Raw genomic sequence first — 116,497 nt, 5'->3', positions numbered from 1 at the left:
GTGATGTCTCCAACGGCCTCCATCCGGCTCAGCAAACCTGAGTGCCCTTTCACAGCACAGACATGAGATGCTTCAGCAGCCAGAGGGACTTTCCCAAATTTTGGTGGTTTGCTGCAGACAGTGAAATCTGAGGTGTGTCCCCGGGAGATGGGCTTGGTAACCTTCTGTCCTGGGGAGGAGCAGGCTGGCTGATGGGTACTCACTGCCTCTCCAGCTTCAATTTATGTGCCTGAGCCCCCAGCACCATCAGCTGCATGGGGCCTTCTTCAGTAAGTCACCACAATTCCTGATTTCCTGTGTTAGCACAGTAATTCATTTTATTGGAAGCAGAAGCTCTCGCTTTTCCTTCCCTGCACCATTTATGATCATTCAAAGCAGGAAATCTACCCAGACTTCTAATCATGTTAAGCAAACCTGATAAAGTGTAGTTCTTAGTCCATATAATAGCAGACACATGGATGCTTTGTTCAAGTTGTGGTACAGAGCTCTCATCTACAATGGGAGTGGGGCTGGGACACACCCATGGGTCGGGCCATGGCACCGGTTTCTGTGACCTGCAAGGAAACAGAAAGCCCTTGCTAAGACAGAGGCTAAAGGAGCAGTAAGGAGCAGTAGGATCTGAATTGCCCAGCACATGGGCACAGTTGAGCAGCTCAGCACTGCTAAATGTCAGGCCATGTGCCTGGGAAGAAGCAACGCTGGCTGTGTGGGGACAGGAGGGGACTGGTCAGGATGCGTGACAGTGTCCTGAGGGTTGCTGGTCAGAACTGGAGGCGTGCAGAGCCCTGAGTGATGTCTGGGGGCTTTAGGAGCTGCTTTTGGCAGGTCAGAAGGCATTCCCTGCTGCCCCTGCTCTGAGCGTTGCTGGAATGACACGTCATTGCCTACAGCTGCTCACCCACGGCAGCATGTGACCTGTAAATGATGAACTGGAGGCTGTGCAGAAAACAACTACCAGCACGAGTCAAGAGGTGGGAAATCTGCCATCGAGCACAAGGGTGAAGGAGCTCACACTGCTTGGCATGGCTGAGGAGTGAACTGGTGGCAGCCTTCACCCCTGTGCTGGTGCTCGCTGCCATCTCTGCTCTCTGGCAAGTGCTGAAGGGCATCAACACTAGTCAGGGCCCATCTGTGCAGAGCACAAATGCTTAGATTTGCCTTATTTCCCTTGTCTTGGACACCCTGGAGATGCCCAGCATTGCGGGCAGTCCAGACAGTGACCTTTCCACTTCTAAACAGGAGCAGTCAGTCCCTGTCTTGCTCCCAGGGAGCTCAGGGTCAAGTTTGTTGGCCTATATTCCTTCAGCCCATGGGTCAGGGATGCTTAGAGCCCTGCAGCATATGGAAAGCTCTTCTCTGTGCCTCCCAGACCTTTTCCTGCTGGCCCCAGAGCCTCCTGTTGATGGGGAGGGCTGGCCAGGATGGGTCTGGTGTGCACATCCTCGCTAGCAGCACAAAGGAGCTGCCAACAAATGAGTCTGTCTGGATAGATTAGATGTAGCTTGGGACTGTGCAAAATTGTCTCAGCCCACAGGTCTTCCACCCACTGGAGGCTTCCTGCTGGAGATGGAGTTTGCCCTCCTCCTCTTGGCTGAGGTAAGGTGAGTAGAGCCCTGCCTCAGGTTTCAGGCTGCCTGGGGAGATAATCCATGCCCCTCCAGCTGTGCTGAACCTGCTGATGGGTGTGATGATGTCTTTCCCTGACATGTGAATCTGGCTTTCTCTGCCCAAGGAGGCCAAGGCCATATGTCACCTACTCAATGACCTTGGCCTTCTGGCCAGCACTTTGGTAAGGAAGAGTTGAGCTCCAGCCCTCACCAGCCACCCTTGTCCCTTCCTTTTGCTGTCCTTCACCTGGACTAGGTCTCCCTGCAGGCTCACCCCAGCCCTCCACCCACCTTTCCATGGTCTGCCATCACCCAGGCCTTCTTCCCAAAGCTCATCCTGGGGAGGTGGCACCCCTTGACATATGCCTGTCCGTGCTCTGCTCTCTGTAGAGACTGGAAAGTCTACAGCTGTAGGTAAATAATTCCCATTCTGGCCTTCTGCAGGAGTCACAAGGAGGGCTCTGTGCTGGGTAGATGGGTGGGATGGCTGGAAGGATCCCTTGGGAATTATAAGTGTGGGGGTTGTTCTCTTTATCCAACTTGTGTTCTTTTTATATTTTCCAGCTCAGAGGGTCCAGTGAGACATTGCTTAGAGCAGAGCTGCCTGATCAGTTGATCTTAATGCCACACTAACATCACCTTGGTTCAGTACATAGCACTTCAGACCTGAAGTTGTTTATTTTGTCTCTGAGCATTATTAAAGCTGTTATTATTGAGCTGTCCAGTAGACACAGGGCTTTCTCCAGTGGGGTTATAGATGATGGTGAGTTTGGTGGTACTCAGGAGCAGGTCAGATGATCCCCATGGTGAGGGTGAACTCCCATTTATCAACACTGCGTTCCCCTTGCCACACAGCCAGTCTCTGTGAGCAGTGAATTCCCTCCACAGCTCCCTCCAGCCTCTCACATGGACTAACCCAGATAATCCTTTGCTATCTGCCACATCTCAGTAGATCTATTAAACTCACACGAGTTCTCGTGTCCTTGTGTGTAATCAGGATATGCTGAAATATTTCAAATCCCTCAGTGTAGGATTCTATCAAAGTTTCTGTCAAAGTCTAAATAAATGCACCCCTTTTACTCATGTATTTCTCTGTGGTTCTGAGGGTTTTTTTGTTTTAAAGGCGAGGCATTGCTGTTCCCCCAATGAGCTGGTTCAGATCATTGGTGGTACAGCTGGCCAGGAGCTGATGCAGCTGATGGGAACCCATGGTAGGAGATTGGATTTGGGATTCCAGGAGCTTTGCACAAGTGAGGTTGGGTCTCCCTACAGCTCTAGTGGAGGATGAGGACAGGCTGGACTTGCTTTGGGGGCTCACAGTGACTCATGTCATGATGATGAAACCAAACCCTCAGCATTGCCATGTGTCCAGACTCTTTGCCTGTGTCCCTCTGGAATGTGCCCAGGTGTTTGCCAAATGTTGGCACTTAGGAGGGCCAGAAGAGCAGGTAGCACAGGGAGCACGTTCTTGCTGATACTCTCCTTGCTCGGTGCCAGTACCTGTCCCCACCTCCCTGGCTCTCTCTGCAAAGGGCTCTACCACTCCTGCATTCCTAATGCAAACATTGCAGGAAGATGATTCAGCACTTGGCAGAGAATTGCAGACACTCCAGAGATTATTTTGAGCATCTTGGAGCAGCTCTAGGAAGCAATGGGGTGCTCAGGGTCCCTGCACTCCTCCATGTGTCAGCCATGGCCCATGCAGGGATGTGGGACACAGCCCTGGGGCAGCCCCACACACTGCCGACTGCTGCGCTCCTGTCCCTGAGCCTGCCGGGCTGCTCTCCCCCTTCCAGAACCCTGCGACACCGGCAGGGGTCCCACGCTTCCCTCTCCCCTCAGGGAGCAGGCAGCTCACCTTGCCAGAGCGATCGAACACAATTTCCTTTTTCTGTGTCACAAGCTTGTTCCTGGGGCTGTGCTCAGGCCAGATGCTTGCAGGGAGAGGTCTCCTGTTGGGAAAAATCCCTTCCCCTGGGCTGGGGGGATTACTCAGACCTGTAATTTGAGGAGGGGCTAAGTGGTGTTGGTTTAAATATGGAAACTCCTGTCTGCCATGATGGGAAGCAGAAAGAGGAAAAAGCAGCTGGAATCAATGGCTGCAGGTCAGGGGGATGAACGGAGCCCCAAGCTTGTGGTGGACTTCAGCAGGGGTTGTAGGATCTTCTCATCCCTTGGGGACACTGACTAGGCCCTAAGGTTCAGACATGGGCATCTCCAGTGATCTCTGATCCTCGGAGCACCTCTGCTGGCTTGGCCCTGTGCCTCGCTAAGCCCCAGCACTGATGGCAGTGCCTTGAAGGAAACCACACTGCTGGAGCTCTGAGGACCCCGAACAAGCCTTTGGCAGTTTCACCTGCAGAAGCTGTTTAATTTGGGGCAGTCATGAGAGCTGGGGCAGTCTCCCTCCCTGCGCTGAGGGGAAGCTATCCCCACCCTCTGCTCTCATATGTTTGGGGCAGGTCTCTGCTCATTGAGGGGTTGCTCCACTTTCTTCTGGCCCTGCCCGCCATGCCATGTCCCTCCCTGACTTCAGTGAGCTCTGCTGCTGAGTCTACCCTCTGTACTGCATGTGCTGGATAGACTGGATGAGGTTTCCCCTCACACCCCTTTGGAATCATGGCCAGAATAACTGTCTGCTTCCTGCCTTGTCCTGGCATTGCTGATGGCCCTGTTGGCACTGAGCACTGGGGAATCAGCCTGGTCAGTCTGCCCTGGAGGCAGCAGGGAGGTGATGCGGGGCAGGAGTTTCCAGCTGCCTGCCCAAGGGATGGTCTAGGAGGGCATCTTGCATACACAGGTGGATCAGGACACTGGATGGCTCCAGTGGGAATGGGGAGAGCAGGAAAGTGCACACATGAGCCTATTCTCAGAGGAGGGGCAGGGGCAGAGCCAAGCAGCTGTTGCTGGGCAGGATGATGGAAGAAGAGGATTATGACAAACAGTATTACCACAGAGCGCTTCCCCCGCCTCACTTTTTTTTTTTTTTTTAATACAAACTCAGATAATGCAGAACACAGTCACAGAGATTTTTGGCTCAGGTTTCCCCAAAAAAACCTTTTGCGTGTGATGAAGCTTGAGACATCTCCAGCACAAAGAGTTCTTGTTTTGTTTTTAAGTTGTTAACGCCTTAAAAGAGGGGTTTAGGAGACAACAACCTTTGGTGTTGGTTATAATCTCACTGCATGAGTCTCTAATATCCCTTGCTCACATGAATACATACACCCAGCTACCTCCAGAGCATCCTTCAAGAAAATTGATGAAGAAATGGGATTTGCCATGCTGGTCCAGCTCACTCAGGGTCCCCTCTTCTGAGGTGACTGGACTCATGCACTAAAGGTGAAAATCCTCTGCCACCCACCTGAACACTTCTGCAGCAGCCTGAAGGGGAAAGAAATCCCTTTGGATCACTGTATCCCCTCAGATTTTAAGTAAGTATTTTGGCCATCAATGTTGGAGGGCCAAACCCTGTTACACTGCTGCAAAGCCTATGGTGTTGTCCAAGTTGGAATGAATTTAGGGATTGGTTGGCAGGACTTGCTCCAGGCCCCTCTTATCTAGGGGAGCCATTCCAGGAAGCACCAACTGTTAAATCATGACCTCAAAAAGAGTGAAGCAGAAGTGATATCTGTGGTGTACTAGTTTGAAAACAAACCAGTGGGAGGCACCAAGTCAGAATAACAATTTAATAGGGAAATTTTAAAAAAAAGGCAGAAAACACTGGGTTAAAGTGACAGAGTCAGGATACAACCTGACACCCTGTTAGTCAGGGGGGCGGTAGCAGTCCGATAAGATGGTGGCTGCAGTCCTCCTGAAGTGGTGGATGTGGTTCTGTCGAAGCAGTTATCCTGTAGAAGGGGCTGCTCTGCCTCGGAAGGTCCAGTGGTGGCTGTGTGCTCCTGTCCTCAGGGAATCCAGTGGAAAGGGTGTCTGTGGTGTTGGGAATCTCAGATTATATCCAGGATGGAATGCTTGGTTCCTCCTTCTGGGTGGAGCATCTCACAATGGGATGATGAGTCATGAGGCCAGGCGCTGATGGGCTCATTAACAGAAGATAGTCCAGAAGGAGGGGGCAAGGAAACACTGCCCCACCTGGTTTCAACAGCTCATGAGGATGGTAATAGAATACACTGCAACCCAGGACAGATGGGCACTGTTGATGTTGATGTCACCCATAGAAGGATGCCACCTGTGTGTCCTGCTGTGCCTCTTGTGCTGTTATACCCTGAGCCATGACCAGCTCCACCAGTGTGAAATCTCCGAGGGCTTAGTGAAGTTGGGAGAAAAAGGCACAGCAACGATTTGAGGAGGGGGTTGTGGTGAACTAGGTGATTTTCAGAGCTTCTGTCCAACCTCCACTTACTCTGCGATTCTGTGATTGGAAATTTTAACAGATCTTTTCAACTTTTCCCCTGAGGATTGAATCCATGGCATTGGCTGTGTTTCTCTAACTAGAACAGAGAACTATCATGGAACCGTACAATAGTTTGAATTGGAAGGGACCTAAAAGCCCACCCAGTTCCACCCCCTGCCATGGGCAGGGACACCTTCCACTCTACCAGATTGCTCCAAGCCCTGTCCAACCTGGCCTTGGACACTGCCAGGGATCCAGGGTCAGCCACAGCTTCTCTGAACAAGCTGTGCCAGGGGCTCCCCACCCTCACAGGGAAGATTTTCTTCCTAATATCCAATGTAAATCCACCCTCGTTCACGTTAAGGCCATTTCTTCTTGTTCTGTCACTACATGCCCTTGAAAATGTCCCTCTCCAGTCTAAGTAAACCCTGAACTCAAGAGTGCTGCTTCCATTTTTTAGCTAGAGAAAAAATGGACCAAACCCAAAAGACTTTTAAGTGTGGGCTCCAGTGCAATCCTACTGCCGAGACAGGATGGAGCAGGACAACTCAAGGTAGACAATTTGTCTCACCAGGTTCCTGAGGGAAGAATATCTGACACAATATCTGAAAATTTTGCCACTTATCCAGGGTGTGCGGTACTTTGGTCTGCTCTGTGCAAAGCCAGGGAAGTTTCCTGTGGTTCAGGTGACCATTTGACAGCTCTGTGCCCACTGCAGTAGCCCTGTGAGAGCACTGTTATGACTGCTTCTCCTTTTATGATGAAACAAAGAGGCAGTTTCTCACCTATTCCATTTCCCACAGGTCCCACCAGCTCTGTCTTAATGTGATTTGGACCCAGCTCTGGAGGAATCAAGTGATGGGTCCCTCTCTCCTGGGCCTCTGTCCCTCTGTCCCTCTGTCCCTCTCATCCCGGTGATGTTCATCTGACCATGCAGATTCCATGAGTACTCAGACACCCAGCTGGATGCAGTTTTGGGGCCTCAGGCTTGCTGTCACAGTGCAAGACACGACGAGGTATGTCCCAGAAGTGATGAGACCACACACCTGAGCAGTGCATCACTGTGAATATCCTAACCAGGGGCAGGCAGAGACATCAGCCCTTCTCTCTGTGTTCAGCCTCTGTGCTGGCTGTGGCTGTTTGCCATCCTGATGCTGTAATTCCAGGGGTTTCCTTACTTTGAGGAAGCTGGTGTTACTTGGTAGTGCCTGATGCCTGTTCCCCTTTTCCCTGGCAGGGCCAAGCCTCCTCCCACCCGCACAGTTGCTGCAGCTCCAAGCCACATCCTCCATCTGTGCTGGGGACACAGTGGCTCTTGCTGCCTGCAGGCATCTCCCAGCATTCACAGAGCTGTTCTAACTTTGCCCTTCTGCCTTCTGTTCACCAGCTTCCGGATCTGCCCTTTCTGGTTCTCTCCACACTGTTGTCTCCAGGGCTTTTCCAGCTCTAGGATGGTGTCTGGTCCTGGGTGCAGGACATTCCCACTCTGGGCTGTCCTCAATGGGAGTGGACAAAACTCTCCTGGTACCAACGTGAGCAGCCTGGTAGTGTTCACTTCAAAACCCCATTGCTCATCCAAGCTGTAAATGCTCCAGCTACTGTTATTCCTACCAGGAACCATGTCATGGGTTAGATCTAGTTTCTTTCTTTTAGCAATCACAGAATCCCAAAGAAGTTTGGGTTGGAAGGACCTTAAAGCTCATCCCATTCCACCCCCTATGTTCACCTTCCACTAGCCCACGTTATTCCAAGCCCTGTCCAGCCCGGCCTTGGACACTTCCAGGGATGGGGCAGCCACAGCTGCTCTGGCAGCCTGTGCCAGGCCCTCACCAGCCTCCCAGGGAAGAATTTCTTCCTAATATCTAATCTAAATTTTCCGTCTCTCGGTTTCAAGCTATTCTCCCTTGCTCTATCACTACATGCCCTTGTAAAAAGTCCATCATGCTGCTCAAAGCAGGCTGCTGACTCACTGCTGGTCACAAAACTGAGCTGCAAAACCCACCCACTCGTGTCCCACTGCTGCTGCAGTGCTCCTGCCTGCACTTCCTCTGGGCAAATCCAGTCCACTTGCAAAATTTCCTCTCCAGCAGGGTGCACGGAGGCATGTGAATCTTCTAACGACAGCTGAGATTTGTGAGTATTGACTTCATTATTCAGTGATTAAAATATTCTAGCTTCATTGCGACACAGGGGTGCATTAATGATTTATAGTATTGCATTTTGATTCGACACCTTAGCAACCTTTAAAAGCAGATTGTGCCATGGATTCTGCTGAAATCTGGAAATAAGATCTTAAAATTTAGCAGTTCATTGCCTTGAAAGGCAGGGCAGTAGACTGGATGCACCATGGAGAAAATAATCTGAAAGGGTCTTTGAACAGTGACCGTGCCCCAGTGCGGTGTGGCTGTGCCAACTGCCCGAGGGGGTGGCACTGGCTGGAGGACACACCATCCATTTCCACACATGACAGGGGGCTGGTGCCTGGCATGGCTGTGCTGACTCTCTGTCATTCTTGAGAGACTGTTTTCAGAATTTTAAGTCTTTTGTAAAGTGATGGGTCCTGGGAGCAGAGGGGCTTCCAGGAGCATTTCTGGGCCATGGCACTTCTCTCCATGCCACCGTCCCACCTTTCCATGGGACAGTGACCATCCCTGTGACCATCTGTTCCAGCAGAATACCCCAGCCCTTCTTGCTCCTCTAGTGGAGAAGGCTGGGAATGAGACACTTCCCCTGCAGGGAATCCATCACTGAGTGTCCATCTCCATCCTCTGCCTCACCTGTTATTATCAGCAAATGCTTTGAGACCTGCTTGTCCGAGTCTCTTGTACACAGTGGGGGTCCCCATTGATCACTTCATCTCCTACCTCTGCTCTTACCAGACCCCTGGGGCTGTGTCTTTTCTTCTTGCCTGTGTCCTGAGAAGAGCAGCAGGGACAATTTCAGAGCTACGAATGGGAGGAGGGATGTTTCACTCCATACATCCCCGTCGCATGAACTGATGCCTGCAACAGCCTCAGCCCTTGGGGATCCCCAGGTCCCTTTTGGGAGTGTCATCCTATCCCCTCTTATCTCCACTCCTTCCCAGCCCAATTAGCTGTTTGTTTAAGGTACCGCAAACCTCACTTGATAACCTTACCTAATTGCTTCACTTAAGTTAATTACTTCTTGGCTGAACAAGAAAGCAACATAATTGATGTCAAAGCATATTTGTCACTTCAGTTAATGTCCTGGGAGAGGGAGAACTTGGGCCTCCACCACAGCACCCTTCCTTCACCAGGCAGCCAGCAGCACCCTGCTCCCCATGGCTCCCCATGAGAGTGGAGAGTGGAGGTGGGTGCTGCACCTCAGGCAGCCCTGCCATACCTGTGTGCCTCCATGGACAGGTTACAGTGTGCTGGGGATGCTGCCTCCTGCCCCCAGCTCTTGCCAGATCTTGGGAACAGGCAGCAGTTTTGAGGCTGTAAATCCCATTATCTGGCACTGCCTGCCTGATGCATAGGCAGGGCAGGTGAGGGCAGGGAGGCTGCCCAGAGCACAGGTAATGAGCCCCATTACAGGCAGCAAACACCTCTGACATTAACCTGTTGTGGGGAAAGGGATGATCCTCATGGATCCAGCCTGCCCACCATCGGGAGCAGCATGATGGGGACACCCTTGGCCAGATCCAGACCAGACCACGCACAAGGCTAAATCCAGTCCCTACTCTGGTTGCATACAGGTTGGGTTTGGGCTAGGACACAGCCTCAAGTGACTTTCCTGAGTCCTGGCTGTTCACTGGCTGTTAGGATAGCTGGCAGGATGCTTGGCTGAGGTCTTTGCTGCTAAATGAGGCTGGCAATGATTGTCAGGGAGTTTGCGCCCGCTTCTTTCTTTTGGAGGGTTCTTATTTTTGTTTCCTTTGCATGTGAAAGGATTTGAGGCAGTAGGTTAGCTCATAAAAAGGTTTCCCTGGGAGCAGCTGCCTGCCAGACTTGAGGTGAATGCCCTGGAGAAAACGCCTCCCACTCCAGTGAAATCTTCCTCCCTTGACCTGCACCGGGAGGTGAACTTTTGTTCGAGAGAAAGATAATCCCCTTCGCTCACCGGGACTGAAGGCGCTGTGATAAAAGCTTTATTCAAGATCAAAGACATATGCTGCCTTTTTTTTTTTTTTTTTTTTCTTTTAAACTACTACCTTAAACAAAAAGTTTGGTTTATGCTGGATTGAAGCTCAGAGCGGTGACAGCTCCAGAGCTCATCTTCCCGGCTGGTTGGTGCCAGTGGGGAGTGGGACAGTGTGGGGATGGAAGGCACCAGGACCATTATCCCAGCACAAAGAGGGTTCGGGGGCTCAACTCCATTTCCCAGTGCATGAAACCACTCAGGGTTCAGGTTCCCTTTCAGTTGGAGGGATTATCGGGCAGCTGGAGAAGGTGGGGGGGAGCCTGGGGAATGGTTTGTGTTTGATCTTGCTCAGCAGTTTTGTCTGTGCGAGTGTCCAGTGGGGGCTTTGCTCGGGGGTCCAGGAAACCTTCTGTGCTGGAGGTGACATAAAGGGCTGGGGCTGTTCCCAGGGTGAGCTGGGCAATGGGGGGTGTTGTGCTGGTTTGCACTTCAAAAGCCACAGGATGGGCTTCCAAAACCCTGGGCTCAGCTACAAATTGCAGGGTTGTTTCTTCATTATTGGAGCCCCAGTGCTGGGACCGTTTTTTTTTTGCTTTCTGCCCAGCTGCAGACATTTGCCTGCAGCCAGCCAGGCTGGTACCCAGTAAAAATCCATCCAAAGTGTTTCTTCTCAGTTACTTGTCTTGTATCAACACCTGGGTCGTCAGGACTTCCCATTCTCTGGGATACCCTGCAATTGAGGATACCTTGTGTGGTTGGGTGTATCACAGGACACCCAAGTGCAGGACTCCCCATGTTATGGGACACCCCCAACACACATACTCCATGACCCCAGACACCCTTTGGTGTAAGATGCCCCATGCCCCATCCTGCACAATGGAAGAGCAGCTACAGCTTGAGAAGCTTGATTACCAGGACCATGTGTTTCAGTCAGTGAAATAAGTCCCACATAACCCCACTTTCACCCCAGCACTGATTTTCACATCACAGCCGTGCAAAATGGCAGAGGTTCTCTCACTTCCACTGCTACAGCCTCTCTGTGTTTAGCCCTTTGTAAAATGAGGGATCACAGGTCAAACTGTGTGCTCAGGATAACTCCTCTGTAGTTAATGGACTTATTATGGTCCCTCATTTCAGACCTAAGCTCAGCAAACCTGGTCTCAGGGGAAAAAAAATCTCTCCAGGGATGAAATTCACTCTGTCATATGCAACACGTTTTGCACGGAGATAAAGTTCCCTCTGTGTGGTTTCTGCAGGGCCTGGTCCCCTCGCTGTCCCCAGGCACTGCTGGGCATGCAGCCCATAGCCCAGATCCAGCTCTGCTGCACCTGGAGCAAAGTCTGGCTCCCAACTGTGCTGAGCCGGGGACATCAGATGATGTTTGCCAGCTTGTTCTGATGAAAATCTAGCAGTCCACAGGCCAGGGCATTGGAAAAGACCTACTTTCCTTACGCTGTTACAGAAATGAAACTATTTAGAGAATTCGCTCTCCAGCATCCTCCAGCTGGCTTAGGCACAACTGTCTCACCAGATCAGCATTAGGCTGGGAGAAGATCCTCCCCAGCAGGACCAAGGAGCCAGGAAGGGTGGACCAGCAGCTGTATTGCTGATAGGATGCCACCACCTGCAGCCTGAAGCCTCCTTTACCTTATGCTCCTGCTGCACAGCCTTCCCCTGTACCCACATGCAGATGCCAACTTCGATGTGTGAACATGGCCACGGAGGGTGAAATGAGAAAGCAGGAAGCCCAGGGGACTGGCTGAGTTTGGGATCTCATGGTCCAAGCAGAGAGAAGGGGTTAACCCACACAGATTTAGGAAAGGGGGACATTTTCCCTGTGGAGCCTATTGAGACCATGGCCATATCATAGGCTGCTGCCAACAAATATGTTTTGAGAGGCTGAGATTGCTCCTGATTCCTGCTGGGAATCCACAGAACAGAGTGAAAAACCAGCACAACATCCTACACCCCTCCAGAGATAGGAGTGACACAGACACCTGGTCCCACTGAAGGGTTGCAGGGCTCTACCTTGCAGTTTTGAGGTCTGCCTTTAATTAAAGGAGAGCAGCTGAGCTGGGATAGTTCCCAAATCTTGGGAAGGACTTTCCTTCCCTGGAAAGAAGATGCAGGAGGTTTGTGATGTGGGGAACGGCTTTCCCTGAGGGCTGGGCCAACACTGAGTTCTTCTGCTGTGCCTGTGGAATGGAGCAATGTCCCACTCTCTTCTTGTAGCTGCCAAGGATGTGGCCATGAGCCACACAGAGCTGTCTGAGAGCAGTCGGGGAACAGGTGGGCAGAGGATAGGGGCACAACCCAGACCTTCTCATAGGGAAATTATCCTTTTCTTTAGTCAAAGCTGCACAGTCAAAGGGGTCGTTCTGGACACGGGGGACCGGCAGCACAGTGGCTGATGGAAGTGCACTCTCACTGGGTAATCCAAGAGCTCTAATGATCTGCCTTTGATCTCCTATTCGATGGGGAGATTTATTACAGCTTTCATTTCAAGTCAGAACTGATGAATTTTAGTGGACCTGTCGAGTGGCTACAATCTGGAGGCATTTATCTTTCAGGAGGAAGAAACCGTCTCCTCTCTTTGTCTCTTGAAATGAAGGGGGGCGACACAGTACCCAGCCAGTAAGGGTCAAATGATACCTGCTGCATGGCAGCAAGGTCTGCCTTGCTCAGGGCAGGCTCTCTGCTCCAGCTGTGGTGCAGCAGCTGCTTCAGGGGCTTTTCTGCTCTGGCACAAAGCTAGTCTGCTTAATACATGTTGCTCTCCCTCTTCCCTGCTTCTGCAGACAGCCCAGAGGGGCTGAGATCCAGCATCACAGGCTCCCAGGGCCCTTTCCCTGCAGCTGAGGATCCTCTGGATCTGGAAGATGCCTCTGCTTCTTCAGAAGAAGGTGGCCTGGAAATCTGGTGTCCAAAACTGTCTTTTATGTCTTGGATTGTGCAAAGGACTTCTGTTGCATTTAAACTATTTTCTGCAATTTAATCAGAATCAACACATTTTGCTTCTGGCTACTCATAGGTTCTGGGGGGAGCCCATTCCAGACTTTTCATGTAGGTGCAGTTTACCTGTCCCATCTTACTATATTTTCCCTCAACACCTTCCTGCTGATGCAGGTCTACTGCTGCAGACCCCTCAGAGGAACTCAGGGATGGGCCTGTGCCGTCCTGCAGCAGGGGAAAAGCTGGGGGTCTTTGCTGAGCAATGCCAAATTTTTCAATGCTAAGAGCCACAGAAGGGCTCTCAGGCACTATTTGCAGCCACTTCTCAGGCTGCTCCTTGTCAGGCTGCTCCTGGGCACCTCTTGATGCTGTTGCTGCCAGTCTCTGCCCACATCATCTGGCTGCAATGGCAGGAGGGTGTTTCTGTTACATGTTGGCACTGCTTTGGGATTTGCACAGAGAGCTGCAGTCCAACTGCATCTGCAGCTATTTCTCCCAGTCTCCAGAACTGGTACCATTGCTTTGGTTCACCCTCTACCCCATCCTGTCCCCATCTCTCTCTTTGAGGAGGCGGCAGCTTTCGCCTGGTCAGAGCCTGCACCTTCTTGATACTCTGTCTCAGTGCAGCAACGGGTGTTCCAGGAGCACTGCACAGGTGAACACAGCATCCATGCAAGCTCCCACCACTGTCCTGATCATCCCAGTCACCCTGGCCCTGCACCACTGGCCAGGGTGGTCCCTCTGCAGCTCTGTAACATGTCCCAGCAAGCCCTGCACTGGCAGTGGCACCTCGGCAGGGCTGTAATGCTACTTCCCATGCACAGACAACAAAGAGCCTTCGACGTGCTTCTATTCCTGAGCAGGGATGGGCTCTCGTGGGACAGGCTTGGCTGCCTTCCCTGGCTCATCTCTGCATCATGAGTAGTTATCTGAGCAGTTGTCTGAGTATGTTGCCAGACCTGTGGACTCCATGTTGAATCCTTGATCCTTTGCTCCAGCAGGACCTGTGGTAGCTGTGGGAGATCTTTCCTCTCCTTTCTTCCCTGATCCTTTCAAGAATCTTGCCTGCAGGAGCCCCAGGGGCAGGGCAGCACAGGATGCTGGGTGTCTTGGGCTTTCCCTTGTCCATGCATGGTCCCTCAGGACCCTGCTTCTGGCCCTGGCCACACAGCCCAGGGAAGAGTCATGTCCCCAGACCAGCAGAGCTCAGCCAGCATGCCGGGGTTTAGGTGAAGATCTGGATACCAAGTCCTGGTGCAGCCAGGGACAGGAGAGATGCACATGGTCCATGAAGACAAGGGGCAAGTGCTGTGGAGAGAGCATCCCAAAGGGCTTTGGGAGGAACCAGAGTGCAGCCGGAGTTCTGAAATTACCCAGATACACTGCACAATCATAGAATCATAGGAGGGTTTGGGTTGAAAGGGACCTTAAAGCTCATCCCATTCCACCCCCTACCATGGGCAGGGACACCTTCCACTATCCCAGGTTGCTCCAAGCCCCATCCAACCTGGCCTTGGACACTGCCAGAGACGGGACAGTCACAGCTTCTCTGGGCAGCCTGTGCCAGGCCCTCACCAGCCTTCCAGGGAAGAATTTCTTCCCAATATACAAATTTAACCCTGCCCTCTGGCAGTGGGAAGCTGTCTGCCCTTGTCCTGTTACTCCATGCCAGTGTAAAAAGGGCAGTGGGATGAACTCTCTGGCAGCTTTCTGGGACTTTCTGGCAGCAATGCCTGGACCAGCTGGCTGTATCTCTGTTGCTTTTGTTTTAAGGGGTTTGGGCTCTTCAGCAGGACAGGTTAAGCCAATTTAAACCCAGAGTGCTGGGCTAAGCTGAGCATGTTCCCTGGTGTCCATCCACCTCCCGCTGATGGTGGGACTGCACATGACTCACATGGGCAGATGCTGGTGGCATCATGCCATGAGCCCCCTGCCATGCACCAGGACTGGCTCAGCACAGCCTAGGCTCTGTGTTGTCCTGCTGTGCCATGCCCAGGGAGCACGTGGTGCCCTGTGGAACCTCAGGGATGGAGAGGGCTCTGTGCAAGCTAATGCTGTCCTCCTGCACTGTCCTGAGCTACACATGTGTGGCAGGATGGGACCTGGCCCCAGGGCCTCCTCCCCACATCCACAGGCCACCTGCTGCTCCACACAGCGCAGTTGTGATGTGAGTGTGAGGGTGGCACAGGCAGGGCAAGAGCCACCCATTGTCACTCTGTCCCTAATCCTGCAGATGAGCAGCTGCCTCCCTGCTTGGCAGAGAGTGCTGGGAGAGCTGTCACTGCCTGCCAGGGATTGCTGAGGAGCAGCCACTGTATTGATTGGCCCTGACACCGTGTGAAGGATGTATCGTGTGAGCAGCCTCTGGCATTAGCAGGCTGTTCAGGTGTTGGCTGCACCAAGGGCCACCAAGGTCCTCATCCCCACAGGTGCAGCAGGGACAGGGCTGGGGCTCATGGCATCACTCAGCAATGCCTACCCCAGAAAGCCAGACCACAAGGGTCCGAGGTGGCCCTCAGCAGTTCAGGAGGGGGAAGGAGAAGTCCAAGCCAGTGTTGTGTCCTGGGCTTCAGGAGATGAGGAGATGCTTGGTGACACATCTGGTGAGCTCTTCATTGGCACATGGTACAGGTGTGGAAGCTTTGACCTCATGCTTTGTGTCTGCTGGATTTGATTGTGTCTTTAGTGGGATCAAGGATGCAGGAGGGTGACTGGGGATGGACAGTTTGGGGGTTTTTCCTTGGAAATTGCTGTTTTGCTAATCTTGAAGGCATTTAAATTTATCTTGGGCAAAAATACCACTTTGGGGGAAAAATGGGATTCAAGAGGTTCCAGATTTTTAAAGTGACTCCTATGGAAGCCATCAGATTGTCAGTATCTCTTTGTTCAGAGCTGGTCTGTGCTTCAACAAGTAAAACTGATTCCTCTGCTCCTGCCTGGAGATGCAAAACTCCTTCACAGTCATTCATGTGCCTGTGGGGAGTGTGGTGTTTGCTGGGCCCAGGCTGTTTGCAGGTGTTGTTTCTGTTTCCGGAAGGAGAACAGTGACCCAGTTCCAGTGAGAAGAATTGGGATGTTCTGCACCAGCCTGTCTGTGCAGCATCAGGCTCTGCACCGGTGTTTCCAAACTCTGCTCCAGCCTCTCCAAACTCTGCTCACTTGCATTTGTTTATCTCTTGAATGGGAAAATAAGATATATGTAGTTTTCTTTTTCATCTGCCCCCTCATTAAGTTAATGCTGAGCAGCAGAGCAGATCTGAGCAGTGCTGTCAGACTTCATTACAGGGATCCAGCCCAAAGAACATGCAGCTTTGGGAACTCGCTTCGAGGCCATCCATCACCTAGACCCAACCGTCCCCGTGCAGACGAAGTGCCAGACCCCAGCAGAAAGAGGAGAGAATGATGCCCTCAGCCCAGCACAGACCGAGCTACTCCTACCATTAATCCTGCCAGAGAATGTGGCTCCTTTTTTTCACAATAGCCTTAAACTGAAGGAAGGCAGATTTAGAATAGATACTGGGAAGGAATTCCTGGCTGTGAGGGTGGGGAGGCCCTGGCTCAGGTTGCCCAGAGAAGCTGTGGCTGCCCCATCCCTGCAAGAGTTTAAGGCCAAGTTGGACTGGGCTTGGAGCAACCTGACATAGCAGGTGTCCCTGCCTATGGCAGGGGGTGGGACTGGATGGGCTTTAAGGTCCCTTCTGACCCCTGTGATTCTTGGGTAGTATTAAAAAGATCTTGGTTTCTTACTTGTCTGCATTCTTGGTGCAGTCACCCCATTTCTGTCTCTCCAACTGCCTCAGTGGACCCTGGATTATTCACCACCAGGCATGAAGGCTGATGACAAATCCAAAAGGATGATAAAGCTGTTCATGAGCACTTGAAACTGTATTTGCCTCTCTGACAGATCCTTCCTTTGGGCAAGACATTGAGGGGATGCTCTGCAGTTTGTGTGTGTTGGTGTGAAGGTCCCCTTGCAGCACCAGATAAATCCTCACCAGCATGCAGAAATTCAGATTAGTTCTTCCTTTCCCACAGGGCACAGACCCTGCCCTGAAAACAGCTCATGACCTGGACTTCTCCCCCTGTACCTATCCTGCAAACTCAGCCTTTGTGCCCCGCCCTGGGAACAGCCAGCAGCAGAGGGTTAGTTGGGAAAGACCTCTGGATGGGAGGCTGTGGCTGTGGCTGTGGCTGTGGCTGTGCAGAACGAGGACACAACCACCAGTGCAATGGGAAGTGACTTGGCCCATGATCTGTGAGGTGAGAGATGACCCTGGAATCCCCAGTGCCTCCCAAAGGGTGTTAAAGCCAGTTTGTTGTCACTACTGCTGGGGATGGGACATTGACTGACATTCCATGTCCCTTCTGTCACACACAAGGGGTTCTGCTGATACCACTTGGACACTGCTGGGTGCCGAGGGCAAGTGGATGGGTTCATCTTGGAAATGGCATTAAATAAATCCCTTTCCCATTCATGCAGTCTCCCACTGGGGTTTTACATCAATTTCCTGTCTTTTGAGCTTACCGACAGGAAAAACAAGCAGGTTTAAAAGGAGAAGTCTCAAGATCACTTCAGATGAGAGCCTTGTTGGATGTTGTGCCATCATGCTGGTCCCTGGACTGATACGTGTCTGTTCCTGGACATGAATTCCCCACTCTGCTCCTCCAGCCCACTTCTCCTGTGATCCCATAGGAAACAATCCTATTTTTCTCAGGGGCTTTTCAAAACCCTCAGGAAATACCCTGAGAAGGGCCTCCCACAACACACAAGGCTCTCTGGGTTCAGCAAAGGAATATTTGGGGAGCTGATGCCCAGGCTGGTGGGATCCTGTTGGCTCTTGCAATGCCCACGTGCTAGAAACCTGACCAGGGCTTGCGACTCAAGGACTGCTCTGTGTATCACCGCCTCTTGGGTTGTTACAGCAGAAAATGGTGACGTTTAAAGCCTTTCTCCCTGAGAGGAAGTGGAGCACACAATGAGAAGTTAATGAGGATGGCTGCGCCCTGCGGGCTCTGGGCTCTGCCCTTCACTGCCATCCTCCCTGCTCCCCATTATTGCCACGTCTGGATGGCTGGGCCGGGCCCTGCTTGCCAGGACAGGAGGCAGCGGGACAGGGGTGGGTCAGCGGGGCACCAGCTGCTGCTCTTGTTGCATGGCGCAGATCAAAGGAGCGATCCTCCCGTGTTTGATGCGGGAACAGAGGCCCTGCACTGCCTCCTCCACTCCTGCTGCAGCCGCTGTCCTGGAGCCAAGCATTCCAGTGGCAGCAAAAAGGAGCTCAGCAGGTATTGATGGGGTTTGGTGCTGGGGTGAGTGATGGAGGTATGGGCAGGAGGCTGCTGCCCTTGCCCCAGGCACACTCTTGTTGGCACTTCTGGTGCCTGTGGAGGGATGGAGAGCTGCTGGGGAAAAGCAAAGCAGTTGGAGCCTACAGCATCCCAGCTTCTGGCATTATTTTAGAGAGAGGGCAATTAACAGCCCAGAGCTGAAGAAGTTTTGTTTCTGTCATGGCTTTCTGGCCATCCTACTACTTTCCCTGGCAGCCAAGTGACAGGATTTCTGGGGAAATGCAAGGGGGTGAGATGAGACCCTGAAAACCCAGATTGGAGTTTAGAATTTCCAGCCCAGGCAGCACCTTGCAGGAAGTGACCAGGATGTCATCCCACCAGTTGCAGACCAACTGGCCACCTGCTTATCAATGCTTGGGAGGCTTAGGCTGGATATCAAGAAAAGGCTCCTCCCCCAGAGGGTCCTGGGCACTGCCCAGGCTCCCCAGGGAATGGGCACAGCCCTGAGGCTGCCAGGAGCATTTGGACAATGCTCTCAGGGAGAGGGTGGGATTGTTGGGGTGTCTGTGCAGGGCCAGGCGTTTGACTTTGATGATCCTTGTGGGTCCCTTTGAGCTCAGGATATTCTATGGTTCCATGATGCTATGATACTATGAAAAGCAACTGTGGTGGATGTGCCCAGTGATCCCTGGGCACTGCTTTTCCTTCCAAGTTGGAGGCTGATGACCTTGGCCACACTGCAGTTGCTGCTTCAAGCCTCCTCCCATATAGGAGATTTGGGGTTGCATGGCAGAAACACACACTCAGAACCCTGGCACTGGCTTCCCTGCTTGCTGCTCCTGCCTGGGATATTGGGGTGCTGGGGTCTCCCACAGCATAGGCTGCATGACCTTCAGAGAGCCCCCACCCCCTCCAACAGTTTGGTGTTCAGCCAAGTCAAGGCTGGGAAATGCAGTTAAATGCCATGAACTAACCAAGGTGATGGAGAAAAACCTTCTCACTATGCACCCTGAGGGTGTATTTGCTAGATTGGATCTGTGCCTCCTTGTGCCGCTTTGTCAGAAATCCAGGGAAAATCACAGTAAGGAGCTAACAATTTGGAGGACAGGCTCAGCCCTGGACAGTGTGACCTTTCTGACAAAACCCTCAGCAAAAGCCTCTGCTCAGCCTATGCCACGTGTGCTGATGACGGCAGGAGCTCAGGTCTCCGCCTGGGTTGGTGCAATTTGCATTAGCTCAGGAAAATGTCACAGGTTACATGCTCTGGGGAAAGTTCTGCTCTGTCTTCTGCAGTTCAGGGGGGAATTGGCCACACTCTCCACCTCTGACCTGCTCCCAACCACTCTCAGAGCTCTGTGAAATCTGCAGCCAGTAGCTCTTGGCTCGAAGACATTCTGTGTCAAGATACCAGAGTGTGACTAGTGCCACTCTAAATCCCATCACATCAACCCAGGAATGAAAGAAACAGCTCTATCCAACAGCAGCTGTCTGCCTAAGGATTCAGGCTGAGAGGGTAACCTCTGCTCAGAGATTCATGTCAGGCAAAGGAAACTGAATGTCCTGGGCTAGTGGAGCTGGGAAAAGAAGGAGCAGTGGCTGGCTACCTCCCATAGAGCAGGAACGCTGTGCTCAGCCTCCCAGGAGAGGGGAGGGTGCTGTGGTACAGGGCCTGGGAGATGAGAAGGGGGCTGGTACTCATCCTAAAAGGTGGTATTTCTGGGCAAATCCATGTTGGACTGAGCTGGAGCAGGTTGACAGCCCAATTTTGTCTGTGTTGAAAATATCCGCTAATGGGAGATTCTGCAGCTGTTCTTGGGGCTATTGCCCACCATCCCACTGTATCCAGTTCACTGGCTTCCGGTGTCTCAGGGGAGTCCCACCACAATCTGTGGCTCACAAGGGCCATGAATGCCTGCACTCACTTCCGACAGGCACCTTTGGGATGCAAGGAACCTGGGGTTCAGGTGAGGAGAAGCCACTGCTGGGACCAATCTTCTCTTTCAGTGCCAGATTTTCAGAGGAGATCTGCCTGGGGCTCCTGCTTCTGCAGCTTTCCAGGGGTGGTCTGGGGTTCTCCAGGGCCCTTCCTTGGGGCTCAGCTACCTCTGGGATGGCAGGATGCTAACTCCAGTCTGTCTGGAAGGTGCTGGAATAAAGCACAATGTGGAATAAGCCTGGGGAGGGGACTGTCCCTGCTTTTGTGGGACTGATCCTGTCTCTGCATCCCCCCAGGGACTGTGATGAGCTGCATGGTGGTCCTGAACACCATGTCAGCTCTGGGAATGGCCGGTGCCTGGACTGGGATTGGAGAGGGCCCCTCTCTCCTGGGCATCAATTTGGCTCCACTAACGAAGCAGCTCCTCATTTGCATGGGCAGCGGTGCCATGGCCGGGAGCTTGGCTCCGAGGGCACGGACACGGGGACAGCACTGACCTGTCTTTGCCGCCTTCCCTGTGAGCTCCAGCCCGGCCCCCTTAATGGGAGCTTTGAAATGGCTCGCTCATTTAAACTAATGCAGTAAGAGCCCGGTTTGAGTGTGGGCTTTGTGCGGGAGCAGACTGCCTCTGCTCCCTGGAAAGGCAGCATTATGCTGTCTCTCTCACTCCAATATGCTAATACACCAACTCCCTGCAATTTCATTTTCAACAGGGACTAATTTAAAAGAAATGACCAGCCTGCCAGTGGACTTCAAAGATATCTTTTGATGAGTTTTAGCAGCTTCAGCAAAACTCTAATTTGAATTTCAGTGGCTGCCGTGTGATTTTCTCCGTGACAGTTAAGAGAGATGATAGCACCAGCTCCATCTGTCATTGGAGCCTCTACTCTTCCCTCTTTTCACTGATTTGTTACAGAGTGGGGGAAAGGACAGAGGGGAAAAGTTGAAAGAGAGGGTGGCTGAATTCTGGTGCCCTTGTGCAGAGGCATACAAAAGGGAACTGTGGAGCTGGTGGTGGGAGGAGGTGATGGGGGCAGCTGGGCAGCGTCCCTGACACCACAGACAGCATCCCAGCACAGGTAACATCCCAACACAGGCAGCATCCCAGCACAGGCATCATCCCAGCACAGGTAACATCCCAGCACAGGCAGCATCCCAGCACAGGCAATATCCCAGCACAGGTAACATCCTAGCACAGGCAATATCCCAGCACAGGTAACATCCCAGCACAGGCAATATCCCAGCACAGGTAACATCCCAGCACAGGCAATATCCCAGCATAGGCAGCACCCTGCCCGCACAGGCAGTGTGTTCTGCAGCTCCAGGGTTTGACAAGATGGTGCACTGGCTCAGGCATTCAGGGTTAAACTGATAATGGAACAGAAATTGGCAAGTGTTTTCTGTCCTAGCTGGGCACTCAGGCTGGCAGCCCAGTCAAGGTGAAGCACCCTGTGTGCTGCGATCCCCTTCATGTTAAATACATTTCATTCAGGGTTGCAGCATTGGACAGCAACATCCAGCAGCTGGAATCATGGCCAGGATTGGGACAACATGTCACCCAGTCCCTGTGCCGGTGAGACAGGACAGAGCATCACCAGGCAGGGGGCCAGTGCAGGGCCTGTCTCCATCTCCTCCTGTGTCAGTCCTGCACCCCATCACCGTGTGCACCACTCACTGCAAAGGCGGCTGCGCCTCCCGGGTGGATGCAGCTCAGCTCCTGCTCCCCCTCGCATGTCTGGAGCTGCCTGTTACGGTTGTCACCCGTGATTTCATGCTGCCTCTTACATCTTTAGCTTCCCTTGTCAGAGACAGCTTCATCGCTGGCTCCCCTGAGCCCTGGGGAGTCCTCTCACGCTGAGCTGGCAGCTTTGGGGGCAGAGGCGCCGCAGCCTTTTGTTCCTGGGGACCTGGATTTTCATCCTCCCTCTGATGCCCGTGGACAGAGCCATGGCCGAGCATGTTCAAGGCCAGGCCCAGCATCTGAGCTTACCCTTCTCTCACAGGGAAGCCCTGGCCCGGATGACGGGAGCCACTCAGGGCAGCTCTGGCTGGCTGGGGCATCCGGGCAGCATGGGAATGCCTGTCAATCCCACTGTAAACCCCAGGCAAGTGGCAGGACCTGTTCAGATCATGTAAAATCTGGGATTAGAGACATTTCAAGTGCCCCTGTTCCCAGTTACAGCTGCTCCAGAGACCTAGGCCAGGAGTCATGCTGGCAAAGACTTGTTTTTCTCTGGTACCCTGCATTGCTGGCTGGTCCCTGGGAACGGGATGATCACAGCTTGGGTTTCTCAGTGGTGAGCATCCTGCTAATGCACACTGGTGACACCCTGATGCCAAGCTGGGTCCCTGCCCTGACAGAAGAGTCTAGAGAAGGAAAGGATATGCCCCATCCCCATGCACCCATCCCATCAATGTGTTGCCCGTACACTCTGGAGCTGTGCACTCCCAAACCTGTGGCAGCCCAGCACTACAGGGGTTGGTGCCAGGAGGTGTCTATGTGAGACATGGTGTGCTGCCAGGGTGGGCAGCAGGACCCTGAGAGCTGGAGATAGCAACTCTCTGCAGGCCCTGGTTGCAAAAGGAGCTGGAGATATGATGAAAATGATAGAATCATGAAATATTCTGAGGTGGAAGGGACCCAGGAAGATCATTGAGTCCAACTCCTGGCCCTGCATGAACACCCCAATAATCCCACCCTTGCTTGAGGGCATTGTCCAACGGCTCCTGGAGCTCTGGCAGCCTCGGGGCCATGACCATCCCCTGGGGAACCTGACCATCCTTGAGGACTGTCCTTGGCTGGGGTCAGCTGTATGAGTGCAATACCAGCTTTGACGGGTCTTTGCATCATGTGGGAACATGACACAGCAAGGAATGAGACAGAAGCAGCAAGGAAACCCTGCAAAAGGCAGGTGAGCGTGTCCTGAGTGGCAGCTGCAAGGCCAAGGAAGGGTTGAATCCTGCCCCTGCTGCGCTTGGGAGTGTTTGGACCAGGACTGCCAGTCCTGATGGTAGAGGCAATGGCATTCCCTCCTGTTTCTGAGCATTCCCCTCTTTCAGCTTAGTAGAGCTACTCCTACTGATGATGGCTCATGGATACAGCACTCACCCACTGCACCTCTCAGGTGGTACCCCAGAAGGACACGCAGGTGGGGACCCTTTACAGCACATCTCTGCCGCTCCCATTGTCCCCTGATGCATAGAGCTGGGGCCAGTTGCCATCTAAGCCCATGTGACAGTGCTGTTGAGGCTCCCTGGTGGGGATCCAGCTCTCAGAGTCAGCCTCTGCTCTGAGACCCTCTGTGAAATCACTCTGACGTTAGGCACTTCCTAATAAAGCTGTCACAGACACCCCCATTATCTCCCGGCTCAGCCCCCTGCCCTCTGTTTAACCAGATAATCTGCTTTTTAAAAATACCTTTTCCTCTGGCTCAGTGGAAGCTCAGATCTGTCCCAGTTCCTTGTCACCAAGGCGCATTATCAGCACGCAGAGCTTTTTTATTTTCCTTTGTCATTGTGTGATACTGAAAAGTCTATTTTGTGGCTAATTATGCTGGCATCTGCGTGCCTCCCTTGGCGTGCATCTGAGCCTGTCCCTGCTGCAGTGGAACAGCCTGTGCGGGGAGGCTTCTCTTCCATTAGGCATGCAGAGATCAGACCTGAAATTTGTCCCAGCCCTAAGCACAATGCTGACGCTACGGTCCTTACGCATCCTTTTGTCCTCGACCCTGGGAAATTCCCATTTCTCTCCCACAGCCTGGGGATGAGTGGGTTTTTTCTCCAGCAGCAAGGTCTGCCACTAGACGGTGGCAATGGGATGTGTCAGGATTTGAGAACATTCCTGGGATAAGGCTGCAAATGTCACTGTGGCATCATGGTCATTCTGTCCTTTCCTCCAGCCTGGCCATGTCCCCTGCTGTCCCTACCCGGAGCCAGTGCCTAGGTGGCCTTGGGACTGTGGGCAGAGCCAGTGTGACCCCACTCCAGTTGCCCAGGGTCTCAAGCTGGGACCCAAGTGGGGCAGTGCTACTGCGGATGTCCCTGCAAATGTCCCTGTCCCTTAGCCTCACCGCAAGAACCACGGTGTGAATCTGTTCCCCTTCCCCACTATGACCAGCCCAGGTAACTTGCCCATGGTGATTGTAGCCTCAGGCACCGAGGATAGCCAGGGACAAACAGCACAAAGGTTGTTCCCACCTTGTGGAGGAGCACTGGGCTCTCTGATCACCTGTGAAGTGCCAGGACGATCCCCACTGTAAAGTCTGCCCTTCAGAAAGGCTCCCTAAGCCCAGCAAACTCCGGCAGGGCAGCATCTCCCTGGGCTGTCCTCAAGGCTGGCACTTCCTCTCTGCATTGGTCAGCTGGTGGTGGCATTTCCTTACCTGGCCTGTCTCTACAGGAAAAGGACAGGGTAGAAAGGATTCACCTGTGCTTTCAGTCTTGAATTATGCTGTCAGTAGGGGAGTGGCAGGAGAAGCCACCCTGAGCCCCACCATTCCAGGCTCTGCTGGTGGTGCTGGTCAGGCTTGGTGTGACACCTGGTCATCATCTGGAGACCATACATAAAAACCACTTGGCCATGAATGGGCAGACTACAGAGCCTGGCTGCCATTGCTAATGCCTTGGTTAGTCACAGGGGAACTGGTGTAAAGCATTGCACCATGCTCTGGGGGGGGTCAGGAAAATGACATATCAGCTTGGAGAAGAGCCTGATTTATATTCCAGGACTGAGCTACCATCTCCTGGGAGGATGATGTCTCTAATCCCGCTCACCTTGCTGAGACAGAGCACCTGTAACACCCACAGCCCTCGAAGAGCTGGAGGCAGCTCCAGCTATAATTACCCAAGTTCACACCAATGTGTCCGGGGTTAAATTGCTGCTTTGGAGAGCTACTGGAGCAACACTGCAGATTTATATCAGATAAGAAGTGTGACATTGTTTTGCAGAATAAAAAGGAGCCTTATCAGGAATGTAGCTACACAAGTGTTTGTTCAGCTCTTTGAGCAGCTGACTCTGGGTGTGGCCAGACTGGCAGTGGCTTGGGGGCCTGAATGCTAGATCCCAGGTGGGAGAGGTGCTGCTGCACTGGATCCCAGCACTGCTCTGTTGGGTGTAACGGAGAGGCTGAGCCCGGCAGTGTGAGCCTGGCCTGGCCAGCTGCTGTTTGCACAGTGCTGGCAGTTCTCTAATGGCTGAGACAGGACCACACCACACACGACCCACAGCTAGAAATGCCTGCAAGCCACTGCATCCCTCTGAAAGGATGGCCATGGTGCCGTGCTCCTGATATCCAGGAGCAAATTGGTGAGGAATCATGGAGGGGCACATGGTGATTCTTCCTATAGCGGCATAAGATGATGAAATGAAGGAAATTAAAGATAGCAGTGCATCAGCTGAGAGGAAGATCATCAAGCTGGAACAAGACCCTCAGATGTGTTTCCAATGCCCCTGCATTGAGACAGGGCCTGGGAACGGAGAGCAATGAGCTCTCACCGGGGGATGGTATCGCCACTAAAAGGGAGGAAATTAGTTTTTCCACATGCATTAAGACAAGACACACCAGCCTGAAGGCAGATGTTCCACGCACCCAGAAATGCACTGAGAACTGCTGCATCCTCATGTCTCATCACAGTGGATACAGCAGAAAGTGAAATCATGAAAATGATAATGGGTGGAGAGTGATTTCCACATGAGAAGAGAGGAGAAAGGAGCTATTTAGTTTGAGAAGGGATGAATGAAAGGGAACACAGTGAGATGGATAGAATAACGAATGGGACAGAAGAGATGTCCAGCAGCCACCCTCAGCAAAGCAAGAGGCGCCTGGGGAGCTGAAAGGGCCCTTCTTGTAAATGGATGCAGGAAAGAGATTTCTTAGGGTTCAAGTGGTCTGTCTGTGGAATCTGGGGCAGCAGGGTTCAAGTGACCTGTGAGATCCAAGGCAGCAGGAAACAGAGAACACAGTACCAGCTCATTTCTGCCTGCAATGTCTCCACATCTCTCCACCTGCCCACCAGCACTGAGCAAGGCAGGATTTCTGCTCTGCTCTGTCTGCTTTCCCAAATGGCAGAGATGCCCAGCAGCTCCTAGTGTGGTGTTTCCCTCTGGTGTCACACCAAGCAGATTGTGGCTGTGGTCACTCATAGACGCAAAGACTGTGGTGGTGGCCACAGGGCCCTGGCACGTTGCAGACAGGTCAGCCAGGTATGAAATGCGGCAGCTCCCAGACAGTGCTGAGCACCAAATGCCTTCTGAAATGACTGTGTACTGCAGACACAGTGGGCACATCCATGGGGATTGGAGTGCCCACATCCCAGCTGCACATTCCCAGCCATGTTGCACCCCAAGGCAGTGAATGCAAGTTGGGGTGAGCTCAAAGACAGTTCCCTGCTGAGTCCTGGCCACTCAATGCATGTGTGACTGGGAAAGGAGCTCTGGAAACTGGGAAATACTGCCTGACATGAAGTTGGGTACTCCAGAGTAAAGGTGGTGGGTGAGGGGGAGACGGATGTGGGGGAGCTGCATTGCACAGAGGCTCAGAGGTGCGTGTGATGTGGAAATTGATATCCAGAGGATCCCTGTAGGATTTAGGAACTGTCAGAAGGGAGTTACCCATCCAGAGTGAATGGAGAAGGAAAGCATTAATACCGTCTTTTGTATGTCCCTTTTGTCCCCTTTCTCCATGGTCAGACAGAAATGTGCGTCCTGGGGCTTCCCATGGATGAGGAGTTGCTCTGTCCTTTTCCTGTGGAGAGGGGAGCTGCCAGGTCCCTATGCCCTCTTCCTGGGGCACTGCTCTGCCAGGCACACTGGGCAGACTGGAAGCTGGTGGAGGAGCCAGTCCACAGCCCTGTACCCCTGACCCTGCCCGGTGACAGTGACAACAGGAGAGTAATGCTGTGGATGGTGACTTGGTGCACGTTGCTCCCACAGTGCTGCATTAGGATCATTTTGGGTGGTTTTCCTGGGTCTGCTGACGTGACAGTCCAAAAAGCTCTGCTGCCTCCGGGAGGTTCTTTCCACAGTGTTTCCATCCCAGTTGGTGTCCCCTGCTGGGGACCACCTGTGTCCCAGCCTCACCATTCCTGTTTGGGCCAGATGAAGCAGGTGGGGAAGGAAAAGACCTCAGGGCTCCTCACCACATCCCTGTGGCATCCCCAAAGGTTTTCCACGCCACGCTCTGCTAAGCAGCACTGCCTTGTCTCACCTCTGTGCAAAAGATCCGCCCCGCCCCACGGTCTGGCTGTGGTGGGGATGACAGGGCTGGGCAGCTGCAGATGGTGGCAGGGGCAGGTCATCACCAGCAGCCCCCCAGCACCCGGGAGCGATGCTGGCACAGAATTTGGAGTGAACTATGGAGAAGCCTGACTGCTGTCGCCTTCAGAGCTGTGTCCTCCCAGGAAGTGGTGGGTGGGTCAGAGTTCAACTTTGCTGCCAGGTCTGGAAATAGCACCTTTAAATCAACACCTGGGACCAGTCCAGAATGGTACGTGCTTCTTTTTCCCTTCTTCTTTTCTCTTTCTCTCCTTCAGCATTACCCACAAAGCAAAAAGTCAGAAGAAGTCTCTGGAAGGGTTAAAGAAATATGTAGATGTGGCGCTTAGGGACATGGGTTAGTGGTGGATCTGGCAGTGCTGGGTTAGTGCTTGGACTTGATGATCTTAGAGGGCTTTCCCAACCCCAGTGATTCTATGGTTCTGTGACTGTAAGTTGGTTTTGGGGTGAACTGAGTGATTTTTGCCATTTCAGCATGCAGCAGATCTTGGGCTCATGAGCCTGAGGAAAAAGGGTACACAGGCAGGGATCTGGTTGAGTTTTAAAAGCCATGGACTTTGCAGATGCCTTGCAGAGGAAGGAGAGCACCCAGCCAGGAAGTTGCACATAGCAGTTGTTGCAAGGGGATTCATTGCATCATCAGGGATCCATTTCATAATCAGGGATCCACTGTGTTCCCAGCCTCAGCCTGCAGCAGGTCACCTCCTTTCCTGAGGGGATCTGTCTCAGTGCTCCTCACTGGTGACCCTCACATACTCCTCTGGATCCACCAAAGGCTGGGGCTTAGCTAGTGTGCAGGACCCTTGCCAGCGCCTTGTCTGTAGAGATCAGGAGGGCAGGACTCCAGTGTCCACCACATCCCTGTACTTTCCATCTGGGAGTGCCTGCACTTCCCAACACTGACAGGATAATTGCAATATTGTCATGACATGTAGCAGATCAAAGACTGGGTGCAGGGGAGGTGGCAGTGGTGGTAAGAATGACATGCAGTTTGCATTTAGAAAGCACTTAAAAAGCAATTATCCAGCGCTGGGAGCCCTGGCCAGAGAGTGTGGCTCATGTATTTTAATGTGGATTTCAAAGAGATGAAGATTGGTGCCCAGCAGGAGGCCTGGCAGTGCAGGCAGCTGTGTGCAGCTTGCTGCAGGCCAGGCTCCACTGCAGTGGCCTGGCAGGAAGCTGCAGGCACAGGCAGCTGCCCTCAGCCCTGCCCAGAGCCCTGCTCCCGATGCTCTGCTGCAACCAGACGTCCCTCCTCTTCCTCTCCCTGCAGGGCCATCCTGCAGGTGAGCAGACAAGAGGTGAGGAGGAGGAAGAGGAGAAGGGAATCTTGGCATTGACCCCAGGCATCTTTGAAACAGCTCCTTGTTCCATTGACCCCCAGGCTGCTTTGAAACAGCTCCTTGTTCATGGAGAGGGAGGTAGGGTTGTCTGTGCAGGGCCAGGAGACTTCCATGATCCTTGTGGACCCCTCCCGCCTCAGACTATTCTATTCTATTCTATTCTATTCTATTCTATTCTATTCTATTCTATTCTATTCTATTCTATTCTATTCCAGTCTAGATGGGCTCTGGTTGTTACAGCCAGCTGCATCAATACCAGCTTTCCTGCGCTGGCACAGGGGCTCAGGGCCTCCCTTCTGCCAGCCACTGACCATGTTGCTCATGGGGAGGGTCTGTTTCAGCCTCTCCTGTTTGCTAATCCCAAAACAGCTGCAGCTTTGATAAACTGAGCTTATAAAAAAGAGGAAAAACAGAACACAGGGGGACAGTTTTAAACTAATTGAGGGCTGTTTTAGACTGGGTGTTAGGAGGAAATTTCTCCCTGTGAGGGTGGGGAGGCCCTGGCACAGGGTCCCCAGAGAAGATGTAACCACACCCCTGCAAGCATTCATGGCCAGGTTGGACAGGACTTGGAGCAACCTGGGATCCTGGAAGGCGTTCCTGCCCGTGGCAGGGGATGGAATAAGATGATCTTTGATGACCTTTCCAACCCAAAACGTTCTGGGATTCTCTGATCCCTCTGCATGAATTAGGTGCCTCCCATGCCCCTCTGTGATGCACAGTCATGCTGAGGGCTGCCCTGAGTCAGCCGGAATCCCTCGCTCCTCCCCAGCCCCTCATTCCTGTGTCACTGGGAGGGCAATACTCTGCAGCTCCATTGCTGCTTAGCAGTGGGCATTGCTGATGGAAAAGAGAGACCACTCAGGACAGGCAGCTGGTTCCTTGTTTCCTAATTAGAATCACAGAATCATTTTGGTTGGAAGAGACCTTTAAGATCATCGAGTCCAACCATCAACCCAGCACCACCATGTTTACCATTAAACCATGTCCTCAAGTGCCACATCAACACATTTTTTTATCAATTCCAGGGATGGTGACTCCACCCCTGCCATGGCAGCCTGTTCCAATGTCTGAGCACCATCTCAGTGAAGATGTTTTCCCTAATATCCGATCTAAACTTCCCCTGGCAGCTTGAGGCCATTTCATCTTGTTCTGTCCTTGTTCCCTGGGAACAGAGCTTGACCCCAACCCGGCTGCCCCCTCCTGTCAGGGAGTTGTGAAGAGCCAGAAGGTCCCCCCCTGAGCCTCCTTTTCTCCAGGCTGAGCTCCCTCAGCTGCTCCTGGTGCCCCAGACCCTTCCCCAACTCTGTTCCCTTCTCTGGATACACTCCAGCCCCTCAATGTTTCCTGTCATGAGGAGCCCAGAACTGACCCCAGGCTTTGAGGTGGGGCCTAGCCAGTGCCCAGCACAGGGGAGCGATCACTTCCTGGTTCTGCTTTGCCATTGGCCTCTTGCCCACCTGGGCAGACACTGGCTCATGTACAGCACCCCCAGGTCCTTTTCTGCCCAGCAGCTTTCCAGACTTTTCCACATGCCTGGAGCACTGCCTGGGTTTGGCGTGACCCAAGTTCAGGACCCGGCACTTGGCCTTATTGAACCTTGTGCAATTGGCCTTGGCCCATCAATCCAGCCTGTCCTGATCCCTCTGCAGAGCCTTCCTGCCTTCCAGCAGATCCATACTCCCACCCAGCTTGGCGTTGTCTGTAAACTTATTGAGGGTGCACTCAATCTCCTCATCCAAATCATTGGTAAAGACGTTAGACAGGACTGGACCCACTACTGAGCCCCGGGGAACACCACTTTGGGACAGCTGGGACCTACCAAGTGCGCCAGGACTGCTGATAAATGATGGAAAGTAGCTCAGTGAGCACTTCCACCAGGTCCTTCAGATCCCATCTGACTCCACAGACACGTGTGTGTCTCTCTGGTGTAGTTTACTGACCATTAACCCTTTTATTATGGAGGTGTCATTCTGCTCCCTGGCCCTCTCTGCCAGCTCAAGGGGAGCAGGCTTAGACAGAATAAACAGGTTAGGCAGTAATGAATAAATTATCACTTGTAATTGTCATAGAACTCCAGGATGGTTTGGCTTGGAAGGGACCTAAAAGTCCATCCAGTTCCATCCCTGCCATGGGCAGGGACACCTTCCTCTGTCCCAGGCTGCTCCAAGCCCCATCCAACCTGGCCTTGGGCACTTCCAGGGATGGGGCAGCCACAGCTGCTCTGGGCACCCTGTGCCAGGGCCTCCCCACCCTCACACGGAAGGATTTCTTCACATTATCTAATCTAACCCTTCCCTCTCTCAGTTTAAACCCAGTTAAACTTCTTCATTGCTGGGTGGAGCAGCAAAGAGCGCAAGAGATATCCCCTAACCCAAGCTGGAGACCTGTCATCTTCCAGGGAGCATTCCACCAAGGCTTCCCAGCTCCTGGGCTGCCTTAAGGGTGGGCAGCCAGCCGTGCCCCAGAGCAAATCCGTCAGCAGGTGGGTGCTGAGCTGAACTTCAGCATCTGTGTGTGAGGAGGCAAAGGACAGGGGGAGGCCAAGTGGGTGCAGGTGGCATCGCACCACGGGCAGGTTTGGACTGGGCACCCCTGTGCAGGCACCTCCTCCCTCTGCAGGACCAGATGGAACTTGTTTTTCACTGAGCATAGGAATATCCGGACGTGGCTGCCGGCATCAGCCCCAGCCCGTGCTGCAGCTTGATGTGCTGCTGACAGCGCTGGGCGGCTGTTCCCAGCCCCGGCCCCAGCAAGGGCAGGCTGGCGGCCCCGGCACGGCGCTGGCACTCACCCCGGGGCTCTGTCCCCCGCGCCCAGCGCAGCCAGCCCGTCCGTCAGCCCAGCGCCGGGGGCAGCGCCGCGGCCGGGGCCGCTGCCTTTGACAAGCCTGTGCTGGGAAGGTCTGACAGCCATTCCAGGGGAAGGGGCCATGGGGGCCGCGGCGTCTCACTGCGGTGTTTCAAACTCTTGTGGACGCTCCACCTGGCTGAGTCTGTGGGGCTGCTGAGAGCTGAGCACGTCGGCAGACCTCGAGCCAACCCAGCCCGCAGTGACCTGATGTGCGGCTTCCTCCTCCCAGCATCGCCTCCTCCGCTCACCAGGGACCTCCGCTCTCTGGAAACACTTTGCTCTGAGCTGCGGAGGTGCTGCTCTGCTTTCCCAGAGGCTCGGAAAATCTGAGAGGTGTCTCCAAAGAGCCCCAGCAGCCCCTGTCCTTGCTTCCCACCACCTGTTGGAGCAGGGAATGCCTTTGTGGAAGGTCAGCGGCTTTGTGCCAAAGTGGGACAGGTTGAAGATAACAAAGCTACAGGGATATTAATTCTGATTTTAAATCAATTTTTTCTCCAGTCTAAAGCTGTTTTCTCTGTGTTACTGTTCCCATGCACAGCAGTACCTACTGCAGTGCCCTCACAGTGCCCTGGGATGATAACTGGGGCATCAGCTCTGCTGCAGGGAAGGAGATGTGGTCAGTGGATCCAGCAGAGCCATGCAGAAAGTACTTGGCCCAGTCCTCAACTTCACCCACTGATTTTGGAAACTTTTCCTTGGTGATGTGTATGTCTTATCCAAATTCACCAAATTATTTAGACAGGAGAAAAGTTCTGGCTTAGGTTTAGGTTTGTCTCCTCAGACATGTCCACTGAGGAAATTGTCCCCTCTGTGGGAGACCCTGGTGCCAGGCTGGAGCCCATTCTTTAAGACACCTGCCACTCCTGGGTGTAGGTTGTCCTCATCCTGTCTTCTGCTGTATGGGAAGTACTCACAGTGTCTTTGGGAGTGTGTAAAATAATTTTCCAACCCTATGGGGCAGGACAAGGTCATTCCATGTAATGTGCATGTGGAAGAACTTGGGAGGTGGTAGCCTGGCCAGGACATCTGCTGCCTGGGCTTTAAGGCAAGGCAAGACTTGGGGAGTAAAGCTGCAAGCAAAGGAGAGAACAGGACCCGGGTCTCCATCTGCTGTGCAAAGGCAGTCCTGCCCTCTCTGTCCCCTTCTCTTCAGTCATTTTCTTTAACAACTTCTGGAGCAGCAACCTTTTCTTCTGGGTAGAGGAAAAATATGGTCTGGAAATCTTCAACCTTGGTCACGTTATGGATAGTCTGCTGTGCAAGACTGAGCTTTGCAGTCAAGCAGGGAGATTTTTACTTGGCTGATTAGAGCCTGGTACAGTTCACTCTCGTGTGCCTCAGCTCTGGATGCAACGTCTTTAATGGGATTTTGGCACCACAAAACCAGCCTGGTTGGTGCAACCCACCTTTCCAGTCCAAGGCAGCCAAGACAGGCTGGAGTCTTCTGGAGCTTGGAAAAAGCTGAGAAGCCAAAATTTCTACTCTTTCTAAGGCTGGGGCACACCTCAAGTGTGATCCTAACTCCAGAGTGATCTTCTGAGTTTGGTTTCCACATACTGACCCTCCAGGCACCTTGTTGGGACAAACTGTCTCTCCAAGCCCTGCAGAAAGGTGAGCTGCTGCACGAGGCTCTGTGTTCAAGGCTCACGTATGCCCAAGGGGTCCAGCCATACACCATCTGCGAAAGGCTGGAGCACAGTCTGGAGAGGCAAAAGGTGGGGGTTGAATCCTCTTGGGCAGAGGGAGGTGTGACTCTTCTGCCCCACAGCACAGGTGAATTTGCTGGTCACTTGTGCTGCCGTATGCCTGCAGTGTTTATTCTCCTGACCTGCTCCTCCAGCTCCTGGGACCTGTGGGAGGATGCTGGAGTTCCCTGGCATGGAAAGAGAGCTTCAAGTAGCTTTCTCACAGCCACTGGAAGTAGTAAGTTGTGGTAAAAACAAAGGTGTCAAGGCCTTATTTTTGACACTGGCTGGTTCTGAAGCATTTGATTTCTCTGGTAATGTTCAGTTGACTGAGGCTGAGGAAGCTAATTATGGGAGTGTGGCACAGAAACCTGAGGCATGTGGGAACACCATGGAAAAAAATGAAACATATAAAAGACATGGTTTAATCAAAGAGAACTGAAAGAAAGGGAAATCTCAGAAGAGCGGGTGACTGATGTGTGGCTGGAGAACAGGCAACTGAGAGGGAGGCAGAGGCAGTGAGCAAGGTCTGGTTGCAGAGCTAATGCTGGGCACAGCAATTAGAATTTGCCAGCAGAAGTCACCTGTCCAGAGTGACACCTTTGAAGGGTGAGCAGTGTGGAACCTTCATAAACTGCTGAAAACACTTGACACCACCAGAGTGACCCGTGGCGGAGATGAGAGCAGATCTGAGAGAGGGATGAAGTCAGCACAGCACCTGAATGCTGCATGGGCTCTGATAAGCGCTGAAAGCAAAGCGCCTGCAGCTGGGAGAGGCAGCAAATGCAAGAGCCTGTAAGCATCAGCAGATGCATGGGGAGGATAAAGAAGAAAGTGCCCATGCTATTAGCTCAGATGAGTTCTTCAAAGCAGCTAAGGAAAGAGCTGCTGCAGAAGGCAAATGGACTCTAAATATCCAGGTCAAGGCAACTTGCTTTACTTTGACAACAGATATTTGAGAGCAAAACAGAAAGTATCTCTACAAAAGGAGCTACCTCTGAGACTGGTGAAGAGACTTGTCTCTGCTATGTGTGAACATCACCTGAGTGTGCCACTGACCAGATAAGAACCTATTTCTGCTAACATCAGCACCTGAGTGCTGTAACTGGAGGACCAAAGGAATGAAATGTGACAGGGAACGTCCTCCTGCATAGCCAGATGAGAGAAACACGGGGCATGGAGTCTATGGCAAGGCTTTCAGTGGCTAGATTGGGATGAGAGACCCTCAGGGCATTGCACAATCACAAGTGCAACTGACTGCAGAGCTGCCTTCAAAGGGAGCCTATTGCCTAAATTAGGGCACATCAAGACCCTGGACACATTGTTGGGAAGGAGAATTACTATGCTGTTGAGAAGTATTTTCAGTGAGAGCTTGGAAAGAAGATACGGACCTAGGGGTGGTGCCTTGGTGGGCTGAGGTGCCTAAGCAGGAGACAGTCTTGCCTTGCAGGCAGACCAAAGCCTTAGGTGGCTCTTGCCAGTGCCTGGTGCCCCATGGGACCTCACAGAGCACAACAGGTCCCGTGCCAGGGTTGCTGGCAGTGAGTGAGGAGCTTTGCTGCAGTGACCTCAGGATGGGATACTGGAGAGGAGAACAGCCACGGGGAAGCTGGAGTGACTAAATCAACTCTTGGAGCTCTGTTTACTTTGCCTTATGGAGAGACTGTTTCCAAAGACAGAACGGGAAAAAATGTATACATTTAAAAATTAGAGACAGCTTGCTGTCAGTCAGAGCAAGAGGAAGATGACTGGGGAGTGTCTGTCCTGCCTGTTCCTGGGCACTCATCTCAGGCCCGGCAATATCTGGGGTTTGATGACATTCTCATCTGAAGCCACTTGACTTCAATTTAGCCCAAATTCCCCAAATGACAGGAGAAATAAACTTCCCCCATGCTGCAGGCTAGGAAAATCTCATGATGTTTGAAAACATGGCATGGAGAAAAGTGCTGCCAAAATCTGGCAATGTGACCCCTTGCTCCTGACTTGGCTGCTGATCCTACTGTCTTCAGCTGAGCAGGCAGCAGTACAGCATAGTTTGGTCAAGCCCTTGAAGACTCTCCAGGGGCAAAGCTGGTATCTAATCCTGGAGCTGTGATATGACCCAGTAGCACGGTGGCTGGTTTAGCAGTGAGGAGGCTGAGGGGTGGCAGCTGGTGATGCCAGATGCTGCCAGTCTTGGCTTCTCAGTGATTGTTCAACAGCTCCTGGCTCCTCTGTGCAGCTGGGACCTTGCACTGACCTTTGGGAGCAGCAAACAGCCTCCTGCTGGCCTGAGCAGGCGAGGTTCCAGAAGAGACATGCGGTTTCTCCTCTGCCTCTGGTGACAGTGTGGTCACACGTGGTGCTTCTGTGAGGCAGCAAAGCCTCAGCTCCAGGCCAAAGGCTGGGCTTTGTCTATGTGTGAGTCCCAGACCTGAATCCTCTCTGTGTGAAATACGTGTGTCCTCCCTGACCCTTTTCCACCTTCTGTTAAAACCCAGGTAATATTCTGCACAATTTCCAACTCAATCTGTTAACTATTTCCTGAGACAGTATTAATTGAATACACTTTTTTTACAAAATTTCAATTAGTTTTTTCATCTTCTTCTGACCCTTGAACTGATGAAGGGCTTTTCACTGACCCCTCACACCCCACACAGAGTTAAATCTCAGTGACAAAAGGTGGAGGGGTGGATGTTTGAAGAAATTAGGCTTCAATTCTGAAAGGTTGCCCAAGATAACCTGGTTATTTATAACTTTCTGCAATAGCCAGGGCTGGGTGCATAGCTCCAGTTCTTCCTAAATATTCCTGCATCCAACATCCCACTTGAAGGAATGCCACTGGGCAGGAGGCTGGCTCCACACTGCATACACAGAGACCTATGCTGGGTAATAAATAGGCCCAGCTGGTGGCATGGTCCCCGCTACAGCTGAATTTTGTCATCGGAGAGAGCAAATATTAAACCTGAAGCTACAGCTGGGGATCCCAAGATGTGTAACCAAAAGCAGAGGAGAAGATTGTGGCTCAGGACTGTCCTTTACCATTGCCAGCCCCACCTTTGCACGCTGATGGCCTGTTCCCAAATTCCCTAAAGTGGTAGACAACACAGACAGAGCTCTGGGAAAGCGTAGCCCAGGTAAGTAGGACCTGGGTACCACTCTCTGGGAGCAGCTCCTGCCTGTTTTCCTCTGCACAAGGAAACCCTGCCTGGGCTCTGAAGTGGCTGTGGCTGTTCCCATATATTTCACTATTGTTCCCCCATTACTCACCCCATTTTAAATGCAGCTTTGTTTGGTTATTTTTATAGCATCAAAATTAATTTTGGACAGCATCTCATTGTCAGCTTTCAAAAGGATTATGTCTGGGTCTGCCCAGCTCTGTAATTAAGTCTCTTTGAGATTTCCACTTCCAGCAGAAACAATGTGCTTGAAGTGAAGCTGACAGTTTCAACAGCATCAGAGCATTCTCTTGGCTGTGCAAGGGTTGCCTGAGATGGGGCTGGAAGTATTTTCTGCCTGTCTTGTGTCTTTGCCCCTTAGCACCAGCGATTTGGGGCCAAACAGAGATCTTTAGCTTGGGATAGCAGAGGCTGAGAATGCCAAAGGATGGTGACTCTTGCTGTAATGTACTTCCAAGGCAGTCTGCAAGACTCTGGAGGCAGCTGGTGTGGTTGTCCTGCTTTCCTTTCCATCTCATGACAGTGTCTGAAGACAGGCTTGATTATTTTGGTCCAGAAACCACAAGAAGAAACAACTATGGAAGTGCCCCATTTGATCCTGTGGGGATTTGTATCCCATAGCACAAATATCAGGGGTGTTTGGGTGCCTTGGAGAGCACTTGTCTCATTGCTGCTGGAGAAGCCTGGTGGTGCAGACAGGGTGAGCTTGAGTTGGGGTCAAAGCAACCTCTGAGCAACTTGGTCTAGGGGAAGGTATCCCTGCCCATGGCAGAGGATTGGAACAAGATGGGCTTTAAGGTCTCTCCCAGCCCAAACTATTCTGGGACTCTGGGATTCTTTAGAAGCACTGACCAGCTCTGCGAACAGAGGAGGCAGTGATGGGTGGCAGGGGATGGGGACGGAGGTGCCACAGCCATCTGGCAGGCACAAAGCTGTTCATCTGTCCATGTGGGATAAAGCCCCAGAGACAGAACAGAACAAACCATGCACAAGAAAGGAAAGAGCAAGGACAGAAGGGAGAAGAAAAAGTGTGGAATAAATTGGGAGGAAAGAAGCACAAGCTGAGTCCAAAGACACAAGAGGGATGGCCCAGAGCAGGGTGATGCCAGGGTCCTGTGTGGGAGGGGTAGGTGAGCTGGGTTGCAGACTCAGCTGTCCTGCAGGGACCCTGTGTTTTCCCAAACTCTGAGCATTTCAAACCACCTGCTTAGCCCACAAAGCCATTCCCTTTGGCAATATTGGAGCTGCTGGGCTCTGGAGACGGGTTAAACACATGCTGTGCTGCCTGGGCTTGTGGCAGCCCCCGTTTTATTAGCTCCAGCTAATTTCTGTTTGTTTGTACCAGCCCTTCTCTAGAGAGCTCTGGGGCTGTCCCTGTGTCCCTTTCTTTTCCAAATGCAGGTACACTGGATGGGGGTTGCCTGCTTTCCTCCACAGCTGATGTCTCTCACAGATGCCATGGGCAGCCTTGTTGTTTTTGAGTATTTTCAAGACCCAGCTCCTGGAGGCCTGTGGTTATAGCAGCAGAGCCTTCGGCCTCTATGATCATTCAGAGCAGAGCAGAGCCACGGGCATGCCAAGGTTAGAAACTAGGCAAAGGAGAGATATTAAGAGCGTTGAGGTGTCCTTGTGGCTCTTGTGCCATTTTAACACCTGATTCATGGCTTTTGTTTCGTGATGTGTCTTTGAAGTGGTTGGACTTGGCTGTGTTGCACCTCTCCTTCTTCAGCCAGCAAGGCATCTTTGCTTGGGCTGTCTGCAGAGAAATCCAGAGGCTGTCACAGCCCTGCCTGGGTGTCAGAGCTGAGTGTGGGCTGGAGCTCCTGCAAGTGCTCAGCTGGCCATGCCAGCATTGCAGACAGGCTTGAGACCCTCTGCAGAGCACCCCAAACCCTCTCCTGTGGCCCTGTGTGGCCCCAGCCCTGCAGTCAACCCATGCTGTAGCACTGAGTGCTGTGGTGGTTCCCCCCAACATTCCCATAGCCATGTCCCCATTTGGGAAGCTGAGGGATGGTCCCTGAGATCATTACAGCACTGTGTGTTCCCCAGAGTGGGGCAGAGGTGTTCCCCAGACCTCCCTTCAGACAGGGCACAGAAGCATTTTTCTCCATGCTTGGAGATGCCTGGGGATCACCAGGACTCAATGCCAGATACATTTCAAGGGTGTAGCCCATCCCTCACCATCTCTCAGGTGGTGCTTCCACCTTGGGCCTGGGGCTGTTGGGGTGATTTCACTCGGGTTAAACTTCTGACTGCTCATCCCCATCTCCTCACAGGACCGGATTGCCCTGCCAAGGCATGAGCTAACATCTCCTTTTGGGCAGCAGGAACATTGTGGGACTGGGAGATACAGGGACCCAACTGATGGTCCCTGGAAGACTCTTGCTGTGCATCTCTGTACAGCCCTGGTCCCTAAGAGCTCCAAAGCCACTGTGTGCCCATGTTAGGCAGCAGAGACTTAGTTCCACTTCAGCAAGACAGAAAATAGGCAAGAAAGCAAGTGCAACCCTGGCACTCTTGGATAAAGGACATTAATGCTGTTAATATCCAGCAATCAGAATTTCTTAGAGAGAGAACAGTGCTGCATCCCCTTCCCTCCAGCTCATCCCCTGCTTGTTTAATGAAAATCAGAGACAGCCCTTAAAGAGCTGCTTAGCATTTCAATACATTTAATATCCTCACTGATAAGGGAACGATGGATATTACCAAAAGACCTTTCTTAAACTCTCCCCTTCTGCAGCTGGTTCTCCTGGCTTGCATTTGTCTCAATTCCAATTCCAAACTGTCTCTTTCAATGAGGAAAAATTATGATAAGATTTTTTTTTAATATAAAGGATATTAATACACAGCATTTCTGATAATGACAAGGAGGAGAGGCATGCCCAGCCTCCCCAGCCTTGACCTGAATTAATTGGGTGCTGATTGCTCAGCTGGCCAGTGGTTCCCACAGTTGTACCTCATCACGAGTGATGCCAAGGGCTGGCCCTCTCTGCTGGTATTAATGGAACAACTTGGGCACCTGCCTATGATAACGAGGAGGGAGCAGCACCCTCCACCTGGCTGTGCTGAAGGACTGGAGGAGATCTTGAGCCATGGCATGTCATGAAAGATCCTAGCTGGATGGCTGCTCCCCTGCATAAGAGGCTAGGCAATGATGAGAATACTGGTGAGCCCCAGGGAGGACAGGGCAAGCAAGGAAGGCACCTGGCTGAAAAAGGGTCTTGACACATTAGGAAAAGAACAACCCCAGGGCACAGGACAGAAAAAAGTCTGTCAGGCTGCCCAGGAGGCAGGGGGGAGGTGAGATGTGGTCCCTGTGATCCTCAACCTTGCAGCTGAGCAATCTGTCCCAGCCCTGACACAGCACAAGGAATTACAGTGATTTAGCACCCAGATTGCTCCAGGTGAACTGTTATATGGATGTAGATAGCTTGTCAGCTTGTTTATGTAGCAGATGCCAGTTTAAAGGGCTGTCCACAGGCATCCTTATGTGGGGCACAGTGGAATTCCCTGGGAATTCCTGCTGACAGCTCAGGCTGGGGCACCAAATGCAAACTTTGCTGGGGGATGCCACAGCCACTGGAATTGTGGAGGGGGATGTCTCACCTGCATGGGTCCAGCACCCTCCTCCTGTCCTGTGACCTCTGGGGCTCTGCTGTAGAGCCAGGATGGAGGGCTCAGGGTTGTGGGGGAAGGCAGTAGGAATCTGACTTGCTCAACCTCAGGTTTTAGACCTCCTTGGATTGAGGGCTGTTGCCTGGTCAAGACATGGATGGAGCATCCTTTAAGGCTATTTGGGTGGAGAAAGTCCCCCAGGAGTCCTGTCCCCCTACCCACAATGATCAGTGCTTTGCTGGGAGGATCCGGGACCTCTGTGCGGTGTTGCCACTGCTCAGGGACATACACAGCTTGTCCTTGTCCTCCTTCTGCAGACACCTGATGAGCGGGACAGGGAAGAACACTGGGCTTGGGAGAGGGCACCCATGTCCCATCCTCCTCCTGGGAAAGGAATGTACAGTGGGGGACAGATGGATGAACAGGTGTGAGGGGTTACAGGGACCTGCAGCATGGTTCTGTCCCTGCCCTGAGCATCTCCTTCTCTGCAGGGGTTGGAGCAGGGAGTCCTGGCTCTGCTGGTGTCCCAACACAGAGTGACATGGGTGTGAAGATGGTGCCATTCCCTTGGTGACTGTCACCTGGTGTGTCCACCAGCCTTGACCCTGAGGAACGTGGCCCTGTAGATGCTACAGGAGAGCAGAAGTGCCTGGATGTGCTGGAGAAGTGCTGGAACACCAGAGACAGGGCTGCCCTCCTCAGCCCAGGCACAGATTTGCTCTTTCGGGGTGCAATGGGCAATCCCTGGGTGCAAAGCTGTGTGCAAAGGGCAACAACCACTCAGTTTGAGCTGCCGAGTTAGCGAGGAGGCTGTAGCCTCCCTGCTAAATGCACAGTGACCTGGGTGCTGCTAAAAGGAGGCAAACCCAGGCTTGCTTCCCTCCTTTGCTGATCCTCCCTGTCTGAGCTGCTCTCTCCTCTCTCTGCTGCATCTATAAATATCCTCCCCATCTCGATGACAGCCAGGTGCAGGACCACGGCTGAGGGACATGGCAAGATTCTCACCAAGGAGTGGAGGCAGCGGCACTCAGCAAGAAGGGGAAGGCAGCTGGGCTCAGGGCAGGGAGAGCTGAATGGGAGCCTGGGGAAGGCTGCAGGTGGGGAGAGGGCCAGGGATCCTGGTGTGATGCCCTCCATGCTTCTGTTTCCTGGTCTGTTTGGGGTTCCCAGGATGCCTTGTGACCGTGTCTGTGGCTGCACATGAATCCTAGTATGGAAGGGGTCTGCATTCCCAGTCAGGAGCACCCCAGAATCGTTTGACCCTGTACCAGCTCCAACACCCCTGATAGTGCTCAGCCTCCACGCACATGCATTGATTATGCACTCAAGGCACATTCTGACCACAAAACCAGGGAGACCAGGATGTCTGCCCCTACCCCCACAGCCCTTCAGTGCCCACTGTGTGTGCACTGTGTTGTGGTACAGAGTTCACAATGACCCTGCTGCACCCACCACTGCTTGCCGGCATCCCATTACACACCATCCCCTCTCTCCAGAGCTGACAGCCTATCTGAGAGGCCTCCCACTCCCTGGAAGGGATTTTGGGGCATTTCTGGAGTGGCTGTGTCTTGGCTCCTGCCAAGCTGCTTTACCCTGTGTAACAATGCTCAGCCAGCACAGCTTCTCTGGGATCCTGGGGCTCAGCAAAGCCAAAACCTGTGGGGATGTGCAATAGCTGGTAGCTCTTGGCACCTTTGCAAGACCCAGAGGACCCACATTCCTGTCACACATGGGGCTGGGATGGCACCAGGGGACTGGAGAGCCCATGTGGGTGGCTGGGGTATGTTGAAGGTCTGCAGGGTAGGGGCATGGCACTGGGAGGAAAAAGCTGGTTTCTACCTCCTCAGAGCTTTTGCCAGAGTTTGGGACTGAGATCACAGAATCATAGACTTTTTTGTGTTGGAAAGGACCTTAAAGACCATCTTGTTCCACCCCATATCCAACAGACCAGGCTGCTCCAAGCCCAACCCAGCCTGGCCTTGAACATTCCCAGGGATGGGGCAGCCACAGCTGCTCTGGGCACCCTGTGCCAGGGCCTCCCCACCCTCACAGGGAGAAATTTCTTCCCGTTATCCCATCTATCCCTTCCCTGTATGAGTGCAAAGCCATTCCCCCTTATCTTGTCACTCCACCCCTTGTCCCCAGTCCCTCTCCAGCTCTTCTGGAACCCCTTTAGGCCCTGGAAAGGGCTTTGAGGTCTCCCTAGAGCCTTCTCTTCTCCAGGTGAACAGCCCTAGCTCTCCCAGCCTGTCTCCAGCCCTTGGAGCATCTCTGTGGTCTCCTCTGGACTTGCTCCAATGAGTCCACATCCTTCTAATGTTGAGGACCCCAGAGCTGGAGGTAGCTCTGCAGGGGGGTTTCACAAGAGCCAAGCCGAAGATGGTGGCAGCACGAACGGTGTCCCTCTGGAATGCCTGGCTCTGCTCGGGCACTGGGGGACAGAGAGCTGAAGGATCCAGCACTGAGGTGTGACGAGCCCTTTCAGCAAATGGAGATATCTGGATCAGAGTAGCAATGTGATAGCTGGTAGAAAATTTGCTTTCTCACCAGCTGCAGGGGTGCAACTACTTTGGCATCATCTGGGGCTTCCTGGTGGTTTGGTGCCATTTTGGAGACCATCAGCCCAGACCCCTTTGCTCCAAGGTCCACTGTAAAGGCCACTGTGTAGCTGCACCCCCTGCCCTACCACACCGCTCGGCCTCTGCCAGCTGCCTTGGGAACGTCTGATGTCTTCCTGAGCCACAGCTGTGTCCCTGCCTAAGCCGCTCTGCAAGCCCATCCCGTGATACCGCTGATGACAGGATCTCTCCAGCACTGTCTCTGGATGGACGGCTTCCCAGGCAGGCAGGGTAAAAAACCTGGAGGGACCCGAGGCTCTGTGCTGTTCCCAGGTCCTGGTGATGAGTGGTGCAGACATGTCCCTGCAGGTACAGTCCTGATCTGTTCTGAATGAGGATCTTTTGCCACTACATGCTGGGAGTTGGGCAGGGAGCTCCTCTCACCCCTCCACACAGGAAGCTGCTGGTAGCACCATGAGGTGCCCCAGCATGAGGTCTAGCATCTCTAGGGAACACACAGGGTACACAGAGTGGAACGGAGGGTGTGCAACACCCCCTCTCCCTCCCTGTCCCCACTGAGCAGGTCTGGGATGAGCTTTTTCCAAGGGATGGTGTGACAGACAACAGAGAGAGATGCCCAGCCTGCCCTGTGTGCCTTGTCTAGGGATAGTTCCTGGGGTGGGGTAGAGCTGCAGTCACAATGCACTGGCCACGAGTGCATGAAGGAGCAAATAACTCACTGCACGTGGTGTAGATGGAAGTTAGCATCTGTGGTTATCACAGGCAGGTATTAATGATTGTTCAGCGTTTAGATGGGGAAGCAGTCGTGGCTGTAGGGTGTCTGTTGACAGATGTCGAGTGTTTAATGCTGAGCAAGGTACTCACCTGGCTCGGCGATTCTGGTGGCTCCAAGCAGGAGGGATGCAGAGGCTGGGGGAAGGATGCTTTGTGTTTCCCAGGTAGCCCCAGGCCCCTGTTGCAGGACACCCTTGCCCAGTGCCCAGCCTTTCTGCCTTAGCACAACTTCCTGTGTCTTCCCAAACTGCTTTGGGAAGGGCTGGCCTTCTCTCAGGTGACCAACGTGGCAGTAAACAGGGCGTTGTGAGCCCTGGCTGTGCTGTCCCCTGCTCCCACTGCCACAGGTCAATTGTGAGCGGAGTACCTATCCCAGAGCGATGTGGCATGGAAAGCATCTGGATGGGGGTGTCCTGCCTGTCTCCTTCAGACATGCAAGTGGAGCGCTTACAAGGGGTTTTCTGCTCTGTGCACATCGGGAGGGACGGGTAACCCCATCCCCTTCACACCTGACCCCGACTGAGCTCAGAGCTCCCTGCAGGGCTGCAAGTTTGCCTCTTGCCGCGGCCAGTGAGAACAGCGAAGAGGGATGGGGGGCACAAGATGCAGGGGGGACTGTTGGAGCTTCCTGAGGCCGGAGGGGGTGGGGGAAAGTGGGAGCCTGAGTCCGGATGCTGGGTCTGGGTACAGCGAGCGCGTGTGGTGCGGAAAGGGGGGCTCACTGCAGAGCCCACCCAGCCCATTGGCTTGCGAGCGGTGACGGGCAGGCTGCTCCCTCCCTGCTCGCTCGCCTGTGTGGCTGCGAGCAATGTGCGCAAAGTGCCTTTGCATTAGCCGGCGAGTGCCGTAGCTGTGGGCAGAGGTAGGTAGCTCGCTCGCAGAGGTGCTGGGACAACCGAGGTGGCCCTATCCCGCGCCTGGTGGCCCCTTCTGGACCATGGCATGGGCACAGGGGGATCTGACATCCTCGCTCTCCATCGTCATCACCTTGGCTGCCTGCCTCTCTGCCACCACCAGCGAAGGTAGGAACCGGGGTGGCCCTGGAGTGACGGAGCAGTGTTGGGGGGACCCGCGGGATCGCTGTGTCTGTTTGGATGTGTCCACATGGGCTTAGCCCTGCCGGGCTTGGCTTCTCCGTGCTCCCAGGGGAGCACAGCTCCAGGTTCCTGCCTGCCTGAGTTTGCTGATCCTGGAGCTTTTGCACCAGAGGCAAAACTTCGGAGCTGGTCAGGAGAACCTGATTCTGCAGCAATGCCGGCAGCTCTGCCTCCCACCCCTGCCCGGGCTCTGCTGCAGCATGCAGGGGTGGCTGCAGAGGGGACAGGGACACTGCCACCGGCTCAGCCGTGGTGATCCCCATCACCGGAGAAGGCAGCAGCGCAGGGCCGTGCACGTTGGCCAAGCAGTGTGGGCTGTGATGGAGCGAGTGGGTGGGCACAGGAAGGTGTGCAGAGGATGAAGGGAGCTGGAAAGGGCACTCAGGTGGGAAACTTCTCGTGAGAGAAAGGGCTGGAAACTTCTGAAGTGGAAAACAGGGATGCAGCTGGAGATCCTCTCCCGACATCTTGGTGCCAGCCACGTCAGGCCTGCTCTCTCCACCCGGCCAGCTGCCCTCATCCCTGGCCCTTGTCCGCGTCCCTACTCCGGTATCTGAGGCCCCCCTCGGTTTTGGCAGTGCTGCTACTGCTCCTGCCACCCACCTGCTCGCCTGCCTCCCTCTGCGCTGGCAGCGGTGGCACGGCTGCTTCCCAGGTCTGCTGATCTTCATCGCCAGAGATCTGCCGTTCCCGCTCCCGAGCATGTCCTTGGCACTGGCAGCAGCATCCTTCCTCCCTTCTGCTGTGCTTGAGAGCCACGACCAGCATGGCACAGCCTCTGCAGCGAGCCCCAGGGCCGGTGTCCCTGCCCCGTGGAGGCGGTGGCATCTCTCCCTTCTCCTGCCCCTGCATCTCTGCCATCCTTCCAGCATGCTGAGTGAGGCCCAAGGGCTGCTACCGCTGCTCCTCGTGCACTTTGCAGCATCCTGCTGGGCTGGGTCCTTGTGCTTATTGCCATCGTCCAACACCCACCAGCATCTTCCTCACTTCTACTCCCAATTTCCAGCTATTTCTGGTCCTAACCCTATTTTCTGCCCGATGTCCGCTTCCCGGCCCTCTTCCTTCTCCCTTTTCCGTCCACTTTGCTGCCCATGCAGGGGGATGCATTGGGGTCTCATTGCTGTGGATGGGCTGTGAAGGTGCAGAATGGGGCCCCAGCACCCCAACACTCCCAGCCCTTGCCAGGCCTTTGCTGCTGCCCTGTGCCCCGTGCCCTGGGCGGGGAGTGGTGCAGGATTCTGCCCATGCCGCACCAGCCTCTCAGTGCTGCAGCCCCGCAAAGCCAAACATCCCTGCCTGGACTTGCCGCACCCTGGGCATTGACAAGCGAGGCAAGGGCCTCCTTGCTGTCCTCTACGGAGGAGATCGCTGGATGCTGTGTTGGGTTTTATGGTGTCTGCATGGACAGCCAGGCCCTGGACTGCTGTCTGTCTGTCACCAGCTAGGAAAGACCTGGCTTTCCCACAAGACTTGATGGAAAAGAAAGCTATCCTCAATTACAGCCTTGGTCAGGAGGTTGCACAGGGCTGGGCATGATCCAGGCTCTGGGGCAGACCTAGAGGGCTGGATCTGGATTAGACCAGACAGGAGGTGCTGAGTGGCATCAAGAAAAGGTGTGGGAGCTTGCAGAAAGCTGGCAGTGCTCCCTCCACCTCTCTGATGATGCTCATGGCGCCGCGGATCCTGGGGCTCTGCTGTGCCCTGGGATGGGGCACTCAGTGCCAGCTGGGTCTCCAGCATGAGCAGTGGAGCCGGGATGTGGCTGTGGGCTCTGCCAGTTCCCGTGCCCCAGGTGCTGGGATGGGCTGGGCTGGGAGCAGCATCCACACTGGGATCGGCTGTGGTGCCGGTCACTGAGCACCATGGCATGGGATGGGACTGGAAGTGTGGGAGATGCTGCAAAGGACAGCCTGGCCCTGGTACATGCCACACTCCAGTTGTGCCAGGCTTGGCTGCCCCATTCTCAGAGTGTGTGGTGAGTGCGGGCATGGTGTGAGGGTGTAGCCCTGTTGCCCATCACCTCTGCCTGCTCCCACAGCCTCTCTGTGCCCTACATTTCTGCCTGTGCTCCCGAGCAAGCCCAGTGCTGGTTTGGGAACTGCAGGGTAGAAAATTACAACCGCAAAGCAAATTTCAGGCTGGGATGACCTACACTCTGCCTGCGTGTATTGGGAGGCAATTGGTGTATAAAAACATGTATTAACCAAAAAACCAGATTCAATCCTAGGTTTTTTCTTTCCAAGAGCTCCCAGTGCCCTTCTCTTTCCTGAAATATTTGTTCCAAGAAGTTTTAAGCTTATATTTTTTATTCCTTTCAGTCTTGTGTGTACCCGAGAAATAGGAGAAAAAGGGATTCGCCATTCCGTGGGAAATCCCCCCATTTCAGCACGGCAGCCATTGTGAAATGCATTGAAAGCCAAAACTCAGATTTTTTTTTAGAGGGGTAAAAATTTGCAAGATGTGGAAGATTTTTATTTGGAGCACTGAAAAAAGAATTGTCTGAAATTATTAAATTGCTTTAGAGCAGGGAGGTAGAAAAGTTATTTTCAATAATATGAAGTATGAGAGACTAAAATATTTACACTATTGCACACTGAGTTGCATAGGTGAAAATATTAAAGCTGGTATTTTATATTATAGCGCAAATTGAAGTTCAATAATAAAATATGAAATATCTTTGTTATATTGAAAGAAAATTAGATGAGCAGAAATTACCACATTTGGGGCTCAGGTGGAGGGTAACAAAATTGTATTTTCTGCCCAAAAACGGCACTTCAAATGCTGCTGCTGGGGGTCTGCTCCCTCCTGGGTGATGCCCCCAGCTCAGCTCTGCCCTCCGTCCATGAGATGGGTGACCTTCCTCCCCATCACAGCATGGACCCCATGACCCGCAGGTGAGATTGAGGGTGTCCTTGTGGCGACCTCGTGAAGCAGGGAAGGGGGATTTGGGGCCATCTCCCCCAGCATTTTGGGGCATGTCGGGCTGGCTGAGGCAAACAGCAGGTGATGAGGATGGGGTGATGTACAGGGGAGAATGCAGAGCTGATGAGGGGATCCTCATCTTTTCCTCGTACCATCGTGATGGGCTTTTGTTCCTCCACTCAACAGGGATGGGGTGTGGGAAAGCACCAGGATCCCTGGGAAAACCCAGCCGCTTGCTGCGCTGCTGAAACAGGGGCCACAGGGAGGGTTCATGGGGGTCTCTCCTGCTAATCTCTCATTGTAATCTCATTAATTGCCCCTCTGCTCAAACAGAAAAAAAGGTAAAAACTCATCTGCATGTTTATTCAACCCTTCTTTCCTATTCCTCTGCAGCAATGCCGAAGTCGGGGCTGCGGGAAAAGCAAGGCACTGGAAGGGAGAGGAAATCGCCTCTTCCGTTTTAAAAAGGCTGTGGGGATATGTGTTCCTCTGTAAGGGTAGGAAACGAGCGTTTAGGCATATGGACTTCTGGTGATGGGGGATGAAGAAGCATTGGTTTGAAACAGGGAGCTGATTTAGGCTACATTAGTGCAAAAAGAATGGGGGGGTGTTTAATTTTTTGATTACTCCCAAAATGCTAAAATAAAGCAAATATTTGCATAATTTTAGGTGGGTTTATGGGGGTATGTTTCTGGTGCCATCTTCATTTCCATCTCTCTTGTATTAATAGCGTATAAAACTTCTGGAAAATCAACCTCCAAAATTTGCAGAAAAATAACACACCAGCGCACAATACACACCTACTTTGGCAGGTTTTTTCAATCTCCTTGAATTCTTGTTTCCTGAAATTGCAAGGGGCTGTTTCCAGTGACAATAAATGAGCACCCATTTTGGTGATGGTGGAAATGGATCTGATGAAGCCAAATTTAAGTACAACTGAAAAACCGATGAATTGCTACAGTGAGGAAAGCATTCCTTATTTTTTCAATTGCTGAAAGATGGTTAGCAAAATATTTTACTCAAAAAACCCCCAACAATCCAGCAGTGAACCCCAGGCCCTAAAGATGCTCAGGAAGGGCGGAAGCTCATCCCACACATCCCGGCATCGGTGCTGGGTCCTGGCGGCAGGACTTGGGGGAGCACCGGTTTCACGGAGACGTCCCGACACCTCTGCTCTTTGTTCTGGTCGGGTCCTGTGTTTTGCCTGTCCCTGCTGGCCTCACTGGCAGTCTTCGGTGCTGCCTTTATCTCCAGGGGCACATCCATTCATATGATAACTCTATTCATACCCTGACAGTTTTTTGATAGTTCATTCTCCTAACCCAGCCTCTTTGCCTGGCCAACACTCAAAATGATTCCTCTGCACAGAGGCAATTAACCCCTTCAGCCCTACCAGTTCCAAAGTGCATGGTGGAATTAGGCACTTGTATTTCCTTCAAAATGAAACAAAACCCTCCTGTCCTGCCCATGTTGTGCGCAATACTCGGTGTCATAAACAGCCATGTAAAGGATGTAACTCCTTAATGCATCAGATCCAGGCATACCAGTAAAGCTTAATGAAGTGTGTTTGGCCCAGGGATAGTGTCCAGAAAGGTATTCACTGTTTATCTGAAGACATCGACAAAGGCACCGCTGCTTTTAATAATCCCTTCCAAGGGCTCATCAGCTCCAGCCTTTAAAAATCGGCCTCCTCTTTCCCTAATACAACTTTCCCTGGCTTCACCTTCCAGCCATTTGTTCTTGTTAGACTTTTCCTGCAGGATTAGAGAGTCCATATTTTTTGGCTGTGGAAGTGCTAAACTCAACCTGGGCACCTTGCAACCCTTGTGGGCGTGAGCAGATTGGGCTCTGCAGGTTCCCTTCTGTGATTTTCCTTTACCTCCAGCCCTGGTTATCATGCTTGTGCCTGTGCTATCTTCTGCTCTATGTCCAATTTCTCATATTTAAAATGTTTATTTAATCACATTAGTGAGTGGCAACAGTGCTGGCTGCAGCTGGATAGATGAGTTCCATCCCAGCTCCATCCCAGCACCAACGATGCCACAAGTTCCTGGGTCTTTGCTTGGATGAAATACCTTCTGTGTTATGCACCTTCCATGCAATTTTTAAGGACTTCCGTGATATTTAATTACCAGTGGTATGAGATATTCAGGCTGTCCCCTCAAATGCAGTTAGTACTGGTATTTTTGTCTGTGAAAATGTTCCATTTTAGAAAGCTATTTTTAAGAGAGCAAAGGCAAAAGCCTTTAAAAGAAATTATCTTGCATTAAAAATGTCACCGGGGTACAAACAGCTCAGCATGGTTTAGGGTGGCCAACTGGTGTGAGAGCAAAGACGTCCTAAGAGAAATTAGGGAAAAAGCATACGACAGCCTGAAAAGCTGCCATGCAAAGCCCCTCCAGATAATCCAGATAAGCGAGCACATTTGTAAAACCCACATTTCCCTAGTGAGGATTCCAGAGAGGATAACACTCAAAGCTTTGCCAGGACTGCTGGGACGCAGGGATTGGTGGGAAGGGCAGGGTGGCATTTTCAGGGTGCTGCAAGGTTTGCCCTGGCTCTGATACAGGCATAGATCTCCAGTGGCAGGTCTGCCTGAGTCACTGTGGGTGGCATGGAAAGTGGCAGTTTGGGGTAAGAAATCTTCCAAATCCCAAACAGGCAGGAGATAACAGAGTGGGCACGCAGCTTACATGTAGGGAGCGAGATACTCTGGGAAAAGGACTTGGGACAGTGTTTGCAGCTTACCTGGCACGAGCTTCAATGTCCAAAAAATGCAGCAGAGGTTGGAAACCTCAGTGGCTAAAGCTGAAAATACATTTGTGTCTATTTTATTATACCCAACAGATGTGAGAAAAGAGAAGAGGGAGTCAGGACTGGTGTGAGGACACTGGGACAAACCCCTCTGGACACAGCTCCCATTTCTTGGAGTCTGTACCACAGAAGTGTTGCTGACTGCAAGCAGAAGACATTTATTTTGTGTTAGAAAACTCCTGTGTCATTTTTAAAGGCTGTCATGATATTGCATTACTGGTACCATGAGGTGTTTAGGCTGTCCCTGTACCGCAGCTCAGCAGGAAGTGGGAAGTCCTGGTTCGGGTGCGGGCCCATTACCTGTTCCTCAAGCTTCTGGCTTTGGGGACAGTGGTCAGGGATGCCAGGAGCCGCCCTTTGGTGGTGTGGGGGTTGAATGGATCAGTTCTCACAGGGCTTTAGCTAGATGACATGTCAAGGAGTGGCTGTGCCAGGCATGGGCTCCTCTCTGCTGATGGACAGGGCGGTGTCATTGTGCCGTCCCTCAGGCTGGGGACATTGTGGTGGAAAAGACTCATGTGACTCGCAGATGGCCAAATCCAGACCTGGGGGCACCAGTTGTGCCTTCTCCAGGGCCACAGGGACCCCGGGGCACCTTCCCCAGCCTCGCCACAGTCTTGCTTCTTCCCCTGCTCACATTGGATTGGTTTCCATGGAATTTCTTGCCTCCCTGACCTTTCCAATCCCCCATCCCCAGAGCCTTCCCACCTCCTTCTCTGGCTTCTGTCCTGAATTACAACAAGCCCAGTCGCCCCTAGAGCCTGAAATAGTTCCTTTCCCACAGGCTCTGGGACCAGGCACATGGAAGTGTGGGCTCACCCTCACTCTGAGCCCTGTCCAGCCCCACACACCCGTGTTCGAGCCCTGGCACAGCCCGGGGGTTTCTGACATTTCCAGTTTCAGCTTGCACTGGAACCAGTGGGTGCCACAGTGCGGGGCTGCACACCTGTACTGGGGATGGGTACACACCAGTACCGTAACACCCTGCCTAGTGGTGGGTAGCATGTTTAATTTGGGTCTCCTACACCAGCCTGCCCGGTTCTCCCTGTCTGTCCCACTGCACACAAGCACTGGGGGTCTCAAAGCAAGCAGGAAACATGACCATTTTACATCTCTATTTTCTCACCTGTAGTTTTGAGAGGGAACAGCTTTTTGTTGTTTAGCTTTTGATGTGCTTTTTTTTTTCTGGGAAGAAAAAACCTGCCCTATAATTTCAAGGTTTTCAGCCTTAGAAATACTTTATTCAGGGTGTTTTGTTTTGTTTTGTTTCATTTTTTGCATTATTTCACAACACCTCAGTCCTACCACAGGTTATGCTCTTGCGCTGCACATTATCTTACATATCATGCAGGGGCTGGAAGGATCAGGTTGATAATTTTATTTTTAAAACCTGAACTGAGGCTTTTTGTTAGCACTGATTGAACAAACAAGCTTTCTTCCTACATCAAAGTATCTCCTGCTCTGGGTGTAGTGAAAAGGGGTGACCCTCTGGGCAGTCCTTATGGGCATTGCCGCTCCTGAAGCATTACAAAACGATATAAAATTAAATACAGAAGGTTCACAGCAACAATCTGGAGGTCTGAGAAGAAATCCTGAAGTGGGAATTAGGGCACAGCCAAAAAGCAGCACTGCTTTAGTTTGAAAATGTTTCTTTTTAGCTTGTTTTTTTTTGGTTTTTTTTTTTTGGTTGTTTTTTTTTTTTTGTTGGTTGGTTGGGATTTTTCGTCTCTTTATTTTTTTTTCTTTTTTTGGGTATTGTTTGTTTTGTTTTGTTTTCCAGCCTGATTCTCTCACTTCCAGAGGTGTGGAAATCCAAAATTCCTGCCAGATTTGATGATATTTTCTGGATTTACCCGCAGTGCTTTTCTAAACTCCTTCTCTGGGCAGCCAAGGCTGGCGAGTGTCGAGGAGAGCCCCATCCTCGCTGTGTCCTTAGTATGTGCAGCCTTGGGGATGAGCAGCTGCTGGACAAATCCTGGCTGGATCTGGCTGCTGGTCTGGCAGAGCAGCACCCCACTGCTGACCCGGATCCGTGGGGAACATCCCTGCAAACAGCTCCCGACCGGGGAGAGCAGACCTACCCTCCAGGCATGCTGCTCCTCCCTCCCAAGCCCCAACGGTTGGCCTTGGTGTGTTGGGGAATAAATGGCTATTTTTCATTCCTTAAGGATAAATATTGTCCCAGGGATCAGGATGCTGAAAGCAAAGCTTCCCATCCTGTCCCCTCACCATGTTCCAAGGCCAGTAAGACACAACTTTGTGTCTCAGCTTTGCATCCCGAGTTGGAAAGGTCACGGCTGCCTATTCAGCCGGCCCTTGGATTAAACGGTGGGACACAAATAGCTGACCCACCCCAGCCCCACCTGCCCCTATGCCACTGGCTCTTGTTCCCCTCCTCTCAGGGAGCCTCTTGCTGCCCCTTTCTCAGACTCTCTTCCCACTGTGGATAACCCTCCCTGTGTCATTCCCCCATGAAGAGGGGCTGGGGCTGTGGAGACGGTGTGGGGTGTGCAGACCTGCTGGGGTTGTGGAGCTGAGCCTTCTGGTCTTTGGGTAGTGGGGAGCAGCCAAACTGTGCTGACGAGTTCAATTATCGATGCAAAAGGCGTTGTTGCATGGGGGGGAGCCTTGCTGTGAATCTTGGGAGGCCTTTGAAGTTGTGATGGAGAGGAACTGAAGCCCAAGGGAACGGGGCTGCTCCCACTGACCCTTCCTCCCCATGCTTGCGCTACAAAGCCCCTGCCTAAGAGGGAGATGGTGGAGTAATTAGAGGGAGGACTGCAGTGGGTTAACAATTAGCGAGGGTGCTCAGAGCCCTCTTTGGTCCCCCACTGCTCTTCCAGAGGCTGGGGTTCAGCACATCCACCAGTGTGTCACCCCCAGTCTTGTTCCACCACCCCACCATGAACCCAGGGTGGGCTGAGGATGCACAGGCTCCCCTAAATACTGTGAGTCCATTCCTGAGCCCGGGATGCTTGGATGTGAGACCGCAAGGTGCCCACACACCTGTTTATAGGGATGCAATACATCCCTGCAGAGCTGTGGCCACCAGTGCACGAGTTGGGAAGGGTATCTAAAAAACTCAGTCTTTATAGATGATACAGATATAGATATAGATATAGATATAGATAAGAGATATATAGACACAGATATAGATATATGACAAGAGATATGTGGTCCCCAAAAAAACCACACATCCTCTGGATGCTAGTCCCAGTCTCAGCTGCCTCACTCTTCCCAAGCAGGGTTTAGAATTTGGTAGATCTGGGTATGGAAATGGATACAGATATAGATCCAAAAATAGAGATATAGGTATAAATACAATATACACAAACATCATATAGTGATTCACACACTTTGACTCCTGCCTAGTCTGCATCTATGAGGCTGCAATGTGCAATACTCATGCACCATTACACGATACAACTTTATGCAGCAAGAGGGTCTGCCTTATGTGAGGCTCCGTCTGCAGACCCCAGTTGTGCTGGGAAGCGACCTGCTTGCTCCTAGGTGCTTCCATTTGAACAGGCAATCAGGCTTGACAGCTTTTCCACCAGGGCGAGAATTTCCCCTGACACCTCCTGGTGTTTTGGCTCAATACACCGAGTCAAGGCCAAGGCACAGAATAGGGAAACGACAAAATGGTGCTAAGGAAAACAAAATGGAGCTCGCGGTTTGAGACTGATACGTACAGACAGTCCATAACATCAAACAGAAACACCCAGCTGCTGGAGAGAGGTCTCCCAAACCGGCACATTTTCTGAAAAAATATTTCAGCTGAAAGGGGTCCTTTGTGGTGGTCTTGCTCACCCTGCATCATCGAGGGCGGGCTCTGAGCATCACCCCTGGAGAAGCAGCACAGCTGCGCGCTCACCTGCATGGGGCTGGACAGGCACTTGTTGCATGAGGTGTGGCGGGTTCCCTTCGGAGCTGGGCTGTAACCTGGGCTGTAACCGCTTGGGTTTTGGGAGAGTGTTGGTGTCCTCGTATCCGAGCATGTCGCAGTGCTGCTGGATGGACACCGGGACCCACAGGCGTGTGCGCTATCCCACGAGTTAACGGGAGCTCTCGGATGCGCAATGCCTTTGTGTTTGTGCAGTGCCCACTGTGTGGCCTTAGAATGCAGGGCTCTCTGCACTTGGCTGAATCGAGGGAATAAAAGAAATAACTTATCCCTCTTCCTGCAAAGAGGAATCTGACCATGGGTGGGATGCAGGGATGCAAGCTGGCGTAGGTTGTCTTGGAACCAAAGCAACCGAAAGGAGATGACTCCTTCAAGTCGTCATGACATTTCTGTGAGACTGGGTGATGGTCAGCGTGGTGGGATGGGGTGTAGCAAGCTGATTCCAGGTCCCACACACTGTTGGCAGACAAGTCTGGGCTACACCCTCTATGTGCTCTCAGCATCATTCCTCACAACATGATGCTCCCGCTGGACCCCAGTCCATGCAGGCTCCTCCTGCTGCCTGCAGAGCAGTGTGAGGCAGCCACATCCATTGCTGAGCATCCCAGCGTGGGAAAGAGGGTGCAGAGACCACGGTGGGGGGGAGAGAGGGTCTGCGAAAGCTGTCCCCTCCCTGCAACCTGCCTGCTGAGGGTCACCGGGACTGTGCTCCTGCACTGTGAGCAGGGAAACTCCCAAGCCTGGGCTCCTGCTGGGCGAATTACCCAGGGAAAATAGGCAGAAAATCTTCAGATTAACAGTAACAAATAAAAATGGATTTGAGATCTCCGAGGTAATTACTCTGTGCTGAGGGCAAGGGGGCCTCTTCAGCAGTGGGAGCAGCACCACGCAGGGAGTGGAGGGGCTTGGCCTGCTGTTGGGCCAATGGAACCACACAAGAAACCCTGGAAATTCTTTCAAATTGTTCTGCTAACATTAATAAATGCCTCAAAAGCTCCTAATCTGCTCTGTCAGGAGCATGACGTCCGGGTGTTTCACAGCCAGCTCACGTCTCTGCTCCTCTCTCCCCCCCCTCCTTTCCTGCCTGGTAATAGTAAATGAAAGTGGCACCCATTCCTCGGGCTACAGGGACCAGCCTCATGCTGAGCCCAGTCTATGCCAGGACTGGAGCCGCTGTCCTGATATGCCCTGTCCCTGCTATGACAAGCTGGTCCTGGCAACAAGACCACTGTCCCTCCCAAGCCCAGGGACCAGCCCAGCCCTGGTGCTGCAGAGGGATGCTGTGACAAAGTGCCTCCAGTCCAGTTTGGTGCTCCTCAAGGGTGAGGAAAGGCAGCAGGCAAGGATGAAGCCTCTGGAGGAATTGACCTCACTGGGTGGCCTCAGGAGAAAAGGAATGGGGAAAGCTGGAGGCACTGGGGGTCCCCATGGGAGCCTGGTGCTGTTGAGGGTGGTTGAGGCATCGAGGTGCTGGTGCCCCCTGCACTCATTCCCAGGGTCAGGGTGCCTTGCTGTCACCCTCCCCCAAGCCTCCATCCCCCTGGATCTGCACCATGGAGCTGGGGCTTGGGCTCCTTCCCCAGGTGCTGAGCAAGTCGGGGTTATGAGGCAGGGCAAGGCTCTCCTCTGCCTGCTGCTGCAGGATCTGGGCGTGGGGCTCAGATGGCTCAGAGGCAGCAGTGCCACGGCATCCTGCTTTCCTCCACTGCTGCCACTGCACAGGTTTCTGCAGGAAGCTCCTGAGCACACTGGAAAGCATCCTCACCTCTCCCCCCACACAATCTGCTCCCCTCTTCCTGCAGTTTGCCTCTGTCTCCTCTTTAAGCTGGGCTCCTGGTGGTGGCAGGGATTTGGAGGGGTTGGCTTTGATGGACTTTTCCAGTGGGGTGTCAGCCAGGACCATGGGGAGTCTCTTTGTGCTGGAGCTGGGCACTGCAGTGTGCAATTACAGCAGCTGCTGGAGTGCAGGCTTCAAACCAGTGATGCTGGGAGGGAGCTGAGCCTAAAGGGCTTCCAGAGGAGAAGTGTCCAGCTGAGGAATGATGCTCCAGTTGCACCAGGCCCAAGGTGGGACTGGTGGACACCCTGGTGCTGGGAGTTTGTTTCCACAGCCCGTCCTTGCTTTGCATTCCCTCCAACCTGCTGTTTGCAGCCTCCTCCAAAAGGTCACACTGCTCTCAGTGCTTGGGCCAGAACTCAACTCTACCCTGAACCACCAGCTCTGGGGAGCATTGCTTGTTGCCATCCCAAACTCCATACCTGCCTCATATCCAGCCAGGCAGTCCCTGGTGAAAGATTGATGGGGGGGGGGGCGAGGCATTTTCAGGGAAGTGGCACGTGAGGAGGGCTTCTTCATGGTGGCTCTGTTCCTCACCCCTTGGGGATGGGGACAAAGCTTTCTAACACAGCTTTTGCTCCTGTGTTTTCCAGTGAACTTGCTAGACACGTCAACAATCCCAGGAGATTGGGGCTGGATGACTTATCCCTCGCATGGGGTGAGTATGAAGTGACTGTTGGCACTGAGGGACCCCAGTGGGATGGGTCACCATGGGTTGCTGTGGCAGGGATCAGGGGATGGATAGGGAGTGGACATCTCAGCCCCAAGTCAGTGCTGATGAGACAAACAGACCGTGTCTGTTGGGAAAATGCCAGCCTGACAGACTGGCAGAGGGATGCAGCTGTTTTGGAAATGCCATTTAACCCTCCACATCCCCTGCTAGGGACCAGGTTTTCACCAGGTCTGGGACTGTGAGGGGACTCAAGAGCTGGGACGTGCTAAGAAGCGTCTCATTCCTCACTGCACCAGGTGAGCATCAGGGGGAACAGCCCCAAATGGAGCTCCCAACAACCTGTAATCCGAGGAGTTTCTGTGGGAACTGGGCAAGAGTGGCAGGGGAGCCTCCCCTGTGGAGGGGAGGGAAAGGGGATGCAAACTCACAGCCCTGCAGCATGTCCAGGAGGGAGGGTGGGGTGGTGACCCCCACGTGAGCCGGCCATCTCCACCGGCTGGATCCTCTCCACACGCTCCCTTCAGTTGCATTTCCATGCCAGGTTTTCCCCACACAGTAGCTTTTTGGAAATAGTGAGCTTCAGATTCAGGGTGACCTGGCTGGAAGGATTTTGCTCGTTCATTTAGCGAACAGAAACAATCCCATAAATACCCACAGGACCAACTGCAACGCACAGTGGGGCTTTCTGCAGGCACAGAATGTGCAAAATTAGGGTGACTACCTGGCTGTTGCTGCTGTGTTGATTTTTCATGTCCATTCTTTTTCATCCTCTCTCTGAACTAAACGGTCCTAATCTTTTCAATTCCACCTCCCACAGAAATCTTCCCAGGCCTCTAATAATTTTCATTGATCTGTTGCTTGAGACTTTCAATCCCCACGCTGCTTGAGCAGGAGTGATCAGAACGGTGAATTCATAATAATACCAATGATCAGATTTCTATCAGACTTTATCATATATGTAAATATATTAAATCGTTAACTCAGCTCTAATTTTAGCAGTTAGTTGTTGCAATGATGAGTATCCTGGGAATGCAAGAGACTGAGAGGTACAAGGTCAGAGGGGACCGCGGAACTAATGTGATGTGATCTCCTGCATAAATACGGGCCTTCAGACCTGTCAATTCATTCAGATCTCAGAGCAGCCCAGCCTTGAGGAAGAAACATCCTTGGCTGCAAAATTGCTGGTGCTGGTAAATCCTCCAGGTCCTGTGGCGATACTGTTAAGGGGCCCCTGTTAAAAACCCATTGAGGGTTTGCCTGGCTCTGGTCTCCAGCCAGACGACCTTCTTCTGCCTCTGCCTGGCTGAGGCAGATGTTGTCCTCCTCATGGCTGCCCTTGGCTGTCACTACTGTCCTGTCACTACTTAGCTGTCATCTCATCCCAGCCCTGCTGCCAAATCCTGGCATCCTGGAGGGGTCTGACACACATTCAGGGAATCAGGGACCAGGGCTTCCTCTGCTCTCCTGCAAGGGAGAATGTTTCTGGGATTTTCTGGGAGTCAGGGCTGTTTTCCATTGTCCACATCCAGTGTTCTGTCCTTCATCCCTCCCTAGGCAATTCCTCCCCATAGTCAGACCATCCACAGACTGCCCAAGACTCTCCTTCTGGATGACCGCATGCCCAGGCCCTTGCTCCCTGTCAGGAACGCAGGCGGGATCACCTCATCACTGAGGTGACTTGGGTGACGATGAATCCACCTGAGCCGGCTGTGCTGGGCAGGGCCTTGCACTCCCAAAGCAGACAAAGGATTGAGCCTACAGGAGCCTCATTCTCACCACATCAGGGACTTCCATGGCCAGCTAAGGTGCAGCACCCGGTACTGGACATTCACAAATCCAGGGATGAATCCAGAGCCCCCAGCTATTTGGACTGTCAGGTGTGACTGTCAGGTGACCGCGGGGGCTGGGGCCAGCTCTCAGAGCTCTCTACAGCAGATGCCCAGCAGTCCTTCACCAGCAGCTCTTGAACACTAATACATCTGAATTCTCCATGTTATTAGTGATGTTTATTAAAAATAAATAATAAAATAAATAATATGTATAATAAATTAAATAATACATAATAAATTAAATAAAATTATAAGTAAATTAAATAAAGAGTAAATAATAAATATAATAAAGAATAAAAAGAAATTATAATACTGGATGCCAAAAAAGTAAAAGAAGACCAAAAAGGCTCACAACATAAGGTGCTGTGTAACACCCAATGCCAGAGCCACCTCTTGGCTATGGTGCTGAGTCCTACAGGACCTCAGTCGTGGGGTAACTCCTCTGTGCACTTACCCTGTGCTTTTGCCCAAATTGTGGCCCTGTTACCGACAGGATGACCACTCACCTGTGTGGAAACTGCCTTGAACACCCTCAACTTTGCATATCTTTTTCCAGCTGGATGTTTTAATGGCTCCTCTAAATGCTTGTCTGGGCCATAGTTCTTCCTCTGGGGCCATTGCATTATATCATCCGGAAAGAGCATCTCATTCCTTTGCCACTCTGCTGGTCCTTCAGCTCAGTGTCCTTTCTGAGTAGTAAATTTGCCCTTGGATCTGCTTGCTGGATCCACCAGGAGGTGGATTAGGGTGCTGGTGTCTCAGGGAAGCTGGGGTAGAATACTCACTCTCAGTGCCAATGGTTGGGCTCTGAGCAGACAGATGCCTCCTGAGCAGCCCCTACAGCGCAGTTCAGGCTCAGGTGGGGGAGATCCGGTGTGATCCCTGCTCTTAGAAAGGGACTCCATTTGCTGGTCACCATCCGTGCCCAGTGCTTTGGGTGTCCCTGGGGCTGTCCCTGCCCACTGCCCTGTGCTGTGGCTTTGGAAGGCCTGGGCTGGGGTTGTATAGAGGCACTGTATTGAATTTTCATTGAGGTCCTTTATTTTTGCTGCCATTTTCTTAATTTAGATACTCTGCCTGAAAGATTGGTGGCAGTGCTCCCCCATCCCTACTGCCTGCCAGCTGTCCTGCCTGGACCACAGTTGGAGCGTGCACTTGGTGCTGGAGGGTGCAGGATTTCCCCACAGTGTATCCGCTCCATCCCTGGGCAGACAGAGCATCCTCCTGCCAAGGTTCAGCACTGCTGGCTGAAGTCATGTTTGTTTTGCTTTACCCACATCTCCATTCCCCCCAGGGCCACCACATGGGTGACAGTAGGAGGTGGGTAGTTCTGCCTGGGTCTTTTAATGTCTCTAAGCAGCACAGAGCCTTGGCCCCCAGCCTGAGGAGCTTCAAGAGGGGACATGTGTCTGCTAGATCACTGTCTAGTGCCCTATGGCTTGCTGTTCTAGCACCTGCAGGTCCTGTCACACCTGGGGATCCAGAGGAAAGGCAGCAGCCTCAGAGGCTTCTTCCTCTGACTGGGAGATCCCAGAGCTGCCTGCACAGCCAGGGCAACAGTCCAAAGCATCAGCACTGCAAAACTGGATGGGTGCCACTTGCAAAGTCCTGATGTTTTCATCACACCTGTGGGCAAAGTGAACTTGCCTCACTGGAAGGTTGCATCCCTCTCTGGCTTTGCCATGGCCAGCAAGAGCAGAGGAGCCGGAGCTGGGAGCAGTGGGCACGGTGAGGGTCAGCAGTGCCCTGAGCACTGGGGAGTGTCAGGCCATCAGGGAGCCATGCCTGGCCTGTTTTGACATTTTCTCTTGCCAGACAATTAACTGAGGGGTAATTGGCTGTAATTGCTGCTCAGGGGTTTAATTGCATCCCCCCCTCACCTCCACCCCAGAGACACGTGCAGGAAGTGGAAGGGTCACCGGGAGCATCCCTGTCCCGCAGGCTGAGGTTCCTCTCAATTATAACTTCAAAGGGCTCCCAGGAGCTTTGCAGCTCACTCCTTTCCCAGAACAATTCCCTTTGCATTGAAAATTAAGTTCTTATCAGTGTGGTCAACCCCTTCCCTTGCCATGCCTCCTGTATCCCAGTTCTCCCCAGCAAAAAGCCCCAGTGCCCCAGTGCCCTTCTCTCCCCTCTGCTTGCTTGGCACGAGAGCTGCTGGATCAGAGGGAGCCTGATCGGCCCCTTTGCAAATTGCCTTTCTACTGACTAATTAAAACACTGATGAGATAAGTCAACATATTATTAATAATTATTGTATCGTCTACTTTGATTTACAAAGTCAAACAGGAAATGATTTTGTTCAGGCACAGGGTATCTAAGGAGCTTGAATGATGCCTTGCAAAAGCTAATTAGAATGGGAGCACCTTGAGTGCTGGAGAAAGGCCCCCCATGCTGCTCACGACCTCCCCATCCGCCCCCACCAGCACCTCCTGTGGCGGCCCCACAGCTTCCCCCGTGCTGCAGGGGCTGGGGTCAGCCCAGAGAGCTGCTGGGCCTTGCCACCCAGGCAGCTGCCCCAGCAGCTATCACAGAGTCATGGAATATCCTGAGCTGGAAGGACCCACAAGGGTTATTGAGTCCAGCTCCTGGCCCTGTACAATCCCCAACAATCCCACCTGGCATGCTCCATGTTGGCTTTGCTGGTGGGCACACCAGGAGATACCTTCAGAGAGGTTTGCAGCTCCCCATCCCTGCCCCTTGGCTCCTCAAAAAGGGATGTATCCTGAGGCCCCTGGGCACAATTGGCCAAGGGTGCTCCTCCTTCATCCTACAGCACCCAGAGAGAATGCTGTCAGAAAGGCACCAGATCTGCTGGAACCCCCAGCTGAAAGCACAGACGTGCCCACAGGATGGTCTCCCAGCAGTATCTGTGCACCAAGAACGGGGATTCCAGCCCTGGGACTGAGCTATTTCCAGAGCCATGCCTATGCACCAGGGGACTTTTTTTACCTGGGTCTGGTCCTTCAGCCAACAATGAGTTCATGGCTTGGATAAGGCCCATCTGTCATGGAGCAGGGTCTCCCTTTGCCCCAAGCCCACCCTGTAAAACCCCATCCACAGTCTGAGCTGTGCTGTGTCCTTGATATTCCACCCCGCTTCAGGTTCATCTCTTCTTCTCAGAGCACCAAGAGATATTGGGGCTCTCCCATGTGCCTAGGCCATGTCTCTGCTCTCCCTCACTTTGATGTCCGTGTTGTATTTCTTGGGTTTCTCTTCCAAGCTGGAGCCTCTACCTGGATTCAGGAATACCAGAAAGTTACAGCTCGAGCTGCGGTGAAATTAATTTTCTTTGGGAAAAAAAAGGTGTAGGAATGGAACATTGGAAAATAAAGATTTAGACTGGTAATTGAGATAAAAGCTCATCTCCCGGTGCTTGTTCAGTAAATGCTGGGTTATTGCTAATTCCCCAGATGCTGGTCACTACCAGGAGTTAATCACCTGCAGTGAAGCTCAGGGTAGTTAACTGCCTGACAAATCCCTCCTTAGCCACAGCAGTGACTGATTTCATGGGGATTATCTCCATTAAGGCCTCCCATCTAATGATTTATAGCTGCAATAACAGCCTTCTCTTTTTTTTCCTCTCCCAGTGACAATGGTGCGAGGAGGTGCCATGGCATGCTGGGCAGGAAAGTGCTGGATATCTGTGGCCACAAAAGCTTTGCTATGCCAGGCAGACCTGGCATCCCTCCTGGAAGCTGTCTCAGGGCTGGGGACATTCGTTCCTTTGCACTGCAAGGGTGGTGGGAGGCTGATCTGCTGTTCCAGGGGGACACAGTCTCTCCTCAGCTCCTCCTCCTTCTCCTCTGCTGTTCCACACAGGCCCTGGGAGACTTATAAGACCTTACTTAGCTGCCCAGATATCTGGTGTTTGCATCTCTTGCCTTTCATAATCTGGAAAATTTTTTATAACTGGTGTTGACTTTAATTTAAACTATTAGGCAAACTCCTGAATGCAGATGCAATCACATCATCCCCCAGCGTGTGCGCTCACCACGTTAATTATGATGTCCTCATTTCTGTCTCGCTGGGGGATCTTATCACGCTGGTGGGGCTGAGCTGAGCTTTGGTTCATAAAACCACTTCAACCCATGAACTGAGAGCCAGCAGTGCCTGGGGTGTGCACGGTGCCTGCGCTCTTGAACCAGTGGTACCCAGTGTCACAGAGGTCCCCTCCTGCCCACAGAACCTGGAACTAAGGTGAAACAGAAAACCCCTCCAGTCATGGGGATTCCTGAAGCAGGTCCTTCCATCCATCCCCCTTCTGGTACCTAGAAGGGCCTACAGGAAGATTGGAGAGGAACTTTTTGCAAGGTTAAGCAGTGATAGAATAAGGGGGAATGGCTTTAAGCTGAAGGAGGGTATATTCAGATTGGATATTGGGAAAAAATTCTTCTCTATGAGAGTGGTGACACCCTGGCACAGGTTGCCCAGAGAAGCTGTGGCTGCTCCATCCCTGGCAGTGTCCAAGGCCAGGTTGGACGGGGCTTGGAGCACCCTGGGATGGTGGAAGGTGTCTCTGCCCATGGCAGGGGGTGGAACAAGATGGTCCCTTCCAACCCAAACCATTCTCAGATTCTGTGATCCCAAATGCCCTGCAAGTCCCGGGACCTGGCAGAGCCTATGGGACTTTGGTTGCCTTGTGACACGCTGGGAAGATGAATCTGTGGCATCTGAGCCATGAGCTCAGGTAGCCTGCCTGCCCCATTCTTAGAGCACTTTCTGTGCAGGCCAAGTGTGGTGTTTTGGGCTGGTCTCAGACTGGGATCCCAAGGGACCCTGGAACAGAACTGACAGTGCAGCTGCTGCGCAAAAAAGCACCAAGTTTGAAAGAGTGATGGTGCAAATGCAAACTCTTCAAATTCACCCCGGGAGGGGTGGAGGTGTGGCTGATACCGACTGTTGCTGGTGCTTGGAGGTGGGCATTATCTCCTGCTCTGTCAACGGGGAGGATGCTTCCAGCTCTGGCAGTGCCACAAGCGTTTGGGGACACAGCAGTAGTGAGCTCCATCTCCTCTGCCAAATTTGGGAGAGAAGTGAATGTCTGGAGACCAAAACCAACCAGATGAGCTGGAGCCAAAGCATCTTGGTGCGCACAGTAACCTCATCTTTCCCTTGCCAGACCCTCGTGGAGGGCCCTGACCCCACAGGCAATGCCGAGGGAAGCTGGCTGTGCATCGTGGGGGACACTCCTGCTCACCCCCACTGCTCTGCCCTCACCCCGTTCGTCTCCTCCTGTGCACAGCTCTGCTTCACTTCCCCCGGGAAACTCGGCAGGGAAAAGACAGGAAACAGATGTTGTGTTAATTTGTGCTCGATTAATTTCGACAGCGACTTCCACCCCTCGGAAGCGCCGCAGCAGCGTGAGCACAAGTGGGTGCGGGAGCGGGGAGCTCTCTGCTCCGCAGCGCCGGCAGGGGCTGGGCTGTGCCTGGTGCTGCGCACACTGCCCAGCACCCCTGTGCCCCCGACCCAGCGGCAGGACAGTGTCCTGCGTGTCACAGCACCTTCGACAGGCTCGTCCCTGGGCTTGGGAAGCTGAGGGGTGCTGCCCTCATCCCTCCAGCCAAGCACACCCGTAGCCTGGCCCCTTTCCATGTTGTCCACCTGAGCACTGGAGTGCAGGGCATGTTCCCAGTGATCCCAGGACAAACCTGGACATTTCTGGAATTCAGAAGATAATTTTTTAAAATGCATCACAAGCATTTTTCTTTCCAGAGAGTGGCTTGACTTTGACCCCCTTTGCTAGCATATTCCCCTTAAAATGAGCTTCCATTGTAGTTTGCACCTGCAGCTGCTGCCTTTTCCAGGTTGCTTTAAGCTGCATAGGACAGAGAAGCAGAGTTTTCTCCTAAATGCAGGAGAAAACGAGATTCTGGGGGAAACTGAAGATGTACGAGTGCAGTGACTGCTCTGATCACCCTCACATGAGCAGAAGGCACCACACCACCTCCCCAGGGGCAGCGGGTTGGGGAGGTCAAACGAGGAAGGACATTCCCATCGGAGAGGGGAGAAGGGAGTGGGCTGTCTTACAGGTATCACTGATACCTCCTTCCTGTATCTCTCATGCTCTGGAGGTGTGCTGCCCTCTCCTAGCTGTGCCCTGTCCCTGCACTGCTGGCAGCCACACAGCGAGGCTGGCGGGTGCCTGTCCCAGGGATCCCAGGGATCTGCATCCTTGCCAGCTCCCATGTCACTGGGGTGAGGGCTGCAGGCTCACCCCCTTTGAGCTGAGCATCCTTCTCTTGGGACTGCTGTTGGTTTTGTGTCTAATGAAACCAAGTCACCACTCGCATAAGAAAACAACATTTTTGCCCTGTCAGAGCAAGCCTAGAGGTTTATTTTAATGTAATTATAATGCTGCCTGAAAGATTTGTTTTCCTGCTCTTTGCAGCATGGCTGGGGATCTGCTTGGCTCCCCCAACCCCCACAGACAGCTGGGTACACACAGGTTCCAAGGTGGGGGCTGCTCCCTGCCAGCTTCCAGGCAGAGCCAGGACCCCAGGAAGGTGCAGGAGGGGAATGCTGAGGCTGGGGTGACGACGGTGGTGATGATTTGTAAGGCAGAGGAGCAGGAGTGCCAGTACCTTCCCCAGCTTCTGCAGCACTGCATCTGGGGCTGTCCCTTACAGCTGGACTTGGGCATGGGGGTGGAACTTCAAAGCCTGTTTCTAAGTTTAGGGAAAAACCAGATCGTTTGAAGTTCTCCTCTGCTCCTCTTCTTCCTCCCCTTCTCTCATAAAAATTCAGGGGTCCCAGACCCGTCCATGGGGGTGTGATCAGAGTATCTGGTTTGAGCAGAAATCTGAGCTGAAGAGGTGGTGGAAAGCCCCCAGCGCAGCGAAAGTCTGTGAGTCCTGGTGAGGCATTTGGTTAGAGAGGGAGACGTGAGGCAAGACTGAGCCCCCAGAAGTGTCATGTAGCCCCAAACAGCTGAGTTCTACATGTCCCTCACCTATGGAACTCATATCCAAAATATCACTACTTCTCACTTCTTATCACTTAAACCCACTTAGCATCCCTCCATTGTGTGACACCCATGTCCCTGTCCCTCACCCAGACCACCCTCCATTGCAATCCTGCTTGCTGACACCTACTTTTGCCAGCATATCCTCCTCAGGCTCACTCTGCAGCCACTGGTATATGGAATTTTCACCCCTGAGCTGTCAAGCTATGAGCATCCAGGTTCCCAGAACCATCCGTGATCCAGCCTCTCAGCTGGGTTGGGCACTGTGGGCTCACTCCAAGGAGCCACACTGGCATCACCTTGCTGTGATGATGGGGGGAAGAAGGGACCTCTAAGCCCCCATGGGCCCACATTTCTTGCTGACAGTCCTGTGCTCAGTACATGCTTCCCCTTCACCCTCTGGTATCCACCCTGAAACTCCTCCAGATGGAAAGTGCCCAGTTTAGTTTGTGCGTGGACAGTGCATGAGCCAGAGGAGACCTAGGTGAGCACCACGCAGGTGGTTCCTGCTGCTGCTGCAAATGACAGGCTGAGCACCAAGAAAAGGGACTCACAGACATGACCTGGAGGGTTTGGAGCCCTCCCAAACACACACTGCCCTCAGCTTCTGCCAGGACATCATCAAGTGTTCCTGTCTGCAAGCAGGGCTGCATCTCCCACAGTGCTGCAACCGGGTGTCACTGCCCAAATTGGTTTGGTTAGCGACTGCTCCTCATTTCCCTTTGCCCTGTGGCACCAGTGACCTCCCATCCAGACACAGGAGCAGCGGGGTGGGAGATGGCACACACTCCTGCAGGCTTCCTGCTCCCCCGGGGGTTGGGGACATCTGCAGTGACCTGTTTTCTCTGTCCTGCAGTGGGATTCGATCAATGAAATGGATGAGTTTTTCAGCCCCATCCACACCTACCAGGTCTGTAACGTCATGACCCCCAACCAGAACAACTGGCTCCGGACCAACTGGGTCCAGCGGGATGGAGCGCGGCGGGTCTATGCAGAGATCAAATTCACACTGAGGGACTGTAACAGCATGCCAGGTGTGCTGGGCACCTGCAAGGAGACCTTCAACCTCTACTACATGGAGTCTGACCGGGATCTGGGCACCAGCACCCGGGAGAGCCAGTTCCTGAAGATTGACACGATTGCAGCAGATGAGAGCTTCACCAACGTGGACCTGGGTGTGCGGCGCCTGAAGCTGAACACAGAGGTGCGGGGTGTGGGACCGCTGAGCAAGAGGGGGTTCTACCTGGCCTTCCAGGACATAGGTGCCTGCATTGCCATCGTCTCGGTGCGGGTGTACTACAAGAAGTGCCCAGCTACAGTGAGGAACTTGGCATCCTTCTCTGAGGCTGTGACTGGGGCAGACTCGTCCTCCTTGGTGGAAGTGCGGGGAGAGTGTGTGGGCCATTCGGAGGAGAGGGACACCCCCAAAATGTACTGCAGTGCCGAGGGAGAGTGGTTGGTGCCCATCGGGAAGTGCGTGTGCAGTGCTGGCTATGAAGAGCAGCGGGATTCCTGCATGGGTGAGTCCCTACTTCTTGCCTGCAGTGCCTGCAAGGGGGAGGGGTGGCTGCAAGGGGCTCTTGCCTCTTTGTGGAAGGGCTGAGGACAGAAGCCTGCTCACAGAAGCTGGGACAGCCAGTCTCTGTGGAGGCTGTCCATGCCTTTGCTAGATGGCTTCATGCTTCCAAAATGTGTGGCTGGTACCACTGCCAAACTCCCTGGGGGTTCCTGTGGCTCTGACAGGTCCTGGTGCACAGGGCATGGCTTTGGGATGGGGACTGGGTGGCATCAGGACAGGGGCTGCTCTGGCTCCATCTTTCCCTACCATGGATCACTGGCCCAGAGATCCCAGCTCAGTGCCCCCAGCAGCTCTGCCTGGTGCTGAGATCTCTGGTGTGCTCCAGCAAGGCACTACTTGGCATCTCCGAAACACCCACCGCTGGCAGGGGCTTAAAAGAGAGGAAAGCAAAAAGGAAAACACTGAGCTTTCATGGAACAAGGTCATTGCGTCCATGCCTCACCTCCCGGGGCTGCTGCAGAGCCCCTCGTCCGCGGGTGTGGGGAGCCTTCCCAGGGGCCCTCAGTGCTGCTGGGCAGCTTCGAGCTGCCAACTGAACAAACTGTGATAAGGAAGTGGGGTGACCAGCAGCAGGCACAGGGATGTGTGTGTACAGAGCACGGGCTCCCCGGGAGAGCCCTCCACACAGATTTGTTTGCTCTCTGTTTCTTCATGGGACATGGTGAGGGGGAGCAGCACAAATACGAGTGCAGGGCCTTTGTTTGAGTTTCGTCAAGTGAGGAAACGTCAAGTGGAGCATTTGTCTTAGGGAGACTTGACTCAAGGTTAGGACGTCCAACACTGGACTGGAACGGATCCAGGGGCTCCTGCAGGTCTCCAGCTACAGAGTGGGAAGGATGGGCAGAATAAATGCTTTTATCTGAAACTCCTCCTGTCTGTGACAGTTGATGTGAAAGTCATCCTGGGATAGATCTAATAACTCAGAAAAGGTCTTCCAGCATGTTAAAGAGTGGGTGCAAGATGTATGTGGGGCCAGGCATGTGCTACTGCAGGAGGGGGCACTGGCACGGGCCTCCTGGCTGGCTGTGCCAGTCCCACCACTGCAAGGAGCTGCAAGGTGGCTCAGATGGACCAAACAGCCCTTCCTTGTATTCCCCTCCAGCAGTCCTCTACTGCACACTCTGCCCCAGGACATCCCCACCCCAAAGGCAGAAGGCTGAGCGAGGCTGTGGCATTGGTGCTGGGCTCTGCCTGCCTCATTTTCATGTGATTCCTTGGACAGGTTTGCTCTCTCCTTGCAGCAAAACTGTGGGAGTTTTGCTCTGTGGGCCCCTTCTCTGCCCTCCTGCCCATTTCTGGTGGGATTGCTCCAATCACAGGCATGGCACAGGAGGAAGCGTGGTCCAACATATGTCCCCAGGTGGCCCTGCAGATGGACTCAGACCCAGCAGTGCTCTCTGGTGAAGCTCTCCAAGCCTTGTGGCATCAGAATCAGGACAGAAACGTCACTGGACTTTCTCTGACTTCAGTGTTGTCTCACCCTCCTTCCTTCCCTGTCCCATTTTTCTGGCTCCAGCACAGGTTGCTGACCCAGCATCGAGTGAACAGGGGCAGCACCTCCTTGCCTGCATCTCCTTTGGTGGGACAGCAGGACATACATTTACACATGAAGGCAAACAGATGCTAATCTCTGATCTTGTGCCTGATTGGGGCAGAGTTCATTTTTCAGGCTGAAAAGTGCCTTTCAGGGATGATTTATAACCCCGACGGATCTGTTGGAGCTGGAAATTAGCCGTTTTAATTGTCAGGCGGACAAAAGCAGGATTCCAGTGGCTGTCGCCCCAGCAATTTTTCATTCTCGGTCACAGGGATGAGATGATATAAATCACTCCTTGTGGCCCTAATAATCGTTCTATAAATACCAGGGAAATTCATTTTTTGCTTGGGGAGGGGAGGTGTGGAGGAGGAGAAATTAGAGAGAAGATACTTTGCCTCTATGGCAGTGTTTAAAATATGATTCCAAATTAATTTCCTTCTGCCTTTCACAGCCGGACGCCTTATTTGTCAAAGCTAAAGGTATTTGAACAGTGGAGGTTTCTCCCCCTCCTCTTTAACATTCATTTTTCTAAGGGCCTGCCAGAGTGATGGAAGACAGCTCAGGAAACCAGACCATGGCCAGAGGTGTTCCCAGCCCTTCAGAGGAGAAGGAAAGTAGTGCCACAGACCTGGGAAGAAAGGGGTGAGGTGGGATGTGGTGAAAGACGTGTAGGAACATCGGGAACTTCTTTGCCTCTCATCCCCATTACAGAGTTGTAGAATCCCAGACTGGTTTGGGTTGAAAGGGATCTTAAAGTTCATCCCATTCCACCCTCTGCCATGGGGTTCCACTTGACCAGGTTGCTCCAAGCCTTGTCCAACCTGGCCTTGGACACTTGCAGGGATGGGGCTTTGCTGTCATCCATCATGTTGGATCCTTTGCTGCCCTTTTTTGGGGCAGGAGGGTGGTGGCTGGGATCTCCTACTCCTGCACTCATCCCAGCAGGATCCACACGTTTCACCTTGCTTTGATGTCCTGCTGTTTGCCATAAGGATGTGAGGGGCAGTTTCCATGGGATTGAGGGGGCCAGATCTCAGCCCAGGGGTGCTGGGATCAGGGCCATCTGAGATGCCAGCTGGCTTGGCATCAGATGTGTCACAGCCCCCACACACCAGACATTTGTCCCTGTATCCATGCCTAATGCCTCTACCAGGTTCCTCCCCAGAGAACCCCCTTCTCCAGCTGGGACTGGGCACGTGTGCTACAGTTCCTAACTGGGCAGAAATGGGATTTGAGCAGGAATTCCCACATCTGTTGATGGCATCCTGGGGTCTGCCAGCTCCTAACATTCCCAGCATTTAGTCCCACAGCATCTTGTGCCACAGCCACCCCAAGGAGGAAACCCCTCCTGGGACAGCACAGCCCACTTGCTTCTCCCTCTGTTTTCAAGGTTCTGAAGGACTTTTCTTCCCTCACCCCCTCACCCACAGCCTCGGACATGCTGCTCTTTCCTCCTTGAAATGCATCAGTCCACGCATGACACATTAACATCTCTTACACACAGCAAATAGCAACTGCTCTGCCTAAACAGCAGAATAAGCAAGAGCAGGAGGGAAAAGGATCTGTCCCAGCAATTTATCAGATAAGGAGACAATCAGCATAATTCACCTTATTGATATGCAGCTGCTGTGCAGGACAAATAGAGACCCATTTCAATAAGGTCAGTGAAATTAGAGGGATGGGAAAGGGGAGCCTGGTTGTGCTTCTGTGGGCAGGGAAGGCTGAGAGCTGGGACATGAGTACCCTGTCCTGTGGGTGGATGGATGGATGGATGGAGAGGAGGACATGTAGGCTCAGGCAGGTGAGGACAGTGGCTCTTCAACCACATCCCTCCTACCAGCCCCAGTCAGCCCCTCTTTGGGGAGGGCTGCCAGGCTCCTGAGCCACCAGGTTGTGGTGGTGGTCCTTGGTGGATAGACCTGGGTCCTTGGACCATGTAAATTCACAGTCCTTGCATCAGGGTCCCCCTTTTGAGTCAGGTCTGAATTATTTCTTGGGCTGCATCTCTCACCAGCTATCACTGAGCAAAACTTCAAGTTGGGCTAAAATCTGTTCAGCTGCTCACAGGTTGTACATGCAGAGGGAGTTGGTTTGGAGCATCAGCAGCAGTTCCATGGCTGTGGATCATGGTGCTGCTCTCTGGGAGCTGACACAAACCCATCCAGCATCTAGCCACGGGGACCCCCAGGAGCAGAGAATCTCCCAGGAAGGGTTTTCTTTAATAAACAAGTGGAAAAGAGGATGGGCCCTCTTCCCTGTTGTCAGAGTGGGTGGATGAGCCTTTGGCAGAAATGCCACTCCCAAAGAGCTTCTTTGTTGAATATCCATGGCTTTCAGGAGCTGTTCAGACATTTCTGTCTGAAGTTTGGGAACAGGCATCTTATCCTCTGGGTGTTCTGATTGCTCTGGCTGCTGTCCCTCTGCTGTTCTTGGGACCTTCAGCTTGGCTGTTCCCTTTAGATGGAAAACAGTGATGAGAGAGCAGGAACTGAGCAATTCCTAATTCCTGCTCCAGCAGCCCATGTGCACACGAGATGAGTGTTTGTAGCCTGAGTGAGAACAGCCACCAAACTCAGGTTTGCTGTGTGTGGCCGAATGAGGATCTGGCCCTGGGTTAGACTTTACCCAGCTCTGCTTCAGCTAAAAGATGGCCTTTTTCCTCTGGACAAGAGAAGAGAGGGACACTGCCCCTGCTGGAACCCTTCCCTTCCAGCCCCCAAAGTGAAGGAGATGTGGGAATAGAGGAAGGACTGCTGGGCTCTCTCGTGCCTCCTGTGGGACACAGCTGGTGGAAATGGATCTGGAGAGTCTGGTTAGCAAGCAAGAGTCTGGAAGCCAGTTAATTTTTTCCAGTTGGTGGGATTCATGCTGATGAACCAATCAGCAGATTTAATGTACCTTAAACCTTCCTTGTGGGTGACTTTAATCGAGCAATTAAAGCACCATGGCATTGCTAATTAAGAGGAGAAAATACCCAGCTTGGTAATTATGTGCTTGTGAATAGTTTTGTGTCCATGGGCATTTATGAAGAAAGTCCCACAGCTGGTGGGGCAAGGGGGGAGCAGAGCTGTGTGAGAGGAGGAGAAATGTACTGTGCTGGGGGCACAGCCTGGCACAGGGGCAGGGAAAGCCCTGGAAACACCTGGGAAAAAGGTTCCAGGTGAAGCCACTGGATGGGGCTTGGAGCAATCTGGTCTAGAGGAAGGTGTCCCTGCCACAGGTGGAAGAGATGGGCTTTAAGGTCCCTTCCAGTCCAAACCCTTTGGTGATTCCATGATTCTGTGAGAATACCCTGTTACTGCAGCTCCATGCAAACGTCTTGGAAGGTGTTTCACTTTTCTTGGTGTGGATTTCAAGAGGAATTTCTGTGCAAGCCCCAGCACACACATGGCAGGCCCAAGCCACAGCCTTAAGCTCTTGCAGCATCCTGTGCCTGCTGTCTGGGTACCAGGCTGTCACACTCAGAGCTGGTGGCACCAATGCTCCAGGTGTCCCCCACAGAGGGGTTCTGCTGTGAGTGTACCCAGTGTCCCAGTTTGAGACAAATTTGGAGCAACATCCAAATTTAATGTCCTCTGATAGAAGGCAGGTTACAGCCATCTCTCCCCCACCAAGTTTCAGGGGAAAAAAAATTTTCCCCAGAGGAAAGTGAAAGGAAAAAAACCTATTTATTTAACAGACACACGGGAAAAGAATAATAATGCTAAATAATAAAACCTCTCGCTGTGGAGAGAAACCTGGTAAGATTTTAGAATCCTCTCTTTGGGCATGGTCTCTCTCGCTCCTCTTCGGATCTGGGTCGGCCTGGGCCCCTTCCAGGCCTCGGTGGAAAGTTCTGAACAGTTCCAGAAGAGAAGAAGAAGAAGAAGCCAAAGTCTCAGGGAAAAAAAACTTTCTTGCCTCAGCTTGCAGACTAGCTGAAAAGCAAAGGAGTTTAACTCTCCATCTCTCTCCTGAGAAAAGGAGCCAAGAGCTGGGAAAAGCAGGAAGGTGCTTTCCTCTGCTCTGTAGCAGCTAGAAACACAGGGCGGTGTGTATCTGTGTCCTTGAACACAAAATTGCTCATTTTTTTTCTCCCTTTCTCACAAATCCAGCTTAAAGACACACAAAGGCACAGGATTTGTGTCTGGGCATAGAGCAGCGATAGGGGATACACATCATAGAGTCACCCCAAGACACCAAGTCAAAGCTTCCGAGGGCAGGGGCAGAAACAGTTCCAAAGTGGTGCTGTGGGAGTTATGCAAAAGTCCTTTCCGTGATGCCAGAAAAGGGAATCAAAAAAAGTTGATGACTCACAAGATTTTCATCGTGATTTGCAAGGCCTCCAGCTGCTCTGTAAAATACAGGGAATACTGGCTGGTGAGACCATGTCACCTCCTGGTTATCCCAAAGCTCTGCATCCTCCCAGAAAAAGAAAGAAAGAAAAAACATTTTGTTTTCCAAGACACATAATCTGTGACTGTGTACGAACACAGAATCATGGAAAGGTTTGGACTGGAAGGGACCTCGTTCCATCCCCTGCCACGGGCAGGGACACCTCCCACTTGACCGTGTTGCTCCAAGCCCCATCCAGCCTGGCCTTGGACACTTCCAGGGATCCAGAGGCAGCTACAGCTTCTCTGGGAACCCTGTGCCATGGCCTCAGCACCTTCACAGGGAAGAGTTTCTCCCAATATGCCATCTAAACCTGCTCTCTTTCCTTTTTCATTAGCAAAGACTTCTTCCCCTAGAGGCTTATCCAACCTTGGGGTGGGATCCTTGGGTTCACACTTGTCTCATACCGGGACCTCCAGCTCACTGTCTCAGACCTGGCTGCTAGGCTTGGACCCCAGGGGTGCTGGGCTGTGTGTGTGTCTGATTCAGCCCAGTGAGATCGCTGGAGAGGGCAGGAGGCAGGACAGGGTGATCCCAGGATCTCCAGCAACACTCTCTCCTCTAACATCCAATGGCTAATTGGAAAACAAAACAAAGCAGCACCCCAGCACCTAAACCCATCTATTTATTTCTCTGCTAAGGAACAAACAAAAGGGATGGAGGGGCCTGCAGAGCAGCACTGTGTCCCACCAACACAACAGTATGGGGTTTGTCCTTGGCTGATCATTTTATTGCGTGCTACTTTTCTTCTGAGTTTTCTGTGTTTCAGCACTGACAGAAATGAAGGGTGAGAATGATCCTGAGCTGGAGTTCTGGGTAGTGATGGGGATTAATAGGCTTAGCAGGTCTCTGTGGCCCTCTGAGAAGTGGTGAAGAGCAGCTGGGCTGTGATGGATGAAGACATTCACCAGTTTGGGAATGTGTTTTTTTTGTTTGGGGATTTTTGTTTTGAACTCTTCCACAAAATTTGGCCATGTTTAGGTGGTGAACACAGGCTGTTGCTCTGGGTTTCCAGTGTGAAGGTCCCTTAGAAGCTGTTGTGGGGAAGTTTGGACACAGTGAAGGAAAGACCTGGATTTTGCACCAGTCCTTGCCCCGGGGATAGTGTAACAACTGTGGGGGGCGGGGATCTCAAATTCCCCACCAGCACATTCAGAGGCTTGGTGAGATTGCCTTGCACGGAGAAGATGTTCCTCATCCCACAGAGCAGTAGGGCCCTGCCAGAAACTTGTTCTGCCCTTGGCAGGAGCTCCAGATGCCACCCATGTCACTGTTTGTGTGATGACTTCTTCCCCTTCTGAAAACAAGCTGCTGCTGCTGACACACCTGCAGAGGCTGGTGGGGCTCAGCTGTGTGGGGGAGAGGGCTGTGCTGGCCCTGGGATGTCTGGGCACCCTCATTTTTCATCTCAGCCCCTCTACACATCCACAGCCATATGGATGTGCTGAGAGGGCCCCCCAAAACTGCATTCCAGCTCCTGCCAGGGATGGGATGAAGTTCTTGGTGTTCTGTGTGTGCTTTCCTCTTTCATGCCTTGCAACAGGGACACAGGGTTACCTCCAGCACTGTCATCTTCAGGGGTGCCCCATTCAGCCCCACCCCTTCCTCCAGCCTGTGTTTTCTGGGTTTGGTTATGGTTTGGTGAAATCTGTGGGGTTTTTTCAGAAGCTTTGGATACTTTTGTCTAAAACTCTTTGACAAGACTGAGTTTGGGAAACAGCTTTTCTTCTAATTCTGGCACTAGGCTGCCTGTTTCCATCTGACTCCGGCAAGCTGTAGCGTTTCCCTGGATGAGCTTTATAAAAAAGCCTTTGCTCCGAGCGTGCCAGGCTGTCTCACCTACACAAGTCTGCACAGCGTCACCTCCACTCCCACATAAGGATGTCTGCACCAGGCAGCAGAGCAGCACTCGTAGCAAACTGAGATTTGGGTGTTTCCTGCTTTTATTTTTTCATTTTTTAAGATGTGGGGAAGAGCAGAAGAGAGTCGGGTGTGTGTCCAACAGTACTGAGATCAGGCTGAATGGGGATGTGAGCAACCTGGTCTAGTGGAAGGTGTCCCTGCCCATGGCAGGGCAGGGGAGCTGGGTGATCTCTGAGGTCCCTTCCAAACCAAACCATTCTGGGATTCTGGAATTCTAAGGCTGAGGGTTTGATTCTAAGTGATTCTATGACTCTAAGACCTGCTGATTTTTCTATGGCAGCATCATGCAGATTTCCAGTTTGAGATGCAGCCAGTCTGTACAACTATGGTTCCAGTTTTCAAGTGAAATTACCCCACTTCAAGTGAAATTACCCCACTTGGAAGGGCAGGACCCTCCTAAATACAGCTTGTCCTGGTGGCAGTGAAATCTGGGTGTTACCAAGAGGGATTCAGGGTGTCCTTTGCTGTGTGCGCCATTTGCTGGGAGCCTCAAGCACAGGGTTCTGCTGGCTTTGCAAAGCAGTCATGGGTAAAAAACTCCTCCTGTTCCCCCCTCTGAAAAACTCAGGGGTACAATGGGGTGTGAAGTGGGTTAACTCTGGGAAGAAGGGCCAAGCAGAAGGGAGGTGATGTGAGCTGGAGTCTGGGGTGGTAAAAGACAAGTTCAGGGGTGTGTACTGGTGTGATGGGTTGTACTGAGGGTGGGAAGAGTTGTGAACTGTGCGAAGGGGCTGCAAGGTGGGAGTGGGGCTGTGGACAGGCTAATGTGGTGCTCAGGGGCCAGAGGTGACCAGGGCTGGGGTAGTGCAGGGACAAGCAGCACAAGGAGGGTGTGTGAGCACCAGCAGGACTGTGGGTCGAGGCATGATGTCAGGACCAGGAGATTACTGAGAGCACCAGCCCAGCCAGACCCCCAAACTCCCTCCAGGCCACTGAACAGCCCAGAGCCTGGACTGACCTGGCACTGCAGGGGAGGGGGAGAACAGCCCTGCTAAAACAGAAGATTTTGGGCAATGAGGCAGGTGCCTCATTTTAAGACAGGGCTGAGAATAACCTGCTTCTGTTTCAGTGTCTGTGTCATAGGGGAGCTGAGATTGGAGGCATCATGCTGAAACTGGATTGAAAGGAGCTGGGATTTTCTGTGCTGGCTTGTGCAGCCTGGGGGGCTCTGGGACTGGTGCCTGTCTCTGGCTGTCACAGTGGCTGTGACACCTTTATTTCCATCTCTATCTCTTCCCAGCATGGCCAAAGAGAGATACATGACTGCTCTTCTGGTGCTTGTGGATGCCCAGATCGGTCAAAGGGTCAGGAAAAGGGGCAATTCATGGCACCAGTGTCACAGAGCTGCCCCATGTCACCCTCTCAGCCATGCCCTCACCCCGTCCAAACCTCCTGGGCTGAGGACAGAGCCAAGAGGGAGTGATATGGGGGCAGTGCTCACATTTGCAGCCTCACTGGAGCAGCCCTTGGTGGTCCCACCAGGGCCACCTGCAGAGCACTGCTCCCAGGCAGCCACTTGAGAGGGAGAGGAGCAGCTCATTCCCTGCTAGCGTATCCTTGACAGGTCCATCCATCATCTCTTGAGCTCTGCCAGCTTATTAGCAGATGTTGTCCTGTCCCCAGAGGATGGAGGGGGAGTGAAACAAATGGACCGAACTCCAGATGGCTGGCAGATCCCTCCATGTTCACTGTTCTGAGGCAAACCTGCTGCTCCGGAGTCCTTTGGGCAGGCAGTGCATGAGAGTGGGGCTGGTGGGGTGGGCAAACAGGCAAGGTGTGCAGTGCAGGGTGGGGGGATCAGTGGAAGCCCCATGGAACAGATCCAAACAGGTCTGGGGTGATACAGGGCTAGAGATGTGCTTTGCCAAGCACAGGTTCAGTGCTGGGTTTTGTAGGCTCTGCTGGTGACACTGGGATCAGCCAGGTGTTTGGGCTGCAGGAAGAACATAAATGTGCAAATCTTGAGCTGAGTGGCAGGTGAAGGGCTGCTGCTGTCCCACATGCACTGCAAAACCCCACCGTGCATGTGAGATCAAACTGCCAGGACAGGCAGCGGGGCTGGCTGTTACTGGGGGTGGCACTGGGGACAGGAGCACTCCATAGGAGCACTTCTGGTGGCTCACAAAGTGGCAGGATCCTCAGACTCAGAGCAAGGGTGTCAATTACATCAAATAATGGGAATAAAAGAAACCCCACCTTCCCCAGGGCTCCAGGGAGGGCATTTCTGGCAGGTGGCTATAGTTGACTGCAGTGAAGACAGCAGAACAACCACTCTGCACCTCTCTGCTGTATGGCTGCAGATTTGGGAGGCTTCTGTGTGTGCCACAGCCACAGCCACGCCTGTGGAGCCCTGTGTGTTTTAGACCTGGTGCATTTGATTGAATTTTTCCTGCTGGGCACTTCTCTGCTGTTTGCTCTTCCCAGAACTAACCCGGGGGTCCTGGTCTTCCACATGTCACTGGTGTGGCATGAGAGAGCTCAATCTGGAGCAGGACATGCCTGGCATCCTGTACTGGAGGTATTTTATACCTTGTGCAGGTTCAAGCTGGTGCCCTCTCCCGTGCCTGTGAAAGGCTTTGCACATGTGTCCTGCTTCCCTCTAAAGTGGGCACTGAGACACCCAGAGGTGCATGACCCCCCAGGCAGTGCCTGTCCCAGCCCCAGGTGCTCCCCAGCCCTCCCTGTGTGCTCATGTTGTCCATGTGCCGGGAGCTGGCTCCCGATGGCTCTGCCCTGGTGCACAAATTCACCTGTAATTTGTCATTTAGTATAATTTTCCCCTTGAGTGCATCTGAAATAATTGTGACTCATTGCTACAGGTAATTAATGGCTTTTTTACAGCATTAAATGCTAAGTGATTACAATTGCTCCATGCAAATCTGCTGTGCTTCGTGTTCCCATCCTTCCTGCTGCCTGCCTCTCCCTACCTGAGGTAGTACTGATTTCTCTGCTCTTAATTAAATAGTGGTGGAGGGAACCACTCCAGTGCCTCTGGAATCACAAGTCCCTGGTTGCTGCATGCGTGGAGGTGATGGTGGTTTGCAGGTCCAAGGGACATTTGCACAAGTTAAAGGCAGCAGTTCCTGACCTGCACCTGCCCGGCACCAACAGGGGCTGTCCCATTGCTCAGCTCCCAGCCGTGCTCATGAAGTGTCTTCATCCTTTCCCACATAGAAAAACTGGGAAATCTTCTTTCTTCCAATTTATTTTGGAGTTTGGTTGGGGCTTTTTTCACCAGCTAGCTGCCTCCCAGATTTGTCCCCACCTGCGAACGGGGTGTATCAGTGCTCATCTCAGTCTTAGACCCAAAACCAAAGGGCTGCAGACTGGAAGGTGCTGCAGCATCAGGCAGCCTTTGGCAAGGGCAGAGGCCCTGAATCTCTTGGTATCATCAGCACCAGTCAGCACCAGAGCCTGCCAAATATCTTGGGCTGTCCTTGGTGTGGCTGGCAAGGGACAGAAACCTCCCCTGAAATCTGCATTCCCTGTGTTCTCTCCTCTCCTGATGCCATTGGGGAAGTGAAAGGTGCCAGAAGAGCTGGGGAACAAAACCAGCCCCAAGCTGCTGCAATTTCACATCTGCCTTCCCTTGCATCCCCAAGTTTGGGCATTTTTGCTCCTTGCCCTGATGCCCTTTGGGGAGTGGAGGAGCGGGAATTTAGGAACAAAGTCTGGAACTGCTGGCCTTTGCTGTACCAAGATGTGACACCAGCCTGTGACACCAGCCTATGGTACCACCTCTGGCACGTGCAGCACGTGTCCGTCCTGCCAGTGGTATCACTCCTCTGCTGTTAACAGAGCATTTGGTGCAAAAGTGCCACAGAAACTGGTGACAGAGCCTGGAGAGGGACCAGCAAGTGGTCCCCACATGAGGGATGTGTGACTGGAGCACTGCCTTCAGCTGCCATTGCTAGAGTAGCTATAAAACTGTTGTGTCACTGTGCGGTGTGTGATAGGTGGAATATGCTGGTAGCATCAGTCCAGGGAAATCTGTGGCAAGGAAAGAGGGTTATTAATAGAAAACAAATCAGCACCTTGAAACAACAGAGCAAACAGCATGGAGGGACCCAGCCCAGTGAGGATGCTGGATCACAAACAAAACCCTTTTACATGCCTGAAAGCAAAGATTGAGGCTGTATGCAGATCTGGCCACTGGAGGTAAAGATGAGAAAATGAAGGTATTACTACCTCAGGGGGAAAAAACAGAGATGAGTCAGAGCCAGGAATAATCCTTGAATCACTGGAACTGGTCCTAAAAGTACCTCAGGAGTACAGGGACCCAGACAGAGCCTGCTCTCCCTTATTTGGAATCTAAGCCTGCAAGAGAGGGCAGATCCTTCCACCCCCAGACAGATACCTGACATGCCACATGTCACTCTTGAACAAATCGATTTTCCTAACAAGAGACGAGCTGTTTGTTTGTGTGACAAATGATCCACCCGAGGGGCTGCTGGGAGAAGGGGGGAAGATGAAGCAGAGCAATGCCAGACCTGGCGTGGGATGAGCTCCTGCATCAGGAGGAGGCAGAGGAACTGCAGGCAGGTTGTGTTGTCAGAAAAAAACTTCTTTTCAAGGCTGTCTCATTTGGCCTGAATGTCCCTCCGCCTCTAGAGAGAGGGCAGTGGGCGTGCGGTGCCTTTTTGCTGTGCCATGCAACAAGAGAGGCTCTTTCCCTGTAGTTTTGTGCAAGGGAACTTGTTGCGCTGTGTGGCAGCACCCCAGGGTCTTGCGGAGGGACATGTACCATGTCCCAGGTGTGGAGATTTAATTTCTGAAACCTCCCACATGGATGCTTTTGGGAACGTGGGCACAAGCCACTGTTTGTGGCAACCACCATGAAGTGGGGACTGTGTTGTAAATTTGCTCCATAAATGATTTTTTGGAATAGTTGCCAATAGATTTCCAGTGCTGCATGCAGTGCTCTCTGTCCTGAGGGCAGACAGTGGCTGGACAACAGGCACAGGTGCGAGGAGAACAGCTGGAGCTTTTCAGGTAGCTCCTGAACAGCAGAGTGGGGAACGGGTGTCAGGATGGCAGTAAGTGCAGCTGGGGGAACAGACAGAAGTTTCCACAGAGCCCAGTTTCCAGATGGGCAGCTGGAGGGGACTCACCCAGGTGCAGGGCAGAAAGGCTGGTTTCCCGTGTGCAATGTGTGAGCATGGCCCAGCTTTGTGCTGGTGGGATCCTCTGAGCCGTGGGATGATCCTCATCCAGGCACATCCCTCTGACCTGGGTCCTTCTCTCTGCAGCATGCCAGCTGGGATTTTACAAATCAGCCCCTGGGGACCAGCTGTGTGCCAAGTGTCCCCTGCACAGCCACTCGGAGAGCCGGGCAGCACGCGTGTGCCGCTGTGACAGCAGCTTCTACCGCGCTGTGCAGGACCCCCCCTCTGCCGCCTGCACACGTGAGTACCCCCTGAGTATCCCCTGAGTACCCCCTGAGTACCCCCGTGAGTACCTCTGGCTGCCCTGTGCCCAGCTGTGCTGCACTGGGGCACATGGCACATCCTTGGACCTGGCAGCTGCTCCTGGCTGAGCCCAGCACTCTCCCCTGGCCCTGTGCCTGATGCCCAAGGTGCTCCTCCAGGCCTACAACCCCGAGTCTCTGTCTGGTGCGTGAGCTGGGAGCCCCCCTCAGCTACACTCCCTCACTGCCTCTGTGTCACCCCCATCCTGCTGCTCTCCAAACACCACTGACCAGAGTCAGAGAGTCACAGAATCGTTAAGGTTGGAAAAGCCTCTGTGTTCATCAAGTCCATCCATCAGCCCAGCACCACCACCATGTTCACCACTAAACTGTGCCCCCAAGTGCCACATCAACACATTTTTTGGAACACTTCCAGGGATGGTAACTCCACCATTTCCCTGGACAGCCTGTTCCAATGTCTGACCATCCTTTCTGTGATGCAACTTTCTCTAATACCCTCTTGTGGCACAACTTGAGGCCATTTCCTCTTGTCCTATCACTTGTGATTGGCCCCACCCCAGCTTTCCTTTCCCAGAAGTGCATCGGGTGGTCAGACACCCCTGGGCAGCCATGGAGTCAGTGCAAGTGTTGCTGTGCTCTCCTCCTCTGTGGGTGGACAGTGACACCAGGGTTTGTCATATGGTCTCAGCTCAGCTTTGCAACAGACTGCTTTGAGGGGCCCAGTGCTATTAAAAGGGGACAAGGACATCCCAGGGGGAGTCCTCCTTTCTGTAGTTGGTCCAGGAGGACAGACAGGCATGGCATTGCTAGCTGAGGCCAGGGTGAAAGAGGGGTCAGCAGCATTTGACCTGTGTTTCCCTAAGGAATATCCACCCAAGTTTATTAATTTGCCAAGGAGATGTGGGTTTACCTTTCCCTTTAGGTGAGCATATCCAGCTCATCAGCACTGTGGCTCTTCCCCCAAATCTTCATGCTTCACCATTGCTTCCTGCTTCTTCCAAAACTAACATCTGGCAGTTGGCATCCTGAGCCAGACCATTTTACCTCCAAGGCATTTCACCCCGAGCCCTGCTGAGTCTTTGCTGTCTCGTGTCCAGCACATTCCCTGCTCTGGGCAGTTCTGTGTCCCTTGCAGCAGTGTTTGTGTGCTCAGCTCCTGCTCCCCAGGCGCATCTCCATCAGTCCCACACTCCACCATTCCCAATACTCCAGCAGCCCTCGCTCTGTCTGAATCCCTACTTCTCTTCCAGGGCCCCCCTCTGCTCCTGTGAACCTGATCTCCAGTGTGAACGGCACCTCTGTGACCCTGGAGTGGGGCCCGCCACTGGACAAGGGTGGCCGTGCGGACATTGTGTACAACGTGCTGTGCCGGCGCTGCGCGGGCGATGCGGGGCCGTGCGAGGCCTGCGGCAGCAGCATCCGCTTCGTGCCCCAGCAGATGAGCCTGGTGCAGGGAGCGCTGACCGTCACCAACCTCCTCGCACACACCAACTACTCCTTCTGGGTGGAGGCCGTCAACGGCGTCTCCGACCTCAGCCTGGAGTCCAGGAGAGCAGCGGTCGCCAACATCACAACAAACCAGGCAGGTAGGAGGAGCAGACACCCCTCCAGGCTTGGCCTGTGGGGGTGATGATGATGTTGCTCCGACGTTGCTCCAGCCAGTGTCTGTGGGATCCAGAACCTGCTCTAGCAGTGAAGGGCTGGTTTGGTGATGGGCTTGGGACGGCCAGATGTGACCCCTGTCCTCTCTGCTGCTGGAGGTGGGTTTGGGGAGCTGGGATGAGCTGGGGACAAGTTGCTGCCCAAAGTAACTCTTATCCCTCTCTGGTTCTGCTTCATGGTGTCCTTTTTCCTCCTCCTTTCCCTTCACTTCAGCCTGCAGCCGCTGTTGGAGGCTCCTTTTCTGCAGGAGACGGGGGACACGGAGAACACTCGTTTATTGACAGGAACACTAAGTGGAGCATGAATGTTTCAGGCTGATCCTCCAGCCTTTTGTCCCTTCCCAAAGGTCCAGGCAGCTCTGCTCTTAGCTCACACCGATGCCAAGCCCCAGCAAGTGACAGCAATGTTTGCGGGGAAAAGTCTTTCCCATGCATGTCTCACCTTTGCAAATTCCTCACTGCAAAATGCTCTTTCCCCAGGAAACCACTGAGCAGTGCTGTAGCCCAGGTAGGACAGGACCTTGCTACATGGCACTTCTCCATGGAGCACACTGTGGGCAGAGAGATCAGGGCAGGGACTGACCTTCCTTGTCAATCCTCCCAGTTTGAAACGAGAACTTCCCATGATGCTGAGCCCCTTCTGCTCTCATGGCACAGGTACCAGTGGGAGAAACCTGGGGAGCCTTGCTGGATAGCTCATGGCTGGCATGAGAACAGGTCCCTTTGTCACTAATGCCAGCCTGTAGCGCTTCTGCAGCACGTGGAAGTGGCTCAGTCCTGCTGGCTTGATCCCTCACAATCCCTCCAAGTGCTGATGAGCTGCCTCAGCCTGATGCCTCAGATGGAGATGCTCTCAGGAAGTGCTGAATATTCCATTTTGACTTCTCAGCCGCAAAATGGATTCTGAGCAGGTGCTGTGAAAGCAGCGGGGTTGGGAATTTGGTAGTTCAGCTACTGTGCTCCAGCTGCTGCACGTGACAGAGCCCCCTGCCCTCCAGAGGGCTGAGGGACCCTGACACTGCATGGGGACCTCCTGGGTGCTGGTCACCCTTGTCCCCCCAGCCCCAAAGGCTGAGCACGGCTGAGGCAGATGCAGCACAGATTCCCTGGGGCTGTTTGGAGCAAAGGCATTGCCCATGCTCATGCAGTTTAACTAATTCCCAGCATCCTATCCTGTCCCATCTCCCCAGGGTACTCTGTACCAGCAGCATTTTCTGCTTCTCAGAGGAGCCAGCCCCAAAGATGAACTGAGCTTTAACTGCTGCCCTACAGTCCCTGGGTGCCCCACTGCTGCTGCAGCCCCTGTGTGGCCTCTCTTTTGGTCTCTGTGCTGCTCCAGTGACACCCCTGCACTGCAGCTGTGGCCACAGCAGCTCTGTTTTCCCCAGGGCTGCCACATCTCTTTTTTCACCTGACAGTGAAGCTCACAAGTGGGGCCTGAAACTTCCCATGAGCCATACCCAATGGCTGCACCTGGCCATCACACTCTGAGGAACTTCCAGTGGGTATTTTCCCAGTGGGAAAAGAGGCTGGTGAGTTGGTTCCTCCAGCTGTGACAGCAACAGCTCAGGCGTGGCTACAGGTACAAGAACTGATTCACAGGCTCCCAGCTCAGACCTGGGAAGATGACAAATATACCAGGGCAGCAGAGCACCCCCAGGGAACTTTTATACTGGTGCTCAGACCCTGACCACACTTATCATCTCCCCTTTCCCTCTTCCCCTGCCCCTCTCCCTTTATCCCAGGTGGAACAAGAGAGGACAGAGTCCTGGTTAGGGGTCTCCATGACCTGCAACCCCACTGGTCCTTCTCCTCTCTGGCTCCAGATCACAGCAAATCACCAGTGTCCCCTCCTGCCTGTCCTGGGACAGTGCCCTCCTCTCTCATTTTCTCAGAGCTGCTTTACTCCATGGGAAAGAGACTGAGGCAGCCAAAGCAAGGAAAAGCCTGTTTGCAATCCCCATCACAGCACCCATCTCCACATGGCTTTAATTAAACCAGAAGCCTGGTTTAAGCCAGGGGTCCTGCCTGGGGCTCCAATTCCACCCTTCCCTGCTGCTGTGTCCTGCTCCCCCCCATCAGCAGGCACCTAACCTCCTGTGTCTGGTCCCCAGCCCCGTCACAGGTGGTGGTGGTGCACCAGGAGAGCACAGGCCAGAACAGCGTCACGTTGCTGTGGCAAGAGCCGGACCAGCCCAATGGCATCATCCTGGAGTATGAGATCAAGTACTACGAGAAGGTAACGCTGAGCTTGTTTCTCAGAGGCCCCTGCTATCAGCCAGCCTTGCACAAGGGGCTTCTTTGGAAGACTCTGGTCGCTGTGCTGATGCAGAGAGAGTTTTGTTGCTGATTGTCCCCAGGACAAGGAAATGCAGAGCTACTCGACTCTGAAATCCAAGAGCACCACTGCCACCATCTCTGGTCTCAAGCCTGCAACCCGCTACATTTTCCAGGTGCGGGCTCGCACCTCTGCCGGCTGCGGGAGGTTCAGTCAGACTGTGGAGGTGGAGACAGGGAAGCCGGGTGAGTGTGTGCAGGTGTGGAGTGAGGGAAGCGTGGGGCAGAGAGCATGGACCCTGGTGATGCCCTTCTCCGTGGCCACTGTTCCTCCACCACACAGGGAGGGGGCCTGGAGGCACATCCCCTGGCATTTCAGCCTGCAGGGATTGCTTGAGGTTGCGCTCCTGAGATGTTTGGGACAAGAGGAAACACTCAAATTGAAACAGGGTTTAGATTGGATATTAGGAAATATTTCTTCACTGGAAGAAGATATTGGAACAGGCTGCCCAGGATAGTGGTGGAATCACCATGCCTGGAAGTGCTTGAGAAATCTGTTGATGTGGCTCTTGGGGATGTAGTTTAGTGATGGCCTTGGCTGTGCTGGGTTAATGGTTGGACTCAGTGATCTTAGAGGTCTTTTCCAACCTTAATGATTCCATGAATCCATGCTTATACATTAGAAAGAAGAGGGAGGAAGGATGTAGCAGTTAGTTCAGGGAAGACGTAGAGAGGTCCTGAGGCTCCAATCTCCTCTCTGTACCAGTTTGCTGTGTCACCATGGCTTTCTCAGATCTTGGCTTAGTTTCCCCACATGTAAATGGTCCCTGTACACTGGGAGAGGCTTAAAACTGGGAGTAAGTGGAACAGCCATCTTTGGTCTTCATCTTTGAAGACCATGACCCCATGGTCATCCCAAGGCTTTACTATTGAAGACCATGGGGTAGGTACATTCCTGAGCTCAGCAGTGCATTCACCACTCCAGTCCCCACTTCAGCTCACCCCCTTCCTACCCTGCTTCTTCCAGCGTCTCTCCGGTATGACACGATGACGATCGTCTGGATCTGCCTGACACTCATCACTGGCCTCGTCGCCTTGCTGGTAGTTCTGATCTGCAAGAAGAGGTAAGGGTTTTCTGGAGGCCAGGGGGATTTTCTGGAGGTCTCCAACAGGGACAGGAGGGACGGGAGAACTTTGGCACGACTTTTCACCTTTCAGTTTGTCCAGAGCATCCATAGGTCCGGGATTAATAAGTAGCCAAGAGACTTCACTTAAGGGTCACCACTTTCCCTGAGGCAGAGCCAGTCTCTGGATCTTCCCCTCTTCATGCTAGCAGGCTGAATAGTAATAAATTGGTATATACACTATAATATATGATAATATGGAACATTAGCAGCATGAGCAATAGCAATTCCAGTACCTGAACGAGTACCAGTACAAGGGTTGACTGGATGGATTGGTGGGTAGGTCAGGAGTGGAGAGATCTTTTCTACCTCAGACAGATCCAAGGGAGACTGTGTGCTCTGTCTGAGCATGGCTGAGCCAGGCATGTGGAGCACACATGCTTTTAGCACTGCCAAGCCTCGGAGAGCACCTGGAGAGTTCTTTGATCCAGACCAAAGTGTCAGTCCAGCGAGATGCATGAATGCAGCTGGTGGATGGCCAAGTGTTTTCTCTGGCTGCCCACAGCCCCAGCATGCACTGACTTCCACCCTGCTTTTGGAATGCTTGTGGATGGGGGATGGGGGCTTTTTTCTGACCTTTGTCCCCCCGTGGCAGGCACTGTGGGTACAGCAAGGCTTTCCAGGACTCTGATGAGGAGAAGATGCATTATCAGAATGGGCAAGGTAGGACACTCTCTGGGAAGGACCCCAGCCAGCCCCATGGAGGGGCAGAGCTGGACTGTTACCCCCTGACACTGCCATGGTTTCTAGGGGGAGGGGTTTTGTATCTTGCCTCCTCCTAGGAACATGTCTTAGGAGACTTGAGTGGGGGCTTGATCCCAGGGGCATCCTGGTAATGGGGTTGAAAGGTTGAACAGGGTGCACTGAGAGTGCAGCAGGATCATCCCAGAGAGCAGCAGGCCAGGGGCAGGGGGGGTATTGATGGAGTGGGATAATCATGTGGAGAACACCTGGGCAGCCCGGTCCTGAACTGCTCTGAGGACACTGCTGGGCCAAAGAGTGACTTAGGGTTCCTTGTGCTGCATCTCTGTGGCTCCTCAACCTGTTCTGCCCCTGCCCATCCTCTGCCCTGCTGCTGGGTGTCCCTCCTCGCAGCACGGCTTCCTGAGAGTGCTGATCTCCTCTCTCCACTTTGAAACCTGGCAGTGAAGTTCCCCGAGTCTAAGTTCTATGTGGACCCCCACACGTACGAGGACCCCTGCCAAGCTGTGCATGAGTTCACCCGTGAAATAGAGGCCTCCCGGATCAAGATTGAGAAGGTCATTGGGTCTGGTGAGTCCTGGGGCCCAGCTGCCTCTTTGGATCGTGTCTGCTCGGGGAAATCCATGATCTGAGGTTGTGGTGTGCCCCTGGCCCGCTGGGATCAGAGCCATGCTCAGCAGGGCTTCATCTGCTCCTTATCCTTGTGAGATCAAAACCTTGGATAGAGTGGGGGTTTGGGGGAGTGAAATAAACCCTTTGGAGCAGCCTGGTGCAGGGGGTTGCTCGTCAGCAGGTGTGGCACTGGTGGCTCAGGCTGGCACAGCAGATGGCTCAGCCTGTCCCCATGGGTGCCCTAACATGCACCCATGAAAAAACTGGGGTGACAAGATGCAAATGAAATTGCAAGCGAAATGGTAAATTTTCAGAACAAAAGGGAATTTTGCATAGGAGCAGGGGCTTTCAGGGAAGCACAGTGCAGAGATGGAGCTGGAACTTCACGAGCAGCGCCCTAAGGGCTTAACCCAGAGAAATGATGAGGGTCATCCTGGCTGCTCTGAGACTCTCAAATTTGTTCATTAAAAGCAATAAAGCAAGTGCCACTGTAATCACTGCTCTTGGCCCACTGCCTTCACTGAAAGGCACCAGAGACAGGTGGTTTCTGATGTTCCCACCCTTCCTGAACAGGAAGCCAGAGCTGAGCAATCCTTTCAGAGGATTGAATCCTGGAGGGGTTGGAGGGGGTTGAAATTCAGACTGAAACCCGGAGGGGCTGGGGCATGCTGTGAGTATGCTGACAGACTGGATGATTCGTGGTGTCAGTGGGTGAGTGCAAGAAGCGGAGGAGATCTCCATGCCCCCACTTTCCCTTGCCTTGCAGGGGAGTCTGGAGAGGTGTGCTACGGCCGCCTGAAGCTGCCAGGCAAGAGGGAGATTCCTGTGGCCATCAAAGCACTGAAGGCAGGCTACACAGAGAAGCAGAGGCGGGACTTCCTGAGTGAGGCCAGCATCATGGCACAGTTTGACCACCCCAATGTCATCCACCTGGAGGGTGTGGTCACCAGGAGTATGTGGCTGGCAGGGGAGGGAGCGTATGGTGGGGCAGAGTTGGGATGTATCTCCCTGTGAGCAGCCTGGGAGATGGGGGTCAGGGCTCGCTTTGGGTGCACTTCATCCTTCACTGCCCCAGTGGCTTTTCAGATTTGTGCATTTACCTGGGACAGCCACCCCCTTGCCTTCTCTTCCAGGACAAAGTTCCCGTGGCAGTTCCACACCTTGCTCTGCAGTGTGCTCCAGGTTGTTGTTGGTTTGGGAGATGTCCTACTCAAAGGCATTTATTTACTTTAAAGGCTGCCTGTATTGAATCATAATTTGAAGTCTTCCTCCAAAAAGGCACATTTTGATGCAAAGCCTTACACTAATGGAATGCAAATTTCAGCAGGGTAACGAAGCTGACCCAGCCATATCAATGGCACCTGGAGGGAGGGGCACCTGTCTGGGTTGTTGCCACATCCCCATCACTGGGCCAGTCCTGCCCAGCACAGGGGTGACACCAGTCTGAGGGGCTGCAGAAGACCCACAGGCCTGGATTCATGTCTCTCCCAGTAAAAACCTGGCACTGGGCTTCCCGGAGGAAGGTGACTTCTCTGCTAACCTGACCTCCCTTGTCTTCTGCAGGCAAATTGGTAATGATTGTTACTGAATACATGGAGAACGGCTCACTAGACACCTTCCTCAGGGTAAGGAGGGAGTTTGTATTTTCATTCACTGCACATCCCCTGGGGCTGGTTCCTGCTCCTCAGCCTTTCAGCCACTGAAAGCCCTGTGTTAGAGAGAGCTGTGGGTGCTGGGCTCTCACCTCTCCAGCAGACACAGGCTTCAGGCATCGTGTCTGGCTCCCTGGAGTGACACTGCAAAGGCAGGGACAACTGCCTGAGCATGTGTCAGAGGCACTGAGAGGGCAGGAAGTGGGCAGGGGCACAAGCTGGAGGCACTGGGGTCAGAGGAGGTACTAAGCCAAAGATGAGAGGCACTGGGGGGCTGGTTTAATGACAGCAGCACCAACAGGATGGTTATTTCCTTTCCAGAAACATGACGGGCAGTTCACGGTGATCCAGCTGGTGGGGATGCTGCGGGGCATCGGGGCAGGCATGAGGTACCTGTCTGACCTAGGCTACGTGCACCGGGACCTGGCCGCCCGCAACATCCTGGTCAACAGCAACCTGGTGTGCAAGGTGTCTGACTTCGGCCTCTCCCGCGTCCTGGAGGATGACCCTGATGCTGCGTACACCACCACGGTGCGTGGCTCACAGTGCTGGTCCCTAGTGACTGTTGTTGCCTCAGGCCACTGACACATGGAAAAGTCAGATACAAGCCAATACAGGTAGGACAGGAATGGTGATGTCACCTCCTGCTGACATCTAGGCCAAGGGCTCAAACCCAAAGAGGTCCTGGGCCTCAATGCGTTGTCCTTCGCACAGGGACATCCCAGAACTGAGTGTGCAGTGAACAAAGAGCAGCAGGATGGGAGGGCGGGGAGTTATCAAACGTCCCCAACCAACTGCTCCCATGGGCACGTGTGGCTTACATGTCCCTGTTGGAGTCCTTCCCTAGGCTGTGTAGCTCCATCCACTCCTCAGTTGTCCTAGACCCGTCAATCTGTAGGGGGGTGTTCTGGTCTACCCTTCAGCATCGTGGCCACACACTGGTTTTTCCATGTGACTGCCTCATTCATGGATGTGGAAAAGGTGGGAATTGGTTTTGCAACCTGTGTTTTTATTTCATGCAGGACACTTTTGTCTGTGAAGCCATGTTGAGATTTTTCTGGCCAACCTGGCAGCTCTGGAGCTTGATGTGCTCCTCCATGGGAGGTCATCAGAAGCAAAATGAAACACATTTTCATGAAATACATAGAATATGTTAAATAAAATGAACTCTTTTTGCTCTTCTCTGTCCATGAAAAGAATTAGTGTGCTCCCCTGGCACATATCTGGTGGACAGACTGTTCCTGATGGAGGCCAGTTTGGAGCTGTAGCTGAGGATTCCAAGCATCATTTCTCAGAAAGACCAAGACGAAAGAAGCAGAAAGGGCTTCAGGTTCCTTTGGGGTAGCTGATGCCGAGCATGTCCCAGAGCAGCTGCAGCTCTGAGGGATGAGTGCACTGTGGCCCAGCCTGACGAACGTGGCCTTCATGCTCTTCATGGCTTCAGCAAAATGGAGAAGCTGAGCCAGAGGGGCTCACCGTGTATGTGTCCATGCACTCACCTGCTCCCTCTGGTATCTCAAGAAGTAGCAGGGCATTCCAGATAATTTAACTTTGGGGGAGGTTCCTGCTGCTTGGTTTCTGCTGCTTTGAGGTACCTCAGTGCAGTGAAACCCACCAGAGCTGGTTGCTGTGGAGGAAGACTGTGGGTGGAGCTGAACCACAAGGAGGCAGTGCCAGAGTCAGGATCTCTGGTGAGGTCTCAGTCAGGGTACCCTTCAAATAAGGTTTCTGTTGTGTTCAGCAACTTGTGTTCTTCCTGTGTTGTCTTCAACGTGCTCAGGAGATTGCTTCCCCCAAGGGACACTCCCAAGAGACACGTTGTTCACCTTCAGTCCTTATCAAGGCATGTGCCAGAGCAGGCAGGAGTCAGCAGGGTAGAGGTAGAGGCAACTCTCCCTATACAGGTATCCCTGGAAGGTGATCCCAGACACACCATTCCTGCCCCAGATGCTCTGGGAAGCCCAGCCAATGTCCCCTATACCGCAACTTTCCTCTTCAGATGTCTGGCAACCACATTTCCAGCTTAAAAGCATTCTTGGTCCATACATTGCTGATTTTTGTCAGCATGGTCCTTTAATTGAATGCGTCTTCTTTTTCAGTGTTTGCCTGTCAAAGCAGGGAAGGACAGGGAGCACATCCCATCACTCTCCCTGTCTGCTCAAGTCAGGTTCTCTGCTTGCGCCCAGGGTCAGCTCTGTGCTTGTGTGCTCTGGTAGCCCAAGGGTCTTCTTCATCACTGTGAATTCCTTGTCTCTTGAGCACTGGGGGGACCAAATTGTCCATGAAGACCTTGTAAAAGAACACAGTGTTCTCCTTGCTCTGCTGGAAACACCTTGAAGTCGTCCTTCACACACACCTTTGGGCTTATCTTGTGCACACTGCCTCCTCAGTCCTTCCCGTAAGACGCCACCTCAGCTTATTGCTTGTCCAACAGCTGTCCCAGCTGCAGAGCTCGGGATGCTGAGCCCTGCCTGCTCTGAGCCTCCACTCTCACTCACTTTTCCAGGGGGGGAAGATCCCCATCCGCTGGACGGCTCCCGAGGCCATCGCATACCGCAAGTTCTCCTCGGCCAGTGACGTGTGGAGCTATGGAATAGTCATGTGGGAGGTGCTGGCCTACGGCGAGCGGCCCTACTGGAACATGACCAACCGGGATGTGAGTGCTGCCAAACCTGCCCCTCCTCCTGCCCTCCCCAGGCCAGCATGGTGGGGGGCTGGGAACAGGGGCCCAAGGACCAGCTCTTGCCTCTCCTCACATCCCCACAGGGCTGTGCACAGGGTGCACGTCCCCTCTGTGGGGACAGCAGTCCATCTCTGCACTGCACAGCCTTTGCCTTTGCAGTCCCGTGGCTCCCAGGAGTGACCGGAGCTCACTGGTCATTGACCTACCTGCTGGCCCTTCCCAGTCCTGCCCCGTCCTGGGGACACTGACTCAAGTGCCCGGTACGAATGCAAGCATGGAGGTCACTGCCACCCTGCCTGTGTGCACCGTGGCTGTCCCTAGTCCTGCCTTTCTGCTGGCTGGAGAGATTCAGCACATTGTGCCACCTTTCCCAGTCCCTGGAAGGGGTTAGGGCTTCCCTAGGATCACTGCAGCCGCACTGCACCAGCCTGCCAGTCCCAGTGCTGAGCATCCATCCCTTCCAGTGCCCAGGTGAGGCTGCTGAGAGCCTCAGGCTAGCCCCACCCAGCTGTAGGCTTTGGGCTTGTCTGAGTTGTGTGGAGCCACTCTCACCTCAAGAGTAGTATAAAATCTGAAGGGGAATGTAGGTTATAATCCTGACCAAAACCTGAGGGCAAAATTTCCAAAAGGAGGCAGTAAATGAGTAAAATGAGTATTTTGGTTCTGCAGAATCACAGGACTCCTTTTTTTACCTATGAGTTCTATAAATCTCCCCCTGTGCTGGGACTCCCCTCTCTTCCTAGGTTTCTTTTTATTTTGTGGTGGCTTTGGTGACAGCAGGGCATGAATGCAGTGGCTTACACTACCTCCTCCACACAATTCCTTCAAGCAGGGTTTCCTCTAGCCTTGCTGACCAGTGCCACGCCCTGGCTGTAGAACAACTGAGTGTGAGTGCAGCCCTCGTGGCTTGTCTGCTGGAGGGAAGCTGCAATATTTTAGGCCACAGCACCGCTAAATAACTCTGCTGTCATAGCACTGATTTCCTGTACGTGTGGTGTCCAGCCTGCTGCCAGCTCTGCTCAGAGCCTGCATGCAGACATTCAGTTGTTGTTTAGCGCAAAGCTTGTGCACAGCCCTCTGCTCCCCATCCCATGGCCCCAGCAGCTCTCGTGGATCTTCCCATCGGGGGCTGGGAGCGGGATGGGGGTGCAGCTCCACTGCGGCGTGTGGCTTCCTTCCAGGTCATTAACTCTGTGGAGGAAGGCTACCGCCTGCCTGCCCCCATGGGCTGCCCCACCACCCTGCACCAGCTCATGCTGGACTGCTGGCAGAAGGACCGCAGCGAGAGGCCTCGCTTCTCCCAGATTGTGGGCATCCTGGACAAGCTGATCCGCAACCCTGACAATCTCAAGTGCATGGGCACTGTGAACAGGTGAGGGCTCCCTGACTCCTGTGTGAGCAGGGGCTGATGACTGATACTGGGCAGAGCACGTGGGTTGCAGGAATAAGGGCTATTTCTGACTGGCTGTGGCACCAATGGCTGCCCTTGGGACCATGGACACGCACAGGGCCCGTGGGCATAGGTAGCGGTGGGTAGTGAGGAACTTCCTGCACTTCAGCCCCCTGCTCCCTCCATGGCACCCCCGTGCCAAGACCAAGGAAGTGCAGCAGTGCCCATGCAGCAGCATCCCTGCCTTTACCTGCCTGTGAGGGCTCTCTCTGTCCTGCTCTGCAGGATCTGCAGGGTCACAGCTGTGTGCCCAGGTGGGCAAGAGGCCAACAGCATCTGGCCTGGATCAGGAATAGTGTGGCCAGCAGGACCAGGGCAGTGACTGCCTCCCTGTGCTGGACACTGGTGAGTCCCCACCTTGAATCCTGGGTCAGTTCTGGGCTCCTCACAACAAGAAAGACATGGAGGGGCTGGAGCGTGTCCAGAGAAGGGAACAGAGCTGGGGAAGGGGCTGGAGCACCAGGAGCAGCTGAGGGAGCTGGGAAAAGGGCTCAGCCTGGAGAAAAGGAGGCTCAGGGGGACCTTGTGGCTCTGTACAACTCCCTGACAGGAGGGGGCAACGAGGCAGCAGGTGGCCTCTGGTCCCAGGGAATGAGGGACAGGACAAGAGGAAACAGCCTCAAGTTGCACCACGGGAAGTTTAGGTTTAAAATTAGGGAATTTTTTTTCACAAAAAGGGTGGTCAGGCCCTGGCACAGGCTGCCCAGGGCAGTGGTGAAGTCACCATCCCTGGAGGTGTGGATGTAGCACTTGGGGACATGGTTTAGTGGTAGCCCTGGCAGTGCTGAGTCAACAGTTGGAGTTAATGATCTTAGAGGGCTTTTTCAGCCTTAATGTTTCCCTGATTCTATGGGTGCATTCAGGTGGCCCTCACAGCCTGGTCACCTTGGACCAACCTTTCTGTCTAACCCCTTCTGTCCTGCTCCCAGGTTCACCCAGACACGCTTGGACAGGGGCCTCCTCGACCTGACCAGCTGCTTGACTGTGGAGGACTGGCTGGACTCCATCCGACTGGGGCACTACCGGGAGAACTTTGCCATGGCTGGGTACTCCTCCCTGGGCATGGTGATGCGCATGAACATCGAGTGAGTAGCAGGGTGTGGCTGGGTGTCCCTGCACCAATCCACTAGCTCCAAACAGTGACCATCCTGCCTCGGCTGGCTCATTCTAGTTGGTCCCTGGTGCCCCATACATATCTCTAGGCAAACGGTGTTGAGATTTGGGACAATGTCCAAGGCTGTGCTGAGCTTTGAGGGAAGGTATGGGAGTTGTACTGAGAGGCTGTGAGCACCAAGTCACCTCCAGTGCTCTGTGGTGGCTCTCCAATGTCACCATAGGCCCACAGGAGGTAAGTCAGGTTGCAAGGTGCTCCAGGAGGTCACCTAACCCAACCTCCTGGTCACAGCAGGGTCAGGCGGGAGGTTGCTGTCTCTCTGTGCTTCTCATCTTTGTTTCCCCTGCAAAAGGCCTCTCTGGACCAGAGTGTGGCCGTGCTACCCTGTGCAACTTCTCTGGGATCACTGGGAAGCCATTATAGCTGGGCATTACCTTGGAGCTTTGCCAGACCCTGTGCACAGGACTGGTTCCTTGCTCAGTGCAGCCAGGAGGGAGGCATCACTGGAAGGTCATTAACACATGACCAAGGGTGGGTTAAGATCTGTCTCACTACCCTCCTGCTGTGAGGAACTTGATCTCCCACCTGTCTAGGGAGTTTCCAAGGTGGAGCATCCAAGCGGTACCAGAAAAGAAGGCAACTATACCAGCTCCTACCCTTATGCCTGCTTACATCCCCCATCCCATGCTGTTACCAGTAGTGACAGGGCTGGCAACAACCTCTGCAGCCTCTAAGGAGCCTTGTTCCCTGTCCAAAGGCATGGAGCTGCTGGACAGTGGTTCCTGTGGCAGTGAAAGGGAAGACAGAGAGACACAGACAGAGGGTTGTCATCTGCATCGATCCGGGGCTGTACATGGGGCCTTTGCTCTGGGATTGAGCTGATAGTGATCCCTGTTTCTCATGCACATCAGAGAATCTTTTGAATGGGGAAGGCTTATTATCCATCCATCTTTCTGACTGGGTTATCTGAGGGCATCTCACTAAAACTGAATCCAATTTCAGAGCATCGATCTTGTCACCTACCAGCCTGTCAGGAGTGATCCTGCTCCCCATAGGGCTGTCACAGTGGCCTTGTCAGGAGGAGGTGCCCAAGGGAATGGCAGTCTCTCTGTCCCTGGGAGGATGCCCATGGACCCCCGTCAGGACCAGCCTTGTGCTGATGGACAAGTGGAGAAGAGCCAGGCACAGGTTCCTGGGCCGGTCCATGGGGTGCAGTTGTCTCCCTGGGGCCTGGCACAGGTGTCTTTGACAGTGTTTTTGTTCTCCAGGGATGTTCGGAGCCTGGGAATCACCATGATGGGCCACCAGAAGAAGATCTTGAGCAGCATCCAGGCCATGAGATCCCAGCTGCTGAACACAAATGGCCCCAGGAGGCATCTCTGATCACAAGCTCTGCAGAGCCACATCAGGCATTCCTTAACACTTACCCTGGCAAAGGGGCAGCAGGGTGGTGAGCAGGAACAGGGGCACCAGGAGCTGGAGCCCTGCCAGCATTTCTTTGATTTCAGCGTTGGTGGAAACATGGTATTCCAAATACCTTGGTGGTCCTGTTGCCTCCTTACCCCACCTGAAGGGGGGAGCAGCCTTCCAAGTGGGCTGGGGACACATCATGACTCTGCTCTTTCCCTGTGGGACTGGGGGTCTCCACACAACTATGCAGGACAGGAGGCAACCCCATCACCCAGTGGGATGGTCCAGCTGCTCCTGCAGGTGGAGGGGTATCAGACACATCAGCAATAACCAGGAGCAGTGGGACTGGGCTTGCCATGGCACACAACTCCTTTGGATCAGGCAGCTGGGGAGTTCCTTGGATCTTGAACTAGCAGGGCTCCACAGGCTGCACACAGCAGCTTCCGGTACCTCCCAGCGTACTCCAGCCTGGACCTCCTGAACTGCACCAGCCTGAAGGTGACTTCATGGTCCACCTCTACCAAGAGCAGGAGGGCAGGGGACAGAGTACAAGGTGGCAGTGCCAGGAACAGCTGGGTCTGCCTTCAGACCATACTTCCCAGCTTGGAGGAGAGTTGTCCAGGGCCTTCTACCTGGAGCCTCAAGAAGCCCTGGAGTGCTGCAGGACACTCTCCACCTCTTTAACCCACCAGCACTACTCCTCCCCAGATCCAGCACAGCCCTCCAGGCAGCCCAGGCATGTTTTCTAGGGCCACAAGCTCAGGTTTCTCTGCCAGCAGAATTGTCCTGGCCTCCCCCAGAACAGAGAGGAATGGGAGAGCATGCTCCCATCTCCCATGATGGAGGGACAGAGAAACAATTCTTTGTTCTTATATTGTCCTAGAGAAACCCAAGAGCTGTGCTATCACCTGGCTGCCAGTGCCCAGAGCTGCAGGGTCACCTGCAGAGGAAGGGTATTGACAGCATTTCCAGCTGCAATCACAGCATCCTGTGGCTGAGGACAGGGGCTCCAGGCACAGAGGATCTCACTGGTGGTGACCCCAGTGTCTGGGAGGGTGGTCTGTCCTCCACAGGAGCATTTCTCTGGGTGAGCTTGCCTGGTGCTCAGCAGTGGCCTCCAAAGATGTGTGGAGCTGGTCCAAGAGGCTGAGCTGGGTGCCGAGATGCAGATGAACTGGGGAGCAGGGCAGGCTGTGGGCTGGGAGTTTCTTTTGGTGTAAATACAATTTTCTATGGGTCTGGGAACTGTTTTACTGAAATAGGATGTTAAGTACACAAAATGGTCTCAAAGCACAGAAGCCTCAGTCGTGGGGCTGAACTCACTGCAAAAAAAGTCTGCTGGGAGCATGGCTGGGCTGGGGGGTGACAGGAGGGGAGAGGGACTGGAGGGAGCCATGCTCCCTGCTGGGATCCAGCCTGGCCCACAGCACCCTGTCCTTCGCACGGGCACAGCACACCCAGCATCACTCCAATGCAGGTGCCGGCGGGATCTGGCCTGAGGGCTGCTCCTGCCAGGCCTGTTTGGGCACGGGGGGGGTGGGGGGCGGGTTAAAGCCATTTCTCAGCTGCAATAATTCTGGCTAAACCAGCCTTTCCAGGGCTGGCTTGGCTTTCCATGCAGGGCGCTTGTGTCCTGATGGATTCTCTGACTACGGCGGGCACTTTACTTCTTCCTATGGAAGCTTTTTGTAAGGGGGACGGATGCAATGTGTTGTTTCATTTGTATTGCACCCTGTGTCCTGCACTCAGCCCTGGCACACTCCCTCCCCGCAGCCAGCACGTGACAGAGCTCACGCAAACCCTGCAGCACAGGGGGCTGGGTGCTGGCCCTGTCCTCTCTTCCCAACGTTTGGGACTCCGTCATGGACACACTGGTGAGAGCAGAGGTCAGACCAGTGCCACACCTGTGTCCTTGGGGTTTGCTGGGCAACCCTAGTCAGGTGGGCTGCAGGATCTGAGGCTGGGAGCTGCCAGATGGCCCCTTTCCAGGTGGTTCATGAGTCAGATCCTGCAGCATGGGGTCACTGGGCTGCTCCTGGCTGTGGGGATGGTGGGGCAGGGTTTGCCTTTTATGTTCAGAGTGTGCACTTCCTCCTGGACAATAAAAACCCCTCTTTCCGTGATCCATCTCCTTGCCTGTTATTGTCACTGGGCTGCACAGAGCTGTCACCACTTGCAGTGAGAATAGGGGACACCGCAGCTGCTTTGGGGGGGCCAGCACTGGGATGCTCAGCTAGACACCACCTCCCTTGCTCCAGAAAGCCTCCCACACATGAAGGATGCTTCCCTGCAAAGCAGGAGTATCCATGGGGTGGGCCCACAGGGACAGGGAAGAGCCAAGAGGATGTTTGTAGGCTCCCAAGGAAGGGGTGCTGTGGCTGGGAGAGGACTTCCCAAAACCACCATGTCACTGCTGTGTAGGAGCATCTCATGTAGGACATCTCGTGTGCAAAGGCTCCTCTGAACCTCGGGGGTCTCTTGCAGGTTTTCCTAGACTCAGCCTTACCTTCTTCTGGAAATGCAGATTTTTTTTTTTTTTTAAAGAAAAATTAACACCAAAAAACCCAACCAGTAAAACCTCAGCCCTCATGTCCTGAAGTCTGAGCTGAAGTATGTTCTAGGTGGGCTTGCAAAACTCTTCCTGTGGGTGTTTTAGCAGTGTTCCAGCTGCCCTTCTGTGAAGGATTTACCAGCAAATGAGTTGCAGGACAAAGCAAGCACTGTTTTCAGTAAACGCCCTATAAAAGCAAAATGGCCCCACAGCACAGTGTGGGGTAGCCTCTAAACCCGTCACTGCCTGCTCGCATGCTCCCTGCCTTTGCCACGCTTCAGGGATGGAGGTGACCGTTCACTGCCCCAGCCCGCTCCCCATCCCGCAGGTGAGGAAAGGCCAGCCAGGCTGCCCGGGGCTCTGTCCTACCCCAGCCTGCCTGCACACTGTCAGGTTATCCTGCCTGCCCAGCCAGAGCTTCCTTCTTCATGGTCCCCCCTCCCGCCACTCTCTCCCGTGCCCCTTTCCAGAAGCACCGGCCCCGCAGCTGGACAAGCTGCTCCTGGTCAGTGTCCCCTGTGCTGAGGGTTGAGCTTACAAGTCCTGTGCTCTGCATTCCCCTTCACCTTCACCCCATTTCTGTATTTACATTTCCCATCCCTACAACCCTTACTCTCTCCCAGACCCTTCTCCTTTATCCAGAACAGCTGTGGCTGCCCCATCCCTGGAAATGCCCAAGGCCGGGTTGGACGGGGCTTGGAGCAGCCTGGGACAGAGGAAGGTGTCCCTGCCCATGGCAGGGGGTGGGAACAAGATGGGCTTTAAGGTCCCTTCCAACCCAAACCATTCCATGATAAATATGGTTAGAAGGACTCTCTGAAGGTCATCCTGCCCCTCCAGGTGCCTGTGCAGTGCACATACTTGTGCAGGTTCTGCTCAGACCCTCATCACTTCATACAGACAGGGACAGCAACCACATCATACCTTGCTCATGGTCCAGAGCACAGTGCACAGTGAGACAGCCTGGGCATGGTGGGACCTGTCACTGCTCACTGAGGACACACATTTCACTACTTTATTTCAGTTATTAATAAAGCCAGTATCCATACTGTGCAAAATGTACAAAGTTTTCTTACATTTCTCAGACCCAAACATTTGGAAGGATGGATGATGCTGGTGCCTGGCTCCTTCCCCAGGCAGGGGCAGGGGCAGGGGCAGCGGCAGCGGCACTCAGCCAGGCTGCAGTGCATGGCTTTGTGTGGGGAGGGGCCCACAGCCATTACAGCATCACTTTGTCAAAGCCTGTGAGCACCACACCCAGGGCATCACCCTGCTCACAGCCTCAGGAAGATGAGGCACAGTTGCGTCATTTTTAAAGAAATTGCCATGAAATTGCAGTCCTGGCAGAGGCCCATCACTGGGGACACTTCTCCAGGACACAGAGCCATGCTTCCAGACCTCCTGCACTCCCATCTGGCCAGGCTGGGGCCAGGGTTGGCACCCAGGGATCCTTGGGAAGAGGATCCTGGGGAAGAGGCTGGTCTAGAGTCAGTCTTCCATCCAAGGAGAGGTGATGGACACCCTGGTTCATATACACCAGCAGATAAACCCCTTCCTGTACCAAAACAGCCCTCAGGATGTTCACACCTTCTTAAATGTCCCCCAAGAGAATTTTATCCCATCTTGCACCGCTGGCAGCTGGTCTTTCCCTGGTAAAACAGCTTTTCTTGTCTACTGACACCCAGCATTACCCCAGGCTTCCAGTAACTCATCTCGGAAGCATTTCCTTTGCAGCTGCCCGGGCCCGATTTGGCTGTGTCATTAGGAAGGGAGGCTCTGCGAGCTCTGTGTGCCTGGAGGTGGCAGTCTGGACCTGCGGAGCACCTGCACAGCCCTGCGTGGAGCCGCCGCCTCGGGTCCCCCCCACACCCTGTCGGTGCCAGCCCTGCGGAGGTTTGCAGGGGTCAGTTGCATTCCGGGGCTGGCGGGAACAGATGGTGAATTCGGCTTCGGATTTCTTGATATGATTCCTGTCTGATCACATAGCAGCTTAGTCTGCCAAGGAAGGCTGTATTCCCAAACCACCTTCTCTCCCTGCTTTTAGCACAGTTGTTCAGCGTCATGTCCAAGTAAATTACTCAGGATAATCTGATGTAAGATAGAAATATCAGCCCCAGCTGCTGCTTTAACTCTTGGAAGGATTATGGGGTTAAGTTCTGCATGGGTTTTGAAGTGTCCCATAGGTCATGTCTTGGCAGCCACCATCCAGGATTGCAATAGCAGCACAGCTCATCCCAGGATGACAGAAGTGCCTGCTCTGCCACCAGCCCAATGTCTCCCCACCTCAAGCAAGCCGGGCTTGGGGAGAAATGAGCCAGGACTACCCTGACTTCTGCAGGGCTGGGAATATGGGGCAGGACTCAGAGCAGAGAGGCAGGTCTCACATTAGGAGGGCTCCCTTGGAGCAGCCACAGGACAAAGGAGGAAGGCAATGGCACTTCATCCCCTGCCTGCAAAAGGGACTTCTCTCCTTTGGGTGTAAACCTGGACTAAGCAGCCTGAGTGAACCTCCAGCCACATGATGTGCATCCCGGCCAGCCCCACCGGTCCAGGGGATGCACCCTGGAGCATCCCACTCAGAGGGGAGTGCCAGGGGACTGCCCGGCAGCCCAGCTCCTCAGGGACCCATGTCCCAGCCCCCACAGCCTGGGATGGGAGCGTTTGCTGGGCCTGTGAGCAGAATCCTCATCACTGCCCCCTTAGCAGTTTGTTGGGCCCCCATACAGAATCCTCTTTGAACAGGCTGTCAAAAATCCCCAATAGCCAGTAAAACAACAAAGCCTCTTAAATTTCCTGGGTGAAAACTCCTGGCAGTTGTGTTTTGGGAAATCCCAGTGCACATCTCCTGCTTATGACGGTCCTTCCAGAATAGAATTGCAGACAATCTGCAAGTGCCAGAAAAGTTTCTAGATGTAGAGCTGGGAGTATTTCCCTACACACCATCCAGCTTATTCCAGGAAGAAAAAAACCCCAAGAATTAGTTTACTGAGTTAAAAGGACTAAGGGGTTGCACACCACATGCGAAACTTGTGAAAAGGGTAAAGGCTTTGGAACTTGTTGATCTCGAATCCCAGCCATAACAAGTTATTTTCATTTTGCTAATGCTGAAAGAAGGTGAAATTGTTCCCAGCACTCACCAGTGTCTGCCTGACCGCAGAGTCTTTTACTCTTAAAGGTTTCTTATTACTCATTCTGTATCCCATGTCCTCTGTGCCTTCCAAACCTCCTCTCACAAAGTTGTCCTAAAAAGGGGTCCTTGCAGGGAGCAGGCAGTGGGATAGAGGGGGCAGCAGGTAGCACTGAGCAGGTAACAACAGGTAACATTCCTTCCCAAGCACAGAACAGTGGAGAGGATGGGGGAATCAAGGACCCAAAGGAATGGCAGAAGATGTGCCTGGGGAGGTTTAGGTTGGATATCAGGAAAGGTTCTTCCCCCAGAGGGTGCTGGGCACTGCCCAGGCTCCCCAGGGAATGGGCATGGCCCCGAGGCTGCCAGAGCTCCAGGAGCATTTGGACAGCACTCTCAGGCACAGGGTGGGATTGTTGGGGGTGTCCTGGGCAGGGCCAGGAGCTGGACTGAATGATCTTTCTGGGTGCCTCCCACCTGAGGATATTCCATGGTTCTATGATTCCATGATTCTAAGAAGGAGAGGTGAGGGATGTGGTGCAGGCCATGGCGAGCAGTGGCCTTCGTGCCTGGACAGGAGCTGAGGGAACATGGAGAACATGGACAGAGACAGTTTGGGTGGATGTGCTTTGGTGACCAATGGGACACGAGCTTGGGGACCAATGGGTGAGGCAACATGGGCAGGGCATGTCCCAAAGTCACCAGGTGATCACCAGGTGAGCTCACACCTCACTGCAGAGGTGATGAGATGGACAGGCAGGAGGAGATGGAGAGGCACGAGATGGACAGAGAGGCAGAAGCAGCGGGATTATGCTCCCTGCCCAGCAGGACTGACCACACCTCTCATGGACACACAGCAGGAACGTGTGAAACCCCATTTAACGCCCGGGTCCTCTAAAGTTGTTATCAAAAGATGAGGTTCCTCATTACAATTCCTTTATTTCTCTCACATTCAGAGCTGCCAGCAAAGGGTCAGCAGCACTTATGAAATTTTCAATTCTCGCAGGTTTTGAATTTACATGTTTTTTCTGTGTCTGAGCTGGAAGAAGATTATGAATAAAAGATTAAAATTGGAGGTCTCCAATCATTTAAGAGCAATGCAATGAGCATTTATTCCGGGAACAAGCAGGAGCTGAACACCACTGCGTGCATACCAAAGATTAGCAGCAAACTTCGAACAGAGCCTAAACAAAAGGCTGTGCTCTTTGATGTGACACTGCTGGGGTGTGGGGAGGGGTGAACCTGGGGACCTGGAAATCTCTGGGCTCTGCAGGGTCTCGGGAGCAGCCTCCTTGACTACAGATACTTCAGAGGAGACACAAGTCCACTGGCTCCATCGCTGCAGTTCCATCACTGAGAGGTGTAAATATTGCTCAGGGAGTGGAATTCTTCAGGAGAGATGGAGGGATGGGTGGTGGGAAAAGGAAGGTGGCCAGGACAGATTTGGGTGAAGTAGGATGTGGCTGAGGCAGGAGGAGGAATGAGAGATAAGGAGCACAGGGAAGTTGAGCTAGGCTTGAGTGGGGCAGTAGCTGAAATAAGAGTCCAGGGCAAGCTGTGCCTGGTGTGGAAAAGGGCTTTTCATAGCTAGAGGCAAAGGTTTATTGAGCACAGGCTTTGCAAAGGTAACAAAAGTTCTAGGGAAATCTTTGGCTTCTCTACTCAGAGAGATGAAAACAGGATGGGACTTGCTGGTGTGTGACCCCTTCTCTGGCCATGGGCACATTTCTGTGCACGGTCTCACCATGCAAAAAACCCCACCCCTTGCTCCTATCAATACCTGACCTTCCTCCCCAAATCCTTGATTTTCCAGGCCCTTTCATTTCAGGTCACTTCTTTATCAATGCTCTGGTACTTCAGGAAATAGGCAGACATGGTTTGTCGTTCCCAGCACGGCCCCTCTCAGGCTTTGTGGGGATAAGGCACATCCAGCCTGAGGGGAGGTGTGAATCTCCTCAGTGCTGCTGCTGCTTCTGTTTCCTAGTGCTTTCTGAGTCCTGCTCCCTTCTGAGCCAGAAGCTCAGCCCTCGCCCATCCATGCCACAGGTCCTTTGCCTACACTGTGTCTGACGGTGTCACTACACACCTGTGCTTGCAGTGGGCTGGGAGTGCCTGTTCAGAGAGCCCCGGGGGCTGGGGCTGGCAGTGGAGAGGCAGCAGAAGAGTCTGTAGTCAGGAGAGGGTGGCAGGACTCCGGCCATGCTCAGCCAGGACATGCCACATCCCTGGATGGACACACAGTGCTGCAGGACAACCTGACCTGTGACAAGTGACAGCGACACCATAAATATGGTGCTGGACAGGGGAACCTCGAGGTCCCTTTCACCAGCCCTCCTCTATCCTATGAATTTTCCAGGCAGTGAAACATCTCTAAGCAGCAGAACTCATCGATAAATGCTGCACATAAAGCCCTCAAATGTTATCACACAGCTTTCCGAGACATTTCCACATCTTCCACCTTTTTCAGCAGCAAGGGCTTGGCACTGCAGCTGCAGGCAACATCCTCGCCCTGACCTGTACCTGTCCTGCATCCCCTGGAGTAGCCGTGGGTTCCAGCCGGGTGTGGCAGAGGCGGCAGCACGAGGGGCTGGTGTTGGTCCAGGCTGCACGGCGAGAGCTGACAGCATTGTGGCAGCAGTGCCCCCGCAGACAAGACGGTGGCAGCCTCAGCTTGTGTCTGCACATGGCCGGGAGAAGGCACGGAACAGGGACATGGGACGGCTCCCTGCGGGCAAAGCTTTGCTTCCAGCTTGCAAGGAGCCTGAAGGTACTGTCCTGGAAGAAAGCGGGCACGAGACTTCTTGCAGCTCACCTGCTCTGGTTCCCATACCCTTCCCTTGCCCCTGGTCTCCTGACCCTGTGTTCAGCTGATCCCTGAAAGCCTCCCACCTCCTCTCCTTCAGCTTCCTCACAGCCCACTGAGGGCAGTGGGCAGGGTGGGGAAACATCTGCGGTGGCCAGGGGATTCCATGGTACTCGTGTAGTGATAGGAAGAGGGAGGAATGATTTTAAAATGAAATAGGCCAGGGTTAGGCAAAGTGCCCATTCCAGATATTAGGAATTAGGATGTTAGATATTCTGATAGATAATAGGATATTAGGACTAGATATTGGGAAGAAATTATTCCCTGTGAGGGTGGGGAGGCCCTGGCACAGGGTGCCCAGAGCAGCTGTGGCTGCCCCATCCCTGGCAGTGTTCAAGGCCAGGCTGGACAGGGCTTGGAGCACACTGGGATAGTTGAAAGTGTCCCTGCCCATGGCAGATCTCTGCCAGTCTCAGATTCTATGAATCCTGTTTCACCTCCCCTAGAGTGTCCTCTGAGCGGGGCAGTGCCCAAGGAGGACAGCTGTGACAGGGACAATACCTTGCCTGCAAGAGGATGGCAGCACAGAGATCCTTCTAGGGAAAAGCAGAGTTGCAGCACGTTTGAAATTCCCCGCACATGTATTCAGGAGGGGCCTGGGCTGGGGGGAGCTGGGTTTTGTTTTCTCTCTGCAGAGAGCCTGTCAGAGATGCCCACCTCTGGGAGGACAGGATGGACAGACAGACGTGGCTGGGCTGAGCAATGCCCGGGGTGTACTTCTGGGAGCTCGGGGAGCTTTGACGAGCCCTCCAGCACTGACAGCCGCCAGCTCCCTGCCCTTGCAAAGCTGTGCCTTCAGTCTGATCCTCTCCCCACTGCTGATGAAATCTCATCCTCAGCTTTTACACATCCTCATTTCAGCAGCAAAGACCTGACATGACTGCTTTGAACAGGGACTGCTCCTGTCCTCGAACAGAGCCCTCCCTGCTTGCCCTGCCCTTGCCGAGCATCCACAGGCTGCTGGTCCTGTTCCGTCCCAGGGCTCTGGTGCAGTCTGACAAAACCTTTATTTTCACGGCCTGTAACTGGGACATCTCATTGTGGCCTTCCAGTACTTAAAGGTGGCTTACAAAAAAGAGGAAGATTAACGTTTTTCATGGACAGAGAGTGACAGGACAAAAGCGAATAACTTCAAACCTAAGGAGAGCAGGTTTAGATGGGATATTGGGAAGAAATTCTTCCCTGTGAGGGTGGGGAGGCCCTGGCACAGGGTGCCCAGAGCAGCTGTGGCTGCCCCATCCCTGGGAATGTTCAAGGCCAGGTTGGATGAGGCTTGGAGCAATCTGGGACAGTGGAAGGTGTCTCTGCCCATGGCAGGGGGTGGAATGGAATGAGCTTTAAGGTCTCTTCCAGCCCAAACTTTCCTTTGGTTCCGTGATTCGATGGAGAGAGCCTGCGCTGAGGAACAAGCTGTTGGGGTGAAAAGAAGCAACTCCAGGAAGAGCTGCATCAGGCCCAGTTCTCCAGCAGCCTGGTGAAACAGTCTTGGGAAGACAAGAGGGTCTGTACCAGCTGCTTCTTTCTAGTCCTGCATCATTTGTTCTCAATTTTCCAGGTCCACTATCATGTCTATCTCCACATTTACTTTTCAAGCCTCTCTACATCCCAGAGCTTTGCAAGGGGTGTTGGGGGGCTTGGGAGACAACATGGACTTCTAGAGCAGTGGAAAGGGATCAACAGCACACACCATGGGTGGTACACAGGGTTGGCACCTGGGACAGGTTTTCAAGGGCCAGCATTACAGCTGGGGTGGCATTCACAGTTTTTAAAGAATGTTCAGTGTCCATGAGAGGCACCTGTGCTGCCTGCTCACAGATCTTGCTGTGGCTGCCTCTCACTGCGCCTGTGTTTTTGTGTGGGCTTTGGAAGCTCAAGTGTAGGACACTAGAGCAGATGCAGCAGACACGTCGTGAGTTTACACTCGATGGGAAGAGGAGGTAGGGAAGGCTCCATCTAGAGTGGCCATGCAGGAAATTGCTGGTATTTTTGTTTGTTTGCCCTGAATCCTTCTTTTCCCTGTTGTGGTTTCTGTATCTTCCCTTGGAGCAGAGCTGGGGATGCAAACATGCAGCTTGTGGGGCCAAGACAGGTACACCCTGCCCTGGGTCACCTCCAGGAGGTTGGGTTTGCCCTCAAGTGAGCCCCTTGTTGCTGTAGGCTGCATGTGGGGTTGTTGATCCTCAGTTCCAGCCCTCTCCCAGTGCACAGGTCGCACTGTGGGATGCTGTCTTATACCACAGACCTGTGGGAGACCTGGAGTCTGGAGGGTTCAATCACCTTTTCAGCCACTACCCCTGAACCTTTTAGCATCCTCTGTGGCCCTGGGAGGAGGATGAGGGGTGCCACAGCCTTGTGGCAATCCCTGATGAGCCTCAGCCTCGGCAGCTGCTCCTGCCAGTCCCTCCTTTGCTCTTCCCCCGTGGTGGCATCTCTCTGCTCCTGCACGGCTCTGTTACCCCTGAGCCTGCATTGGCAAAATTTCTGTCTCAGTGTTGTTCTGATGTAGGGCTGATCTGCTGCGGGGAAAAGGTGTCTTCCCTGCCACTGACCTGCTGGCAGCACAGAGCTGGGGGGAGCTGCCTGGGAGTGCCCTTGGACCTCTTTATGTGGTGCCGAAATGAGTCGTCAGTTGTAGATGGAAAGCTTTGGGAGCCCAGGAGGTGGCTTCTGGCGGAAAGCAGGGTGCAGTCCCAGGGAGACAGCAGTGTTGTGCGGGGGCTTTTCACTGGCACATGCCTGTGGTCTACTCTTGGAGCTTCCACCACGGGTCTGGCCACAGCAGGGAGCCTGGTCTCCCCCCCGGAGCACAGCCTGAGGGCTCAGGACACCTGGCTGGTGGCCAAGGCACACCTTGGGGAGGGCAGGACCCACCAGCTGCTGCTGAACTGCAGGAGGATCTCTGCTGGTTTTTGTGCTCCTGAGAGTGGCTCAGAGTAGGGGTGGAAGTAAGGCAGGGATGGAAGGGTGGTGGGATGGATGGAATGTCCTGCAGACAACCATGGCTTGCTCTGGGCCAGCACCAGTGATATTTCCTCCAACACCAGCTGCTTCTCCACACAATCTCCTGAACCACGTGGAAGGATTAGATAGGACAAGAGGAAACAGCCTCAAGCTGGGCCAGGGAGGTTTAGGCTGGATACTAGGAACAATTTCTTCCCTGAAAGGGTGGTCAGGCGTTGGCAGAGGTTGCCCAGGGCAATGGTAGAGTCACCATCCTTGGTGGGATTTAAAAGCTGTGTGAATGTGGCACTTGGGGGACATGATTGAGTAGTGGAGTTGGCAGTGCTGGGTTAATGGTTGGACTTGATGGTCTTGGAGGGCTTTTCAAACCTAATGGTTCTGTGATTCTATGAAAGGCCAAAGCAGAAAGTACAGGTGGGAGATGGAAACCTGGCACAGGAAAGGGAAAGGCAGCAGGCTCTCCCAGCAACAGGTTCACCAGCTGCCACCAGCTGCTGTTCTGGTCTGGGTGTGCTGGGGAGAAGCACCAGGAATGGGCCAAGTGGAGCTAAAATGGGAGTTTCCTGCCTTGGTCCTCCGTGCCTTTTGTCAGAGCTCCAAGAGGAGTGGGGATGGCTCCCTGCCCGTTTGTCTAACTTCCAGCTTGTGTGTCCTTTAATCCTGCTTTTTTTCTTCCTGCTTATCAGCCTTGATCATGGCTTCCATCAGCCTTCCCTGCACGCCTCCCTCCACCGTCCCTGCTGGGAGTTTGCAGCCAAGTCCCCCCACAGCTGCTCACACCCAGAAACTGCTCTGCTGCTGCACAGCAGAAACTTTGGAATCACAGCAACACTAAGGTTGGAAAAGCCCTCCAAGATCATTGAGTCCAATCATTAAACCCAGCACTGCCAGGGCCACCACTAAACCCTGTAGCCAAGTGCCACATCTGTAAGGTTTTTGAAAACTTTCAGGGGTGGTGACTCCACCACTGCCCGGGGCAGCCTGCGCCAATGCCTGACAGCCCTTTCAGTGAAGAAATTTTCTCTAATATCCAACCAGAACCTCCCCTGGCGCAGGTACCTGGGAGCAGAGCCTGACCCCCACCTGGCTCCAAGCTCCTTTCAGGTAGATGCAGAGAGTGATGAGATCCCCCTGAGCCTCCTTTTCTCCAAGCTCAGCACCCCCAGCTCCCTCAGCTGTTTCTGTTCAGACTTGTGCTCCAGCCCTGCCCCAGCTCCATTCCCCAGCTCCACTGCCCTGCTCTGCATATGCTGCAGCCCCTCAGTCCCGCTCCTGCCATGGGCTGAGGGTCCTGCCTGCAATCTGCCTCTCTAGCACCAGCAGTATCCCATGCCTGCTGATGGGATCTGTGCCCCACCCCCCACCTCACGTCAGTAGGGTCCCACGCAGTCTCTTCCAGACGAGGGTAAAGCCCCTAGAGAGGTGCTTTTGGGGGCAAACAGACCTCAGTCATTGTCTGCCTTCTGTCACAGGTGCTGCTTTCTCCTCACCTTGTTAGCCATGATCTGCTTGGACTTCTTTGGGCTCTCACCCACTTCTAGCAGCACTGAGGAGCAACTGCCCAAATCCAGGGGCCAGGAAAAGCCTTCAGCAGCCACAGACTCCCATGCAACCCACTTGCTTTGTTGACCTGCAGAGACCAGAACCTGAAACTGGTGAGCACTGACTCCAGCTTAGCTGGGACATCACTGACTCGCCGGCAAGTCCCTCCCACAGCCCCAGCCCATGTGTGGTTCAGCCCTTGGCTCCCCTCTCCTCTGGCCGTTCCTCATGGTCCTGGGGTTCTCCCCACATCAGGCAGGGCTCCCCTACCTTTTGCACCGACCTTTATGTTGCTGAAGTGGAGCAAAGCATGAAATATGAATGAGGTGCCGTGGCCTGTCGCGTGCTGCTGGGCTGGACCCGGATTTGATTAGCCCTGATATTTCTTTCATGAGTGAGAGGCTTTTTCCTCTCTGGAGCTCTTTGCTGTGAGCTCGGAGCTCAGTCACGGAAGCAGCCGGCTGATTAACCACCCGCTGCTGCTGCGGCTGCTCCTGCTGCATCCAGCCGGCCTCTGCTCTCTCCTGCCCCTGGCCCTGCCACCGCTGTCCCCCGCCATCTCCTGCGGCTCTAGAGTGAGCTGGCATCTGCCTGCCTCCCTCTCCCTAAGCTGGCATTCCCAGGGCTCATTCCCACCCCAAATGCAGAGGGGCTTTCACCACGTGGTGGGACTGGGCATGGTTGGACATGGAGCAGCGCTGCTCGGGAGGGGGTGGTTGGACCCTGCCTGGTGTGGAGGATGCAGTTCAAGGTGTGTGACCAGAAATCTCCTGCACCAAGGACACCGTTCCTGCATCTGCTCCAGGGACACAGGGCCAGCTCCCAAACAGGCTGATAAATGCTCTCTCTTCAGCAAGATCCTGATGATTTTCCTAATGACCAGGCCTGGCCCTGGAGAATTCTGCTGGGCTATTTCAGGCAGCTAATTGTACCTAGCAAGGACGTTCCTACTGTTCAAATTTTCACTTATCTGGGACAACGTGAGTGCTAACAGCTTCCCAGAGCTGCTCTGAGGGGCTGAGAGAAGGGGACACAGCAGAGACCACAGTGCTCCTGTGCCTCTCTGTGTCCCTGTGCTTTCCCAGGGTAACCTTGGAGCTGATGTGGACCTTCAGTTTGAAACTCTGTGTATCCCAACTCACCTCAGCTTATCTTGTGCAGGAGCAGCCATTCCTCCCTAATTCCATCCACACATGTGAGAACATGGCTCATGCTCAGCAGGACCTTGGTTGTCTTCTTCCCAAACAACCAGCAGCAGGAGGTATCCAAGGCACCAGAACTTGGCACAAATGTAAATGCTCGAGTCTCTGAAAAGGGATGGATAATTTTGCAGGTGCAAACTTTCCTCTGCCTTTTGACCCCCTGAATGGCACCTGTGCTGTTAATTGTGTGCATGTGTAAACTTTCCAAGGCAGTGCTGGTGAGGGCCAAAAAATCTGCACTGGTGAGGATTTTCAGTTCAAGGGCAGTCTTGACCTAGTTTTGAAGTAGCCGTGCTTGGAGCTGGGGGCTGGACTGTGGATCTCCAGGGAGCCCTTCCAAGAAAAATCCTTGGCTGAACCTTGTTTCATGACAGCCCCAGCACCACAAACCCCCTGGACTGTGTGATTTTGCTCTTTCCCTGCTGGAACAATCCAGTCCACACTCTCTAGGGTTGCTTTGCTCTGGGAAAAGCTCTGGCCTTTCTTACAGGTTGACTAGTTGACCTTCAACAGGTGTCATTCAGAGACCATCACCTGGCTCCAGGGATGATTTTTCTGTCTGCCTACACGTGCTGTGACCATTGGGTGCAGCTCAAGATGTGGCAGTGGCATGTTTAACATGGGGGCATTGTGTCCCCCGGCTCTCCATGCCCTCAGCCAAGGGCACAGGGGTTTCCATGACCTCCTGCCCACACTCTGAGGGGAGACGATGTGCTGGAGCAGGAATAACCTCCAACACACCACTGGTCCAAGCCAGTCTGCTGGAACAAATGGAGTCACGACAGGATGAGAGCTGAGATGAGCAGCCTAAATGCACTGACCCACTTCTCACCCCGAACTCCCACTGCCTCCTCTGTCTTGTCGGGGCGGGTTTTGGGAGCTTATCACCAGTTTGGGAGAACGTGGCTGTGCCCAGGGCTGCAGCCCCGGCTGCCTCCCTACCCGGCGGGTGGGCTGCCTGCGGGGATGCCGCTCCCAGCCCCTTTCCGCTGCTCTGCCGCCCCGCGCGGGGCGGGCGGGATGCGGCGGCGATCCCGAGGCCCTGGGGAGCACTTGACACGCGATTCCTCTCGCACAGACAGCGCTTTACACGCTATTGCTGCCACAACACAGCGAGCGGCCAGGGGCTTCTGGGGCACACACACACGCTTGCTCGCCCTGCATCTCCCAGGGCTTGTCCTCCTCCCAGCCAGCATCCCGCAGCCAGCGGGTGCTGCTCGGGCAGCGGGAGGGGCTGTGCTGGGCAGGGAACAGTGGTAGAGCAGGTTCATCACTCTGCCTCAGCCCTCACTGCCTGCCTGCCCCAGGCCACTGGTGAAGCCTTCATGGCTTTCCCTCTGCAGCATCTACTGGACTGGAGTCACTGGTAGGAGAAGACTGTCCCAGCTGTAGCAATCCCACCTCACCATTATGGTTCAGAGATTATTTTTCAATCTGAATTTGTCATTCTTAGATCTTGAGGGCAGGCTTTAGGATCTGTCTGTCTTCTTCCAGATCCACCTTACAGTGGCTGGCATTGCTCTGGGTCAAGATCCGTTGGGTACAGTGGTCCTGCCCTGGAAGCTGCAGCTCCTCGTGGTCCCTCACCCATTCTCCCAGACCCAGCCTCCGGGGTGTCAAGACTCTGTCACAGGGTGGTGATAACACCTCCAGGTGTTCCTTAATCCCAGGCTATTTTTCCATTTCCTGCACTTCAGTTTGGGGCCGTTTACATGCACAGAGGGCTCACTGTGCTGGTTTTAGTCTATTCATTTGTGGTGCAGTTCATCTGCATGTGCATATGCAGTTCATCCATGCACCATACTCAGCCAGGGCTCCCCAGCAAGCTCAGTTCGGGGCTCAGAATTCCAGGGAAGAGAGACAGGCCCCCCCTGAGGACAGAGAGTGACTCTGCCAGGGGGCACCTCTCCATGCTACAAGTGCTGGGAATGAAGGACAGCAGACACTCTGGTGAGGCAATACCAGCAGCAGCCACCCAAGCACAGGAGATGCCCCAGAGGTTCCATCCAGGAAGGAAATTCAGGGGTTTGGAATGGGGAATATTCTAACCAGCGTGGAAGCAGCATTCCATGTGGCTGAGGTTTGTGTACCAAGGGCTAAACAGCTGGTGTGTGCAAGTGGGTGACCGGGGGGGGGACCTTTGGTTGCCCGTGTCCAGGCTATCAGAGCAGAGATGTTCACCCTAGGGACATGCAGGACACTCCTTCTGTGCCCTGCTGTGGTCAGAGGGTATGTCTGGCAAGCCCCACACAGGCTGTGGCTGCAGAGGATGGCTCCTGTCCTGTCCTGTCCTGTCCTGTCCTGTCCTGTCCTGTCCTGTCCTCTCCTCTCCTCTCCTCTCCTCTCCTCTCCTCTCCTCTCCTCTCCTCTCCTCTCCTCCCTCCTGGCCGTCGGGGTTTGGACTCCATCTGCTGTAATAAAAGTGGAATTTCTGCAGCTTGCACCGTGCTCCCTGTGCTGGGGAAATACACAGCACTGAGCAGGAGGAAACTAGAGCAGGCAGGGATGAACTGGGCTGTGCAGGCAGCCTTGGGAAGCCCGGGTATTTCCCAGGAAGACTGAAACCTCCACTCAGCTTGATTAGAAAGGGTGCCTAGAACGCTCTAACTCAGCAGCAAGAGGACAGAGACCACTCGGGTAGGTCCTTCCAGCACTGCCCACGTGCGTCATTTTGCAGCACCCCTGTGACAGAAGAACATTCTCTGTGCAGACGCCCGGTGCCCGGTACTGTGGGGCAGAGCAGCTGCCACCCCAGCGTGCTGACTGGGAGTGTCCCATCAGGGTAGCAGGTCTGTGGGTCCTGCATGCACGGTGGAGGCTGCACTGGAGCATGCACAGGGCAGGGCTGCAGGGCTTTAGCAGCAAAAAGCTGCCGTCCCTTTTCCCAGCACTCTGCCCAGGGAAATTAGGGGCCATGTCTCCAGACGGGACACGCCTGCTCCTCTGCCCACATCCCAGGGCTGGGTCCCTCCCGGCCCATGCCCCTCACACCCTGCATGCCAGGAGTCTGCAGCCAGTTGGGTTTGCTGCAGAGAGAGGGGAGACAGAGCTGGATGTGGCTCTGATGCCCCGTCTGTCCCCCTTCTCCCTGCTTCCTGGGGCTGCCTGCTCCCGGCTCCACTGGCACGGACATGTGGGCAGCTCCTGCCCATTTATGTGTGAGGAAAGAGAAAATCCAGACTGGTGATTTTCTCTGGGGGGCTGAGCACAGATCAATCTCACTCTGTGCTCTGAAGCCTAAAGGACACCTTGAAAACTTCTTTTGTCAGGAAAGAAGCTGATTCCTCACTCCCTGAGGCTCCTTGGGGACTTCCCAATAGATTTCCAGCATCTGAGAGAGCATCTTCCCTATGGCCCCTTCCCCCAGCACTCATCAGCAGTGTAAGCCCATGGCTGCCACCGAGCCTGGGCAGGGGATCCCCGGGCTGGGTTGGCGTGCAGCATTGGGAGCACCATTGTCATGGATCTGTTTTTTCACTGGGTCGTTGCAGTCTCTGCTTTCTGTGGCCCCTGCCAAAGGGACCTCATATCCCCAGACTGGGAATGTGCCCAGGGGAGAGTTTCATTCCAGTCCTCCAGGTCCTGGCAGAGGCAGCTGGGTCCTGGGTGCTCTCCCTGCCTTTGGATCAACACCCAGCACAGAGCCCACAGGTGGCTGCAGGAGGTGGGAGAACTTTGCAGATCAGGGCATTGCAGCATCATCTCAGCTGGGGCCAGACCCCCACAATGGGTGGATTCAGGAGGCTTCCAAGAAACAGGAGTGTCCCTCTCCTCCCTTTCCACTGCGGCAGTTCCCTCCATACCTCTTGGCTCCTCCAGCTCCCAACCCTGGCTGTGCACAGCAGAGTGGGCAGAAATCCCCATACAGAGGGGGAGCAGAGTCTGGGAGCTGGGGGAAGGATTCAGCAGACATCTCCCAGCCCCCCCACCCCCTTGCCTCCCCCTCAGCTGCTTCTGGCAGCGCCAAATTAGGGATGAAAGGTTAACGGGACAAATCTTCATGGAGGTGACAAGCAGCACTTCTCCAAAGCAGCCACAACAGCCCCTTGCCCCCTACCCTATGGCTAACATAGGTCACCCCAGCCCTTACTTTGCTCCAGGTGGGAGAGCTCACCACAGGCATGGGAATGTCCCCATGTCCCGTCAGCTCCAGGCAGGGCCCCTCACTTTGATACTGTAATTTAGCAACACGAAAACAGTTGTATTCTGAAATTAAACATACAAGGAGCTCTCCTTAAGCCGGGAGAATTATTTCCACATCATTTCAAATTTTCTGCTCTATTAATTTCCCTCTAGTCTGTCATTTTCTTCATTTGTCCCACAGCTCCTGGGGTTCAGCAGAGCCAGCACTAGGCATGATGCTTAGTCCCTTCTCCTCAGGCTAAATCATGGTGGCTGGCTGGGCTCTCTGGTTCCCTGGAAGCTCAGCTAAGTCCAGGATTTGCAGGCCAGTGCTGCCTTGGGATAATGGATGCTCCTCTAGCTCAGCATCAGCTCCAGTCCTTTAAAAGCACTGGGACATGGCACTGCCTTGGTGCCTGCCTGCCCCAGGAGCCCCCAGCAGTGTGTCCCCTCACAGCGGCTTTGCTTCAGGCTGGAGGGTGCTGAGAGAGCCTGGACTGGGATGTTTGGCCTTCCCACAGGGATGCCGGCACTACTGAGAGCTGCTGCCACCTCTTGTCCTCCCTAATACTCGGTCTGGTGGCACAGAGAGCTGGTGGTGGCAGGGAGCAATTGTGTTCATAGGATCATGGAATTGTTAATGTTGGAAAAGCCCTCTAAAATCATCGGCTGCAACCATTCCCCAGCACTGCCATGTTCTCCACTAAACCATGTCCCCCAGTGCCACATCCACATGGTTTTTGAAATCTTCCAGAGATTGTGACACCACCACTGCCCTGGGCAGCCTGTGCCAATATCTGACCAACCTTTCAGTGAAGAAATTTTCCCAATATCCTGCCTAAACCTCCCCTGGTGCAACTTGAGGCTGTTTCCCCTTGTGACCTGGATGTTCTTGGAATCCTGCATGTTCAGCTGGGCACAGGGCAGAGCACCCTGAAACCAAACTCCTTTGCCTCAGCCTGTCCCAGCTCTGGTCCCAGGGCAGTTCAGGAGCACAGCTCCATGTTTCACCTCTCTCCTCAGCCTTGGAGCTCACATACAACCATTGAACATCACATGTTTGCTTGACAGTGAAAGCCCATAAAAACGGGAATCAGTCTGGAAGAGTTTGAGTTCAGTTCTTGCACTGCATCCAAGCTCCAGCCCCTGGTCTGATTTGCAAGATCTCCTTGACAATCAAAAGGTACCCTGGTTTCTCACCTCTGCCAGCACTCTGGCCTGGGATGGTAGCCTGCAACTGCCCAGGGCAGGCCCTGTCACCATCACTGTCTGCTCTGGCCGTGTCCCAGCTACTTTCAAGGGCTTCTCTGGGGAGTGAGGAGGTCCCAGCTGCTCTGCAAAGGGCCATAGCACTGAGGTTTGGGGACCGGAAAAGTTCTGGAGGCATTGCAATCAGGGTGGTGCTGCAGGGATGTGTGTGTGGTGTCCCACTGGGATGCAGCCCCAAATCCTCCTTTTGGGGCACCACTCAGGAAACACAAGGTAGGAAAGGTCCTGTGCTGCAGCAGGAGGGGTTTGCTGTCCTGTGTCCCTGACCTGGGTGTTGCAGGGAGCTTGTCAATCATAGTTCATCTTCTTCCTGCAGGTGTTTATTTATCCAGCCACTGATTAGCCTGGAGGGGCTAAGCACTGAGGGGGTTTCCGGCTGTGTTTGGGTGCCGCTCTCTGCTCACTCCCTAAAGAGACCCTTTCATAGTGACCCCACAGAGTCAGAGACAATGGAAGTGCCCCACACATTGACATTTTCATCCTTCTGCCCCACTTCCAAGCTGCTCTGCCCAGGTGATCCCAAATGATAACTTCTGCTCTTCAGCAGCAGTGTGTCTTTAACAGCCACTGCAGCACTGACACTGCGCTGCCTTTCCATCAACATCCAGCCCCTGAGGGATGGGCGCTGGCAGGACTGGCCTTGGCTGCTTCAGCCTGCTGAAGCTGTTGAGTAGAAAGTAAAGGAATGTATTTCTGCTTATCTTCTTGTGGGATCAGAGAGTGACCAGTTTCAGCTCTTTTAATTTCAATGAGAGGCTGAATAATCCCACACCTGCCCTGCAGCCTCCATGTTATTAGTGAATGGTGGGCACGGAGAGCCCTTGGCCTTCCATGGGGTGATACCTGTGTCAGAGCTGAGGGTGGTCATGGGGGATGTTCGGCACATGTAAACCTTCTTCAAAGTTGTTTCCAGGTGCTGCCCTGCAGCTGGACTCTTCCAAGTGTTGCTCAGAAGAATGTTTTTGGAGATCTCCCCTGAGTGCCCACACTCCCTGGGCACCCAGAGGAGAGCAGTGAGGCAGAGGCAGGACAGATGCCTATCCTCAAGTGGCTCTTGCCTCCTTGTCAAAGGGACATGACCCCAGAAGGTTGTTCCTGTAACCTGTCCTCAGATTGGGCCCAGGGCTGGAGTAGGGTTCCCACCCAGCACCCCCTGTGACTCACACTCTTAGGAGACATACCGAATTTCATATGCTGGTATGTGGAATAACAATTCCCACTCCCCAAGGTGTTCTCTGGGCACCTGGCAGCAGGGCTGTCACTGCTTTTTGCTCCTCCACCCCATCTGTTGTGTCCTGTCAATGCAGGTGTTACACCTGGAGCTAAAGCTGGTGACAGCCAGACAGAGTGGCTGGAGCAGAGTTGGCGAGCAGGTGACCTGTGCTCCTGCTCAGCAGCAGCCTGCTCCTCACCTGCCCCAGGGGCTCAGTGGGGCTGGGGGTGTTTGATCCCAATGCCAGGTGTTGCAAGTCCCACCTGCTGCCTGGGGCTGGGTGTCCAGCCCTGACCCCTCTGTGTCCTTGTTCATTCCTGCCATCTCAGAGCTGCCCACACTGGCTCCTGGCTCTAGTGCTCGGATCCTTCCTGCCCTCATGGTTTGAAGCGACTCTTGCAGACCTCTTGTTTCAGGATTGGGGTGGGGGCAGCCTGGGTTCTGCCCGGTGCTGCAGGTGAGCACTGGGTGCTCTTCAGCAGCAGGGGCTGCATTA

At 53.5% G+C, this 116,497-nt stretch overlaps 1 protein-coding gene and 1 long non-coding RNA gene across 2 annotated transcripts; both read left to right on the top strand.

Moving 5' to 3' along the window:
* The first annotated feature begins 44,422 nt into the window (after positions 1-44,422).
* On the top strand, positions 44,423-95,277 carry EPHA8 (EPH receptor A8). Its single transcript, XM_069034887.1, has 17 exons — positions 44,423-44,544; positions 56,690-56,754; positions 66,422-67,085; positions 80,228-80,383; positions 81,657-81,992; positions 84,182-84,306; positions 84,428-84,590; positions 85,372-85,468; positions 86,124-86,191; positions 86,675-86,800; positions 87,609-87,794; positions 88,406-88,467; positions 88,816-89,025; positions 91,001-91,150; positions 92,359-92,549; positions 93,557-93,712; positions 95,010-95,277. Exons 1-17 carry the CDS (start codon positions 44,460-44,462, stop codon positions 95,122-95,124), a joined length of 2,955 nt encoding a protein of 984 aa, XP_068890988.1. The 5' UTR covers positions 44,423-44,459; the 3' UTR covers positions 95,125-95,277.
* Positions 95,278-107,924: 12,647 nt separating this feature from the next.
* Positions 107,925-110,579, top strand: LOC138121383 (uncharacterized). Its single transcript, XR_011156176.1, has 2 exons — positions 107,925-108,022; positions 108,126-110,579. It is a non-coding gene; the product is annotated as an uncharacterized lncRNA (long non-coding RNA).
* The last annotated feature ends 5,918 nt before the right edge of the window (positions 110,580-116,497 follow it).

This window comes from Aphelocoma coerulescens, chromosome 21, assembly GCF_041296385.1.
Source record: "Aphelocoma coerulescens isolate FSJ_1873_10779 chromosome 21, UR_Acoe_1.0, whole genome shotgun sequence".
In the NCBI taxonomy this organism is placed as follows: Eukaryota; Metazoa; Chordata; class Aves; order Passeriformes; family Corvidae; genus Aphelocoma; species Aphelocoma coerulescens.
This window is presented reverse-complemented; position numbering and strand designations above follow the sequence as displayed.

Bases quoted from the DNA above. Each gene is read 5' to 3' on its own strand.
- EPHA8 (XM_069034887.1), top strand. From the start codon at position 44,460: ATGGCATGGGCACAGGGGGATCTGACATCCTCGCTCTCCATCGTCATC. The intron at 85,469-86,123 runs GTAAGGGTTTTC...CCCCCGTGGCAG, and splicing joins GTTCTGATCTGCAAGAAGAG to GCACTGTGGGTACAGCAAGG. The intron at 93,713-95,009 runs GTGAGTAGCAGG...TTTGTTCTCCAG, and splicing joins GTGATGCGCATGAACATCGA to GGATGTTCGGAGCCTGGGAA.